At 44.1% G+C, this 104231-nt stretch overlaps 1 protein-coding gene and 1 long non-coding RNA gene across 9 annotated transcripts; both read right to left on the bottom strand.

Moving 5' to 3' along the window:
• Positions 1-19379: 19379 nt before the first annotated feature.
• On the bottom strand, positions 19380-33140 carry LOC102402231. Its single transcript, XR_328762.4, has 4 exons — positions 29956-33140; positions 28624-28683; positions 27971-28097; positions 19380-19654 (listed from the first exon to the last, which is right to left on the bottom strand). It is a non-coding gene; the product is annotated as an uncharacterized LOC102402231 (long non-coding RNA).
• A 1507-nt stretch (positions 33141-34647) lies between these two features.
• SEC16B (SEC16 homolog B, endoplasmic reticulum export factor) lies at positions 34648-100201 on the bottom strand. 8 transcript variants are annotated; one of them, XM_044942794.2, is made up of 26 exons: positions 100069-100201; positions 78550-78899; positions 76963-77075; positions 75576-75696; positions 74703-74811; positions 73125-73269; positions 69833-69984; positions 69380-69441; positions 67170-67305; positions 66183-66413; positions 60772-60869; positions 58366-58447; positions 54313-54430; positions 52991-53102; positions 51050-51155; positions 49307-49447; positions 47804-47923; positions 46880-46952; positions 45293-45577; positions 44407-44474; positions 39188-39340; positions 38900-38998; positions 38388-38496; positions 38174-38253; positions 36416-36514; positions 34648-35791 (listed from the first exon to the last, which is right to left on the bottom strand). In XM_044942794.2, the coding sequence occupies exons 2-26, from the start codon at positions 78843-78845 to the stop codon at positions 35723-35725; spliced, it is 3177 nt and encodes a 1058-aa protein (XP_044798729.2). In that variant the 5' UTR covers positions 78846-78899; positions 100069-100201; the 3' UTR covers positions 34648-35722. The 8 variants fall into 8 exon arrangements, 7 of the variants coding, with proteins under 7 accessions (XP_044798729.2, XP_006072334.4, XP_044798730.2 ...); XM_006072272.4 differs by lacking the exon at positions 100069-100201 and adding an exon at positions 81791-82082; XM_044942795.2 differs by lacking the exon at positions 100069-100201 and adding an exon at positions 81891-82082 and having other exon boundaries at positions 78550-78903.
• Positions 100202-104231: the final 4030 nt, after the last annotated feature.

The raw sequence follows: 104231 nt of genomic DNA, 5'->3' as shown, positions 1-104231 counted from the left end.
GAAGTGATGGGACCAGATGCCATGATCTTTGTTTTCTGAATTTTGAGCTTTAAGCCAACTTTTTCACTCTCCTCTTTCACGTTCATCAAGAGGCTTTTTAGTTCCTCTTCACTTGCTGCCATAAGGGTGGTGTCATCTATCTGAGGTTATTGATATTTCTCCCGGCAATCTTGATTCCAGCTTGTACTTCTTCCAGTCCAGCATTTCTCTTGATGTACTCTGCATAGAAGTTAAATAAGCAGGGTGACAATATACAGCCTGGACGTACTCCTTTTCCTATTTGGAACCAGTCTGTTGTTCCATGTCCAGTTCTAACTGTTGCTTCCTGACCTGCATATAGGTTTCTCAAGAGGCAGGTCAGGTGGTCTGGTATTCCCATTTCTTTCAGAATTTTCCAGTTTATTGTGATCCACAAAGTCAAAGGCTTTGGCATAGTCAATAAAGCAGAAATGGATGTTTTTCTGGAACTCTCTTGCCTTTTCGACGATCCAGCGGATGTTGGCAATTTCATCTCTGGTTCCTCTGCCTTTTCTAAAACCAGCTTGAACATCAGGAAGTTCATGGTTCACGTATTGCTGAAGCCTGGCCTGGAGAATTTTGAGCATTACTTTACTAGCATGTGAGATGAGTGCAATTGTGCGCTAGTTTGAACATTCTTTGGCATTGCCTTTCTTTGGGATTGGAAGTACAGAGTATTTACTGCTTGCCAGAAGCTCTCCTGAGCATTTTACACATAATAGTCAACTGATACAGCAAGCCAATGAGACAGGGTTTATCATTTCCATTTCACAGAGGAGAAAACTAAGGCTCAGACAGGCTAAGTAATTTACCTGCACTCTTGACTACCCCTCCATTGTTGATGGAAGCCCTTGTGATCTTCATTCATGTGTGCATGCTAAGTTGCTTCCGTTGTGTCTGACTATCTGTGACCCTGTGGACTATAGCCCTCCAGGCTCCTCTGTCCACAGGGTTCTCCAGGCAAGAACACTGGAATAGGTTGCCATACCCTTCTACAAGGGTTCTTCCTGACCAAGGGATCAAACCCTCATCTCTTACATCTCCTGCATTGTCAGGCAGGTTCTTTACCACTAGCGCCACCTGGGAAGCCCTGTGATCTTCATACTTTCCATATCTCCTCAATTTAAAAAGAAACTATTTTAATTGTATTATACAATCAGGAAGATACTTTGTCATTAGCTTTCTAGGCTAGACCTCAAAAATTGGTGTTAGCTATACACAGCTGATTCATATGAACACAAGTCTGAGCAGGGGTCCAAGAGAAAGACTATAAAGAAAATGGAAAATGAAGAACCAGGGGTAGAGGAAGAATTCAGAGCTGGGGGAGAAAACAGGCAAGCTAATGGAAATGGAAGAGAAGAGGTCTTCATGGATAAGGATGATGGCATGTGAAGATGAAGGGGAAGAACATTCCAGGCCAAGGGGACAGTTTGAGCACAAACATAGAGGAGAGAGCCTAAGGGTGGAGAACATGGATAGGAGTGGTGGCAGGAGGCTGGAGCTGAACGGTGAGATGCTTTCAGTGCCGGATTAACAACTTTGGACTCAGTTCCATCCCTGGAACCAGTGCCAGTTTTTACCTCATGCAGATTTTGTAACATAAAAGTGTAATGAATATTGAAACTGCTATCTGTCAACTGAAGAGAGAAAGAAGCAATTGTTGGCACCTACAAGATCAAAATTTTTTAAAAACGATGAAATTACTTAAGTGTCACATTTATAATAAGAATCACTTCTCCTTTGAAGTAATAAAAAAGATGATTTTCACATTTTCAAAATACTAATGATAATTCAACACATTAAATTATTACCAACACTTGAATGTATGTGATCACGGGCCAGTTCTTCTGGTGTGTTGTTTTGTTTTGTTTTCACACCATCCCCAGCACTCCATCACTGTCTCAGATACTCAATAAACACTGGGGACTAGAGTTTGTGGGCAAACCTCCAGCCTCAGCAGGTACCTGGAAGTATTAAGCAGGGAAACTGAGGCAGGTGCACAATGATGAACTAACTCAGTGGCATGTAGAGACTGCTGCTTGGAGCCTCCTCAGGGTTTGGGGCTTAGCTCAGCAGAATAAAGAATCAAATACCAGGTACCTCTCCTGACACAGCAGAAATACACACTCATTGAGTGGACCGGGTGCCAGATACTTGAGAACTCAGCCTCAAAGCAATTCCTCCAGAGTCACAAGAAACCCGGGGACCAGTGGAGTGGAGCTTGGAGGTGGAGGGCATCCGTAAGTCCTGAGTCCAGAGGCTGGTGGGGCAGGAGGGGAGGTGGCAAGTGCAGGGGTCTGGGCAGAGACCCTCCTAGACAAGATGCCCAGGGTCTTCACCAGTCTTCTGAAATTGTGTAACTTCACAGTCTCCCCTGCACACGTCTTTGGGAGACAAGACAGAATGTTTGTTTTAGCTTTGATTTGTTTTGGCCATTGTGCCCAGAGCACATGTGGTCATGTTCCAGCCCAGGATGGGCCGGTCCTAACTCTTGGGCTTCATCTCCATCCTTGCTGCCACCATCTGGGATGCTTTTCTGTTCTTCAAAAAGCACCACACTCTCTCCATTTTGGATATTTGGGAGTCTTTTCCTTATGACAGGCACATTCTTCTCCACTTGTTCCTCTCTCCTTCACCTGTTTACTCAGTTCTTCACTTATATGTTGGCTTTGTTACAGAGTCCACGCTCAAACCACTCACTCCACAACACGTCAATAAATCAAAAGACAAGCTGTTGTGGCAAGGAATAGTGACTTTATTTGGAAAGTCAGCAAACAGAAAGATAGTGGACTAGCGTCCCAAAGAACCATCTTCCCCAAGTTAGAATGCAGGCTTCTTTCATACTAAAAGGGGAGGGGATGTGGTTGGTTGGTGTAAACTTCTTAGTGTCAGAATCCTTTGTTCTTGCAGCTGTCCATGTAGGTCATTTCATGATGTCCCTGTTAACTTCCTACAAGATAAATGTCATTCTCCATTCTGCAACTTTTTACCTCTGTAAGAATGGAAGTGTTATCCGTTTAAAGATCAGAGCCTTGAGAATGGGCTACCCTGTATATTTTAAGCTATAGGCAACATTCTTAACTTATAGCAATAGAAGGTGTATGTGTGTGCTAAGTCACTTCAGTCATGTCTGATTCTTTGCAACCCTATGGACTGAAACCCACCAGGCTCTTCTGTCCATGGAATTCTCCAGGCAAGAATACTGGAGTGGGTTGCCATGCCCTCCTCCAGGTGATCTTCCCAACCCAGGAATTGAACCCTCATCTCTTATGTCTCTTGCATTGGCAGGTGTGTTCTTTAACAAAAGTGCCACCCGGAAAGCCCAGCAATAGAACACAAAGGTTAAAGTAAAAGAAACATCCAACATGGAGTCAGATTTGTTCTTTCCTGTTACAACTTAAACAACATTTCCCAAGGGAAGCCTTCTCTCCTAGATCAGATGAATACCTTATGTATACTCCCATAGCACGTATTACCCCCTTTTTATAATTCTTATCACACTTGTAATTATGTGTTTGTTGTTTCCCACCCCTCTACACCATGAACTTTATAAAGCAGGACTTATATCTGTCTTGTATCCTCTGTATCCTTGTATCTCACGGTATCCTCAGCATCAAGAACAGGACCAGGCACAGAACAGGAGACCAGCAAAGATTTGTTAAATGAGTGAGCAAGAGTCACGTGTCTATGGAAGATCTGAAAATCTGCATTAGTCCATTGTGAGTTCCTAGAAGTTGGAACTGAGCCTGACTCGTCTTGCACCTGTGCTGCCTTGCATTGCTGACGTCACATTGCAGGGACTGGACTTTAAAGGGGGGACAGTGGATGGGACAGCATGAGATGGCATTTCCTCACACCAGGCCCTTCTCTTGAGTCCAACCCCAGAAGACCAATGGGGTTGGCCTTTCACCTCGCTCAGCCCACCTCAGTGTCCTCTCCTCAACCCCTGCAGGCCTTCACGGCTGTGCCATTTCTTTGGCACTTGTTGTCCCTGCTTTTTCAGGTCTCTCTAATGAGCTCCTTCAAAAGAGAAGCTGTCTTCTCTTTCCTTTAATTTCTTGGTTCCTAAATAATCTCTTGCTCAGAGCCAGTGCCCTATATATGTTCATTGAGGGCTGAAGAGAACCTGAATGTTTCCAAAAAGATTTTTTAAACCTCATTTCCTGGTGGACTTCAAAAACTTAGGGTGGATTTTCAGGTGTGTAAGAAAGTTGAATGACAGCTTTTCTGGAAGCCGAAAAGTAAACTACCTGAGTCTCTCTCCAAACCTTCAGTTCTATGAAATTAAGCATCATGTTGACACTGTAAAAAATGAGAAAGTGCTCTTTTTGTCTTTATTCATTTTAGACAAAGCCTGCCTGTGTTAGGTTTGCTCTGATTTGGAGGGTCCTAGAAGAATGGGAAGCATTCTTCACTCTGACTTCAAGTAAACACAGCAAGCCCTTGTCCTACTAAAGACAGAATGAACAGCTTGCTCAGAAAAGCTGAGGATGAATTCCCAGAATTAGCCCAGAAAAGACCAGCAGCACCACAGAATTGACCCCGTCGCTTCATAAACGAGGCCTTGCTTCCAAAAGGTCCCATCCCCACACTGACTGGCATGTTGCCCTGGCCTGCAGATAACACGAGAAATCTTACTCTGCCTTTGCACCAGGATCCTCCTTGCAGGAGTTCTGCTAATCCTCTCTACACTTTCCCTCACAGGCAGAGGCAGGAAAGGCCCCCTCAGAGGAACCCCTGAATGTGTCACTAATCCATTCCCCTGCTTCTGTGTCACATTTAATTACTCACTCAATACAGAGTTATCTGTACTGCAACTCCAGACTAATGAGATACTGCGAAGCCTTCAAATTGGGGATTACCAAGTACAGCATGTTATACTAAGGTCGGTTTGGATGGTTCTAAAGCTCTGATTACTACACGACACCTTCTTTTTAACCCAAAACCCTTTCATTTCTCATTTTTCAAAAAGGAAAAACTATAGGAAGAGGCAAAACATGTTGCTTGGTTGTTTGTTTGACTGCATGAAAGCCTCAGTGATCAATATCTAAATCCTCAGAGCTGCATTGAAGCTACCACCTTCGTAATCTTCCCAACAGCGTATGCTGACCTTTGCTTAAGGGAATAAGAAATTACAACCTCCTGATGACATTTTTGCAGGGAAATAATGCAAGAGGCTGGATAGGTATTGTTTTGAATGTGTTTGCATTCTTACCTAGTTTAATGATCGGAGAGACTCCATGCAATCCTTTTATCCCAATTCCTTATCAAGTCCGTCTCACAAAGGTATGCTATGCCCAGGAAACTGAGGTCATTCAGAGCTTCCTGGACTCTGACTACACACCTCCTATGCCTGTCCGGTAGCTGCTAGTCACACGTGGCAATCGAGCAGTTGGAACATGGCTGTCCTGAATTGAGATGTAAGTGTAAAATACACACCAGACTTTAAAACTTAGAATTTTTAAGAATGTAAAATATCAAATTAATGAGTTTTCTACATTTGATTACATGTTGAAATGAAATGTTCTAGATGTATTGAGTTAAATCTGGATTTTTCATCCTCAGTAGCGTAGACATTTGGGGCTACATGGCTTTTTGCTATGGGAGGCTGTCCCTGTGTATTGTAGGATGTTCAGCTGCATCTCTGGCTTCTTCCCATTAAATGCCACCAGCACACTCCAAGTTGTGACAACTAAAACTTGCCTAATGACGTTGCTAAACGCTGCCAAATGCCCCCAGGGTGCAAAATCTCCCCTGGTTGAGAACCAGTGGGATAAATAAAATAGACTATTAAAATTAATATCACTATTTCATTTCACTTTTTTAATGTGGTCTCTAGAGAACTTAAAACTACACTTGTGGCTTTTATTTTATTTATGCTGGACGGTGCTGCCCTAGACTGAGCATCCTGACATCAAGGCTCGTTCTTTTCTTTGTTGCATCCCCAGTGCTGAGGGCAAGGACCCTTGGGCCTGGCACAGAACAGACGAGCAGGAGCAGAACCGCAGCCTGTAACGTTTGCAGGTAGGGTTGCTAGGCAGCAGCCCCCTGAAGGCATCCGGGTAAGTAATAGGAAGGAAATGGGACAAACCCCGAAAGGTCACAGATCAGGCCCACCAGTGCTAGAAGAACCCAGTTGCAACAATCCTAGAGTTTGAGGGAAAGAGAGTTCTAGTAATTATCGTGAAATCACAGGCTGGACCTGATGGCATACTAAGCATTGGATAAAGTCCACCTCAGGAACCCATGTTGTTTTTTAACTGAAAATAGCTTTGCATGTGCGCATGCTAAGTCACTTTATTTGTGTCCGACTCTTTGCAACCCTATGGACTGTAGCCTGCTAGACTCCTCTGTCCATGGGATTCTCCTGGCATGAATACTGGAGTGGGTTGCCATGCCCTTCTCCAGGGGATCTTTCAGACCCAGGGATCAAAGCTGCAACTCTTACATCTCCGGCATTGGCAGGCGGGTTCTTTACCACTAGTGCAACCTGGGAAGCCCAAGAATAGCTTTACCAGTGTCAAAATAGTAAAAAATAAAGTATCATAGGAACATAATATCTCAATCAGCATATAAGCTCCCAAGTCCCTCTGACATTTGCTTATTTTCTACCTTCCAATTCTGATCCTCTTAGTCTGCCTTTCCTGAGCTGTTCTTTCCAACCCTGGGTTCACCTTCCCACCTACCAGCCCACAAAATCCTCATAAGTTTGCTATCCTTAAGGCATCGAGCTTACCTTCCCTCCACCTCGTGCGCCCAGCCTGTTCTCATATGCTCACATCTCCCAGGTTGGTTGGGAACTCTTTACTCATACCCTGACTTGCTCAGAACCACCAGCTCTTCCTAAACTGGTTCTTCTGGAACCTCCTTCTAATAGTTAGACCTTAATGAAGGCACATGGTTCATGGTTGAGTGCATTCTCTAATGCCAGGCATCTCACATTGCCTGCAGTAAGGCTCAGGGATCCTGTCCCATAACCTACCCCACTGTCCTCATGACAGAAAAGAAATTTTAACATTATTGTTGTTTTATCAATTGTCTTTGACTGAAAGTAACAGAGAACTCCAACTAAAAATGACTTAACAAATAAGGTAGGCAACTCCATATTTAATTGGGTAACCTAAAGACATCAGTAAGGACCCAGGTGCTTTGCATCAAGGGTCCCTGATGGCACTGGTCCGTGGCCTGTTAGGAACGGGGCCACACAGTAGGAGGTGGAGGGCCAGGCAAAACCAAAACTATCCCTACCTGCCACTCCAGTCTGTGGAAAAACTGTCTTCTACAAAACCAGCCCCTGGTTCCAAAAAAGGTTGGTCATTCTAAGAGCGTTCACTTTGTCCTTTTTAAGTGTTGCTCCCTTAATAGTCCCAGAATATCTGCAGCAGTCCCAGGTGCTCCATTCAAAGACTTTTTTCAGAGGTGGAAAAGGAGCCATCTCTTCTCTGTGTCTCATTTGAAAAGTGAGAACCCCTTTCCCATAAGCCCCCTTCAAACTTATCACATCTCATTGGGAAGAGTTGTCCCATGTATCTATACCTAACCACTAAACATCAAGGAGGAGAAGGGACGAGAGAGGATGAGATGGTTGAATGGCATCACTGACTCAATGGACATGAGTTTGAGCAAACTCCGAGAGATGGTGAGGAACAGGGAAGCCTGGCATACTGAAGTCCATGGGGTTGCAAAGAGTCAGATGTGACTTAGTGACCGAGCAACAACAACTGGTAAGGAGGAGGGGATCACCAGGATTGGCTCAGACATTGGCTGTCAAAGCCTGGTCTTCAGACCAATAGTATCGGCATCACTTGATGCAAATTCTCTGACACCATCCAGACCTACTAAATCAGGGCTGGTGCTCAGCAACTGGTATTTTAACAAGCCCTCTGCATGATTCTGATGCCCATCAAGATTTAGGAACCATTGACTTAGACCAATCTTGCTTCTGGGCTAAAGCCAACCTCCCTTGAAACATGCAATCATGATAAGGGCAGACATATAACAAAAATCAGGGTTCTTTTACAAAGAAGAAAGGACTGACGCAAGAATAGAGGTTGAATAGAGGTTGCTTAAATAGTCAACATTACATGCTATAATCACCAAGTCAAATTTTTTTCCCTTTCTGACTGGAAAAGAAGCCTTCCTATGTTATACACTTTTATTGCACATGCCTGGCAACCACTTTACAATAGTTCAAAGAGTGTTTTGGGAGCATTCTTAGAAAAGGTTTAACTCTATTTCTATACGATATTCAACAAAAACAACAACCCTTTAGCAACACAGTCTTCAAAACTATTACCCATAAAAGGGTTTCATATTATCCTCAGGATAATTTTATAAAGTAGAAAGAGCAGTTGTTATTTTTATTTTCATTTTACAGATGGGAAAACTGAAGCTCAGAAAGGGCAGAATCACATAGCTAGCAAATTTTAGAGTGAACATTCACTTTGAAGATATTCTGACCTCAACTTTTTATTCCTTCCATGATGATACCAAGCTTTTTTCCAGATAAACATCTCCAGGCAGAGGCCACTATGATTCAACACACCCAATGCCAGAACTCTGTGGGGCAATGACCTCCTACAGTAAAGCACATTAGGAAGAAAGCCATGGCCTGTTCTGATGCGAGACAATGGAATTCCACCTACAAGAAAATCTGACAGCTAGAAGAAATGGCAGAAATTTCTCTACCACTGTTAATTGTGCAGCAGAAAGATTTTGCATGCTGCTACCCAAGAAAATGAGCATTTTCATTAACACTGTAGATTTCATTATTGACCTAAAGTTCACCAAAAGAGATGCTACCGTAATCACATTGAAATTACCTAAGAAGATATTTTTCCCTAGAAAATCCAAATGATTTTTTGTTTTATTTTTGTGAGCTAGAAATATGAAAGATTTTGAATTGATGCTTTTAAATTGTGGTACTGGAGAAGACTCTTGACAGTCCCTTGGATGCAAGGAAATCAAACCAGTCAATCCTAAAGGAAATCAACCTTGAGTATTCACTGGAAGGATTGATGCTGAAACTGAAGCTCCAATACTTTGGCCACTTAATACGAAGAGCCAACTCATTGGAAAAGACCCTGATGCTGGGAAAGATTGAAGGCAAAAGGAGAAGGGGGTGGTAGAGGATGCGATGGTTAGATAGCATCACAGACTCAGTGGACATGAATTTGGGCAAACTCTGAGAGATAGTGAAGGACAGGGAAGCCTGGGGTGCTGTAGTCCATGAGATCACATGAGAGTCAGATATGACTTATCAACTGAACAACAGTAACAAATGTTTAAATGCAGCACACACAGTATACATTAAAAAAAATTTCAACAGTAATTTTCAACTAGGGGACCCAGGTGATAGTGTTCTTGAACAGCCATCAAACCAGGAGCTCAAACCCTAAAGATCACATGGGGTTCCTGGGGCAACAGAACCCAAGAAGCAGAGCTGTGATGTTTCTCAACCCCATCTCCCTTTAATCTAACCATTCTCCAGCTCTGCCAGGACTTCCCTTCAGATCTTGGGAGCACTCGTTACTAGAACAGCGCTGCCTGAGATGGGCAACCTAGGAGCTCTACCACAGTCTGAGTCAACCCTGAGATCCTAATAGGCATCCAGAGACCCAGGGAGCAGAAAATAGTATATACCTGAAGACTCCCTGGAGAAAACAACTTTTGTGGAGAAAACTACATCAGCAGACTTTATTAGGAAACCCTGAAGGTAGGACAAGGGTAACGTTATCCGGATGGCCCTTGCTCAAGGGTTCTCCAAAGGAATGATCCTCTCCAGATTCTCTACTGTTGGCCCTGCTGCTAATTTTTCTCCTGCCTTTTGTGGCCTCCATGTGTTCAGAGAGATGACACTGAGCCTGGAAGTTCTAATAATCTGTGCTGGACCAGCTCTGGATTCTACCATCACTCCAACCTGACTTAGCTTAAATCTAATGCACCCACTCTCCAAGATGCTGTCACCAAAGAGAACTTTCCTTTCGATCAAAAGAAAGCCCCGATGCAGTGCCACTGGGTCCCCATGCAGCTGCCAAGTCCTGTCCCTAACCACCTCGAAGCATCTTCCTGCCAAAACCCAGGTGCAAGGGAGCTCTTTCCCCACCTCAGCCCTGCAGGAACACAGCAGCTCAAAGCCCCAGGAAGCGCTCCGCCTGAGCTGGGTTCATGAATGCTTTATTATTGTTCTGCTGAGCAGTTACCCCCATGCCAAGCAACCCTGAACAAGCTTTCTAAGCCGCAGTGATGGATGTTTGCAGGAAACCCATGGGAGTTATTAATATTCATGTTCCCGTCACACTTTTGCAAGTAATGGAAGCTTGTTTTCTGTAACACATCATTAGGCGAGAAAGATAAGTGACCTCCTAGAATTTTGATGCGCAAAGGGTGGTCACCCAAGGCTCAGAAGGGACTGAGCGGAGAGCAAACAAGGTGAGAGGGGTGACGGTGTTGCACTCTCCTTTCGCAGACTCCCAAAAGACCCTTTTGGCAAAGGTGGGCCTTTGTGGAGCCCCCTCCCCCAACAGAGCGAGCAGAATCTGGGAAATGGTCTCAGTGTCTCCCCTCCCCGAGAGGACACAGGACCTGATGTCGGGTGTCTGAGGGCAGATTTGAGAGTACAGAGCGAGGAATTGGGAGGTCTGGGCTGAGCCATCCTGCCTGCTGTAGAGCACTGGAGAGGCCTACAGACTGAGAAGCAAAAGAACAGGGGGTCATGAGGGTCAGAAGGAGAGCATTTGCTGAGAGCTCAGGGGAGACTAGGTCCAGAGCAGCGAGGCTTGAAGTGAGGGAAGGAGACATGTCCAGCAACTCTAGGAATCAGACAATGGGGGCAATAGAGCGATTCTTACCCATAAGCCTCTCAGAGCTGCCCACCTACCCCTCTCCACTCTAAGGAAGTGCCCAGTTACAATGCAAGCTGTTTTCACACATGCCATCCACATTTCAGAATGTGTGGACTCTGTGTCTGTTTCCTCATCTGCAAATTGGGCATAAGAGTCATACAGAGAACAGCATCTGGCCTGTAGCACACTCCATTAAATGCAAGCCATCATCATTATCACCATTAATATTATTTATGGGTCCATTTCCCTCAATAGATTGAGTTCTCTGGAAGCAGAAACCATGTCTCATTACATTTGTTACCCCAAAGCCCAGCACTGTGCCAGGCACAACTTAATTGCATAGTAAATACCCACTGAAGGAATGAATCAATGAATGAATGGTACATTTCCTGATCCTGTCGTTGTAGGAAGGGCCTCACTCTACACTTAGGCTACATGAAGTCATTTCTTCCTAATATTAATAGCAGCAGGTCACTGATTCATTCAACAAATATTTGTTGATCACTTGCTCTGGGCCAGGTGCTATTCTGGGTGCTGAGACTGTAGCAGGGAAACAGAAATGGAGAGACTGTCAGGCCTCGTGGAACTTGCCTTTCATAAGGGGAAAGAGAAGACAAATGAAAAAAGAAGTAAAATGTGTTCTGTTTGATGACTATCTGTGCTATGGAGAAAAGTTGAACAGCAAGAAGTGGGAAACTGCTCTACAACACAGGGAGCCCAGTATGGTGTCTGTGATGACCTAGAGAGGTGGTACCAGGGTTTGGAGGAAGGCTCAAGACAGAGGGGGCATATATACAATTATGACTGATTTGTGCTGTTGTATGGCAGAAACCAACACAACATGGTAAAGCAATTATCCTCCAATTAAACTTTTTAAAAAGAAAAGATGCCAGGGAGCAGGGAATTTCCCTGGTGGTCCAGTGGTTAAGAATCTGCCTTCCGATGAAGTTTTCTATCCATGGTCAGGAAACTAAGATCTCACATGCCACAGGGCAACTGAGTCCACGCCCACAATTAGAAGTGCCTCTGCACTGCAACTAGAGAAAGTATGCGCACCACAACGAAGACTCAGCATGGCCAAAAAATAATAATAAAATTACATTTTAAAAAAGGAATGCCAGGGAGCAGGGGCATTCTGTGTAACAACAGTGCTAAGGGAGATCTGCTGGAGAAGGGGGCCAAGGAGGTGGGGGAGCCAACCATGTGCATGTAGGGGAAGAGATTTCTAGTTAGAGGAAAACAAAGGTGCGAAGATATGTTTATATCTTCTGGCCACACCTTAGTGACAGATTTCATAGCCTTCTTATAATGGAGAGGGTTTCTTTAGATACCTGAGCCATCAAAGTCAGCTTAGGGTACCGAGTTTTCCACAAAGTCAAACCACAATCAGTGACAGCTCTTTGTTAACTGTGTGATTGTGAAGTGAAACTGGATCTCTCAGTGTGATCAGGAAGGAACACTTGTGACAATTCCAGATCTGTTCCCATCTATAGTTCATAAATCTCATTTCCTTCTGGATAGATCTGTTAAATGAGATATTAGATATAAAATGCCTAAAAGACACTTACTTACTCCTTGGAAGAAAAGCTATGATGAACCTAGACAGCATATTAAAAAGTAGAGACATAACTTTGCCCACAAAGGTCCCTATGTTCAAAGCTATGGTTTTTCCAGTAGTCATGTACAGATGTGAGAGTTGGACCATAAAGAAGGCTGCGTGCCAACGAATTGATGCTTTCAAACCATGGTGCTGGATAAGACTCTTGAGAGTCCTTTGGACAGCAAGGAGATCAAACCAGTCAATCCTAAAGGAAATCAATCCTAAATATTCATTGGAAGCACTGGTGCTGAAGCTAAAGCTCCAATACTTTTGCCATCTGACGTGAAGAGCCAACTCATTGGAAAAGACCCTGATGCTGGGAAAGACTGAAGGCAGGAGGAGAAGGGGATGACAGAGGATAAGATGGTTGGATGGCATCACTGACTCAATTGACATGAGTTTGAGCAAGCTCCGGGAGTGGTGAAAGACAGGGAAGCCTGGCGTGCTGCAGTCCGTGGGGTCACAAAGAGTTGGATATGACTGAGCAACTGAGCAACAACAAAGTACTATACTGGGCACACTGCAATTGCTTTAAATGGTTATTCCTGTTATTCCAGTCTTATTCCCCCACCCTCCCCAAGTCCCAACCTCCCAAAATGCCACAAAGAAGGAAAAATACTGGAGGAGGTTGTTGCTCTGTTGCTACTTGGGAAGCATGGGTGGGGAGGGTGAAGAACAGGATAACTGACCACTGATGGACATTTTCTGCACCAGACGGTGAGTGAGCGGCTTGAGAGAGGCAATCTCCAGCTCTGTAACTCTGCACGATGCCCAGCAGATGACCTGCCACATAGTAGGTACTCAATGAATGCTTGATGAAAGAATAAATGGAAATAAAGTGCAGCCCTATGTGGTGGGCCTCGGGACTGTAACACACCCATTCCCATGAGTCCTACTGGCGTCTTAGCCAGCCTGAGCTGGTGACGCCTACAGAGCGAGGCTGCGCTGAGACCTAACACCCCAGGAGCTTAACTCTCTTGCTGTCCACACGAATACTTCCTCAAATGCCACCTGGTGTTCGGGGTGGTGCATGAGTAGCAACCCACAAAGGGAGTCTGGGTGATTTTACTGCATTTAGCTTTGTTGGCATTTAGATAAATCATTACTTTCTGTAGTTTTAAACTTTAGCTCGGTGTCTCAGAGAAGATATAAATTATTAAACAAAGGAAAGCAACTCTGGCTTCAGATCAGCTGGCAATTAGCATCACCTAGCACCGAGAAAAAAGCCCCTTCATGTGGTCCACATGTCAGCTTAAGGAGCTCATGTTTTGGCAATGATGCTCAAGTTCTAGCTGATATTAATCTCAGATGTGCATGGAACCCAGAGAGAATAGTTGAAGTGATTTGGGCATTCACCCCTACTACAAGAGAAAAAGGAAATTAAAAAGAGAAGGAAAAGGAAATGTAAATCTTGCTATAAGAATAGAGGTAATTTACATGAACTGCCCACTTTCTAGTTACCATGTATGGTACATATATTAACTCATTTCAACTTTTACATCATGAAGTAGGTGCTACTCTCTCTGTTTGGCAGACAATCAAACTGAGGTTCAGAGCAGTTGAGTAACTCGCCCAAAGGCACACAGAAGCTGGAGAAGCAGAGAGCAGAGCCAGGGTCTGCCTCACACTGAACTGCCTCCTCTCAGAAGCGAGCAGAGGACCCCACAAGCAGCCGTGAAATCCATCCCAAAGGGGTCTTGGGCCATGAGCAACAATGCCCTGGGGAGAGTTTAAGTGTGGAACACTCCCTTTGAATGTACATATCCTCAAGGGAAGGATGAATCTTCACACATCTCCGTGACATCAGAATTATTCCCTCCCTGTAACAAAGAGGTCCTATACCACTATTTCTCAACTTTTTCTTCACACAGTCCCCCACTTTGGCATTTGTCATGTCCCGTCATTAGAAAATAATCTATGTCATATGTATAGAGAGATCGGAGAAGGCAATGGCACCCCACTCCAGTACTCTTGCCTGGAGAATCCCATGGACGGAGGAGCTTGGTGGGCTGCAGTCCATGGGGTCGCTAGGAGTCGGACACGACTGAGCGACTTCACTTTCACTTTTCACTTTCCTGCATTGGAGAAGGAAATGGCAACCCACTCCAGTGTTCTTGCCTGGAGAATCCCAGGGACGGGGGAGCCTGGTGGGCTGCCATCTATGGGGTCGCACAGGGTTGGACACGACTGAAGCGACTTAGCAGCATAGAGAGATAGAAATGTATCACATTTATATTCCCCTTCAATGCTAGAACTGGGTCTTGCCCCAACAGACTCTTAGTTAATATTTGTTGAATGAATATTCGTGTGTAAAATCTATCACAGGAAATAAAAGATTATAAGTGATCCAACTAAATAAATAGGGTTCCAAAAAAAGACTTAAAGCATTGATTTTTTTTTCTTATTTCAAAAGTAAATCCTTCTCTTGGAATTCAGAAAGTGACCAGCGTTATTGACACAGGAATATGAGGAAAGGGGAGGTTTAATTAACCAGACAGCAAAACAAAAGTTTTGTTTACCTAAGAGCTCCCTCTGCCATTGCCAGGTACCTCTTACCATGAAGAGTTTTCACTGCTCAAGGATGATCCTCATAGGAAGGGGGTGAAATGCAGTTTTAAAAGGTAAAGTAACAGCATTAAAATGACACCATCAGAAAGGCCTCTTAGGATTCTCAGGTCACAGTTCTACACAGTTCTAACTATTGTATTCGGACAATATTAATAGGACAGAGAAAAAGATCAGAAGGCTGTATTGAAAAGATCCTCAGACTACCAAGACAGAAGTGAAATTCTGAACAATAAAAGCCAGGAAAGCTCAGAAGAAAATATGGCTTAAAAGATTCCTAGTGAGACCCTTTTTGGACTTTTCCATGTAGGAGATGCAAGAGACACAGGTCCAAGCCCTGAGTCAGGAAGATCCCCTGGAATAGGAAATGGCAACCCCTTCCAATGTTCTTGCCTGGGAAACTCCATGGATAGAGGACCCTGACTGGCTACAATCTGTAAGGTCGCAAACAGTCAGACGCAACTGAGCATGCATGCAGCAAGACCCTTCTTACCTATCTGGAGAGAACACACACACACACACACACACACACTGATGAGAATATTCACACACACACGCACGCGCGCACTGCTGAGAATATTCCCAGCCAGTCCTTGGTAACCTTCCAACAACCATTGTTGCCAATTACTGTCCCTTTGGTCTCAGAACACCTGCTTGGGGTAACACAAGCCAGAGATTCCAGCTGAGCATCCCAGGACCATTGAAGTTCACATTAGCCAGGTGACTTCTGAGCCTGAGGGAAGAGCCAGTTCAAACATTTCACTTGGGATCATGCCAAAAAGCAGCTGCCTAAATAACAGTCCCATAACCAGCTCTGATAAGATGGTCCCTCTGGACAAGAAAAGTCATTTTTGCCGCCAGGATATGAACTGACTATTCAGGTAGACTGACAATGTGATAAAAATCTAAATCTTCCTCAGAAATTTTAAACCTTCTTAAAACACAGACCTAGACATATCCTCTAACCTACAACTCTGACATTTTATAATTAACTGACACATAAAATAGCTAAAACATACCCAACATTCACTATGCGCCCAGCTCTAAGTATTAACTTGTTTAACCAATGCAAAAAAAAAAAAAAAATCTATGAGGTGAGAAATATCATTACTCCCACCTTATGGATGAGGAAATTGAGGCCCTGGAAGATTAACTTGTCCACGATCTCACAGTTCCAGAGCCCTCACTCTCACCCACTACACTATATTGTGTCTTACACTAGGATTCCAGGAAAATCTTAGATGTTTATGTCACTTGCTATCACTGACACAAAGTAACCCTTAAGGCTTTCCATTAGGGATGCCTGTGCATTCCTGAGGATTTATCCAATTCAGCAAGTTCAGTGAAACCTTATTCAACACCTTCTTGGTGAAAATCAGGGCCAGATGTGGGGACGGGCTCCATCTGGAGGTGGGCCTCAGGCTTTCCTCCCCTTGCAGCTCACTGCCAAGGAGGAGGTGCACTAGAGTGGGAGCGACAACCAGTGAAGCCCACGCACCCTAGAGCCCATGTTGCACAACAAGAGAATCCGCCACAGTGAGCACTGCCGGGCCGTGACGCAGGGTGGGACAGTCCGTGCAATCAACAAGTCAGGGCTTCCCTGGCGGCTCAGCGGTAAAGAATCCACCTACCAACTCAGGAGACACAGGCTTGATTCCTGATCCGAGAAGATCCCACACAGTGAGGAACAACTAGGCCTGTGTACCACAACTACAGAACCTGTGCTCTAGAGCCCAGGAGCCACAACTAGTGAAGCCCAAGCACCCGAGAGCCCATGTTGCACAAGAGAAGCCACCACAATGAGAAGCCCATGCATCACACCTAGAGAAAAGCCAACATAGCAACAAAGACCCAGCATAGCCATAGATAAAATATTAATTGTTTTTAAAAAGTCAAAGGCTGTTAACATCCCTGCCCTGCTCTCTGCTCTCCTATCTAGCCCCTCATTTAATTTCCAGATTGTGTTCCTGTATTTGGTTAGTTAGAAAAGCTAAGCCTTTGGCTTCCTACGCCCCGTGCCATCTCCCAGTGCCTCAAGGGTTAACTTAGGCCAGCTCTGCTCTAGGCTGTATCCCCTGGACCATCTCCCTGTTAGACTCAGTTGTCCATGCCCTCCTGCTTTCACACAGGGGTCGAGGCTTGGGTATAAGAAAGGGACCAATGAAGCCAGTTTTTAGTCTCGTCCTTGCGCTCTTCAGGAGACCAAGAAGAAAGTGTGACTCACACGGGGTGAAGCCAGCTCCCTGGTCTATGGGTTCCATGTGGGGGTTTCAACCAACACCGTGTGGTCATCAACAGTCTACTCGTGTCTGGCCATGTCCTCCGGGCATGTCTACCCCAAAACCAGCAATGGTAAACTGACAGACTGAGGGTTCCGATTTTCAGAATCTCACCCCTGCCTGTTTCCATCTTGGAGACATGTTAGAGATATAAGGACCAATGAACCATGGTCCTTCCCTACCCTCAAGGAACTCACAATCTAGTGGAGATACAGACAAACAAAAGTAGTCAGATATCAGGGAGAATGCACCATCTGTCTACTTGGGAGCACAGAGGAGGGCATGATGGATTTCAACTAAAGCGAGCAGAAGAGACTCACAGGACTTGAAGGATGAACAGGATTCTGATAGCAAGGGAGGGGTGCTTTTTCCAGGTCAAAGGAACAACATGAGCCAGAGACTATGAAGCTGGAAAGGGCAAGGAGTTTTGAAAAATATCAATCACTGAAGCATTGGGTATAGGAGCTCAGTGAGAGATGAGGCTGAAATCAACCCATAAAAAACCTTAAATGTCATATTAAAGGGCTTGGCCTTTGTCCTTTAACAAGTAAGCAGACATTGTAGGTTTTGATATTTATTTCCTGAAGACTTCTCCTGCCTCTCCCCTGAACTCTAGACTAGCAAATCCAGCTGCATGGCTTGGCACATCTCCACCTGTAATTCTCAGATCCTAACATGTCCAAACCACGCTCTCCATCTTCTCCCGACATCTCTCTCTTCCTGCAGTTTTCCCCATTTTTCCGCTGCTAAAACCAAAAACCTATGAGTCAACTTTTACTTCTGTATTTCACTCAAGTCCCACAGCCAATCCCCCAGAAAATTCTAACAGCTCAACCTTGAGAATATATCCAAAATTTCAGCACTTCCCACCACCTGATCCAACCACCATGACCTATTGCCTAGATTATTCCAAGAGCCTCCTGTCTCTCCCAGAAGCCAGAGTGATCCCTGAAAAATGTAAAGATCATGTCAGTCACTGCTCTGCTCAAAACCCAACCGCAGTCTCCCTCTCACTTAAAGACCAAAGTCCTTACCTTGACCCTACATCCTATGAGATCTGCCTCTCCGTTTCAGGGAGCTCTTCTCCTTCCACTCCCTCCCCTTCCATCACCCACAGCATGCTGGCCTCATGGCTGTTATTACACATCAAGCATGCTGTACCTCGAGACCTTGACACTCGCTGTTCCCTTGGCCTGGATCTTGAGATGGAGAGATTATCCTGGATTATCCAAGTGGGTCCAGTGTAATCAAAAGGCCCATCATAAGAGGGAGGAAGAGGGAGATTACCGCTAGAGAAGAGGAGAAGGCCATGTGATGATGGAAGTGGACATTGTTGTGATGTGGCCACAAGTCAAGAAATGTGGGCAGCCACCAGAGCTGAGAGAGGCAAGGAAGAGTCTCCCCCGGATCCTCCAGAAGGAACCAACCCTGCTAACGCCTTAAGTTTAGTCCCTAAGACTCTTTTCAGGCTTGAGAGCTCCAGAACTGCAAGATAATAAATTCATGTTGGTTTAAGCCATTAAGTGTGTGGCAACTTGTTACAACAGCGGCTGGAGACATACCACTGGGGATTCACCAGTGCAAGTGGAAAGGGCACTGGACAAGGATATTGGATCTCCAAGAATCCTTTCTCTCTTGAAATTCTAGAATTAAAAAATAACTGGAGGGGCTTTAAAAACTCATTGCAACCTCTCCTGCTTCTGAGTCTTTCCATAGCAAGATGTTTAAGACTGAGTCCAGCTCTGTCTACTCAGTTGGGCCTCTTTTGTAGCAAGGGTTTTAGGAAACACTATTTCCAGACCTGACAAATCATCTTATATTTTAAGAGCATTAGCTTTCCAAGTTTTTTCTTTCTTTCTTTTTCCCTTGATGGGAGGAGGAAAAAGAGAAGTCTTCATGCCCTGAAGTAGAAATAATTATCTTAAGGACTTCAAGACCGCATACTCACTGTTTACACCATTCTGATCAAAGTCAATCATGACTTAAGAACAAACTGTAGCCTTCTATTCAGTATTTCTTTAAATAATCTTTCTGCTTCTCTTTGAGGAAAGAAAAAACTTACAACCTGGAGACTAGTATTAACCATAATGATAATGTTCCACGTTTACATGCTCAAAGAGCTTTAGCATCATTAGACAGTTAATGCATATGACACTTCACTGCACGAGGTAGGTCAGTACTGTTCTTCCCTCTTAGCGACAGGGATCCAGGTGCTGCGAGTTTCAGTTCTCACTGGTACACTTGTCATCCATCAGTCACAGGGCCAGGGCTGGAAACCAGGTTGACAGAATCTCTGATCTCTCCAACGTATGTAGAACTGTGAGCAGCCAACACTTCCAAAAAGAAGACTGTTGACAAAAAAAAGTTTATCAATGAATAACAGGATTCAAATAGAGTGTTTCCATTCTTTAGGAGAGATAAGATTGTGAATAATAAACAGCACAGAAGACAATGTAAAAACGAAGGGCTGTTGTGCTGTGTGGCATAGACAGTATGAGCTCCAGGGATTCAGATAAAGGAGATGTGATTGAGCAGATGTGTCTGTGCAGAGTCTTTTTTTTTTCATACCAACCAGAATTCTTGTAGCTCAAAATTTACATGTATTTACATGATTGAAACACATATATGTTCCACATAAAGAGACAGCAACTACGTCTGGAGCAGAAGGAAATGTATTAGAAATCAGTGTGTTGGCTTCTGTGCTCCTGTTACAGGGACTGACCTGGATGTAAAAAGTCTCCTGTCGCCTAGTGATGGCATCCCTGCATGACTCATGTGGCCCAGCCTGGACCCCTGCTCTGAAGAGTCAAGACAGAGAGGAGCCTGCAGGGCTTCAGGCAGCTTATCATTTGCTGAAATGAGCTAATTCTTTTAAGCAGGCCAGTGTCTCACTTAAAACCAATAGGGTGGTTTCACTACCATATGACCCAGCAATCCCACTCCTAGATATATACCCTGAGGAAACCAAAATTGAAAATGACACATGTATCCCAATGTTTATTGTAGCACTATTTACAATAGCTAGAACATGGAAGCAGCCTCAGATCAGATCAGTCGCTCAGTCGTGTCTGACTCTTTGCGACCCCATGAATCGCAGCACGCCAGGCCTCCCTGTCCATCACCAACTCCCAGAGTTCACTCAGACTCATGTCCATCCAGTCAGTGATGCCATCCAGCCATCTCATCCTCTGTCATCCCCTTCTCCTCCTGCCCCCAATCCCTCCCAGCATCAGAGTCTTTTCCAATGAGTCAACTCTTGGCATGAGGTGGCCAAAGTACTGGAGTTTCAGCTTTAGCATCATTCTTTCAAAAGAAATCCCAGGGCTGATCTCCTTCAGAATGGACTGGTTGGATCTCCTTGCAGTCCAAGGGACTCTCAGGAGTCTTCTCCAGCACCACAGTTCAAAAGCGTCAATTCTTCGGCACTCAGCCTTCTTCACAGTCCAACTCTCACATCCATACATGACTACAGGAAAAACCATAGCCTTGACTAGATGAACCTTTGTTGGCAAAGTAATGTCTCTGCTTTTGAATATGCTATCTAGGTTGGTCATAACTTTCCTTCCAAGGAGTAAGCGTCTTTTAATTTCATGGCTGCAGTCACCATCTCCAGTGATTTTGGAGCCCAGAAAAATAAAGTCTGACACTGTTTCCACTGTTTCCCCATCTATTTCCCATGAAGTGGTGGGACCAGATGCCATGATGTTCATTTTCTGAATGTTGAGCTTTAAGCCAACTTTTTCACTCTCCACTTTCACTTTCATCAAGAGGCTTTTGAGTTCCTCTTCACTTTCTGCCATAAGGGTGGTGCCATCTGCATATCTGAGGTTATTGATATTTCTCCCAGCAATCTTGATTCCAGTTTGTGTTTCTTCCAGTCCAGCGTTTCTCATGATGTACTCTGCATATAAGTTAAATAAACAGGGTGACAATATACAGCCTTGACGAACTCCTTTTCCTATTTGGAACCAGTCTGTTGTTCCATGTCCAGTTCTAACTGTTGCTTCCTGACCTGCATACAGGTTTCTCAAGAGGCAGATCAGGTGGTCTGGTATTCCCATCTCTTTCAGAATTTTCCAGTTTATTGTGATCCACACAGTCAAAGGCTTTGGCATAGTCAATAAAGCAGAAATAGATGTTTTTCTGGAACTCTCTTGCTTTTTCTATGATCCAGCAGATGTTGGCAATTTGATCTCTGGTTCCTCTGCCTTTTCTAAAACCAGCTTGAACATGTCCACTACTAGATGAATAGAAATATAAGTTGTGGTACATATACACAATGGAATATTGCTGCTGCTAAATCACTTCAGTTGTGTCCGACTCTGTGCCAACCCATAGGAGGCAGCCCACCAGGCTCCCCTGTCCCTCGGATTCTCCAGGCAAGAACACTGGAGTGGGTTGCCATTTCCTTCTCCAATGCAGGAAAGTGAAAAGTGAAAGTGAAGTCGCTCAGTCGTGTCCGACTCTTCACAACCCCATGGATTGCAGCTTACCAGGCTCCTCCACCCATGGGATTTTCCAGGCAAGAGTACTGGAGTGGGGTGCCATTGCCCTCTCCAAATGGAATATTACTCAGCCATAAAAAGAAACACAACTGAGTCAGTTCTAATGAGGTGGATGAAACTAGAGCCTATTATACAGAGTGAAGTAAGTCAGAAAGAGTAAGATAAAGACCATATACTAACCTGTGGTGGATTCATTTTGATATTTGGCAAAACTAATACAATTATGTAAAATTTAAAAATAAAATTTAAAAAATAAAAAATAAAAAAAAACATTAATACATATGTAATCTACAAAGATGGTACTGATGAATTTATTTGCAAGGCAGCAATTGAGAAATAGACATAGAGAACAGACCTATGGGCCTGGGAAGAGGGGAGGAGAAGGTGAGATGTATGGAGAGAGTAACATGGAAACTTATATTACCGTATGTAAAATAGATAGCCAATGGAAATTTTCTGTATGTCTCAGGGAACTCAAACAGGGGCTCTGTATCTACCTAGAGGGGTAGGATGGGGAGGGAGATGGGAGGGAGGTTTAAAAGAGAGGGGACATATGTACATCTATGGCTGATTCATGTTGATGTTTGACAGAAAACAACAAAATTCTGTAAAGCAATTATCTTCAATTTAAAAAATAATAAATAAAAAACAATAGGGTGGTTTCAGTGAATTTTTTTTTCAAGACAGAGATAAGTTAAACCATGGCTCGAGATTTTGGGATCTCACAGACTAATTAAACTTCCCCTCTTCATCCTCCCAAAATGCGGGGGCTTAGCATCTTTTTGTTTTGCCAAGTAAAGGCCAACAAAACTGGTGAAAAGTTTGCAGTGTTCTGGCTCCAGCTGTGTTTGGAAATCTCCAGGTTAAATGCTCTGTAAATTCTCTGATGGCTCTTAGTTCGGAGATCTCATTTGCCACTTTACTATTTGTAGGCAAATTCAAGGAAAACCACGCCTCACACCTGTTTTGCTCCTTGAAACCATGACAGGTAGGCTGCCTGCAGAGGTTAGTCTCTGAGAAAACAAAGACTTTCATCCATCCACCAACCCGCTCATTCATTTGTTCATTATTTACGGAGTACCTACTAAACAGGGCCGCCCTGGTGGCTAGGTGATAAAGAATCTGCCGGCAACACAGGAGGCTGCCTGCAATGCCAGAAACGTGGGTTTGATCCCTGGGTGGGGAAGATCCCCTGGAGAAGGAAATGGCTACCCACTCCAGTATTCTTGCCTGGGAAATCCCATGGACAGAGAAACCGGTGGGCTACAGTTCATGGGGCCACAAAAGTCAGACATGCCTTAGAGACTAAACCACCACCACCACCACTGACTAAACATTAGGGATTATTTTAGAAAATGGAGAAGCAAAGAAGAATTTTCAAGCCATCACGAAACAATATTCATCACACCATTATTTACAATAGCCAATATTTGAAAGCAACCTAAGTATCAATAGACTGGATAAAGCACACAGGATATAGATAGTTATGCAATGGAATATCACTCATCATAAAAAAGAATGAAGTCTCGCCATTTGCAAGAGCCTGGATGGACCTAGATGGCCTTTTGCTAAGTAAATTAAATCACATGGAAAAAGATAAATATTGATACCATCTGATTTCACTTGTATGTGGAATCTAAAAAAGAAAACAGAATATAACAGGAGCAGACTTACAGAGCACAAACCGGTGATTGCCATGGTTGAGGGGGCGTGAAGATGAGTAAAACAGGTGAAGGAGATTAAGAGGTATGGCCTTCAAGTTATAAAATAAATAAGTTACAGGGATGTAAATGTACTGCATGGGGAATACACTCAATAATATTAAAATAACTTTGTATGGTGACAGGTGGTAACTAGACTGATCATGGTGATCATTTTATAATTATGAAAATATTGAATCTCTGCTTTCTACCGGAAACTAATGTAATATGATCATCATACTTCAATTAAATTTAAAAAATGAAACAAAAAGATAGAGCTGCAAAGTGCAGCAAGACCCGAAAACAGCAGTGCCAGGGCCAATGTAGGTACAATCAGAGAAGAGGGGGTTGGAGGCACAGGGAAGCAGAGGTTACATGCACCCGCTTCATCCTCCGAAACTTCCATCTTCCGTGGTACACACCCTGGCAGTGATGCTGACAGCAGGCATATCTTCAGATAAGGCGGACAAAGATACATCCCACTGTTCTAATTCTGGAACTGCTATGCCACCTCATTAATATGTGAAAATGTGTTAAAAAGCTGCTGATAAACAGCTGCACAGAGGCAGAAATAGTGGCTCCCATCACATTTGCAAGCTTTACTGGTGCTCAAACATGGCACGAGAAACGAAGCTTCGCCTGCATGTATAAACTGGGTAATTTGCTGTAATCCTCCACTTTATTGGTAGACATTTTGCCATATCATGTCTCCCCAACCACAGTTTAAGGGCACTTCTGATTTACACAGCTCTGTAAACTGCCTCTTCCTTAGAAAGAACTGTCAGCATTGTCTCAACATTCTGATTTATCAATAAAACGGAAGATTGCCTTGCTTGCATGCAACTGCACAGTTTCTAATAACTGCATTTCTATTCAGTCAGAGAGCATTTGATTAAGGAATTAGATACAAGTTATATATAAATCAGTGCAAGCCCTGAGTTGACTGAAATGTTGGAAAGTGCACTTCTCAGGCGAGGGGAGTAAAATTCTCCCCCAACCCGGGAGCACATCGGGAGTAAGGAAAGAGGCTAGTCTGAAATGTGATGGCAGAGATTTTCATCTCTCCCAGGCACCGCTCCCCAAGGCCAAGGGTAAAAGCCCCGCGTTTACCTTACCTTGGGGATGGCCCTGCTCCATATTTCTCTAGCGACACTTCCTGCTGGAGGAAAAGTCCCCAGCGATCCTCATTTCCAATTACCTCCTTTCTCCCCCCTCCAATTCCTTTCCAGTGACAGATTGGTGGCCTCCCCAGGTGCTGCCTGAATGCACCCTGTACAGGGGACAGCAACACTGAGCTTAATGAACTGATTCCCAGCGTGTCCCTACTTAGACCCAGACCTTGGAGGTGATTCCCATCCCTGACTTCCCCTCATCTGCCCCCACCCCACAGAGGAATTATGGCCTGTTGGGGGACCCTCTCTTCTGTATAAATATTAAGCTGTTTTCTGTTTGGACCAGGTGGCAGCTGCTCCTTCCCTTCTGGGTTGGGGATTATGTATTTGTGTAATTTTTATATTGTGTTTGTTTTCTTGGCAGATGGCTTCCTTCTCATTATTGGTGTGGCGTGGAGGGGAGAGGAAGGGTGTAACTCTAGGGGTGTGTTCTGCTTGATGAAAGGCAGATAATAAAAAGGTGGCTTTTTGTAAAACCCACAGAGAGCAAGACTATATAATTTAACTAAACATGAACAGCCTCAGATCCTGCAATTATCCAAACAATCTCCATCCAGGCAGCACTTGGAGCAGGGCAACTTAGAAATGGGCTTTCCCTTCTAGAAGCATTTAGTTGATTCTCCTGACACACACATCTCCTTTCGCCTGGCTCCCGTCCCACCTACCCACCCTCCGCGCCCCCTCCCAACCCCATGCTGCATTTGCATGCAAGAATGCAAAAACAAGCTCAGGGTCAGGATGTTGCCACATCTAGAAAATGTGAGTGTTTCCTGGCAGTGCCAAGAGTAGGGGTGGGGTCTTAGAATTGCAAATGTAGCATTAAGGTAAAGCCCTTGGTATAAAATTTGACCTAATTAAGACACTACCAGGGCAAAGCATTCCAATAGCAATTACACAGGTTGTAAAGGGGGTGAAGTGCCTTCTAAAACCAAATAATGCTTCTGCCAGAAATAAGCACCCCTGAGGGTCAAATGAGGAGCTGTCAGTGCAGAATACCACGCGCCTTGACCTCAACCAGGTACCTCCCTTCCATCAGCTGCCATGAAGGCTGTCTGCTGGGAGTCTCTGCAAGGAGCCTGGGCTCCCCCTCCCAGCGATCTCTATCACCTCTTCCACGGACAGTTTCCCAAAAGTTGTGATAATTCTGATTTGCACCCCTTGCCTCCCTTACTAAGCTATCATTTATTTATGGATTTTTTTTTTTTGAGTGTTTCCTATGTACTGAGACCCGTCTCGACTCCAAAAGATGCAGTGAGTGTTAGTCGCTCAGTTGTGTCCAACTCTTTGGACCCCACGGACTGTAGCCTGCCAGGCTCCTCTGTTCGTAGGATTCTCCAGGAAAGAACACTGGTGTGGGTAGCCTTTCTCTTCTCCAGGGGATCTTCCCGGAGATGGGTCAAATTCTAACAATAGGATGATCCTTCATGGCAACCTCTAGGCCAGAAATAATTTGTAAATATTTTCTTACAGTTTTCAAGTACTCATAACGAGGAAATATTCATTCAGGTCTACTTTGAATACTGAGCCCTTATTAGACATAGGCACTATGAAAGGTTCTGGAAATATAAAGGTAAGTTGTATTAGCCCTGGCCCTGTAAAGTCACAAGTGTAATGAAAAAAACAGACATATGCCTAAACACTTAAGATCATGAGTAGTGTTCCTCAGTTACAGATGGAAAACAGAGGAACAGAGATTCACCCTTGATGAGACAGAAGTGTCAGACTGGGGATAACGTTCAGTGGTCCTGCTCAAGTTTGCAGGACAGATTCAACCACTTTAAACTAAGTGAACAGAAGGTAAGGGTCTAGGCTCTGGGGCCAGACTGCATAGGTTCAAATCCCCGCCCCCCACCCCAAAATACTGTGTGATCTTGGGAAAGTTACCTAAATTCTCTGTGCCCGCATTTTCTCAAGTGTGAAGTGAGGCTAAATAAAGCCACCTGCTTTGAGTTATCTTAATGATTAAATAAGACAACATACATGAAGCACCCAGCACCTAGCTTTCTGAGCTCCATCGTTAGCTGTGCAGTGCTGTCCAAGTTATTTGAACTCCATGTTTAATTTCTTCCAAATACCTGCTTCCTTTATGTTAAGAGAATTTAATGAATGTAAACATATGAACTCAAGTAACAACACCTAGCACAAAATCTTAGTTATTATTATTGATGTTTTTATTACTACAGACACACTCTCGATGTACTAATAAAACAGCTTTGTATTTTAAATTACGTTCTCATAGTCAAAGGAAAAGACCATCAGCCTGGAAATCAAAACTTTAATTAAAGGCTTCCCAGGCGGCACTAGTGGTAAAGCATCCGCCTGCCAATGCAGGTGATGCACAAGTTGCAAGTTCAATCACTGGAGGAGAAAGTGGCCACCCACTCCAGTATTCTTGCCTGGAAAATCCCATGGACAGAGGGGCCTGATGGGCTGCAGTCCATGGGGTCGCAAAGAGTCGAGCATGACCGAGTGACTGAACACTACACACAGGAAAACTGACTAACCTCTCCAGTCCATGGTCTTTGCATCGATAGTTACCCCCTCGAGAACCTTCCAGTCACCTCCTTCCCTGGCAGGCAGTATCAGGGCCCTCGGCAGCACACTGCTACCTCCTGGAGCAATCGCTACCTTGAAATATACTTGTTCACTTGGTTTCCCATCCCATCCATGAGCTCTTTGAGCTAGTCCTTTTTTTCACCTATCCATTCCATAAGTGTAAGTAAGTAAGTGTCAGCCGCCCAGTCGTGCCCGACTCTTTGAGACCCAATGGACTGCAGCCCACCAGGCTCTTCTGTCCATGAGATTTTCCAACAATATTGGAGTGGATTGCCATTTCCTTCTCCAGGGAATCTTCCTGACCCAGGGATCAAACCTGGGTCTCCTGCACTGCAGGCAGATTATTTACTGACTGAGCCACAAGGGAAGCCCATCCATTCCATGAGAGGTCCTAATTTATTTGTTGAATGAGCAAATCCAAGTTTTTAGCTGAGAAGTTTGGGGACACTGAGAGATTCAATTAATTTACTTAAAATCACCAGTTTAGCTAGTGGGAGATGTGAGCCTAGAACTGGAAGTCTTCTCTTACTGTGGTATCTTCCCCCAAGACCACAAAGTCAGCCTCTATAAACTGAGTGATTCATTTGAAGTGAACATTTTCTTTGCAAACCATTTTTTTTATTTTAGGGTTTTAACATCAATTACCTTCAAATAGCAAGCCACTCCAGTACATTTAAAAACTAATTTGATTTAGCAAACATCAATGTATCTACAGCTTGTTGTTCAAGTACCTGTTGCACAAAGCAAGTAAGTGTAGCTGGATCCTGACTTGAGATATTAACTGAGGTGCATTATCAGGATGACTAACACCATCTGTGAGGTTGGGGCTGGTATGTTGTTGTCTTCAAGGAAAAGCAGCTGAAAAATTACATAAAGAAGTCACACGTGTAAGGCTCTGATTTGTTCTCAATTCATGAGTATTCATCCAAATATTCAGAGAAGTATTAGAAATAAATTCTTATAGCCCTCAACTCAGATTATGTCTACTCCAGGACAATGAGATCTCCTTGTGATCTCAAATCATGATTGTAGAACACAAGGACAGTGAAAAATAAACAGTGATCATCATCCTCTATGTTCCAAAATGGACTTTTAGAACTCAGAGACAAGTTTTTTAAAAGTCCAGATTTCTAAGAAGCCACACTGGGGGAACATAACATCCTAGCTACAGTTTTATAGCCCTAAGTCTGGATTTATTGACCTAGGATCTGTCATATCCTATTCTGGTAAATAGGAGTCCATGAATATCTACATACTATCAGCCACTTGGAAGATGCTTAAAGGAGGGGCTGTCTTCCAGATAGGCAGCAACTGTGACAAGGAAATAAAAGTCTAGAAAAAAAGGTAAAAAGAGACACACACACACATCACATGCACTCCTCACCTTGGACCCTTCCCTAAGAGAGTTCCACTGCAATAGTCGGTCTGTTTCAGCTTCAGGATCCTGGAAAAGGCAGGAGGAAGCAAGCAGGTGTTCTGTGATGGCAGTCTGGCACATCTAAATCAGACCATCCTCCTTTCCGATGCCACTGTTCCCTGTCCTTGTCATCATAGTGCACCACGACCCTTGTTCCTTCAGGCTTCATGCTCGCCCCCTGCAGCTTAATGCCACTTTACACTTGAGCCCAAAAGTTTGAATTTACTATTCTACCTACTAGCAGTAAACTTCACCCTGATCTTAACCGACAATAGATGGTACCATTTGAACATGTTACATATTATATTAGCTCTTAAATTATATAAATAGATGAAACTCCTTATTATTAAAGATATCAAGGTAATTAAGTTTTTTGAATATATTTTTAAGTACAACTGTTCTGACATTAAGCAGCAATTTCTGTGTTCATGTGTCTGTCTCCCTCACTAGACTATGAGTATTTTTAGAGAGAAGACCCTCTTGATGGGAAAGCAATACAATGTCTGACACATCATTCAATTAATATTTGATGAATAAGTGAACAAATAAATGTATATATGTCCAGGGACAATGTAGCTCAAAGCCCAGATTCTGAGGCCAGACTACCTGGAGTCTAATCCCAGCTCCATCCTTACGAGCCAAGTGACCTTGGACAAATTGCTTAAACTCTCTCTTGAGTTTTCAGGTTCCCCATTAATAAAGCGTTGCAATACTACTATACAGGACATGACTAAGCACATACATACACACACACAGAGTGTATGGCATAGTGTCTGACACAAAGTGTTATCAAATGCAAGTAACTGTGCCTGACCCACAGTGAGGCCAAACAATATCAAAATGTCAGGGTTTGAGGTCCAGGCCTTAGCTACAAGGAGGGGTCCCTGCATGGGCCACTTATCCACCCAGGAGAATTCGTCCAGCACCAGTCTTGGTCCTCCCGCCAGTGCCCAGGCCTGGCTGAAGATGGGTGGTGAACTGGCAGGACCCTCAGGGCCAGGTCCCCAGACCCTGCCCAGCCACCATCACTGTGGGAGCCAGATGCCCAGGGCCCAGCTGGCACCTCAGGCTTTTCATCTGAACTGGAGAGAATCCTTTGTATAGAACCAATAGGAATACACGTTGTAGCAAATACCAGCTCACAATGGCCCCTCTTTGAGAACAGCCCCAACCAGAGAGATACTCTGAAGTACAATGTCCTTACAACTTAACCCTGACCTCTGGCCACTTCCCAGGTGACAATTGATCTAAGCTGGACCAACTTTTGAAACTTGGAGAGAAACCGGTTAAAGCTGTTACCTTAAAGGCTGTGTCCGTACACTCCACTTGCTGAGGCCTCCATGGACTGTGGGTTTGCGTTCGCTGCTGCTTCCAGGCCTGTGCCCAGCCACGGTGAGGACTCTGGAGCTCTTCAAGACCCCGCCCTCAGCCTGTCCCCAGGCTGCCCAGCTCATCCACCGGCCCAGAGGCTGGAGGGCCTAGAGGGCCCCGGGAAGAAGGCCTTAATCTGCACTCTCTGCCACAAGGACCACTGGGAGGCTGACTGTTGGCCACGCTCAAGGTCTCCTGATAAGAATTACAGACCAACGGCTGCATGCTCACTCCACTCCTATTACATAAGTACTCAATAAATACATGTCTATTGTTATTGCAATGCAGAATGTCTGGTCATCATAGCTACCAAAAGATTCCAAACATTTAGCGGATTTAATCCCCAACTCTGGTCAAAAAAAACCCTTTTTGTGAGCCTTCATTTCACAAGCTGAGACATGATTTAATGGGCTTCCAAAGCGTGGAAGAGTTCCAAGCACAGGTGGTGGTGAGCAGCTGTTTTCCATCTCCGCTGAGGACCAGCTGAGAGTCTTAAAGAGCCACATGAGCAATTTGGGTATAAAGTACTAGGAATACCTTCTTAATGTTTGAGAGTGTGAAACTCTACACTGAAACCTCAAGAGAAGCCATGGAATCCTCCTCTCTAGAGATTCTTTAAAAATGGGACACTGAATCGGCTCTAAGTTGGATAAAGACCAGAAAAGCATCTCACATTAAAATAACAAGCAGTTTGCATGGGTCAGTCAAGTTTGAGTTACGCTGCTATTGACCTAGTTCCTGTGAAGTACCATTACCTAGAGATATACATGAAAAGAAAGAGTATGGGAAGCAGACTCCTCTACTAAGTGGGACTGCAATGAAAATTGTTGAACATGCTCTAAATCCTCATTCAAAATAACTTTAAATCTCATTAAGAAATCACTTCTGAAGGATCTGAATGAATGGTACCTGGATTAAGTACCTCATGAGAGAAGGCACTGTTGGGGGTCGTGTTTGAGGCAAACTCAGCAAAGTACCTAACATCCTGTTATATTCAGACCACACCATATGCAATTTCCAGCTTAAGATGGCAAAAACAAGAGGGGAAAAGGCCACTTCCATTTCACTCTCTTGGTGGAGAAAGTGACAAAAAAACCCCTGTGAGTGGAGAGACCCAAACTACACACCTATTATTCTTTCCAAGCTCAGGAGTGTTTTACATATTTTCTCTTGGGAAGAAAATATTCTGATTTTAGTAAAGAGGTGGAGGCAGTCTTCTGCTATTCTTGGTAGCTCAGAGGAAGAAACCAAAGAGAAAGGTGATTTCTAGGGTGAAAAAAAAAAGCTAGCAGAGGCTTTGATCCTGAACAACCTGAAGCTTAAGTTAGGGCGAAAGAGGAGGCTGTATAGGTGACTGAGGAAGCAAGGCTTGTTTGCAGTTTTATAGCCACATAAGTGGATTAGACAGAAGGCAGGAATGGTGATATGTGATAAAGACACTTAAATGGAATTTAACGGTTTATTCTCTTCCAAATTACTGAACATTAGGTTTAAATGTTTCCATATAAATATTAAATTATATGTATATAGCAGGATTGCAAATTTGCACATTACCACTCTGTTTTTTAAGGAAAATGTAGCGCCTTTATTTCCTACAACTATTCTTCCTCCAAGTTCACACCCCATTGAGGAGTGTGGGGCAAAAACAAACTTGCCAATTAATAATATCTCAGTCTCTTCCCTTTTAAAGAGTGTCTTTGGGTAAGTCTTTTTTTAAAAGAGAGAAAGATCTGTTTATTTCTTCTCTCCAAAATGAAAAAGAAGGTCTGCGGCTGACACAGCCAGCCCTTCTCCCTGCAGGTGGCTGGTCTGATCCAGTCCTGACTTGGCATCTGCTGGGGCACAACGGGTCCCTTGTGACCTTTGCTGCACAATCATTGCCTCCAAGAGTCCCATGGGCACCAGGTTGCAGGGACCCGGAGGCTCTGCCTCAGACCATGGTCATCCCCAAGGCCAGGATGCTACAGCTCCCAAGCGAAAGCCAGCTTCTCCTTGGCCTGCAGAGGCCTGCAGCCTCCCAGGAGCTATAGGTGAGGAAACAGGCCACAAGCCCCAGTGTTCTCAGGCTCCCTGTTCCTGGCAGCATATTTCTAGCACAGCCTGTTCTATATCCCCAAGCTTTTATCTATATAGGAGGGAAAAAATATCTTGTTCTTACAGTTGCCTTTGCTTTGTTTCACAACTGGTTTTAACTGCTAGAGCTCTAAAACAATCATGACCTTTAGCAACCTCACCACCATCACCACCACTAATAACAGCTGATAAACTACTAAGACCTCTGAGTGACCCCAGTTCATCAGACCCTTACTGCACTCAACTGAGGGTTCCTTCCTTACCAATGAACAGCAGGACTTGTTTTAACCAACCACACACCAATGAATGGATGCATTCTGACTTTGCTGGAGTACAAGCTTCCAAACATGAATTAGCATAAGTGCCACGGCCTCCTCCCTTTCCACTGCATAAAACCCTCTGATCTTCCCCTCAGAAAATGTGTCCGCTGCTGCACGCACTACTTCCTTTGCCTGGAAAGTAACTAAGCTCAAGGCCTACTTTGTTGACACTGTAGTCACTGGTTTTCCATGAATAAATCCCAACAGGAGGCAGAAGTGAAAAAACACAGGCATCTTTGCCTTCCTCTTAGGTCCTCACTCTCTTCCTCTACAGTGTTTCTTTTTATGAGATAGGACTTCCCCTGTGTCATTGTTCCTGGGGGCACTAAGCCACATGGCCTAACATTGGTTGCAGCCGGGGTGCATGGAGAGAAACCAGCTTCGTCATAAGAACACCTATTGAAAACTAATTTTAATTTATTCTTCCCATTACATATCTGCATCAAGAAGGAAAAATCTCATACAGATGGCCTACAGGCACATGAAAAGATTCTCAACATCACTAATTATTAAAGAAATGCAAATCAAAACTACAATGAGGTATCACCTTCATACAGGTCAGCACGGCCACCATTAAAAATCCTACAAACAACCAAAACTAGAAAGGGTGTGGAGAAAAGGGAATCCTCCTACACTGTCGATGGGAATGTAAGTTGATGCAGCCACTACGGAAAACAGTATAGAGGTTCCTCAAAAAACTAGAAATAGAGTTGCCATATGATCCTGCAATCCTGGGCATATATCCAAAGAAAACTATAATTCAAAAAGATTCATGCACCCCAGTGTTCACTATTGACAATAGCAAGACATAGAAACAACCTAAATGAATGAATAAGGAAGACGTGGTACATATATACAATGGAATATGATTCAGCCATAAAAAAGAACAAAATAATGCCACTTGGAACAACATGGATGGACCTAGAGATTATCATACTAAGTGAAGTAAATCAGAAAAAGAAATACCATATGATATCACTGATGTGTGGAATTTAAATATAACACAAATGAACTTATCTATGAAAGAGAAACAGACTCACAAACCTAGAGAACAGACTTGTGATTGCCAAGGGGAGGGGGGAGGGGAGAAATGGATTAGAAATTTGGGATTAGCAGATGCAAGCTATCATACAGAGAAGGGATAGACAACAAGGCCCTACTGTACAGCACAGGGAATTCAATATCCTGTGATAAACTATACAGAAAAGAAGATGAAAAAGCAGGTGTGTGTATAAACACACACACATATATATACCTGAATCACTCTGCTGTACACTAGAAATTAACACAACACTGTAAATCAACTATACTTCAGTAAAATTTTTAAGTGAATAAAAATCCAGTTTAATCTGGTAGGCAACAAGATTAAGGCGATTTTACTTATTAGATTGTACACTGATAATTTTTTAGAAACACACACATATAATGTGTAGCATGTACTAGGTACTTTTTTAAGAGATTGACTCAATTCTTCTGCCGTATGTGATGCCTCATGTGCTTAGTCATGTCCAGCTCTTTTTGACCCCATGGACTGCAGGCTGCCAGGCTCCTCTCCTGGAGCCTGGAGTCCATGGAGATTCTCCAAGGAAGAATACTGGAGTGGGTTGCCATGCCCTCCTCCAGGGTCCTATGTGGTAGTACTATTATAATTACTATTGTAATTATAATAATTGCAATAGTAATTAGTATCCTCATTTTATAGAAGAGGGAATTGAAGACAAGAACAATTAGATAACCCTGTCCAAGATTACAAGGTGAACTGTGGATGAGCCAGGAATCAAGTCTCAACAATTTGGTGCCTCTGAAACTCACAAATGACTGACACTGTTCTGCCACTGGGTGTCAGCACACCAAACTGAAGGGGCTGCGGTCTTCAGGAAGACAAGGAACAGCACTCACTGACGGCCTTCTAGATGCAAAACACTTAACAGACATTTCCTAATTTAATCTGAGAGATGAACAAACTTCTTAGAGGACAGAATGTGCAACATTTAGGTAACGGAGTAACTAATTTTCATGAGAGGCGGGTTTGTTCTTTTTTTTTTTTAATTGTAAAAATAATGGTAGACAAGTTAAGAGGATCAGTCCCTAGATTCTTCATTAATTAAGGGCTTCTTCCAGCTGTCTGCACCTTATCACCCAATGAAACCATTATTAGAAAGACCTCAGGGAAGAGACCACGCAGTGTGTACTCTCCCTCTGCAAAAATCAGCCAGAGACAAGCAACTGCTATAAAATTATCTGGTTTAATCGCTATCAACATCAGAACTGTAGTACATTAAAGTACAAAACCTGTATGTACAATTACACATGCAAAGAAATGTTCTTTGTGAGGAGCGATTTTCAACAAATCTGACAAACAGCAAGAGTCATTCCTATTGGGGGTATGAAAGGAGAAATGGAAATTTCCGAGAGGGCCCCCTCCTCCCTCGGGCTCCTCTGACCCTCTGAACATCAATTTGCAAAGGCCTGAGGGAGGAAGGGAAGTATTAACAATCTCAGACACTCGATCCTCCTCTTATGCAAGGGGTGAATTTTTAGGGAACATTTTCCGTCCTTTATTACACTGATGTTCCATCCATTTGCATCATTAGGTTCGGTAGTTACCATGACAATATGATGCCTACAGCAATCTAACTTGATAGCCAGATGCCAGAATGTGAAAAAATAGGACCAGCTAAGAAAGTGAGAGAAATATAATTAATCTGAACCACATTAAAAAAAAAAATGTGCACAAACCAAAACCAAGAAGGAAACTGCCGAAATGTCACCCAAGAGAGAATGATGACAGGAAACAATGATCGAGTTTTCAAGATTCAAAAATCCTTTGCTAACTCGAGCCATGAATTGGTCTGTAACTAAGGCTGTGGAAGGAGCCAAAGTTAATCTAGAATATTGCTCTGAGTGCCTCTCCCCCAGTAATTGCTGCTGCAGAGTCCAGTGCTGTTATCTTCGATTCCCGCAGAGGAATTCTTAAGCCCTGATTTTTCCAAGGATCTACAGCCGCGTCCTTAATGCTGCCACCATGGCATTCCACTCCCCTCCAGACTGATGATATACCCAGCTTTTCCACCTGATAAAGTCATTTCCACCATCACTGTGAAGCTAATCTTAAGAGATTGAACTGAGCTGCGTCCTGGGAGACCCTGTCTCTTTGCTTCCTCCATACCCAGTGGAAGCAACTGGCTAGCACAACCCTCTTTGGGGCCCAAATATGGCAGAGGGGCTGGGAAATTAAGAAACAAGAACAACATAACAGTTGTGCTTCAGGGAGACCAGCCTGGGATGGGTGGTCCTTCTCATCATGACTGGGTTGGATAGCGGCGCTGAGCTAGGCGATTTGGCCGGGTCAGGCTGGTAACCGTGGAGAGCTGGAAAAAGACAAGCACAGCACGAGGTTATAACCTCAAGCATGACTCTGCTGAGGGCTGACTGGCTGGATTGAGCTTAGGCATCCTGAAAGTCTAGAACCCTTCAGGAGCATTTGGCTTCCCATGTGGTATTCTCATTATTCACTTTCACACAACACCTTTACCTCTTAAATAAGGAGAAAGAAATTTGATTTTATGAAGAAGAGAAGCCAATAACACATCCGAGCAAGCAGTCTGCCTCAGATCATGCAGAAGCAGGGAGTTTAGTTTCAACCAAAGTTTGCAATGATCCCCTCACCCTCAGGACACTGCTCTGGTGCAACCACACAATTAACACCGACACAAATTGTCTCTCTTGAGTCTTAAGACTTATGAAAGGTCAAGAGCAATATTAATAATAGTGACACTGACTGAGCATTTTCAGACTGCCTGATTTAATCCTCATAACTATCCAGTGAGGTAGTTACTACTAACCCTATTTTACAGATACAGAAACGGAGACTTACAGAGGTTAGTCATTGCTGAAGAACTCAGGCATAGTAAGTTGTTATCAGTAAGTTATAAACCAGGGTCTCCTTCACTCAGAACCATGCTCCGAACCCCTCTCCCTCAGGACCTCCTTACCTGGGGAACCTGAGATGGGTTGTAGAGAGGAACACTCCCTTTCACAGAGGGTGGGGGAAGCAGAACACCAGCATTGACGTAGAGCTCAGTGGAAACACCCTGTGATGGAAAATAATAGGAAATCCTCTTAGTCACCACTTCCTGGATTCTAGACTGTCAGGGGCTCCCCTGAAAATCAACTTTGGTCAAGAGATGCAGTCCCTGGTGATGCAGTGGATGGGAACCCACCTGCCAATGCAGGGGACACAGGTTCCATCCCTGCTCCAGGAAGATTTCACAGCAACTAAGCCTATGCACCACATTGACTGACCCTACACGCCTAGAGCCTGTGCTCTTCAAGAAGGGAAGCCACTGCGATGAGAAGCCCATGCACTGCAGCCAGAGAGGAGCCCCTACTCACTGCAACTAGAGAAAAGCTCACATAGCAGCAAAGACCCAGCGTAGTCAAAATAAACAAATAATAAATAAATTTTTAAAAAAAATTTAAAAGAAAGATGCAAATGTGATACAGCTCAGGGAATCCTGAGCAAAAAAACAGTTCCAGTGGGCACAGCCACCCCGGAGCCTGAGGGAGCTTTGCAGAGGCTCAGGTGCTACTGTGTGAGAAGAAAAGGCCACAAAAAATGTACTAATAGCATCATAAAAAGTAACCTCATATTCCTTGAAAAGCCTAAAATACAAGAGTGCCATAACCAGGCCCCAAGAAATAAAATTGTTTTCCTAGCAACTGGCATGAAATCCATACTGGATAATTCATCAAGGCTTTATCACAATCCTTGCAAGGGATACTGGTGAACTCTAGCTCCTACTGGGGTCAGGGAAAGAGGACATTCCCTTTTTTCATTTCATTTTTTTTTCTTTTTGGCTGTGCCTTGTGACATGTGGGATCTTGGTTCCTCAACCAGGGATTGAACCTGTGCCCCCTGCACTGGAACCACAGAGTCTTAACCACTGGACTCCCAGGGAAGTCCCAAGGCCACTCTCTAGACATCACATAAGGAAGCAGTGGTGGGCTAACTCATGTTCCTGCCCCAGACTTCTTGTCTTGAAGTCCTAACCCAGAGACCTCAGAATGCATTCAGAGACAGGGTCTTTAAAGAGGTGATTAACTACTGCACAGCTCAGGGAACTGTATTTGGTGCTCCATGGTGACCTAAACAGGAAGGAAATCCAAAAAAAGAACAGATATAGGTATACTTATGGCTGATTCACATTGCTGTACAGCAGAAACCAATACAACATTGTAAAGCTATCCAGGCAAGAATAATGGAATGGTTGGCCATTCCCTTCTCCAGGGGATCTTCCTGACCCAGGGACCAAACCCTTCTCTCCTGCGTTGCAGGCAGATTCTTTACAATCTGAGCCACCAGGGAAGCCCCATACTCAATAGAAATTAAATTTTTTTAAAAAAGGTGATTAGAGTGGGCCCTAACCCATTATGACCGGTGTTCTTGTAAGAAGGGGAAATTTGGACATAGACACACACCAGGGAAAGACCACATAACAGGGAGAACATGGCCATCTACAAGCCAAGGAGAAACCTACTCTGTGGACACCTCCATCTCAGCTCTCCAGCCTCCAGAATTGTGAGGAGATACTCGTCTGGTGTTTAAATGGCACAGTCTATGACACCTTGTTCTGGCAGCCCTAGCAAACTACTACAGAAGCTTTATCCATACTCTCCACAAGTCAGGCCCTCATGGGGCAGCACCTCCAGCCCCCATGAAAGTTCAGTCCACACACAGGTGGGCTGCTCACCTCAGGTCCCGACAAGCCTCCACTCCCCAGGCCCTCAGCTGTCCCTGCACCAGATGCTGACCCTCGGACTTCATCTCCACCTAGGAAGCAATGAGTTGGGGGGTGTTCCAACTACTCAGGACAGAGGAGTCCCCACTCCCAGAAGGCTCCCCACCAAACCCTGGAAACCGCTGAGAGGACCACAGCGGGCCCAGAGGATAGGAGGTTCGCATACCTGTGTCCCTGGAGAAGGCACTGGCACCCAGCAGAGACTGGGGATCTGGGGAAGGTGTCAGTGAGAGGCTTGGGCTGGGCTGAGGTGGAGACGCTGCCCTGGGCATCTCCTGCTTAGTGGAGAAAGGAGGGTGGCGCTGATGGTCCACACGTCCATGCTACCTGCTTGCATTCCTGCAGCACCCACATGGCGGCCTCCACCCTCAACCAGGGCTGGCCTCCTCTCCACCACACTCCTCTTTATACCACTCCTCTGCTCAATAAGCCAAGTCACTGCCGGCTCTCGAAAGTTAAAATTCTACATCCTAACTTTTAAGGCCTTTTGTCATCTGCCTCTCCCCTCACTGGACCAATCTGTTTCCCACAACCTCCCATCACAAAACCAGTTTCATCCAGACCAGGGTGGAGAGGCCAGCTCCAGGCCCTCCTGGAGTTGAGGAAACTTCCTCAGAAGGGGCCACAGAAGAGGGAGCTTCCCTGCCCAGCCCCCCACAACCTTCCATCCGAGGGCACCTCAGAGTCCGGGCTGTCGGATGAGTCTTCATCTCCAGAGGGGGATGCGTTGTGGGTGGGCTTTGAGCGGAACCAGCTGAACCAGCCAAACCCTGAGCTCTGGAAAAGAGGGGGAGTTCTGTGGTCTGTAGGGTGGAGATTAACCCCCCCTCACCGTGACGGTGGTGAGACAGGAGAGGAGGGGACTCCACAAGACCCCGGCTCCCCAGCACTGCATCACCATCTGGAAGAAAAGACCCCCCAGCTCCCCAGCTCTGCACCACCATCTGGAAGAAAAGGCCCCTCCACCTTTGTGTTCTCCTTCACGTTTCTGAGCTTTTCTCTCTGGACGGTATTTTGAGAAGATTTTTTATCTGCCTTCTCGGAGGACTCCTCCTCATCCTCCTTGACTGATATGGTGGAACTCTCGGAAATACTTCGAGCTCTGGGAATCAGTGGCACCTGGAATTAGAGAAAAGAGAAGTAACATCTTTATAGCACTTGACAGGTTACAAAGGCACATTTACATGTACTCCCTCACCTGACCTGCTCGATAAATCAGCAGGGATAGCCTTACATGGACGGAGGAGCCTGGTGGGCTGCAGTCCATGGGGTCACTAAGAGTCGGACACGACTGAGCGACTTCACTTTCACTCTTCACTTTCATGCATTGGAAAAGGCAATGGAAACCCACTCCAGTGTTCTTGCCTGGAGAATCCCAGGGATGGGGGAGCCTGGTAGGCTGCCATCTATGGGGTCGCACAGAGTCGGACACGACTGATGCGACTTAGCAGCAGCAGCAGCAGCAGCAGCCTTACAGGATCTAATATGACTGAAGGGGAACCACAATTTTGCCACGAGGAGTAACTTGCTGAACGTCTCAGGACAAGAGCAGAGCCCAGTCTCCATCTTCAGATTATCCTTAATCCTACAGGGTTTTGGCCACTGTGCTACGAGTCCCCAAGAGCATCGGGTTTCCAGAACTATGCCAAGGCCTGGAGCAGGGGCATGGAATGCTTCCACTGGAGATGAAGAGAGCCAGGAAACACCCTTCAGGGAACCCCTAACAGCAAAAATCAGGGAAGGTGACAACCACCAAATCTAATTTATCCTATACCTCACTCCCTAGCTGACTTGCTCAAGATGAACTGTGAGCAACTGTACCGGGGGGAGTAAAATACACCCACATCCCTTTGTATTAATTTTGTGTGTGTGGTAGAATATATCGGGTTGCCCAAAAGGTTTGCTCAGGTTTGTCTGTAACATCTTATGGAAAAATCCAAATGAATGTTTTGGCCAACCCAATACATTTCATAAAATTTACACATTTAACCACTTAAAGTGTACAGTTCAGTGTATTAGAATATTCATGATGTTGCATAACCATCACCGCTTTCCATTTTCAGAAATTTTCATTAACCTCAACAGAAACTCTGTTCCCATTAACACTAACTCCCCATTTTTCCTTCTTCCCTCTGGCCCCTGAGAACCGCTACGCTTTCTGTCTCTATGAGTTTGCCTATTCTAGGCGCCTTGTATAAGTGGAATCATATGGTATTTGTCTTTTTGTGTTGTATTTACAATTTGCACTCTCAGAAAAAGATAATTGGTATAACCTTTAGAAAAAACACTTTGGCAAATACAGAAAAAGTTTCATTTTTTATTCTAATGAGTATAGAACTTACTGTGTACCAAGTAGTATTCTGAGCATTTTATATACAGCGAGTCATTTAATCCTTACAACTATCTTGTTAGTAGGTACTGTTATTATCATCCCATTTAACAAATGAGAAAACTAACACACAGCAAAGTTAAGCAACCTGTATAAGGTCACACAGCTAGTTAAGGGCAGAGCAAGGATTCAAACCCAAGCTGTCTGACTTTCCTTCTAGGAATTTCTCTCCTAACTGAGTAATTCAAGAAATACACAAGGGCTTATACATTAGAATGTCTGTGTTTTACATATTGAAGGGAAGGAAAGGGAGGAGTAAGGAGAAAGAGTAGAAAAGAAAAGGAAGAGAGAGACACTTGAAGCGTTTAAAAAAATAGTAAAGACGAATTAAAATCCAAGCTCCTTCCAGGGTCTACCAGGCCCTCTATGATCCTGCCTTTCTCTGTCTCTCTGGTCTGGCTTCTTAGCCCTCTCCTCAATTTTTTTTTTTTTTTAACTTTTTTGACCACACTGAACAGCTTGCAGGATCTTAGTTCCCCAACCAGGGACTGACCCCAAGCCCTCAGTAATGAAAGTGCAAAGTCCTAACCACTGGACCACCACGGAGTTCCCTCGTCCCTCTCTCTAGATACAGCCTATACTCTCCCTCAGTTGTACCAGGTCATCTTATTACAGGGTCTTTGCTCTTGCTATGCCCTCTGCCTTGAACACTTGTTCCCTGAATACTCACCTAGCTCATGTCCACCGTCCATGCTGAGCTCAGAGACGCACTCCCTCCCACACCATCTAAAGGAACATCCCTCAAGCGTACAGTGGTGTATTTGCAGTTGCCTCTACTGAACAGAAGCCCCATGAAGGTAGGCTTTGTCTAGTTCCCTATACATCCCTAGCCTCAATAAAAGGACCAGGGACACTGCAGGATCTCCGTATTTGTGAATGAATAAACGCATGAGCAATGATGTGAATTTATCACAATTCTAAAAATCATATTTAAGAATGACATGGAAAATCTCATTTTATAGTATTAAAAATAGAAAATAAAGCTTCATCTACATACGTTCTCAACCATTTAAAAACACATGTATGTGTATATATATACACATTTATGCATGTGGGCTAAGTCGCTTCAGTCATGTCTGAATTTTTGCGACCCTATGGACTGTAGCCTTCCAGGCTCCTCTGTCCATTGAATTTTCCAGGCAAGAATACTGGAGTGGGTTGCCATGCTCTCCTCCAGGCATCTTCCCAACCTGGGGATCTTCCCAACCCAGTGATCAAACACGCATTTCTTATGTCTCCTGCATTGGCAGGCATGTTCTTTAGCACTAGCACCACTGGGAAGCCCATCAGATCACATCAGATCAGATCAGTTGCTCAGTCATGTCCGACTCTTTGCGACCCCGTGAATCGCAGCACGCCAGGCCTCCCTGTCCATCACCAACTCCGGGAGTTCACTCAGACTCACGTCCATCAAGTCAGTGATGCCATCCAGCCATCTCATCCTCTGGCACCCCCTTCTCCTCTTGCCCCCAATCCCTCCCAGCATCAGAGTCTTTTCCAATGAGTCAACTCTTCGCATGAGGTGGCCAAAGTACTGGAGTCTCAGCTTTAGCATCATTCCTTCCAAAGAAATCCCAGGGCTGATCTCCTTCAGAATGGACTGGTTGGATCTCCTTGCAGTCCAAGGGACTCTCAAGAGTCTTCTCCAACACCACAGTTCAAAAGCACCAATTCTTCGGCACTCAGCTTTCTTCACAGTCCAACTCTTACAACCATACATGACCACAGGGAAAACCATAGCCTTGACTAGATGAACCTTTGTTGGCAAAGTAATGTCTCTGCTTATGAATATGCTATCTAGGTTGCTCATAACTTTCCTTCCAAGGAGTCAGCATCTTTTAATTTCATGGCTGCAATCACCATCTGCAGTGATTTTGGAGCCCAAAGAAATAAAGTCTGATACGGTTTCCACTGTTTCCCCATCTATTTCCCATGAAGTGATGGGACCAGATGCCATGATCTTCGTTTTCTGAATGTTGAGCTTTAAGCCAACTTTTTCACTCTCCACTTTCACTTTCATCAAGAGGCTTTTGAGTTCCTCTTCACTTTCTGCCATAAGGGTCATGTCATCTGCATATCTGAGGTTATTGATATTTCTCCCGGCAATCTTGATTCCAGTCTGTGTTTCTTCCAGTCCAGCATTTCTCATGATGTACTCTACATATAAGTTAAATAAACAGGGTGACAATATACAGCCTTGACGTACTCCTTTTCCTATTTGGAACCAGTCTGTTGTTCCATGTCCAGTTCTAACTGTTGCTTCCTGAACTCCATACAAATTTCTCAAGAGGCAGATCAGGTGGTCAGGTATTCCCATCTCTTTCAGAATTTTCTACAGTTTATTGTGATCCACACAGTCAAAGGCTTTGGCATAGTCAATAAAGCAGAAATAGATGTTTTTCTGGAACTCTCTTGATTTTTCCATGATCTAGCAGATGTTGGCAATTTGATCTCTGGTTCCTCTGCCTTTTCTAAAACCAGCTTGAATACCAGGAAGTTCACAGTTCGCGTATTGCTGAAGCCTGGCTTGGAGAATTTTGAGCATTTCTTTACTAGCGTGTGAGATGAGTGCAATTGTGCGGTAGTTTGAGCATTCTTTGCCATTGCCTTTCTTTGGGATTGGAACGAAAACTGACATATACACATCTATATATACACCCATATAGATGGTCTCCTTCACTTTTTGAACGTTTGTATCATACAACTTTGCTTTTACCAAAGACTGACATTAGTACCTATTTTCACTAACAAACAACCAAAAAAATCCAAAGAGGACTTTCAGTTTTACCAAAAAAGTCAGAAAGTGAAAAAAGCATTCAGCGTTTGTTTTATAGGAGCCATTTTAGAGGCAGCTTGTATCCCAAGCAGCAAGACTGGCTCCACTAAGCTCCTTTACTGGAATCTACACTCAGCATCTCACGTGGCTTTGAACCGTGTCTCTGAGCATCTGTGCTTCATCTTGATTCATTTTGTGCATTGTTAGCAAGATGTGTACTGAGGTAATTACTTCTTCCCTTCACATCACTGAGACTTACAAAAGGTTTCATAGGAAGGCTCTGCTTTTAGATAGCATGAGAAATGTGTACATAGAAAAAATATAGGAAGAAAATAAACTATTTCTCTATGAGATTCTGAGTGATGGCTGTTTGACACTTTTATGACATTTTCTCTTTGTTTTTCAGATTTTGTATAACAATAAAGCACTAATTTAGGGCGAAAAACATGTTTTAAGGTCTGTAGCTTAGTTACTACTCAAGATAGTTCTATGACATCACTTTTAACCAGGCAAAGCTAGAGAGAATCTTAAATCTGGACCAGCAATGCCTGTTACTAGTGGAGGGATTCATTCATTCAACAGCTGAATAGATGATTAACTAGACATGGTTACCTCCAAGACCTGAAGAGAAGAGATACAGCTACCATAGGTCCTTTTCAGAAATAAAGCAAGGTAAAAATGTTGAAGATAGAAATATCAAGAGTCTTCCCTGATGGCACAGAGCACAGCAAGTGTTCAGTGCATCAGTAAGAAGAGGGCATTGGAGGGGGCTGATGTGTGAGACCAGAGGTAAACCCAGTCCTGCCCCCACAGACACAGGTTGGCAGGAGTGAAATGAACAAGAACGAGCCTCCTCTCCACCTCTCAGGACCTGGTGTAGAAAGAAACAAGGGGCGATGTGGAAGGAAGGGCTGGTGCAGGGCACAGGGAGGTGCCTGCATGTGGCTGAGCAACTGGGGCAACTGGAGGGAATCCACAGCTCAGAGTGGGTGCTGTCATCTGGGGACTCTGTCCTCTCACCTGGGGTCTGGAAACAGCCTTCTGCCCATCAGGATGCTGGAGGGTTTCTGGAGACACTGAGTTCTCTCCTATGGCACAAAACACAAGAGAAATCAGGATGTGAACTTGGGTCTTTCCCTTCTATCCACAGTCAGCTTTCCTAATTGCCAAGTGGCTGGAGCTCTGGGCACATAGCCCCCAGTGGATCAGAATAAATATGAGGTCCATTTGCACAAGCCTCTCAATTCCAGCCACCCCAGAACATGCCACTCACCCAACCTCCTCCCCAAACCAAGATCATTCCATGGGAACCCTGGAAATGAGAGCCACGTCAGGCTGGATCACAGGGATCCTCCCAGGCTTCCCCTACGTGTGAGCCTCCCATCTTGGATGGGACCTTGTCTTAGAAGGTCTAAGATCTGACCCTTCTGTTTGGCTTCCAGCACTTCCTTGGTATCACTCAGCAGTGCTCACCCACACTCGGCCCCTGTTGTCCAAGACCTGATGGACAGAAGCACGAGCCTCTGCCCGCAGCCCCTGGCACAGCTGACTTCAGAAAGAGGACCTGGCCTAAACTGCAGCTGGAGGCACAGGGGCACTGTCTTGCCTTCTACCGCCTCTCTCCTGGAAACTATGGAATCCAAAGAGAGGGCCACAGTGGCTGCTGGAGGCTGTGCTGTGTTTGTCCCAGCAGAGAGCGGGGCTGGAATGGGAGAGAGCCGTCTCCCTCAGATGAACGCGAAGCTACCAGCCCAGGTCTGACACCCGGAAGCCCTCAATCACATGCACACCCACCACCCAGGGCTTCACAAGCTCCCACCCCACACCTCACACTGGCTCCCGCACTGCCCTCCTCTGCCTGCTCCCCTCCACACCTGCCCACCCAAGGCTCGCTGGCAGCTCTTACCAGGGGGCAGGTGTATCTGCTGGGCTTCCTCCCAGGCTGTTCCTCCAGGAGCCCCTGTCACTGCCACGCTGCCACTGGTCCCCAGAAGATGGGTCTCAGGAACCGAGTAGAGAGGCACTGGGACACCCATCTGCCCGGAATTGCCACCTGTTGGGTAGGAGCCGGGCTGCTGTGGGCCGAGCTGGGCCGGGCCTGACTGCTCCAGAGTTGGCCACAGAGCTGAGCGGTCACCATAGGCTTCTGAGTTGCCTTGAGGTTCAGAAAGATCTTGATAGATAGTGTTTTCTAGGGACACAGGACAAAGAAGAAGAGGTGAGACCTATAATGTGGCCTTTGTGTGGACTAAACACCAGGAACAAGCCTGCTCTTTGGAAAGCAGTGACGAGGACAGGCCAGTTGACGCGGCACCATCAATGTGACAAGTATAACGCAGCAGCGATTGTAACACACCCCACTGCTTATGACTTAGAGTGTTCAAAACTATCTCCCTTATAGCTTGTATGATCTCTGAGCTCTTTAAACCAGGGGGTTGGAATGGCAGAAATTACCATTTAGTCTAACTCCACACTTTTTAGCTTTTGGATAAACTTTTTTATGGATTTACTAATGGACTGGGGTACTTGGAATTTAGAAAGTTTCAATGTAAAACCCAAATCAGACTACAGAAATGATGGCTTTGTTTTGAAAGATAAGAGCTTTGGCCCAGGAAGGGGACTTGGTGACATTCTTTCTGGCTCCGCTGTGTTGCTGACGAGACAGACCAAGGTGTGGACTGTGGACGTGGACAATGGTTGGCCCAAATTATGGGACTAGTAAGGTCAGCTGACCTACCCGCTTGATAGGGTGACAGGAGACACGGCTATTTCCCAGGGGAAGTGACCACTCAGGAGCACCCAGCCTGCTCGCCTGCATCCCTCTCCCCTCACCAATTCTGGGGCACAGCAGCAAAGCTGGGAAACAGAGACCAAGGCCTGCCCATACTTGCTATCCCCTTAATCATTCCTAAAGGAGGTACAAAAGCCTGGGAACCAGCTGGAAGCAAAGCCGTGAGACCTCGTCCTCACCCCACCAGTGAGTGCTATTTGGGGAAACAGCATGGAGTTAACTGGGATAATAATGTCTGCCCAGCCCAACAATTGAAGCATCCTAAGGGAAAAGGAGGGATCTGTTGAAAACGCTTTGAAGCCTATTTCACGTGTGCGGCAGCTGATGCTCAAACACCATAGGCACTTCCGATGTACCCACCGCTAACATGAAATACAGATGATCCGCCACCTCAGGCATCAAGAAACGCATCCACCTGGGGAGATGGTACTGACACAAGTGAAGCAACTATATAACAACACAGCAACAACAAGATTAAAGCCTGAATGTGAAACAAAACCTCTAACAATGCGGAAACAGTAGTGTCGGGGAAGGCTGTGGCGGGCGGGGCTGTGCAGAGAGAAGCCTGGACCACAGGTCAGACTGACACGGGCGAGGAAGGCACTCCAGGCAAGGAAGGGGGAAAGTTTTTTGTTAGGTTATCTCCTATAATCAGATCCCAAGAGTCGATTATTTACACACTCAGTTCATTAGTTTAGTTACCTGGAGTTTTTCTGGCTTCCGAAATAACTGCTTGAGCAGACGGAGGACCCTCAACGTCTCCTGCTTCCTTTCGCTATTAAGATCAAGTAAAATCCTCTTAGGTGACACAAAGGAAAATGAAAACAAGGAAACATGATTTGAATGAAGTCAAGACACTTCGGCACTGATGTGATAAGGGAGCCTCAGGTGAGTGTGGGGGCTGTGAGGGGTTGGGAGCCCACGGGTCTTCCTACCTCCCAACTCTGCTCGGAGACAGCAGGCAGAGGCCAGGGCATCCTCCTCTCCCACAGGAAGGGGCAAGAAGAGGGAACTAAACCACGGGCCCCAGGGCCCACAGCACACGGGGGAAGCAAGGGCCGCATGTGTCTTAAAAAAAAAATTAATCCACCTGCCCCTTTCTCAGAGACAGAGGAAGAAAGGAAATGGAGGAGGCCCTGTTCCAATTACTGTGACAATTACTACCAGCTGCTTTTGCAATTGACAGAACAAAAAAAAAAAGGAAAGGTCCGGAAGTCTTTTCAGCATTTGCCCTACATTACATGAAAGTGACACCGGGCCATGGTGAGCCACTGTTCCTCACAGAGAGAGACGGGAGCTTTGATGGTCATAACATGTATTTTCCAGGACCTCGGAGAAGGGTGGCCAGGTGACTCGGGAGAGGGTCCCACCGTCACACAGGAGAACACAGGAAAATGTCTCCACCCGGGAGGAAAGCGCGTTAGCGGAGGGGGCTGGGTGGGGGTGGGGGGTGGGTGGAAGCTGAGTGCTACCCCTTCCCCCATCAGGCTGTGCTTCCTTGGGGACAGAGGACACCGCAGCCCTCCATGGTGTTGGGGACTTGCCGAGGTCAGTGCCTGCCTACCCTGTGTCTAGAGGAGCCAAGACGGGAGCAGAGGCCCACCCCGCTGACCGTCCCCCCCTCACCTGCAACTCCCTATGATGCCCCCGAAGGTGCACCAGCCAGTCCGGCTCCAGGTCCCTGTCTCCTCGATGGCGGCGGCGTTCTAAAACCAGAGGATCTGACAGCTTCAGTCTCTCTGCCAGCTGTGCCCGGTTTCCAGATGGTAAGAGAGGGAGAAGGAGGGAGAAAAGTAGGAGAAATGGACCATGAGGAGAAGCAGTAAGAAAAAAGAAGATAGGAAGCCTTTGCTCACTTGTAAATCAGATTACAAAGAACTGCTGAATAGCAAATTCAGCAAATACCTTCCTCAAATCGCAACATAAACAGTTAAACCATCCTGGTGTTGGATACTAAATAAAATATGAGGAGAAACTGCTACTCTGCTCTATGTCTCTGCAAAGCTGTTCTCAGGAGCAGTGCTTCTCAAACTTCAGAGCTGGTAGGAACCACCTGGGATTTTGTTAAAATGCTAATTCCGATCCCAGAAGTCTGTGGGGCCTGAGATCCAGCATTGCTAACAAGCCCCCCACAAGGTGAAGCCCATGCTGCCGGTCGAAGGACTGCTTATGTTGCAAGACTATGCAATCATTGCTTTTCTGGTGGCTCGGCGGTAAAGAATCTGCCTGCCAATGCAGGAGACGCAGGTTTGATCCCGGGGTCAGGAAGATCCCCTGGAGGGGAGAATGGCAACCCACTCCAGTATCCTTGCCTGGGAAATTGCATGGACAGAGGAGCCTGATGGGCTACAGTCCATGGGGTCGCAAAGAGTAGGACACAACTCAATGACCAAACAACAACATCCCATCATAAAGTCCCCACACTTTCCGACTCCTCCCTTCTGGCTCCTGAGCTGCCTACAACCATCATCCTGTTGGCAGAAATGTGCCATTAAGGGCACTCAGTAGCACAGATTTTACTGGCTACAGAATCCAACACTTGGGCCGCATTTAAAGCAAAGCAAAAAGTGACGGTAGGCTGCCTTTTTACTCTCAGCTAATGGATTTTTCTTCAATTAATTGGAACAACTATTTGCCTGATTGTTTTCTTTCCCAGGAACTAAAAGTTGATGTTTTTGTTTTCTCTTTTTTGAATGTATCTCACATGTGATAAAATATTCCATGCATTTAAAAGCATTTTAATAAGGATCATTTCCCATTTTAATCACTAAAATATATTTTCTAAGCCCAGCTTTTATAATTAGAATGGTTTGCCATAACATGCATTTTTACTGTACCAAAAAGGCAGATGCAAGAATGACTTCCTTGCACAGCACACGCCTGGTTTCCAGTCCCCCTATTTCAAACCCACTCCCGCCCTCCGCCCCTCCCACCCATAGCATCCTTCTTTATGCAGTGTCAGGCCTGTGCTTATCACATCTGGGCATGCATATGTGGTCAAAGACAGCCAGGGGCTCCAATTTTATAGCATGTTCAAAGAAGATGAAATGGGGCTCTGAGCCGCTTTACAATAGCTTTCTCTGAACACTGAAGATAACACACCTGCAGAGAGCCCTTTGAGAAGCTCACCTTGATGAGTTCCACTAATAGCACAGGGTGACTGCTCTCTCCGTGGCTCAGGAGGGCTGTGCCAACCGCTTCGCAGTAATGCAAGGCCTGGGACGTGAGGCCATAATCTGCCAGACGGGACGCATAAAGGAGCTTATACACCTGCGAAGAGGAGCAGGGCCAGAAAGAGAGAAGTGCAGATAAGACTTCTTGGAAGTCAGTGGACTGCCAACTTCCGCTAACTCTGGGCCCAAATATTAAAGAGGGCCTTGCAACATTTAGGGCATTCTATCTGTGTATAGGCACAGTTCCAAACCCAGCCTGCAGTTCCGTCATTGCAGAGAACAGGGTGGAAGGCACATCAGCTTAGTCTCCCTAGGCGCTGGTCACCATGGAAATCCACCAGCCTCTCCACTTCTTATCAGGCAGCCTGTATCTCTGGGAAGGCTGGTGTGTGGGGGGCAGAGGACCAGGCACCAGGGGCACAGGTAAAAGAAGAAAAAAAAATGCCTCCGGTGCCAGGGGCTTCAAGCCTAAGAGGGAGAGTACAGACAGATACAGGTAAGGGCTCAGAGAAGCATGAGGGACAGAGCCAGATGGAGTACAGAGGGGCTGGGAATAGGCAGACCCAAGTTCAAACCCCAGCTCTATGCTGGTATGGAGCATGAAGCTAGTTCCCCCACCTCCTCTCTGCACCTCAGTTTCCTCACTCTAATACGAGGATGATACTACGATCTCCCCCTTGGTGGTTTCAAAGATTCAATGAGATAATCCATGTAAAGTCCCTAGAGCAAATGGTACCCAAGAGATGTGAGCCAATAGCGTGTAACTCCTTGGAACCTCACAGAATTAGAGATGACTCAGTCAGAGGATCATAGCACCACACCAGGTGTGCAAAACTCATTCCCTAAAAACAGCTGGTCTCACTGCTATCAGTCCAAAGACAGCTGAGAGGTGGGATGACTACAGAAGAGAAAGAGACTGCATGGACACAAAGGAGCCCATTGGGCAGGGCTGCGCTGGAAAAGATGGGTCTTCAGTAAAACCTTACAGAAGATACTAACTGGGTCACTGCCCTATAGACAGTAATCCATTCATCTCCAAGGCTTCGTTTTGTGTTTGGTGGTGGTGGTGGTGGTGGTCTGTGTGTGTGTGTGTGTTGTTGCCACCAGATATTCTCTCACTACAATCACTGAAGAAGTCTCTGGGGATCAAAGGGGACACCAGGGCATCGAGTAGAGAGGTTGACAGGTTAGAACCTGGACATGGATGCTGCCTGCACACCTGCAGCCCTGAGAGGAAGAAGGAAGGACAGAGCAGGGAGGAATTCCAGAGTTAAAGATGGAGGCATCCAAGAGAGATGGGAGCGGCAGGTCAGAGGAGAGTAGGAACAGTGAGCAGCCAGGGGCCGCTCCTGGCAGGATGGCCATGGAGCCAAGAAGAAGATGGAGCCATTTGGAGACAGAAGAGCGGAAGGAGCTGCAGACAAGAGCGGGGCCCAGGGGCGCCTGCCCGATTCTCCTTTGTCAGGAGGGAGGCAGGAGCCTGCAGCACAGAGGCTGCGGCCAGGTTTTGCTTTCCTGTCTTAAAAACGCAGACCTTGAGGGGACCTAGAAAGAAATCCTAACCCTTCCCACACTCCAGCTCATGAGGAGAAGCCCAGTGGATGACTTAGCCCAGCCACTACCTGCCAGAGAGCAAGGCTGAGAATCCAGCCGCCCACAGCCGTCAGATGCAGACAGGGCCTCGTGAGCATTCAGTTACCTGGAAAGAAGGGATGAAGGATCGGGGATGGCCCAGCATCTGACAGTACTCGAAGATTTCCGTCCTCTGGATAGCCTCAGTTGTTGCAAATTTCAAAAACTCTTGACTAAAACCAGGGAATAACAATAAAAGAGTTGAGGTCGGGGCAGGTGGGGGACGGATTTCACTCATACATAGCCAAACACCAGCTGCATCCATTCACGGCAGAGTTTCTGTCCTGGGCTGATCCCTGGGGCAGCTCCAAGAGAAGTAGGAGAATCTGTGCCCCCAAAGGCTCTGGGGGAAGGTGGGGCCAAGCAGGGGGACTTCAGGGAGTGGGGGCGGTTCCTGCCATCTCTCCTGAAGGGTCACTTAAGGCAAGATGCTCTCATGCCCAGCTCAGAGGGGCACTGCATCCCCCCCGTAAGCATGCTGAGCACCAGCTTTAGTGCCCTGAGAGCCCAGAGTGGGTGTCTGGGAGAGGTCACCCCAGCCTGAGCAGAAGAGCAGGAAAGAGGGAGCCATGTGATGCTCCAGGAGCACTGAAGAAAGAAGGCCCTGCAGAGAGAGGCTAGCACCGCAGAGCCAAAAATCAAATGACGGTCCCTACACTGGACACTCATTCCAGTGAGAAAGCAGACTGAGTGAATGAGATCTGGGGGGCCCTCAGAGTCTGCACGGGCCCCAAAACAGCTGTCGTGGGGGCTGAAACCATAATCACTGGGGCTTCCCCAGGGGTCTGGAGATCCCCTGGATCTCCAGAAACATCCTCATACAGTACACAGGAGGGGGACCTTAACCCAGGGGTCTCCAACCTCCGGGATCTAACGCCTGGAGATCTGAGGTGGAGCTGATGCAATACAACAGAAATAGAATGCACAATAAATATAACGCACTTAAATCATACCGAAACCATACGAGGTTTTCTTTTTTCCCCCACCAATCCAAATCTGTGGAAAAAATTGTCTTCCACGAAACCAGTCCCTGGTGCCAAAAGGGTTGGGGACGCTGCATAACCCATTTCGCTTATTTGTCACATCTGGCCCAGACAGGCTTCTTTGACAAATTAACTATGTGCTATCAGAGACCGTGACCTTGACAGACAGGTCGTGAGACGATGCATTTCTACAAAGAAAAGCCTGACAGTCTGGATTCCAAGTCCAACCTGACTGCACTTTAGCTGTACAATCTTAGACCTGTTACTCCACCCCTCTGTGCCTCAGTTTCCCTCCTCTATAAAGTGAAGCTTAAAAATACACTTTCTTCACAGGGTACATGTGTAATGATTAAAGGAAATGGTGCAAATAAAACAGCTAGTACAATGTAAGAGCTTAGGAAATCTTAACTATCACTCAGAGAAAGAGAAAGATCCAGAATGTGGAGGGTGGCTAGGGAGCAACCTGGTCTTTTCATCCATTTATTCACTGTCTAGGGGCTTATCAAGGTCCTTCTTTGTGAGAAGTCTAATGTTATGGCCAGCAGGGAATATGTGACAGGCCTGACTTTTGAGTAGCTTGTATGTCAAGTCAGTGTAAGCTGTGGGGGCGAAACACAAACTTCTTCCACTTGCAGATTTTGCCCAAGGCCGGTTCTGAGAATAGGTCCACGGCTGCCTAACGCAGAGCCTCAAGCCACAGCGCTCGTATTAGCATTTTCCAAGAGTCAGTCTCTGGTCATGGAGCCAGGGCGCCACCGAGTGGCCAGAGAGGCACAATACAACCCACGGGCCCCAGCTCGCAGCTTCCGGGAGCAAGGTCTGGGCCTGAGGACCCCTGGCAGTGTGATGCTGCACTCTTCCTGGCATCTCTCAGCCCAGAGCCTACCTGTGCTGAAAAACCATCAGCAGCAGCTGAAAATTCACAAGAGACCATGGAAAAAGGAAGCCATGAAACCCAGCTAGGGCTAACCCAATCCCCCGGGAGACGTCCTCCCCACTCTCTGTCCCCCAGAAGACTGGCATACCTGTGGCTACTGCCCAGCAAGGCCAGGTAGTCTGTCTTCACGGTGTAGTAGCCGAAGGGCACGTGGGCCATGAGGTAGCAGAAGTGAGCAGCCTCCACCAGCCCCTTCCCAGCTGTAGGCGGAGAACAAGCCTGGGTCAGGGAACACGCCCACCAAGGGAGGGACCCACCATCCGGGTGGGAGGGGAGAGGGCTTGAGAGCGGCTCTGAGGTCGGAGCAGACAGCTTCAAGGGAATAAAAGAACAAGCTCTCCATGACACGAGCCACAGACCCCAAACCTCACTCCCTCTTCCACCCCATTTTTGCCCTCCGACATTACATTTCACTTCTCTTCAGCCAGAAGAAGGCACTATTTCACATTCCCCCTAATGGACTTTTGATGAGAACGTTTCTAGGCATTTTAGTCCTTCTGGAAGGGGAGAAATAGGTAAGAAATGCCTACACCTGAGCAGAGAAGCAGACCGTTGGAAGCAGCGGTTTTTAAACTAGGCTTCTTGGGGCATTAATGCCTCCCCCCGCAAAAATCAAAGAATAGAAGACTTTTCCCAGTGCTCATAAAAATCACATTCATTACCAAATTGTTCCCAGTTTTTAAGTGTTCTCCCATACCTTTTTCATTAGTTCAACACTGAGTTAATTCAAGTAGGCAAAGTAATTAGCTTGGCACCCAAGAAGGTTCAACAAAAGTTAGTTCTTTCTACTCAGGTGCTGAATAACTTGTCATTTGACTGGGCACAACTTTACCTGTAGCTATTTTAAGTTTAGCAGAGCAGTACTTCACGAAGTGCCACAAAGCAATGATTTTCTAAATATTCTGTCCCTTGACCCAATCTGAGAACCACTGATCTGCAACATCCAACAGCCCCTAAGTGTTTAAAAGGCCACATTCACAAAGAGATGATAGAAATAAAGGCTACAGTTACCCAGGGGAGCTCAGGCAAAAATAGAATTTCCTATCTGGTTGAGCTGGGTCACTGGGGGACTGACAACAGTAAGGGAGATGCTCCAGGTGTTAACTCCATCCGCTGGGGACTCTGACCCGGGCACAGGAAGCAACCACTCAGGGCAGCCTCCTGCAGCGGCAGGACCCCGGAGTCTCAGGGGCCTGGCCTGCACTTGCTCGCAGCAGAAATCTGGGAAACAGAAAGGCAAGGACACTCCTCTCCCTGGATTTTCTGTCCCCAAAACACTGAGGCTCCTGGGTCAAAGGAATGCCTGAGGCATAGACTCGGGCCCAACACGGAACCTAAGTCTAAGCACGAGGTGTTTAAAGCTGGCCTGGAGACAGAGGTGAGGAGGGGACGGAGCTGGTCTCTGCTTACCCAGGGTGTCCCCCATGGCGACAATCGTGCGCTGGCACAGCTCCGGGTCCCCACCCTGATTCGACAGAATCACTGCCAAGTGTGGCCTCCAGTCTCCCCACTGCTTGTCCCCACAGCACTGAAAAGCAGCAGAAAAATGCAACATTGGCTGAGTAATACAGTCCTGGCCAGAGCATAGGTTAAGGAAGGCTGTTGTCTATTTTCTGATTTGCCAGGAATGCCTATTTGGCTGCCTGCAGTGCGGCCACTCATTGATTCTGAGTTTTCTTTTTTTTAAAAAGCAAAATTCTTAGAAGGATGGGTAGGCAGACACACTACATACACCCATACACAGGAATATTGGGAGGTGGTCCTTGGTGGTTTAGTCGCTAAGTCATGTCTGACTCTTGCAACCCCATGGACTGTAGCTTGCCAGGCTCCTCTGTCCATGGGATTCTCCTGGCAAGAATACTGGAGTGGGTTCCCATTTCCTTCTCCAATATTGGGAGGTAGATAAAAATAAAATCACACTACTAGTCACTAATTTTCAAATTTCATCCTGATGCCCCTAATCTCAATAGCTGGGGACAAGATTTTTTTTAAAAAATATTGATATTTCCATGGAAGAAGGAGGATCACAAACCTTGGTTCATGAAAGGACTCCATATTAACCTGTAAGAAAACAGGGGAACGCTGGGCTCCTTAATATTTGACCAAATGGCTAATGTCTGTTTTTACCGAGTCCTCTTCTACACATGACCTTCTTTAATCTTCGCACAACTCTGTGAAATCTAATTCCTATCGCCTCTTGAGGAGTGAGAAACAGGCCAAGGCGCCCAGCCAGCACCGTCGCTAGTGACGATGCAGGGGCAGCAGAGCTCCACGAGGGGGCGGTAGAGGGCAGTCAGAGAAGTGGACGCGGGTGGAAGCCCCAGGGGAACGGATGGGCCGTCCTTCTCCTGAATGACGGGGAATTTCAGGGCAGAGGAAATAGCAAAACAATGTCACAGGCTCTGGATTCAACAGGGGCCCTGCCTCTGGAGCAAGTTTCCCAATGCCTTTGAAGCTTTGTTTCTTCATTTCTTAAATCGAGATCATAATGTCTACCTGACGGGATTACTGTTGACGATAAAATAAGATTGCACTCGGTATGCACTTTATAAATTACATGTAGGTGTAAATACACGCACACACGGAAGCACAGCAGAGGAAACGAGGTGATTTGCAGACCAGTCTGTCCTCCAATTTGTTACACAGAATGGACAGAACAGGAGATTGACAGTAATAGCTAAGATCTGAGGTCAAAACAATTCACAATTATTTGCTATTGTATTTGTAATTATCCCACAGAACAAAAGATGCTTTCTCCAGCTCCATTTTATAGATACTCTTTGTTTATCTGGGCAAAGCAGTGTGAATGAGAGGAATGATGATAATAAATCACAAAAATAATAGCAGTTCTCACTTATTGCACTCTGACCCTGGGCCGCAGCCTGTACTAAGCATTTCTCCTATGAACAATCACATGCATTAAGTACTATTATTATCCCCATTTTAACGTGTGAGCCAGGCTCTTTCTGGCTGGAACTAAGGGAACCAGCAACAGAAAAGCTCTTGCTAAAAGAACAAAAACTTAGAAGCAATTCTTCTGTCTCCTCCCCAGGTGATTTGGGGTGTGGAGGGGGAGCAGAAATCACTGTAAAGCAGGTCTATGAAGGTGGGGAGAGAGAAAGAACACTTATTAACTAATTTCAATGGACCAAGTATGGTCATTAATACATTCAGATATTCTCTCTCCTTTAATTTTTACAATAGCTCTGTTAGGCATCAAAATGCCCACAAAGATGAAAAGCTGAGACTCTGAGACTAAGTAACAAGACCCAGTTCACACAGCTAGACTCTGAGGAGCAGAGCCTAGGTTAAGTCTGTGACAGAAGCCCACATCTCTGTTTTCCAGACTCCATGCTTCGTCCACTACACCTCTTATTCTAAGGACCAAAGTCTAGCCTTCTACTGGCTGCTATGATGCTAGGAAACTCTCCAACACGGGTGTCAAATACCACACTGTCATATCACTTCTGGCTCCTTGGTTTTCTCACCCCAAAGCAGGGATCATTTAGCAAACTCTACCAGTGCACTGAGACCCAGTGGACCATATGCTGATTACATCACTCCCTGCATTTAGCGTTTTGTGACATGGTAGGATTTCACTGCAGAGCACAGGCATTCGGCAGAACTGTGAGGTGCATCCCATGTTCTAATATAGCCAGTTCGTTTGACAAAGGGGCATGAAAGTCAGTATTTCTCTTTTCTTTTCTTGAAATTGTCCACAAGCAATAAGAAGGACAAAAAAGCAAAAATGTGAGTGTGTTTTCATTAAAACTAAATGTCAGCAAAAACCCAAGCCTCTAAATACAAGAAAAGGCTTCCAAAAGAGATTGAGCAGAGGTGGGTTCGGGAGGCAGAGAGAGGGGATCCCACAGCCATCTCCACTGGCTGGGGAGAAGCAAAGATGCTCACAGAAAATACTAGGTTGTGTGGAAATGCCAGCTGGCCTGGAACATGGCCCTGGCATCTCCCCAGCTCAAACCTCATGTAAATAACTGGTACAAGGAAGGCTTGAAGCCTGTGAAGGAACAAATACAGAATTTGTACAAATATACCATCAAGATAAAAGGAGGGAAGAAGGTAGAGAGAATATTCACCAAAAAAAAATGATACCACAAAACAAAGAATGGTCACCAAATATTTCATCATGAATGTAAGTAAAATAATGAAACAATTTCTTTTATGAAGCAAAGGCCTAAAGCTAAGTTATAGGAGCAGAGGAAAGAGATGGTGGAGAACAGGAGGAGGCAAATGTGACCTGCAAAGCTCAGGAGAGAAGGGACAGGAAAATCAAAGAAATAAAGACAAAAATGGAGGGGACTTCCCTGGTGGTCCAGTGGTTAAGAATCTGCCTTCCAATGCAGGGAATGTGGGTTCTATACCTGGTCAGGGAATCAAGATCCCACATGCCATGGGGCAAATAAGCCTAGACACCACAATTGCTGAGCCTACGTGCTCTGGAGCCCGCACACCATAACCAGAGAGAAGCCCACATTCCCACAACAAAGAACGCAAGCACCACAACTAAGACCAGAAATAGTCGAATAAACAAATATATATATTTTTTTTAATGACAAAATTTCAAAAAGCATAGCAAGCAAGAGTCACTGATGAAAACATAGTAAGAGACACACACGAGGGACACAGCAAAAAAGAAGAAAAGAAAGAATCATATATATATATATATATATATATATATATATATATATATACTATTATATTTTACATATAGAGGGAGTTCCTGAAAAGAAAACCAATATAAGAGAACAAAACAAATACTGAAGGATATAATTCAAGAAATTTTTCCTGAACTGTAAGAGATGGATGCACATATTAAAAGAGCGTGCTCTATTCCCCCAAAAACCGACACAGATGGTCAACAAGATATATCTTACTAAAATTATTGGACTTCGAGAATAAGGAAGGAATACCTTGGGACAAAAAGATCAAGTCTCTTACAATGGGAAAACTATCAAGTGGCCTCAGGGTTCTCTTGAACCACATCTCACGCTGACGACCTGTAGAATCTAAAGTGTCCCTCTTTGAAGGGTCCCGTGCAGTGGTGGGGAAGAAAGGAAGCCTGGTGGTGGTAAGCAGGGAGAGCAGCCTCAGCTTCACTCACTATTCTTCACTCAGCAGGTAGCTGTGGATTTGTGGAAAGAGCAACATCTTCGGAATCAGACAGACCTGTACCGATCTTGACTCCTCTGCCCCTAGCTCTGTGATCTTGGGTCATTTTACACTTTTGCATCTCAGTTTTCATGACTGCAAAACAGGGATAATAATTCCTACCTCCACACATTAAATGAAATAATATCCATCACAGTACTTAGCACAGGGCCAGGCACATGGGAGGTGATTAAGGGACAGTTATTTTATTTGTCATCTCTAAAGCCATCACTTCGTCCCTGAGCAGTCCCCACACACTAAACCCTTAGGATGCCGGGCTCCTGTTACGAAGGGTACCGTGGCTGCCTGTGGGATCCTCCCCGACATGAGCTGGAAGAGAGTCTGCAGTGGATCGTTGAGCGCCAGTGTGCTGGTGAAGCTGCAGAGAGAGGGGACCGACCATCAGTGGGGACCCAATCAAGAGCACCTTTAACCCATTGCCTTGCAGTGGCTTCTGTTGAGTTTCTCTCCGCTTTTCGGTTATGGCTCAGCTCCATCCCACTTTAGGACACCCCTCCCACCACACACCCCAAACAGACCTTACCACCCGGGGAGACCTTCTGCACTTCAGCACTGACACCCTAACTCTTGAGCAAACCATTTTTATAGACCTTCATCCATCACGGAGATGAGCCACGCATAAGTCAATGAACCCTGAGAGCCCAACGGTAAACCTGAACCTCTTCTTTCCAGACCCCTCCTCCCCAGCCACCCTCGAGACCCACTGTCCCGAGGCAGTCCTCCTCCAGGCCTGGCCTACAGTTCTCAGTGCTGGTTTTGGGGGGCTTCTTGCTAACCCGAGTCTCTCGTGCCTTTGCTCACAAGTACTAAATAGTCATTTTCAGTAACTGAAGAGGCGTAGAGCAGGGACCAGAAATGATCCTGCTGATGACAAGCCGTGGGATCTGCTTAACAAGGATATAATAAGCTCTATGGCTGATTTGAGATTTAAGCATACTCAGTGAGAGAGAGATTTCACGATTCACTGGGCCCCATCAAACATCAACGGCCCAAGGCGGAAATCCATAGCAGAGATGTACACTACAGCTCAGGGTTGTGGGATGCTCGCTTCCAAAACCTAAAGGAAATTTATCCCTCAGAATGCTGTCTTTAAAAGCATCCTTCCTCCAGAGCTGGGAGTGCTTCTCCTCATAGAAGTTCAGTGCTCCTCACTATTCTGGCCCCTGAACATAATGAAGAACATGGTGGTCACCATTTACTGGGAAGACTGAGTGTCAGAGTAATAAAGAGACTCAGCAGGGACCATGGTGAAGAACAGACTCCCAGGCAGTGGGATAGATGTGAGCCCCACAGACCCAACTTAAAGTGGGGGTGTCCATCTTCTTATCCAACTCTGCCCAGCAGGATTTACAGCCAATTTAAATATAAGATGGCTTCCCTGGTGGCTCAGATGGTAAAGAGCCTACCTGCAGTGCAGGAGACCCAGGTTCAATCCCTGGGTTGGGAAGATCCCCTGGAGAAGGAAATGGCAACCCACTCCAGTACTCTTGCCTGAAAAATCCCATGGATGGAGGAGCCTGGTAGGTTACGGTCCATGGGGTCACAAAGAGTCAGACATGACTGAGCAACTTCACTTTGCTTAAATAAAAGATAAGGTTTCCCTGGTGGCTCAGCAGCAAAGAATCTGCCTGCCAAATGCAAGAGACTCAGGTTCAATCCCTGTGTCAGAAGACCCCCTGGAGAAAGAAATGGCAACCCACTCCAGTATTCTTGCCTGAGAAATGCCATGGACAGAGGAGTCAGACATGACTGAGCGACTAAAGAACAATGAGCTGAGAAGGTAGCTTCAAGGCTTTAATCAACACGAGAAGATAAATTTTGAGTTAACATCCTTCTCACTGACTGACCCCAGCCTGCTCCTTATGGGAGGCCCCCCACCCCACCCCACCCCAATCCTGCCACACATCTGTCCCCAACCACCCGCGGATGCTAACTGCAGCCTGAAGGGATGACCCCAGCACCCGCTACACCCACCACCTCCATTTGATCCTGAGTCTCCTTAACTGTTTCATCGCCGCTGTTCTAAACTCCTGGCTAGGTATTCACGCCTCCATTCCTATCCCATTCTGGTTTGAGCCTTCTTCCCAGTGCCCCCTGGCACCCAGGTCCTGGTATGCCAGTGCAAACTATGACCGAGGGCATCCCTTCAGTCTTGACATCTCCCATTAGATGAAGTCTTCCGTATCTAATCTCCAGCCCGATAAACTCCTTTCTACCACAGCTCACAGTCCTGCTTCTCTGTATCCCTCCCTACTTCCCAGCACCCACACCCCGCTGCAGGACTAAGCAGTGAGTTACTACCTCTCAGTCCTAAGGCTCTGTCAGTCATCCTTAAGTGATCCACCCCCTCACTGATGGAACTCTCTGGAGTTCTAGGAACTTCTCTCTTCCAATGAGAGAAGGCTACTGCAATGCAGAATCCTGTTTAATCTCTGAATGCTCTGACCCTGAGAAAATGTCAGTAAAATGTTTTGTTCAACTCAGCAGCTAAAAAGAATGTATCCATGCCTAGGTTATAAGGATCTGGAGAAGAGAAATACTACACCCGACTTAGAATTGGAAAGACGATTGGAGGGTGAGGCTCTTCAGTGCGTCTTGTATTTCTCCCTACCCTCATCCCCACATTTGGAGGGGAGGTCTCTCCGCTCCATTGGGCTCTCCCTGAGCAAGTCCCCGACTCACCCACTCATGACCCAGCTGTGGGTCCTTGGGTCCATCTTGCTGGAGAGGAACAAAGCATGGCCCCACAAATGGTTCTTCATGGCCCACTCCAAGGCTTCCTGAGAACACAGACATCACCTTCAGTACCTCTGCTCACCTTCCTCTAACACAACCAGCAACTCTGCTTGGGCGCCGCTGCCCCCTGAGCAGGTAGAGGCCAGGCTTCCAGGAAGACTCGCAGAGCCTCCCATGTGAATCTGAGAAAGAAAGAGTAGGGAACCAGCTTCAGCTGGCAGGTATTTCTCTCTCCATTGTCCATTTCTCTAACCTTCATGTTATCAGAACCCTATTACATGATTTCATTAGCTCCCCACAAACATGGTTACCTTTATCTCTTGAGAAAATGTCACATGATACTTTCATGAGCCTAAGCACCAAGAATGAGAGGCATTTCACACCAAGGACTGCGTCTCTAAAGATGAGTTGTAAGATGGTGTTCACAGGGCATAGTAGAGGAACTGTTTATTAACAACTGTGGCAGAGACACCTAGTTCCTCACCCAAATCCATGCTCTCCTTCCTGGGCCAAGAGCTGGACTGTATTTCCCACCTCCCTGGCACTGAGGTGTGGCTGAGTTCTAGGTTATCAGATGGGAATGGAAGCAATGCATGCAGCCTCTGGGTCTGGCCCATAGAACTCCCCATGCTCAGTCCTCCATGGCCTTTTCCCCATCTGGCTGGAATGCAGTGATACCCAGGAGCCTTAGAAACTCTATGTTGAAGATGGTAGAGCCTCATACAGCTGAGCCCTTGGGTTACTTACGGAGGAGGGCTGCCCCATCTTCTGTTCACCTGCCCAGTACTATCACATGAAGAGAAAAAGGCTGCTATTATGTTTAAGCCAGTATACATAGCCATTATTCTACCCCTCCTAACACCATAACTAACTACTTACTAAATATCAAGTGCTTGTTAGTTGACTAGTCAACTTCATATGTCAAAGTAATCATGCCATTAATTTGGTGACATGGGTCAAAAGCTGCAAATTTAAAAACATACACATACATATATTTATCTCTTCATTTAATTTTCAAAACTATTTAGTAAGAGTTTAATTTATATGTGAGGTTGAATAGTAAAGAAGCCACCTACCAATGCAGGAGACACAGGAGACGCTGGTTTGATCCCTGAGTCAGGAAGATCCCCTGGAGGACGAAATGGCAACCCACTCTAGTATTCTTGCCTGGAAAAATCCCATGGACAGGGGAGCCTGGTGGGCTACTATAGTCCATGGAGTCACAAAAGAATCAGACACAACTTTGTAACTGACCACACAATTTCCTTACTGTCCCCAAAATAATTTGATTTTTGGACAGGAGATTACTAATGACATATTTCCACCTCCAAATGAAAATGTATTTGATTATCCCAACATCTTCCACATTATCATATTTGAAGAGAGCATAAGTTTAAACAATCACAGTTAGGAAATTCAGCCTCATAGTAGAAGTAAAAATGACATTAAGATTGCTCTTTTTGAAACAAGTCCCTACTGTATAGCACCAGGAACTATATTCAAAATCTTGTAATAAAACATAATAGAAAACAATATTTTAAAAATATTGTTTTAATATTTAAATTTTTAAATATTTAAAAATATTTAAAATTAAAATATTTAAATTTTTAATTAAAATATTTAAATTTTTAATATTTAAAAAATAAAAAAAGTGTATCTATATGTATAACTGCATCACTCTGCTGTACAACAAAAATTAACACAACATTATATATCAACTATACTTCAATTTAAAAAAAAGAAACCCAGGTGAAATCTTAAAAAAAAAGAAAATGTTCTTTTTGGGGAAAAGAAGATAGATATTTTTGTACATTAAACTATTTCATAGTAGTATTTTTTAGGAGGATTTACTAAAGACTGGTAAGCTTTCTTATCTCTTGCTATTCTTTGGAAGTCTGTATTCAGTTGGGTGTATCTTTCCCTTTCTCCTTTGCCTTTTGCTTCTCTTCTTTTCTAAGCTCTTTGTAAGGCCTCCTCAGACAACCATTTTGATTGGTGGGGAATACTACTTTAGTCAAAAATCTGCATCCCCCAAAATATAATTTAAGAATAAGTGATGAATTGAAAACTTATATGGAGGCTATCAATCTTGCACAATGCCAGAATTAAGACCCTAGTCAAATGTTAATATAAGATTTTAAAAATATTGTGGAGTCCAGCTCCTCACAGATCTCCCTGAACTCCCACAGGACTCTATCTACCCTTGCTACCTTTGGGTCATAGTATGACAGATGATGTTGTGGGTGGTTACAAGCCCAAGCTCAGGTACCAGGCTTCCTAAATCTAAACCTTGCTTTATTACTAACTTTCCTCATTTGTAAATACGTAGAATAAGAATAGAACCTAAACTAGAGGGTTTCTATGAAGATAAATGAGATAATGCATATAAGCTGATGGGTGAGTATCTGGCACATAGAAAGTATTTTTCAAATATTTTCTTTTATTATTGTTGTTGTTATAGTCATTACTTATTCTTAAGAAAGAGATCATCACTGATTTATCTCTGTATCCCCCTACTGGTTTTGATGCCTTAGAAGTGGCTGCTACATAAATGTTTATTGAGTAAGTGAATCACTGGTGAAATAGCTGCTGCTGCTGCTGCTGCTATGTCGATTCAGTCGTGTCCGACTCTATGCAACCCCGTAGATGGCAGCCCACCAGGCTCCCCCATCCCTGGGATTCTCCAGGCAAGAAATAGCAGTGCCTACTATATAGTGAATATATATATATTAAATATATAATGACTATACACACACATATATATGCTACAAGTTGATCCCATTTTCACTGAGTATCATGTCTATCTCTCATTTAAAAGATAACATCACATACAAAGACACACACAATTAAAGATTTAAAGGTAAAGGTGAAGTCACAAAAGTATTTCAACTTTATTTTCATAAATTAATTTTGAAGCAGGAAAAGCCTTTCTATATATCACTCCAAAAAAGTGATTTCAGACAGAAAATCCTAAAAAAGTAAAGAGCTCCTACAAATCAATATATGGGTATCAAAGCTCCACAGAAAAATGTGGAAAATCTGTGACAAAAATATCCACAGATTAAAGGATATTCAGCTTCATTTATAATAAGAAAAATGCAAATAACTACTATATATTTTTTTCACCTCTCACACTGGCACATATCAAAAAGAAACACACTGGGTTGGTGAGAGTGGGGGGAAGCAGGCACTCTCTATATTGGTAGAGTAATCAGTACAACCTCTAAAAAGTCAGTTTGTAAATATCTATCAAAATTACAAACCACATACCCTTTGATCCAAAGCTTCCACTTCTACAAACTTTCCTTACATATATCCTCTCCCCAGGGCAAAATGACAATGTTATTCATTGCAGCATTATTTGTAATTGCAAAAGACTAGAAATGATCTAAGTGTCAATCTACAGAAGTTCAATTGAATTGATTATAATTCACCTATATAAACCCATGTAGCTGTAAGTAATAATGAGGAAGGTATTTGTATTTAATAAGAAACAAGAGTCACCAAAATGTGGCCCGAAGACCCAATTCAGCCCACTGCTGTTTTGGTACATCCTACAAGCTACGAAAAGTTTTTACACTTTTAAATGATTGAAAAAAGATCAAAAAAAAGAATAATGCTTCATTACACATGAAAGTGATATATTCAAATTTCTACATCCATAAATAAAATTTTATTGAAACACAGCCACACCCATTTATTTTCAGATTATCCATGGCTGTTTTCACACAATAACAGCAGAACTAAGTAGCTGCTGCTGCTGCTGCTAAGTCACTTCAGTCGTGTCCGACTCTGTTTGACCCCATAGACGGCAGCCCACTAGGCTCCTCTGTCCCTGAGCAAAGCCTAAAATATTTACTATCTGTTCCTTTACGGAAAAAAAATTTACCAATGCCAATATTGAGTGTTTCCTATAAGATTTTATTAAATGACAAAAGGAAGGTGAAGACATGATATGTAATATGCTATGAGGGCAAAGAGGGAGGAAATAATTATATATGGAGGAAATACCTCCATATATTTCAGAGAGGAAAAATCTTGTGGCTGGGAGGGAGCAGGGAACAGCATTATTTCTCCCATTATATCCCTTTTATCTTTTGATTTTTAATTGATTCGAATTGATTTCAACCATTTATGCAAATATTTAAGTTTACTGAAATGCAACTCAATCCAGTATTCTTGCCTGGGAAATCCCATGGATAGAGGAGGCTGGTGAGCTACAGTCCATGGAGGGTAGCAAAGAGTCGGACACAACTGAGTGACTTTCACTTCACTTCACTTCAGACTTTTGTAAAATGTGAGCTCAACTTCAAAATTAGGGTACAAAATAATAAGGACATGTGTGAGGTGATGTATATGTTAATAACTCAGTGAGGGGAATCCTTTCACACCATGTATCAAATCACATTGTACACTTCATCTTGCCATTTCATTTGTCAAATATACTTCTATTTAAAATTTAATAAATAACATAAAAATGTCAAAGTCTAACTTACATATCAAAAAATACAGAAGATATCACTTCATCAGTGGAATTAAAGTATTCAGTATTGACATGTATATTTTAGATATAGTTGATGGAGGTATCATTTGTAAACAAACTTCCTGGAAACTAATTTAGTGTATATGTGAAGAGCCTTTTAAAAGTACATATTCTTTAACCCAGTAGTTCCACTTCTAGGAATCTATCTTAAAAAATAATAAAAAGATCATCCAAAGATTTATATAACAAGATTTTTGAATTGTATAATTACGGTGGTGGTGGTTCAGCGGATAAGTCGTGTCTGGCTCTTGCAGCCCCATGGACTGTAGCCCACCAGGCTCCTCTGTCCATGGGATTTTCCAGGCAAGAATACTAGAGTGGGTTGCCATTTCCTTCTTCGGAGGATCTTCCCCACCCAGGGGTGTAACCCTGGTCTCCTGCATTGCAGGTAGATTCTTTATCCACTGAGTTAACAGAGAATAGCAAAAGTGTACATGGCCTATACAGTCAACAGCAGTGAATTGTGCATAAAATACGATACATTCATATAATGGAATATATTCTAGTTTTTAGTGGCACAGTTTAATGCCATGAGAGGGTTTCACCATATAGTCTTAAGGGAAAAAAAAGAGAAAACTTGTATATGTAATTTAACTTTTAATATTGATACATATGCATAGAAAATACTAGAAGTACATATACCAAAATGTTAACAGGTATTATCTTTTAATGGTAGGACTTTGGATTTTTTTTTTCCTTTGTACCTTTCTGAACTTACTGTTATAAAATAAGTATATGTCACTCATATCATTGGGGAGGGGTGAGCTATAGGGCTGCCCGGACTATTTTAAGCAGGAGTGGGCGCGGCACTTGCCTTCTTCCTTCCATAGTAGAGCAATTTAGTGAATTTCTCCACGATCTGCGCAGGCGTCTCCACGCTGGGAGGAATCTCCCCGGTGAGCAGGTCCCGGGTCCCCGAGCTCAGGACTGGCCAGTCCTCATCCGTCAGGTTGATGAGATTGGCCACAGGCGGCTGCCGCTTGTACTTCTCCAGCTTCTTGCAGTCCTGCATTAGCAGCTCAGCGATGTCAGACCCCACCATGGACTGCAAGGCAAAGAGAATCCCATTCCCATTCGTCGCCATGCTGGTACCCCAGACTGCAGAAGGCGGGGCACCAGAGCACCCGCCCGCTTCAGGAGGAGACCCACATGTAAACACAAGACAGTCCCTTTTGTATTGTGGTAGTTGAAACTCCACCTTCATTCTCATGGCTATTTTCTGCCTGTCAGGAGCCACAAAGATGACCAGAAATATGCACACTCCCATAGGTGTATTATATGCTTGGTGCGGTAACCCAAGAACTGAGCAATAACCAGAGGCTAGTGGAGAAGGCAATAGCACCCCACTCCAGTACTCTTGCCTGGAAAATCCCATGGGGAGAGGAGCCTGGTAGGCTGCAGTCCATGGGGTTGCTAAGAGTCGGACACGGCTGAGCGACTTCACTTTCACTTCTCACTTTCCTGCATTGGAGAAGGAAATGGCAACCCACTCCAGTGTTCTTGCCTGGAGAATCCCAGGGAAGGGGGAGCCTGGTGGGCTGCCGTGTATGGGGTCGCACATAGTCGGACACGACTGAAACGACTTAGCAGCAGCAGCAGCTGCAGTGGAGAAGGGCAGGGGAAAGTTACAGCGTTTGCACTCTGGCATTGACCTCAGCAGTTTCTTTTCTTGAGGCCATTTGTTGGTTCTTTAATGTTAACTTTTATAATTATGCCCCAAGACGAATCTTCTCTCTCCCTGGAAAATTTAAATTTCAGTCAAGCCTGCACCTGCCCATCCTCCGGCCGCGCTGATACTGACCCCATTCTGCCGACAAAGGAGAACCAACAGCTGCCAGAGTAGAGCCAAGTCTCTGCTCCCCGGTGTCTCAGATTTGTGGCTCTGTGCTGCTTTCTGCTGGCAGAACGTCATGATATCCACCTTGTGCACATCTTCCCTGGGGAAAGATTTCAAGGAGCAAAGAGTGAGGGACAGACTCCTCCCCCAGGCAGGACCACAAGCCCCTCCTACAGCGTAAGGGCGGTGCCTGGGCTGGGACTGAGATAGTAGTAGAAACAGGACAACCCAGGATGGGGACAGTGAGTCTGTAGTTACAGGACAGTTGTTTCCATATAGAACAGGAAGGGACCTCAGAGATTCTCTCATCCACGGTCTCTATTTTGCAGAGGAAGAAACTGAGGCCCAGAGACCTGAAATGACTATTTGTGTGGCAGGTTCGAGCACAGACTTTGAGATCAGACAACCCTGGATTTAAATCCAGCCTTCGTGTCCAACTCTTTGCAACCCGGTGGACTGTAGCCCACCAGGCTCCTCCGTCCATGGGATTCTCCAGGCAAGAATACTGGAGTGGGTTGCCATTTCCTTCTCCAGGGGATCTTCCCGACCCAGGGATTGAACCTAGGTCTCCCACGTTGCAGGCAGATGCTTTAACCTCTGAGCCACCAGGGAAGCTCCCTTCTAAACTTCTCAGCCTACACAAGTTGCTTATCTCCTCTGAGCCTCTGCTCTTTCTGATAAAACAGGGGTGATTAAAATGTCTACCTCCAGGGCTTCCCTGGTGGTACAGTGGATAAGAATCTACCTGCCGATACAAGGGACACAGGTTCAATCCCTAGTCTGGTAAGATTCCACATGCTGTGGAGCAACTAACTCATGTGCCATAACTACTGACCTTGGCTCTGCAGCTACTGAGCCTGTGTGCCGCAACTACTGAAGCCTGCATGCCTAGAGCCTGTGCCCACAACTACTGAAGCCTGCATGCCTAGAGCCTGTGCCCACAACTACTGAAGCCTGCATGCCTAGAGCCTGTGCCCACAACTACTGAAGCCTGCATGCCTAGAGCCTGTGCCCACAACTACTGAAGCCTGCATGCCTAGAGCCTGTGCTCACAACGAGAGAAGCCACCACAGTGAGAAGCCAATGCACTGCAACAGAGTAGGCCCCGCTCGCCACAACTAGAGAAAGCCCGTGTGGAGCAATGAAGACCCAGTGCAGCTAAAATAAACAAACAAAATAAAATTTCTTTAAAAGTCTACCTCTAACTCAATGTCTTATAATAACCTATAATGGAAAAGAATCTGAAAAGGAACAGATTTATACATAACTGAATCATTTTGCTGTACACGTGAATCTAACACAGCATTGTAAATCAACTATACTTCTATTAAAACACTGTTTTAAAGTCTACCTCATACAAACAGGAATTAGCCAATTGTGTAGCATATATAAAGTGCTCCATAAACAGGAATTATTATTTGCTTGAGATTATTTAATGAAGTCAGTCAAATAGGGATCAGTACCCTAGGTGTCCGAACACCCAACTCGGTACTCTAGGCCACATTGCTACCCCTGTGTGTAAAAATGGAGACAATTCATTTTTACTTGAAGGAACTGTCAAAATACCCCGGGGATTTTCTTGGTGGGTGAAGCTTCAGGATAAGGACACATCTGTATAGTTGTGATGATATTTAAAGGGCTTTAGAATGCATTATCTCACCTCTGACACCAGCCTGAACTCTTCTCTCCACAACAAAGAACATCCTCAGTATTTATCAGAAACATGACTAGGAATGTAAAAGCAGTTCTAGCTCAATCCTGCAGAGGGCAGACTTGTACACTGTCTAGGAACTCACGCTGACTGGGTTATACATCTCTCCAGAAAAATGTTTTCCATATGAGCAACTTGCCTATAATTTCCCAGGCTGTGCTCCACTTTTCTACCAGTTTAAGTATTAAGTACCCAGAACATTAAAACCTCCTACCACATAGCCTTTGTAAAATAGAACTGACTTCAGATTTTTAAACCTTTTTCTGTCTTTCAATACTCAAATTGCTTGTCAAAATGGCTCAAGCCATATCTGGCTCCAACTTGTAGCACAAAGATTCCATTCCAATGGAGACAGATAATTTCTTTCAAGAAAGCCAAGCCCAAATCCCCAAAATGCTGATTTGGGCAGGAAGATTTTATAGATTTCAAAAGCCCTTATTTGGCAACTTTTATGGTGATTTACCTGATCAGTGGTCCTGAGAAAGTCCTCATCTCTTCTTGTTCCTCAGAATCATTCAGAATAACCTGGAACAAAAAACTCAAGTTTGGTCTTCAAGACTATGTGCCCCCAGTGCCCCATGCCTCAGTTGAGTCCAGTATCAGAACCCAGAGCTGGTCCTAGGATGCGGCTCAATGCCTCATGGAGAAAGCAGAAAGACAAAAATGAGCTCTCTAGTTGCTGGACATGAGCCAACAGCATCACAGGTAAAACATCAGTCTAGTATTACTTCTTTCAGAGAAGAGCCCCACACATTCCTTCACACACACACACACACACACACACACACACACCCCAATCCACAGGGTACATGGCTCAGGCCCCTCCAGAGCACTCTATTCCTGGAGATGCCAGGGCTCAGGCAAGGGAAGCAGGGAGTAACATGCTGACATTCAGGGGACACAGAATCTTATTTACCTCCATGCTGTGCAGTTCAACAAGGGCTGTCTGTCCATCACTGGGAGAGCTGGGACTCACACACACCAGCTGACCTCCTGGCCCAAAACTCACAGGCATGTGAGGGACATAGAACTTCATGGGTTCCTTGGGACCAGCTGCTGAGATGTCCTCTGACCAACCAATACAGGTGGACACTGTTAGCATTACTACCACTGCTTTGCTTTATGTAAGAAATATTCCACAGACATATTTCTTTGCAAATTTCACCTGGGACCAAGATAAGGTTCTGGGTGGGTTACATAATTAGAAGAAATACATGCTCTAAGTCAGATTTAGGCCTTTAAGAATATGTCAGACTATAATGCCAAATCCAACAACATATTACAAGGATTATACACCATGATCAAGTGGGATTTATCCCAGGGATGCAAGGATTCTTCAGTATATGCAAATCAATCAATGTGATGTACCATATTAACAAATTAAAGAATAAAAACCATACAACCATCTCAATAGATACAGAAAAAACTTTTGACAAAATTCAACACCCATTTATGATAAAAAAAAAATTCTCAAGAAAGTGGGCATAGAGGGAACCTACTTCAACATAATAAAGGCCATACCTGACAAACCCACAGTAAATATCATTCTCAATGATGAAAAACTGAAAGCATTTCCTCTAAGATCAGGAACAAGACTAGGATGCCTGCACTCATCACTATCATTCAACATAGTTTTAGAAATCCTAGCCATGGCAAAAAGAGAAGGAAAAGAAATAAAAGGAATCCAAATTGGAAAAGAAGTAAAAATATCCTGTTTGCAAATGACATGATACTAAACATAGACAATCCTAAAGAGGCCACCAGAAAACTACTGGTGCTAATCAATGAATTTGCTAAAGTTGCAGTATACAAAATTAATGCACAGAAATCTTTAGCATTCCTGTATGATAACACTGGAAGATCAGAAAGAGAAATTAAGGAAACAATTCTATTTACCATTGCAACAAAAATAATAAATATCTAGGGATAAACCTTCCTAAAGAGGCAAAAGACCTGTACTCAGAAAACTATAAGATACTGACGAAAGATTTCAAAGACAACACAAAGAGATAGACAGATATACCATATTCTTGGGCTGGAAGAATCAATACTGTGAAAAGACTGTACTACCCAAAGCAATCCACAGATTCAATGCAATCCCTATCAAATAACCAATGCCATTTTTCACAGAATTAGAACAGAAGATTTTATAATTTGTGTGGAAGCACAAAAGACCCTGAATAGCCAAAACAGTCTTGAGAAAGAAAAGCAGAGCTGGAAGAACCAGACTTCCTAACTTTAGACTATACTACAAAGCTACAGTAATAAGACAGCATGGTACTGGCACAAACACAGAAATATAGATCAATGGAATGGGGTAAAAAACCCAGCAATAAACCCACACATCTATGGTTACCCAATATTTGGTAATGGAGAAAAGATAACATCTTCAATAGTGATGCTGGGAAAACTGAACAACCCATGTAAAAGAATGAAATTAGAACACTCCCTAACACTATATACACAAAAATAAACAGAAAATGGGTTAAAGACCTAAATGTACGGCTGACACTATAAAACTTTTAGATGAAAACAGGCAGAACACTCTGATGTAAATCACAGCAAGATCTTTTGACCCATCTCCTAGAATAATGAAAATAAAAACAAAAGTAAACAAGTGGGACCTAATTAAACTTAAAAGTTTTTGCACAGCAAAGGAAACCATAAACAAGACCAAAAAAAATAACAGAATGGGAGAAAATATTTGCAAATGAAGCAACACACAAGGGACTAATCTCCAAAATATATAAACAGCTCATGTAGCTCAATATCAAAATAACAAATAATCCAATCAAAAAAATGAACAAAAGACCTAAATAGACATTTCTCCAAAGAAAACATACAGATGGCCAAGAGGCACATGAAAAATGCTCAACATCACTAATTACTAGAAAAATGCAAATCAAAACTACAATGAGATATCACCTCACACTGGTCTGAATGGCCATTATCAAAAAACCTACAAACAAAAAATGCTGGAGAGAGTGTGAAGAAATGGGAACCCTCTTATAATGTTTGTAGGAAAGTGGATTGGTTCAGTCACTATGGAGAACAGTGTAGAGGTTCCTTAAAAAACTAAAAATAGAACTACCATATGACCCAGCAACCCCACTCATGGGCATATACCTGGAGAAAACCATAATTCCAAAAGATACGTGCCCCTCAGTGTTCATTGCAGCACTATTTACAATAGCCCAGACATGGAAGCAACCTAAATGTTCATTGACAGAGGAATGGATAAAGAAGATATGGCACATATACACAATGGAATATTACTCAGCCATAAAAAGGAACAAAATTGTGCCATTTGCAGAGATGCAGATGGACCTAGAGACTTTCTTGCAGAGTGAAATAAGTCAGAAAGAGAAAAAGAAACATCATATATGAAGGCATATATGTAGAATCTAGAAAAATGGTACAGATGAACCTATTTGCAAAGCAGAAAGAGAGACACAGACATAGTATGGACACCAAGTGGGGAAAGGAGCATGGGATAAATGGATAGATTGGGATTTCCATCTATACACTATCAGGTATAAAATAGAAAACTAAGAGAAACAACTGCATAGCACAGGAAACTCAACTCAGTGCTGTACGGCGACCTAAATGGGAAGGAAATCCAAAAAAGAGGGGATATATGTATATATATAAGGCTGATTCACTTTGCTGTACAGCGGAAAATAACAACATTGTAAATCAACTATACTCCAATAAAAAATTAATTTTAAAAAGAAAAAAGAAGAATATAATGCAAGGAATTGATGGTTTAGTCCAAATGATAATGTACCAGGGCTAGACTCTCCTAAGGGTGACAGGTTGGGGACTGGCTCTCATAGCCCCAGTACTCAGGGCAAATCTCCTACATCCAGACCTTTGTGGCCTGCCTTGACTTTCCCGAACTGACTCTGGTCTTTACTTTCTTCCCTTGTTACTTACAGTACCTCTGAGGGCCTCCTCTCCCAACCTGATGATGGCCATGGGCCATGTTCCTTTCCAAGAATCAGCTATGATGCATTCTTCAGTACCAAAGAAAAGATGGGGAATGGAGCCAAAGCTAGCCACTCTGCCAGGGGACCTACATATGCAAATGAGGCAGACAAGGGATCTACTCTTGGAAATACCAGGTAAAGTTGACCTTCCAAGAAATGTGCCACCCAGCCCTCTTCTCATCAGACTCAGCCAACTCCTTTAATCACGTCAGTACCCACCAGCCTGAACTGGGCTCCAGACAGCTGAAGTCATGGGGTCACAGAGCTCGGAAGCATCTGCCATGTACTGACTGAGCTCGTAGCTGCTGGAGGTGAGACCAGACTCATGCTGCCAGAGAAGGTTGGACTCCTCCATCAGTGATGGCTGGAAGTTAAAAACAACAAGAACACATGGGAAGAATCAGAGGCACTTTCAGAGAGACAGTCCTCCAAAGTGTTTCTTCAAAGCAACAAAATTCAAACTTTCAAATAAATCAAATGAATGTGGACATATTGAAAGGAAAAGAAGGGATCATTCAACTGAGAATTCTCGCTAAAGGATTCATTTTGGCTGTGGGTAGAGTGCAGGTCCTGGGGTCAGGGGGTTTTAATTCAAATTCCAGCTTTGTTAATACCAGGCTCTGTGACCTTGAACAAGTGATGTAGACTCTCTAAGCTCAGTACCTTCATTTATAATGTAGATAATCATACCTACCCTATATAGTTCAAGTACTTACCTCTTGCATTCATTCACCAACTGTTTAATGAGCACTTATTATGCTCCAGGTGCAATGCTTTCCCTAAGGATACAGGTACAAAAGGACTTCTCTGGTGGTTCAGGGGCTAAGACTCTGTGCTCCCAATACAGGGGGCCCAGGTTCAATCCCTGGTCAGGGAACTAGATCCAACATTATGCAGCTGAAAATTTGCACACCACAACTAAAAGATTCCACATGCTGCAACTAAAAAAAATCCTGCGTGTTGCAATGAAGATGCATGCCACAACTAAGACCCAGAACAGCCAAATAAATAAATATTTTTTTAAAAAGAAATTCACAGAACTTATATTCTGGGAGGATTGTAAAACAGATACAAACAACGGATACAAAAGCTCTTTGTCCACACTGTAAAGTACTGTACTCATATATGACTGCTGTTATTGTGTTGTTGTTACTGTTAGTCCTAATAGGTGCCCGGCCCTGTCAAGTATTAGGTATACAGAAGAAACTGTTCCCCCAAATCATACAAATCTAATCAGGGATAGAAGATTAATACAAGACTGTCAAAAATTAAGACCTTGTCTCTTGTAACTTTTCCATAAATCTAAAGTTATTCCAAAATTGAAAGTTTAAAAAATTCAAGAGCTCCATTTCATAGCCCAACTGGTACACCCAGTAAGATTTCAGAAGAGAGAAATGGAAGAGTCAAGAAAGGTTTCAAATTCTGCTTTTCATACCCAAATTAAAAGATGCTAGCAACTTCCCACTTCCTGAGTAAACCAAATTGCTAGTCCACTGGGGTACCAGTAACACTTCTTTTCTTTCCCACCTTGGAGTGACTTGGGTGATATTTCCTGACAGCTAACTTGGCAAAAAAAATGCAAAAGGGCTCAATAAGGGCCCCAGACCCAGAAGACTGAAACAGGAATCAGGGAAAGGAGGACATGGGCATGGAGGCTCTGCCAAGAGGGGAGGAATGGTACCCCTTAGACTGCTGGCACTAGGGACCCCCACCCCCAGGGCCCTGCCCTGCCACTGCTGATGATGTCAGCTGTGATGCACTCTCACAGGCCACCCGCCCTGTGTCACTTCAGCTTACCTTGTTTTTCTGTGCCCCAGTTAGCGGACTCTCCATGAACAGGTCCCCGGGCCTCTCCTGTCCAGAGTTAGAAGCAGGACTGTCTTTATAAGGATTTCGACTCTTAGATCTGCAGCAAGATGACAGGAGCATGTGAGAGGGGATCCAGGGCAGGCCAGCAAGGCTGAGCTGCTCTGTACTGGAGGCTGCTCTGCCGCAAAGTGTGGGCAGGTGTCGGGTTGGCCCGTGTGCCGCAGGGAAAAGCCTTGTCCTCCCTTGTGCTGCCACAGTCTATTAAACCAGAAAAACAGGAACGCCTGGGGTTCATAGCACAGTTCCTAGAAGTGGCCCCTAACTCTGCAGAGAAGGCTGGATCTCTGTGGCCTGACATCCCAGAATGACTTAAATCAGAGCAGGCAGGTTGGTGAGTTTCAGGCAGGGGAAAGGCCTAAGGGTACCAGACAGGTACATGTACAAAATGCTCTTCCCTGCTCTTCTCATCCCAGGGGAGAGACCATTCTTAGGGCACAGGAATGAGCAGAGGAGAAGCACCCCATCCCCAGGCAGCATGCAATCATGAGAACTTCTGCAAGGCCACATCTATTCCAAGGCCAACATAGAATTAAGGCCTTCCTTCAAGATGGACCTCAAGTAACCTCACAGGTTTGGGGACTTAGGCAGGTTTGGGGAACTGCCGCTCAGAATGAAGAACCCCTCCTTCCAGGGTCCATGCAAACAGATGGCTCGGGCCAGCCTGAGGTCCATCCTTGTGGCCAGAACAAAAGCAGACAGGCTTCTAAAGATGAGGGACCAGTACCAGATGACATCAAGTTTGCCAAACGTAGTCTGAGTTTGGCTGAATCATGTTGAACCAGCCTCTCCTTTCACACTTACTGGAACTGGGTCTCCTTATTTGTTCCAAACGGGCTATTCTGGTTTTCATGTTGATGATCATTGAGGTACTTTTGATCTCGATGATCTTCCTGCCAGATATAAGGACTCCCTTGCCTTGGCACTGCACCCTCAGAGAAAACAAAACGAAGACAGGTCACTTCCTACTCCTCAAAGTTCGGAGATTCTAGCAAGTTGTGCAGCTGGGTTAGTGGAGCATGGCAGGTATAAAGACATACAGTCATCCTTCTGTATGCTTTAGGGGATTGGTTTCAGGACCTGAGAAAGTTAAAGTCCCTTATATATTAATAAAATGGTGCAATATTTGCATATAATTATGCACATCCTCCATAAACTTCAAATCATCTCTAGATGACTTCTAAAACTAATAATACCATACAAATGCTATGCAAATAGTTGTAAATACAACATAGGTGCTATGTAAATAGTTGCCAACAAGCAACAAATTCAAGTTTTAAGTTTTGGAATTTTCTTTTTTTCAAATATTTTCAATGATCAGTTGGAGGCAGACCTGCAAATTTGGAGGGCTGACTGTATTTGTCAAATTGGATAAAGTTGGTAAGTGAAAGCCAACAAGTTTGTAAGATGAATCTCAGTCTTCTCTGAACCAAGGAGCATGACTGTATAGGATAGTACAACAGTGGGGATCCTGTGTGTGTGTGTGTGTGTGTGTGTGTGTGTGTGTGTTTGTATGTGTGTGTGTTTGTGTTTTCAGTACTGAAACAGATTTTTCTCTTTACTAGCAGGTCAGAAGCTGCCATTAACACATACCTAAATCCTTACTGTTGGTATAGGGTATAAATTCCTTTTTGTGCAAATCTGCCACCCTGTGATGCTCAGGCTCATTACAGGCAAGCCACACACTTGATGACCCCACTGTTAAGAGCTGACTTCACTGTTACTTGACCAGGGAGAGACTATAACCTTGGTTATAATGAGGAGTAGAAAAAAAAATGGATGAAGTACAAACTATCCATAACACTAATAATATAATAATAGTTTCAGTACCATCAACTACACCTACATGTACAAAGAGAAATGACTCTTTTATATCTCTTCTCAAGACGTCTAGCAGCAGTGTGTTTGCTGTGGCCTCATCTGACCAAGCGGAGAAGGCAATGGCAACCCACTTCAGTACTCTTGCCTGGAGAATCCCAGGGACGGGGCAGCCTGGTGGGCTGCCGTCTATGGGGTCGCACAGAGTCGGACACGACTGAAGCGACTTAGCAGCAGCAGCAGCAGCATCTGACCAAGAAATAAGCAGGTGGGGGTGGAGGCCTAGGATGAGGCTCTGAGCATGGCCCTTTTGGCCTCTGCCCTGTCAGACCAGTGGTACCATCCCAAAGGCTTCTTAGAGATTATTCCATACCTCTTTCTTCCTGAAGCTGCTGTGGATGTCCATGGTAGTAATAACTTCCATAAGCATATTCTTCCCTTAGGGCTGGAGAGTAATAGCTCTGATAGAGATCCTCAATGCTCCACCTAAAGAATCACAAAAAAGGCCACTCATTCAAGGATAAGCATAGCAAAAAGAAAAACCAATGGAGAGCAACTTTCCTGGTGGTCTGGTGGCTAAGACTTCACAACCCTAGTGCAGGGAACCTGGGTTTGATCCGGGTCAGTGAATGAGTCCCACATGCTCCAACTAGAGATTCCACACACTGCAATGAAGATCAGATATCCTAAGTGCCACAACTAAGACCCGGCACAGTCAAATAAATAAATGATTTAAAAAGAAAGAAAAAGAAAAAAATGAAGGACTTGACAGACAAAACACCTCCAGAGGACAAAACTGTGACACCTGTCTAGAATCTGCTCTAAAGCTATGGTTCATCCTACAACCGAAAATCTAGAATCGGAGCAGGAATAGAATCATTGTGTCAGAACAAGGCTGCAATTTTTACAGTAAAACCATAGCCGAGTGTCTCTTCTCCTTCCTCATGATCCCTCTTACTCCTCAAATACACACATCCAACAACATGAAATATTATCTAAGAAAACCCTGCCCTGATATCACCTTAGGAACCCCCTTCCCAAGATAACTGTGTAAAGTACCCAATACACCACTGGAATTCCCATGCATATTATAGATGGAAATGAGATGGAAAAGTCAAATTGGACCATCTTAAATCTGCTTGCTGTTATTGCCTCTACCCTTAACAGACCTTCCTTCAAGAATTCAACACTATTTTTATCAATTAATAATTCTTTACTATTTCATAGGGACAGAATTCTTTATAATAACTGTCATAATTTCAACCTTAAACCTAGAAGTAGGAAAATATCATCTCACCTAAAAAAGCTAAAGTGAAAAATAGATGGCTTGCAACATTCCATAAAATATGAAGGCCAGAAGTAGAAACTCCAGATTCTCCCAGAATTATCTCACAGAGACCTTTTCATTCTGACCTTGGAGACGCCAAGCTGCTATCTGCTCTCTGATTTTTTTAAGTTCCCGATCATTCACTCAAGGTATATATTTTTTGTGTAGGCATCACACTGTAGGTGCTGTTCTAGGCACTAGGACTCTTATGTTGCTGGTGGGTTTGGTGCTAACCCTGGGTCAGAGTCATCAAAGAGGATAAGGAGCTTTTTATAGACATCCATAGGAAAAGCTTTTCCATAGTCTACAAATCCTGCCTTTTGTGATGCCAGAGTAAGAGGGTCTCATCTGCCGTCTTGAATTTCACCATTCTTTCTACTCTCTCCTCTGCCCCCAACACCCAATTGTGTTATGATGGCTTCTTAAGAAGCACCCCTAGGGACTAACAAAGGGAAATAAACTATATTTTCAGTCACCACAATCTAGCCTGGGAGAGGAAAGGGTTTAGCTAAGTCAATGTAGGAAGAGGAGGAAAAGGAAGAAGAGAAATAAAAGGACAAGGAAGACGGAAAAGAACGATCTGTTCACAAGCATTTGGGAGAGCTGGATCAAGTCCAAGCTCTAAACTCGTACCTTGAATACAATTGACTGGGATAACCGCCTTCGTAATAGTCAACCCCGGACACAGGTGGATGCCATTCCCCAGATCTGGCTGAATAGTGAGGCTCCTGGTGGTCTGCCCTGGGGTCCTGCTGTGGCTGGGGGCTCCTGCCCATGTCTTGCCTTTGATGGACCCTCTCTCCATTGTGCCAAGAGTGAGGAATAGGCTGATAGTATCTATCTCTCCGAAGCCCTCGGTCTGGATCCTTTGATGGTGCTGGGGGCCTCCCCGATGGCTGAGGCAGCCACTGGGGAATCCAAGGTTCCATCCTAGATCTTCTGAATTTCTCTAGTGTTTTGAGTCGGCTGTGTAGTTATTTTATCTTTCTGTCAGACAAAACAAAAAGAAAACAAATTATCATTTTAGGCCTGTATCCAAGCATGATGCTTAATTAGGTTTTGTGAAAGAAGCACCCATGGTCCTCAAAAATCTTCTGTCTAAAACAAACCACACAGGCACTGAGACAGAGACATCTGAAAAAATCGCAAGCGGATACTTGGAATAAATAACAGGCTAGACAATTATATTGAGGTTGTTATAAAAATTTTAAAGTATATTTGGAGCAACAATAGATGTCGGAGGCCTGGGAGAAAGACCAACAATATATGAAGCTCCAAAACACAATCAAAGTATTCCAATTAAAGACATGTGTGCTCACCTATTCCACCAACAAACAGTCATTCAGGAGGCCCTGTGCTGTCTTAGAAATAAAGTGGGCTTTAGACAGAGCTAGACCCAGTTCAGATCCTAACTCGGAGCTTCCCTGGTGGTAAAGTGGATAAGAATCTGCCTGCCAGTGCTGGAAACAAAAGAGACTCGGGTTCAATCCCTGGGTCGGGAAGACCCCCTGGAGAAGGGCATGGTAATCCATGCCAGTATTCTTGCCTAGGAAATGCTATGGACAGAGAAACCTGGTGGGCTATACAGCCCATTGGATCACAAAGAGTTGGACACAACTGAAGTTACTTAGCACACCAGGAGGATCTCACATACCGAGGAGTAGCTAAAGCCTGTGAGTTACAACTACTGAGTCCACACACCACAATTACTGGAGCCCTTGTACTCTAGGGCCCAAGAGCCACAACTAACGAGCCCCTATGCCACAACTACTGAAGCCCACATGCCTTAGAGCCCACATGTTGGAACTACTGAAGCCTGTACACCTACAGCCTGTGCTCCACAACAGGGGAAGCCACCGCAATGAGAAGCCCATGGATGATAAATGCTCCAAAACTAGAGAAAGCCGGCATGCAGCAACAAAGACCCAGCAAAACCAAAAAAAAAAAAAACAAATAAATACATTATTTTCCAATTAAAAAAAAATCTTGACTTTGCCACTTATTAGCGAGTTAAATTTTTCCAGCCTTAATTTCCTTACCCATAAAATAAGGAATAATTAGCTGACAGGGTCACTGTCAGCGTTAGGGATACTTATGCAAAGTGCTGAACACTATGCCTGGGATACAGTAGTGGTTCAATAGACAGTGTCATCAGAGATAGAGATTAGTGTAGGGTGAGTAGCTGAAAAGATTTCCTAAATAAAAAGAAGCTTAGGAACTTCCCTGGTGGTGCAGTGGTGAAGAATCCTCCTGCTGATGCAGGGGACACAGGCTTGATCCCTGGTCCAGAAAGAACCCACATGCCTCAGGGAAACTAAGCCTACATGCCAGAACTACTGAAGCCTGCTTGTTCTGGAGCCCGCGCCTGCAACAAAGATCCCACGTGCCACAGCCAAGACCCAACGTGGCCAAATAAATAGATGTTTAAAAAGAAGAAGCAGCAGCTTAGAGTGGCTTCAAGAGACATCTTTTCTAAATCCTTAAAGTCTTAGAGAACTATGCTCTATAACTTGCCCATGCCTGCCCCTCCTCCAGTGGAGGTGAGGAGACACAGGGTTTGGGATTGCTTCTGTGACAAACTAGAGAGCCGTGTCTCGGTAATCTTCCTGCCCGGAGATTTTAAAACCTGGAAGTCTCCCCAGGATCAAACTGGTTTTCCCCACTTATTCTTCAAACTGGGATATAGCTCCCGACGACGAGTTACCTTCCAAGCTTCTCTGCTTGTATCACAGAGCAGCACCGGCACCCAGCTGCCTTCAAAGGAAAGCACCCATCACCCCTTACAGCTGCTCAGGAGTCTCCTGTGTCAGGAGGATACACGGCTCCATCAGACCCCATGCTCCTTCTCCCTTGGGAACTATGTTAGGTTGAAAAGTTCGGGTCGGATCCACAACTTGCTCCCACTCCTGAAACTCCCAGCTCAATATAATAATAAATATCAGAAGCAAAGGTCAAAGGGTGTGTGTGTTGAAATCAAGATGTCACTCTGCTCCAATGCCGTGGAGCCAGGGTCCACAGCTATGAGCAGAGAGCTGTAAGCAGAATGCTCCAGAAGAACAAGGTGCAGAAGTGCCTTCTACGTCCAGAACAATCACAGCTAAACTTGCACCTTCCTTCCCATGTCAGCTTACATCCTTGAAAAAGTCAGGTGTAATGAGAGCCTTTTCCAGCAAATCTCAGCAAAGGCCAAATGCCCCAGACAGTGAAAGGCTACCTGAGTCCTTCCTGAAGGGGGCCTATGGGATTTGAAAGCATTTGGACACAAGGAAGCTCAACAAGAAGAAAGCCTCAGGATTTCCCTGGTAGTCCAGTGGTTAAGACTTCACCTTCCAATGCAGGGGGTGTGGGTTCAATCCCTGGTCAGGAAGCTAAGATCCCACATGCCTTATGGCCAGAAAAACAAAACATAAAACAGGAACAGCACTGAAACAAATTTATAAATAAAAACTTTAAAAATGATCCACAGCAAAAAAAAAAAAACAAAACAGAAAGAAAGAAAGAAAGAAATCTATTAAAAAAAAAGAAGACGAAAGCCTCTTCCACCTCATCCCCAGATATTTTCACTAGACAGCCCTTCTCTGACAGCAAAGACACATTACCCACTCCCTTCGCCAAAGTCAACTCCAGTTGATTTCTGTGGCCAAGATACCAATTCCAGCTTCTTAAGGCTCAGGTTACAATTAAGGACCCCAAATGAAAAGCACTTAAGATACTCCAAATGAAAGCATTACATGCACAGGGACAAGTCATACTCACACATCCACATAAATGACCCTCCCTGGCCCCACTAAGGTCAATATTGCCTTTCCTAATTTGACAGCACAGCAAGCACAGCCAAGACAAAGCCTACAAGGGCGCTCGAGTCCCCACACACCTGCTCTGACAGCCGCCACCTTCCCTTCGCACGCTCCAGGGGTGTCTTCTCCCCTCCTAGACACTGTCAAAGTCCAGGTGCCACATCTCCCAAGACTTACCCGGCTCTCAGATCTACAGCCTGTCAGCTACCTTTGCAACTGCCCAGCCTCCATGGGCTGATTCACGAGGGCAAAGTACAGCCCAGCTCCCTCCTTCGTCCAGACTTGGCTTGGTGTGTTTGCCCAGAACCCAGTCAGAGGCTGCTGCTTCTGTTTGCCTGGTAGTGGGCTGAGCCAGGTTCCTGCACATGTGAAAGATCCAAACCTGCACAGCAAACAAAGGACAGAGACCCGAAGGAGAGGAAGTGCAGAGAGCCCGGAGGCAGCCTGGCCTGGGGAGAAGAGTGCCACCTATGGGTTGTTAACTCCTGTCTGGGCCACGGGACGCTCTATTGCTCAACCTCTGTTTCTTCTCTGAAAGAGGAATAACAAGGTGGGTTTTCCCAGGTGGCTCAGTGGTAAGGAATCCGCCTGCCAATGCAGGAGACTCAGGAGACATGGGTTTGAACCCTGGGTCAGGAAGATCCCCTGAAAGAGGAATAAGAATACTTAACTTAGGAGGGTCATCATGAGGACCACAGGCTGACTTCAGAGATATTGCGAGTTCAATTCCAGACCACTGAAATAGTGAGTCATATGAATCTGTTGGTTTCCCAGTGCATATAAAAGTTATGTTGTACATGATACTGTCATCTATTGTGTGCAATAGCTGTATGTCTAAAAAAATATAAAAAATGTAGGACTCCAATGGTGGTCCAGTGGTTGGGAACCCACCTGCCAATGCAGGGGACACAGGTTTGATCCCTGGTCTGGAAGATCCTACAGGCCATGGGACAACTAAGCCCATGAGCCACAACCACTGACCCTGCACCCTAGAGCCCATGCTCTGCAACAAGAGAAGCCACTGCATTGAGAAGCCTGCTCGCTGCAACTAGAGCAAGCCCACGTGCAGCAAAAAAGACCCAGTGCAGCCAAACGTAAATAAATAACAATTTTTTTTAATGTATATACCTTAATTTTAAAATCCCTGGGGACTTCTCTGGTGACCCAGTAGTTAAGAATTTGCCTTCCAATGCAGGGGACACAGATGTGATCCCTGGTTGATCCCACAGATCATGTGGCTAAGATCCCACATGCCACAGGGCAATTAAACCCACAACTACTGAGCCCACAACTAGGTGGTGACACAGCCAAAGACAAACAAATAAATAAATGTAAAATACTCTATTGCTAAAAGTTGCCAAAACAATTACAATAGTAATACCAAACATCACTGATCACAGATCACCATAACAAATATGATCACAATGGAAAAACCTAAAATACTGCCAGCGTACAAAATGAAAAAGAAAACAAGAGAAATATTGCCAGAATTACCAAAATGTGACGTGGAGACACAAAGTGAGCAAGTGCTATTGGGAAGGTGGTGCCATGAGACTTGCTCAATGCAGCTTTGGCCCAAGATTTCCGGTTGTAAAACAACACAATAAAGTGAATCGATATAAAATGAGGTATGGCTCCAAAATCACTGCAGATGGGGACTGCAGCCATGAAATTAAAAGACGCTTACTCCTTGGAAGGAAAGTTATGACCAACCTAGACAGCATATTCAAAAGCAGAGACATTACTTTGCTAACAAAGCTTCGTCTAGTCAAGGCTATGGTTTTTCCAGTGGTCATGTATGGATGTGAGAGTTGGACTATAACGAAAGCTGAGCACCGAAGAATTGATGCATTTGAACTGTGGTGTTGGAGAAGACTCTTGAGAGTCTCTTGGACTGCAAGGAGATCCAACCAGTCCATTCTAAAGGAGATCCGTCCTGGGTGTTCTTTGGAAGGAATGATGCTAAAGCTGAAAGTCCAGTACTTTGGCCACCTCATGCGAAGAGTTGACTCATTGGAAAAGACTCTGATGCTGGGAGGGATTGGGGGCAGGAGGAGAAGGGGACGACAGAGGATGAGATGCCTGGATAGCATCACTGACTCCATGGACGTGAGTCTGAGTGGACTCCAGGAGTTGGTGATGGACAGGGAGGCCTGGCGTGCTGCGATTCATGGGGTTGCAAAGAGTCGGACACGACCGAGTGACTGAACTGAACTGAATGATATATAATTATGTATGCTTTATAAATAAGTGTTATCTTTTCATTTCAAAGGAGATGAGCTAAGTCTACTGGCTGAGGTAGGCAGAGTACACACTGTGTGTGTTAGCTGGTCACTCATGTCCAACTCTTTGTGACTCCATGGACTGTAGCCCACCCAGCACCTCTGTTCATGGGATTCTCCAGGCAAGAATACTGGAGTGGGTTGCCATTTCCTTCTTCATGGGATCTTCCCAACCCAGGGATCGAACCCAGGTCTCCTGCATTGAAGGCCAATTCTTTACCTTCTGAGCCACCGGAGAAGCCCAGAGTATTCACTGGTGGGTAGTAAATGCCTGGTTTAGGTTTTTCTCATTTGAATTTCTCACCATTGGATTCTGACTGCGCATCAATTGTGTTATCCAGATGGAAGGCAAATTTAAATGCTCAATACTGAATTGAAGGCACTGAAAAGTTTCTATTACAACAAGAAAATAATTTCTCTTGTTTGAAAAATAAATTTCTTCAGGTGAACACAAAGAAGCTCATGTCTACTTGTGAATTAATATTTTAAAATTTAGCAAATCATCATGCTGTCTACCTTAAATGTGTACAGTGTTATACATCAATTACATCTCAATAGAGCTGGGAGAAAATACAAATCAAACTCGGAATTTGCTCTAAAAAGGCTCAGATGTTTATCCTTTCTTTCAACAAACACTTACTGAGTCCTTATTATGTGTCAGGATTTGACACACATAAATATGAAGGACACAGTCCTTGTCTTCAAAAATCTTTGAGCAAATTAACCTGTCATGCTGTTTATTAGTCCAGGGAAGGCCTGGACTAATGGTCCATGGTTGATCTCATGATCAGATAAGCTAAGGTACCTAAGCTGTAAGATTATGACACAGAGAACTTCCATGGTGGTCCAATGGTTAAGAAGCCATCTTGCAAGGCAGGGAACAAGGGCTCAATTCCTGGTTAGGGAACTAAGATCCCACAGGTCACGGAGCAACTGAGGCCACACAATCTGGACCTGAGTGCCACAACTAGGGAGTCTGCGCCACATGGAAGATCCTACATGCTGAAACTAAGACCTGACAGAGCCCACTTAATTAATTAATTTTTTAAGAAAAAGCTTTTGCCACAGCCCTTCAACTGACTCCGAGGCCATGACAGCTGAATGTAGAATTCTCTGACTCCTATCGTGGTTTCTTACCCCCCTGGTGGGCTTTGAGGCTTGGCTCACTAATAACCTCACTGTTATTTTTAATCCTCCAGGGAAGAGGTACTGGAAAAGGACACACACAATAACCACAGGAATCAGAACATGGTTGATTACAACACAGACTCACATGTCAAATTATGTGTCCCAATATCTCACAATAATTCATGAAGATCTGATATAACTTTTGGCTTATAACATGATGTTAGCCCTGCCCCCGAGGGCTCCCCTGGTAGCTCAGCTGGTAAAGCATCTGCCTGCAATGCAGGAGACCCCAGTTCAATTCCTGGGTCAAGAAGATCCTCTGGAGAAGGGCTAGGCTACCCACTCCAGTATTCTTGGGCTTCCCTAGTGGCTCAGACAGTACAGAATCTTCCTGCAATGCGGGAGACCTGGGTTAGATCCCTGGGTTGGGAAGATTCCCTGGAGGAGGGCATGGCAACCCACTCCAGTATTCTTGTCTGGAGAATCCCCAAGGACAGAGGTGGCCTGGAGGGCTACAATCCATGGGGTCGCAAAGAGTTGGACATGACTGAGCGACTAAGCACAGCACAGCACAGCCCTGCCCTATAACACTGCTCCGTCACAGCTCTGTCACTGAAATGTTAACTTTGGAAGACCTTACAGGTTATTTTAGCAACTTCATTTGGTTGGTGATAAAACCAGATCCAGAGAGATAAAGTGATTTAGTCAACATCACAAAGCTAGCTAGAAGCTCAGTTAAGATGATCTAGATGTACTGGACTTGTCTTGCACTGGGCTTACCAAAGTGTGATTATTAATTATCCAAGAATTATGTGAGCCAACAGTAAAACTGTTGATAATTTGAAGTCCACCACAGTGGGGGTATTTACAGCACAGAAATGGGCAAGTGCTGCAAAACCAGGTTGTTGTTGTTTTCAGATAATCACTTTCCCGGCTCAGTGGTTACAACTCCTAACTCCTATTCCAGTGTTCTTTCAACCACAGAATTGTCATTCTGTTTCTAGCCTTCATCTCACGCGTCTGGGTTAAACATCTAGCCCCATTATTGCAAATGCTCCTTTTGTGACGTCCCAAAGCATCTCCAGTCATCTCAAGAGTTATTATGAAACTCTTCATATACTCACCAACCAAAATTAATTTTAATTAGCTTTAATTATTTTATATAGACATATGGCATACCACAGTTATATGGGTCATGAAATGAAACAGATTGTATGGGGTTTCAGCACTCCAAAAGGTTTGGGATATATCAGTCCCTGCCTTCCCTAGCCCCATAAATCAACAGTTACTAAGTCTTTCAACCTGGCAGCTCAAGTCTTCCTGGTTTCTAACAAAATTCACTCAGTTTGACAGTACCTTAGCAGCTCATCCCCGAAAGGAGTTGGGCTAAAATTGGTCTTGTCACCTCAAGTCCTGATTGCAGTTCCCTCACATGATCTCATAGGCTCTCATATGCTGAAACAGTTTAGTCTTAACATTTTTCCCTTCCCCAAGTGTCCTGTCCTCTTGCCCAATTTCTATTCTGTATGCCAACTGTCCACTGGAACTGGAAAGAAAAGTGAAAGTGAATTCGCTCAGTCGTGTCCAACTCTTTGCAACCCAATGAACTGTAGCCTACCAGGCTCCTCCGTCCATGGGATTTTGCAGGCAAGAGTACTGGAACGGGTTGCCATTTCCTTCTCCAAAGGATATTCCTGACCCAGGGATCAAACCCAGGTCTCCTGCATTGCAGGCAGACGATTTACCATCTGAGCCACCAGGGAAGTTCAGCCCTGTAACTGGAGCCTGGTCAATTACTAATTGTTGTGCATTTCCTTTCTCTGCCTTCCTCTCCAGATACCAGACCACTAGAGGATCTTGCTTCAACCAGGTGCAAATATCCTAGTTTGACATCTATCTAACAAAAGCATCATCACTGCTAATAATGCAGCTAATCTCTTCCCACCATAACAGTGCTGCTAGATGTGAACACCCACCTAGATCCAGGTCAGGTTTGCCATGAATCCCTGAGCACTAGGATTTAATGACTGGTGAGCCTTGCAAAGGCCAGCTCAGTAGCTGAGATACTCTCCAGGCTTGACCCCATTTCTTTACTGAAAGTAAAAATTTAGGAAACGAACTGAGAGGCCTTATGCAAACAGATGACCGGTAATTATTTGTCTGGGTAATGGGTCTATGGATGATTTTATTTTTTTCTTCTGGCTGTTCATGTTTTCTAACTTTTCCTACAATAAACTTATTTTTAAAGACAAAATCAACTAACATGGTTTTTAATCAATACTATATCCAAACGTGGTACCGTCATAGCAGTAATTAATTATTTACCCAAGTTGCTAAAATGGAGCAATGAGTCCCCAAACCTTCCAAGATTGCTTGGCTGTGCTCAGTCTGCTCTTCTGGAAAGATGATTCTGGAGGTCATACGTTCACAAAACAAATCTTTACTGAACACCCACTCCATGCCCAGCATTGTCACTTGCACTGGGGACACTGAGATTAATAACATAATCCTTTCCCTAAAGAAGTTTTCAGTTCATTGAAGCAGTAGATATTGAAAAGCTGCACACAGAAAGAGGAGCCTTTGAAAGACAATAATGAAGGTGGGCCAAAAGCCAGGAGAGAATGGTGTCCCAGAAGCCAGGGAAGGTGATGGCTTCAGAAATGGGAGAGTCCTCGACAATGCCAAATGTAGGAGAGACATTGAAAGAGGCAACAGTGAAAGTATTCTCCCTACACTGGTTTTACCAATAAGGAGGTTTGATGATCACGACACAAACAATTTCCTTGGAACTATAGTCAATGATGTGAGGAATTAGACACAGAAATCACTTGTGCTGCAAATGGAAATTAAGTAAAAGGAGACAGTAAGAATTATTCTTTTGAGAAGCCTGGGTATGAAGAAGAGGGGACAATAGCCAGGACTACTATGAAGCACTCAGAATTGAAGAACTGGCTTAGCATGGACAAGATGAAAAAGGTTATATGCTGATTCATATGGAGACTGGAGATACAGAAATGAAATACAATTACTGAAGGACTAAATCTCAAAAGAGGCTGATCATATGGAAGTATAGAAGTAAAAGTTAAGCCTAGCTTAAAGAAAGGGCATTTCTCCCTCCAAGAAAGAGATAAAGGTGGTGAAGATAGGCTTGGATGGAGACAAGTCTGTTCAAAAAGGGACTGAGTACTTACTGAGACTTCTCTGCAGAGTAGACTGCTAGAGATCAAAGTGAGCTTATATTGATAAACTTGAGAAATGTGGTGATGGTTTGGATTGGCCAATATGGAAAACAGGAGTGGGCTTTAAACAGGAACATGTCCTCAGAGGAACCAGTAGGCAGGAAATGCAGCTATTACTGGACCCTTAGATGGATTTGAAGCTCCATGAGGATATTGAGCATCTGTGGTTTTGTCCATGCTATGACCACTGGGCCTAGCACAGCATCTGGTGTGTGACAAGAGCACAATAAAGACTTTACCTATAAATGAATGGACCTCTGAAATGTATAGCAGCAACAGTCTTGGCTGCAGATTGTATCCAGTAGTTTTCCCTGCCTGAGTATAGAACTAAACTCTGACAGAGAGTTCTTAGGGAAAGTAAAAGGGAATGTTAAGGCAGTGAGTTAAGGGGACTGACTGAAGAGTGGTTGAAGGGGTGCCATATAGGGCATAAATGAGACAGAAACACAAATTCTCTGCATACCTTGTTTAAGTGAGGTGCCTAGAAATACATAAGAGGCCTCTCCAATACGACAGCAAAAGAAAAACATTCAATCATGATTCAAAATGTAAAACTTCAGTTAAAGGGGAATGACTGGATAATGCCGACCCCAGACTTTCCAAAAACATCTGATACAATGAAGCGCTTTTTAGTCAGCTAGCATCTCATAGCTCTGGCTCCAGCAAGGAGTCGGGGGTGGGGCAGGGAGGGGAAGGTTCAGCGCAGAGCAGCTGTAGACTCCAGCAAAGCCAGCCCCTGGAGCCTGCCTTGGAGATACAGAGTTCATGGCCTCAGCCAGGGATTGGCAACCAAGGGTTTAACCTCCTTCTTCAGGAGGGTTGGGTGGCAGGTGAGAGGCATAGCAGCACATGCCTGTCAGCAGTTCCATTATCAGCAAGGACACGTGCCAGGAAAACCCGGTGTAAGGGCCAGAGACAATTACCCTGGCACAGGCAGCATGAGCTACCCGTGCCAATCCTGGAACTGTTGCTCTTACCCTAGAAGTGAAGGAGACGGGGCCTCACTCTCTCCTCTCCTCACCCTTCCCTTTTTATCGATGCCCCCTGAACCTGGATGAGTGGGGTGGCAGATGGATACTGCTCTGACTTTTAACCCCAAGTCAAGCTTCCATCAGGCAAAGATGACTCACACACCTGCTAAATGAAATAAAAGGCTATATATGCTGGGAGAGTCCTCCAAGCCCCCAAAGCCAGCTGGAAATAGGCAGGATAAAGCAGAGTGTGAATTTCAGCTCCACTATCTACTAGCTGTGTGAACTTGGGCAAGTTATTCTATATCTCCTTTTCTTGCTCTATAAGATGGGAACAATAATAACAGAACCTTTCTCAGAGAGCTATCATTTAAGGGTACACTTTTAGATTAAAAAACTACAAACGTGACGTATACTAAATGCTCAATAAATGTTAACTGTTACCATTTCCCTGAAAATGCTATGAAGTACTCAGGAAGCATTTGGTACAAGTCATCAGTCAGTCATCAGTCAGGAATTAAGTGGTTATCCATTACTGCTCTGAAATCCACAGCTCCTCCTCCACATTTGACCCAGTGTCCCCACTGAACCATGAGATCAGGGAAAAATTGAGAGACTATATTACACAACTATGTATGACATAAAACAATGGGGTAAGGTAAGAACATCAGAATGAGAAACTTCATGACAATGCAGTCCTATGCTTCTCACACTGGACAACTTGTAGCCACTGTCAGGGTGCCACAGAATCAGCACTAATTTTATTTTATAAGCAAATTAAAATATTACCTTAATTTTTAACAAACAAAAATATTATAATATGGAATATAATGGAATAAAACTCAAATCTGTATTACTTTTTACAACAAAACAGGAAAAACTTCAAAAAAAATTTCATACTTGCACCGCGACAGGTACACACACATCCCACACAGACACATGTTCACATACACATACCTTGCATCCCCGGGAGTCACTCCCTGCCATTTGATGGAAATGTTTGAACAAGAGCAGACATTTGGACACATAACTGATGAGCTGGGAAGAATCTCTGGAAGGAATCCATCCATGCAGGTGATGCAGTGTCTAAGCCAGAGACTCAGGCCAAGGCATACAGCTCTTTGACTTCCAGACCTGAAGCAATCCTAGCTTTCCACTGATGGATAAAAATTATCTCTTACATAAGACTCTATAGGGTACCTAGGCGGCCAGTGACTCTCTTGCTTTACCTGGGGCAGGAAGTGTTTGTTCTCCAGTTGGTAAGTCCTCAGACTCCTTACAGAAACACACCTCAATATTTTAGAGTTAAGATATTCTCCCTTTGGGCTTCCCTGGTGATCCAGTGGTTAAAAATCTGCCTTCCAATGCAGGGGACGTGGGTTCAATCTCTTGTTGGGGAACTAAGATCCCACATGCCACAGGGCAACTAAGGCCACAATCTGCAACTACTAATCCTCTGCAACTAAGAGTTGATGCAGCCAAATAAATAAATATTTTCAAAAATAAAGATACTCCTCCTTGATGGTAACACACATATGTGACTCAAACTCACTTAAACTCTTCAAATAGGGGGAAATGTCATGCCACTTACCCTTCTTCTTCTCTCCAGGTTTCACAGCCCCAATCCCATTTATGTTTCTTGTGCAATTTCCTTCCCTCAATCACTTTGGGAAGTAACAAAGGCACAGGAGAAAGGAAATAGGAATTAAAATCTGGATTTAGTTTTAACATCGTCACTTCTCAGCCACGTGCCTTTGGAAAACCATCATTCCAACTTTATCGGTCCCAGTCTCCTCATTTTTAAAATAAAGTCTAAAAAGTACCAAAGAAAGGCAATGTCAAAGAATGCTCAAACTACCACACAATTGCACTCAGATCAGATCAGATCAGATCAGTTTCTCAGTCGTGTCCGACTCTTTGCGACCCAATGAATCGCAGCACGCCAGGCCTCCCTGTCCATCACCAACTCCTGGAGTTCACTGAGACTCATGTCCATCGAGTCAGTGATGCCATCCAGCCACCTCATCGTCTGTCGTCCCCTTCTCCTCCTGCCCGCAATCCCTCCCAGCATCAGAGTCTTTTCCAATTAGTCAACTCTTCGCATGAAGTGGCCAAAGTACTGGAGTTTCAGCTTTAGCATCATTCCTTCCAAAGAAATCCCAGGGCTGATCTCCTTCACAATGGACTGGTTGGATCTCCTTGCAGTCCAAGGGACTCTCAAGAGTCTTCTCCAACACCAGAGTTCAAAAGCATCAATTCTTCGGCGCTCAGCCTTCTTCACAGTCCAACTCTCACATCCATACATGACCACTGGAAAAACCATAGCCTTGACTAGAAGGACCTTTGTTGGCAAAGTAATGTCTCTGCTTTTGAATATGCTATGTAGGTTGGTCATAACTTTCCTTCCAAGGAGTAAGCATCTTTTAATTTCATGGCTGCAGTCACTATCTGCAGTGATTTTCGAGCCCAGAAAAATAAAGTCTGACACTGTTTCCACTGTTTCCCCATCTATTTCCCATGAAGTGATGGGACCGGATGCCATGATCTTCGTTTTCTGAATGTTGAGCTTTAAGCCAACTTTTTCACTCTCCACTTTCACTTTCATCAAGAGGCTTTGTAGTTCCTCTTCACTTTCTGCCATAAGGGTAGTGTCATCTGCATATCTGAGGTTATTGATATTTCTCCCGGCAATCTTGATTCCAGCTTGTGTTTCTTCCAGTCCAGCGTTTCTCATGATGTACTCTGCATATAAGTTAAATAAACAGGGTGACAATATACAGCCTTGACGAACTCCTTTTCCTATTTGGAACCAGTCTGTTGTTCCATGTCCAGTTCTAACTGTTGCTTCCTGACCTGCATATAGGTTTCTCAAGAGGCACTCATCTCACACGCTAGTAAAGTAATGCTCAAAATTCTCCAAGCCAGGCTTCAGCAGTATGTGAACCATGAACTTCCAGATGTTCAAGCTGGTTTTAGAAAAGGCAGAGGAACCAGAGATCAAATTGCCAAAACCGCTGGATCATCAAAAAAGCAAGAGAGTTCTAGAAAAACATCTATTTCTGCTTTATTGACTATGCCAAAGCCTTTGACTGTGTGAATCACAATAAACTGTGGAAAATTCTTCAAGAGATGGGAATACCAGACCACCTGGCCTGCCTCTTGAGAATCTGTATTCAGGTCAGGAAGCAACAGTTAGAACTGGACATGGAACAACAGACTGGTTCCAAATAGGGAAAGGAGTACATCAAAGCTGTATATTGTCACCCTGCTTATTTAACTTATATGCAGAGTACATCATTAGAAACACTGGGCTGGATGAAGCACAAGCTGGAATCAATCAAGCTGAAATTGCCGGGAGAAATATCAATCACCTCAGATATGCAGATGATACCACCCTTATGGCAGAAAGCAAAGAACTAAAGAGCTTCATGATGAAAGTGAAAGAGGAGAGTGAAAAAGCTAGCCTAACACTCAACATTCAGAAAACTAAGATCATAGCATCTGGTCCCATCACTTCATGGCAAATGGATGGGGAAACAGTAAAAACAGTGACAGACTTTATTTTGGGGGGCTCCAAAATCACTGCAGATGGTGACTGCAGCCATGCAGTTAAAAGACAGTTGCTCCTTGGAATAAAAGCTATGACCAACCTAGACAGCATAATAAAAAGCAGAGACATTACTTTGCCAAACAATGTCCGTCTAGTCAAGGCTATGGTTTTTCCAGTAGTCATGTCTGGATGTGAGAGTTGGACTATAAAGAAAGCTGAGCACTGAAGAATTGATGGTTTTGAACTGTGGTGTTGGAGAAGACCCTTGAGAGTCCCTTGGACTCCAAGGAGATCCAACCAGTCCATCCTAAAGGAAATCAGTTCAGTTCAGTTCAGTTGCTCAGTTGTGTCCAACTCTTTGTGACCCCATGATCGGCAGCACACCAGGCCTCCCCGTCCATCAGTCCTGAATATTCATTGGAAGGTCTGATGTTGAAGCTGAAACTCCAATACTTTGGCCATCTGATGCAAAGAACTGACTCATTTGGAAAGACTCTGATACAAGATTGAAGGTGAGAGGAGAAGGGGACGACAGGGGATGAGATGGTTGGATGGCATCACCGACTCAATGGACATGAGTTTGAGTAAACTCCGGGAGTTGGTGATGGACACGGAAGCCTGGAGTGCAGCAGGAAATGGGGTCGCAAAGAGTCAGACACGACTGAGCGACTGAACTGAACTGCACTGAAAAAGTACCTTACAGGGCTGTGATGCAGATAGACTGAAATCAAATATGGCAAAACACCACAGTGCCTGTTAAATAGAGGTTTGCCATTAATCTCTGCCTCTCTGTATTCCAGGTTCCTTACCTGCTGTTAAAGGTGTTTCCATCTAAATGGTGGCAAAGCTCATGAATATGATACAATATGATGGTTAAGGGCTCAGGCTTTGCAGTGTGAATTGGATTCGAGTACCAGAGCCTCCCCTGACTAACTGTAAGACTTCAAATAGGTTACTTAACCTGAGTGTTCTTATTTGTTAAGTGATTGTATTATAATAGATATCTTCAAAAGGTTGTTGTAGGATGAGTAAAACAATGTACAGTTCACGGCATGTAGGAGGTGCTCAATGAATATTTGATGCCAGATGAATGCACGAGCTAGGAAAAGCACTTGGCACGGTGCCTGCACATAGGAAGTGTTCACCAGTGCTGGTTGCCAGTGTTGTGTAAAAGATCATAACAGGAGAGATCCCTTCTGGGCTGTTCAGGGTGTAAGTTCTTAGGTTCTCTTATCATAGTAGTTCATAGCTTTTATCTTAGCTGGTCTTTATTATTGGCTTCAAATCTAATCTTAGGTTATTGCTTTTAATTTTTCTCCTGATCTGTCTCTCATTGTCATAATCCACTGCATTCATAGCTTGTCTTCCCCCGAGACAGGCATCCTTGGTTCTTTATTTATATCACCCAGTTGTATTGGCAGAGTTTGTCCATTTAGGGGCAATGAAAGTGAGTCCAGAAAAGGTAAGAGATTTCACCAAACTCATGCAGTGTCAGTCATCAAGTGGCAAAAAATCAATTACAGGACTTCTAGTCAAGGCTTGTTCAGAAAAGCATACTGGTTAGTAAAAACCATGTGATATATTTAATACAGGGCTTCCCAGGTGGTGTTAGTGGTAACGAATCCACCTGCCAATGCAGGAGATATGAGACACAGGTGTGATCCCTGAGTTGGGAAGATCTCTGGAGGAGGACATGGCAATCCACTCTAGTATTCTTGCCTGGAGAATCCCATGGATAGAGGAGTCTGGTGGGCTACAGTCTGTGGGGTGGCAAAGAGTCAGACACAACTGAAGCAATTTAGCATGCATGCAAGCATATTTAATACAAAATTGCAGTTATTTAAATACCCATTCCATAAACTTCAAAGTTATCAGTCACTGTAAATAGGCTCATTGAACTTGACATATATATGGGAATATATATTCATAAAAATAGAAACTCAAAGATTAACTTCTGTATTTCCTCCTTGTCTCATTTGTCAGTCAGTAAAGGTGCATACCACTTTGCTGGTTCTACTCCTCTGCCCACTGTTCCACATATAGAAATAGCCCATGTGTGCACAGCATGAGCGCACACACGTATTTTAGCGGCACTCACATTCTTGTTCTCTCGGCCTGGAATAAGTGACTGCAGATAAAGCCAAGATCCCCAGGAGTGCTGTTCTAATGCTGAATTTAGCACACCAGGACAATTTCCATAGGAGCTGCTTATAATGCCAAAAAACAAAGCTCAGACTTCAGTTTCTGGAGGACACTGAAGGACACGACAAGCTGATTGAGAAGTTTCTTTTCTAAGAATAAATGTCTGTAGTCATAGAAAGGGAGATGGCCAAAGTTCATTATTTTCTGGGAGCTGTCCATATATGGATGTTATAGATTCTCTGCATGCTGAGAAAATACTTACTGCCTTGCTCAACATTGCTTCTGCAACATAGCTTCTGTACAAACCTCCTAAGAATACTTCCTTTTTCACTAAGGATGAATACTCTCTATGATCCATGACATCATGACACTGTGACACCATGTCCTAGCGCTGGTCCAAATGACATTCATTAGAGGGATGATGTCACTGAATGAACCTGACTGGGGTATATAGCCTCACCCTGGGAGCATTTTTAAAAATTATTTCCTTCATTCAGTAAATAATATTTTAGACACATATGATTCATTATTCACTGTAATAAGAATATTTTCTCCTGTACGAGCTGGCTCTCCACAGTTTCTCTAATAAAGCTGCTAAGCCCAGGACTATGTAGAAGAAACCCAAAAAAATCCCAATTCCTATTTAACAACCAAGAAATGGGTGTGGAGCTGAGTACTTCATTTATCATGTATTTACCGAGTGCCTACTGTGTGCCACGCACTGTCTTAGGTGTTAAGTGCAGGCCACAGGAAGTGACCAGGGTGAGTTTGTTCCTTATCCTCTTGGAGTTTATAACAGACAAGTAGTAATAACGCCAGCGATCAGTGCTAGGAGAGGATGGCAGTAAGAAACAGATGAAGCACACACCAGAGGTGCCAAACCTGGTCAGAGAAGTCTTCCCAGCAAAGAAAGATGTCTCAGTGAAGGCCACGTGAAGGAAGACTCACATCCAGGAAGGAAGGATGTGAGTCTGTTAGCCTGGAAGCAGGGAAGGGAGAGCAAGAGAGCAGGTGTTCCCAGCAAGAGGATGGATATGATAAGGGCTCAGAGGTGAAGGAGGACCTGTGCGTTTAGCACATTATCAGTAGGTTTTACGTTCAGTGTGGTTGGAGCCTAGAATACAAAACTAGTTGCTAAGACTGAATTTTTGTATCCCTCCGAAATTCGTATGTTGAAATCTAGTCCCCAGACTGATGTATTTGTGGAGACTTTGGAGGAGGGGTGATTAGGTCAGGAGAGCAGAGTCCTCATAAATGGAATTAGTGTCCTTATTAAAAAAGACTCCAGAGAGATCCTATGCCCCTTGTGAAGACACAGGTGAGAAGATGTGAGAAGTGAGAAGATGGCTATCTATGAACCAGGAAGCAGGCCCTCCCCATACACTGAACCTGCCAGCACCTTGGCCTTCAGCTTGACAGCCTCCAAAACCATGAGAAATAAATTGCTGTAGTTTATAAGCTAGCCAGTCTATGGTACCACATCACAGCAGCTTGAGTGGATAAAGACAGCAGTGATGAGGGCTGAGACTGGAGACTGTCCTAGCTGCCTCCGCCAGCATGCAGAGCAGAGGGCAGCCCCAGCTGTCCCTAGCATCCAGATTGCACACAGTGTGGTGGACATGTGCTACTACTGCCTGCCTGCCTCCTTTCCTCCAGCTTCTGGTAATAAACCATTAGTTTTTCTATGATGAGCTTCCCTGCCCGCTCTCAGTTTATATAGCATGGGTAGGACTCATTCCATCCCTGTTCTAAGAATGGACATAAAATTCATACATGACAAGTCCTGCAGCTCCCTGCCTGAAGTGATTCATTTGGCAGTTAGCACATGTCCAGGGACAAGTTCACAAAGCATGCTCCCAGAGCTTATGCTTGTTAAGTCTTCCCACTGGATTGACTAAGATGATAAAATAGCAACCTGGAGCCACGGGCAGCCATTGGCCCACCATTCATTCAATTGGCAATAGTTTCTTGGATAACTAGTATGTGCCTCATGCTGTTGTAGACGTTAGGGACACAGGAATAGGGATATAATTCTGCTGTTTAGGTTTTCACGATCGACTGGAAAGCCAAACAAAATAATCACCTTAGATAAAAGTGATAAATGTTACATAGCTTCTTATATGATCACAGAAGGGCAACCAACTCAACCAAATCTTCCTAGGAGGAAGGAAAAAACTCATTAAACCTTATTGGATAATTAAGACTTAATCGGGTGAATTGAGGCGTGGGGGTGGTTCCAGAAGAGGAATCAGTAAGTTCAAAGGCATGGAGGGGAGGCCCAGCTGGACAGGCTCTGGTGAATATGGCTCTCACCATATTCACTTAGACAGGAAGATAATGCCCTTTCAGGGGAGTGTATATACCAACATACTTGTTTTGGACAGTGAATATGAGTCACAAGCTCCTGAGAAAAGTCTGCAGGGATTCAAATGTGTGGTGGGTGGTATTTATTTGTTTATATGTTGCTTCTTTCCTGAAGATTTGTATATGTTTTGATTTATGTGTTATCAGCACACAAGTCATAATGAAAACCATGGACATGAAATGACATAGTCAAGGAACAGCACAGACTTTAAAATAAAAAATAAGATGAAGAATTAAAGGTAAAAGGCAAAGAAAGAGAAGTTCATGAAGACTAAGAAGGAGGAGTTGGAACAGCATCAAGGAAACCAGGGCATAAGACATAGGAAGAGGTAAAGAGAATAAAAACAGTAAGAGATCAAGTTACATAGGAACTTGAAAGTATCCACAGGATTCCATAGGGTTCGTGGAATGGTGAGAAAAGGGGTAGAACATTAAAGAGGGTTGTTTATTGGCTGGCTGCTTGGTTGGTATAAAATGGGAGACACTTGAACATGCCTTTCCCTATGGTGGAGTGGAAAGCCAGTGTAAAAGAGAAGCTAAAGAGATGGGGGAACAAGGGAAATGAGTGATGGATGTGGTTCCTTAGGAGGCCATAGAGGGATGGAGCTCATAGCCCAGGAGAAGATTACTTGGGTCAGGAAGTACACTTCTGCCATTTAGAAGGGCTGGAGGCAGCAAGGGATGTATAAATGCCCGGGTAGGTGCTAGGCAAGGCTAAATATGCATACTAATTATGTTAAATAAATTGATCTTATCCTTCAGATTCTATTAAAACATGTTAATGAGACGCCCACAATTTCCAAAGCTAAAAATGACTGAGCTGATGGTGCTGGGTTTCGGGAAGCTGAGGACGTAACACACAGTCACTTGTAGTTTTTTTTTTTTCTCCTATTCTATTGGAAGCACAGCCTGACTTATTCTTGATTCAATTTAATTTCTGTCAAGCTGTAGCCTGTAGGTCACACCTATTTTAAGAAATTTCATTTTCCTTAGTGCCAGGCTCTTGCGTCTTTGCTCCTGAAAATCAGCAGCAGTTAGAAAAGTTCCAATCAATAACCACTTGGAAATAGATATTTAAGATGAGTCTGTATGGAATCGCTACCTTTAAGACATCTTTTTCAGAAACAATCTATCCTCCTACCAATATCATACCATATGTGCACCCATCCAAAAAGGATCCTTCAGGTTTAGGTCACAGAAAATCACAATTTGGGCTTCCTAGTGGCTCAGTGGTAAAGAATTCGCCTGCCAATGCAGGAAACACGGGTTTGATTCCTGATCCAGGAAGACGTCACATGCCACAGAACAACTAAGCCTGTGTGCCCCAGCTGTTGAGTCTCTGCTCTAGAGCCCAGGAGCCACACCTACTGAGCCGGCACACCCTAGAGCCCCTGCTCGGCAAGAGAAGCCACCACCATGAGAAGCGGATACATCACAGCTAGAGAGTAGCCCCACTTGCTGCAGCTAGAGAAAGCCCACGCAGCAAAGAAGACCCAATACAGCCAATAAATAAATCAATAAAATTATTTTAAAAAATAAAATCACAATTTGATAAAGCCTAGATGATGACATGCGAAATCTATTTCATAAATAAAGTACTCATTCCCAAATAAGACATGGAGCAAATTCAATGCTGGGTAAAAAGCTGTTCAGAAAGGGGAAAACTCACAGTAGATAAGGAATCATTTACTGACAGAGTTATCCCTCCCACCCATTCATTTTATAGCACAGAAACTGCAGCCCAGAGTGCCATATGGTTTGCCCAGAATTCAGGTCTCCTGACTCCCCACCCACTGTTCATCCCTCTTCTCATAACATCTGCTTTTCTTGCTGGGCAGCAAACATTATTGGACCAGAGACCTCTTTCATCTTGTTCACTTAGGTGCCCCCAGCATAGAGGTAACCATCAGAAATACCTGTTAGTAAGTTAACCACACTTAGGGTGGGCCACTGCTGATCCTTTGTGAGGTTTTATAAAGAGCTGAACATCAGAGTAAAAGATCTCAACAGGAAAAAAAAAAAAATCACCAACACATAAACATATGGTTTAGAAACTCTGAAAATACCAGGCACTCCAGACATGATTTCCAGGGTGGCAGTCTCAGGAACAGCAGCTCAAGGAAAGGATCCATGCCAGGGTTTCATTTGTCATTGGATTGGCAGGCCCCATGCACCTGGTCATCTATATAGCTTGAGAATAGAAGTTTCCACCACTGCCTCTAAGTTAGCTTTCACCAGCTTGAATCCACCTTAAATATTTAACAGGCTCTCTCCCTCCCTCAAACACTGTAAGTGCTAAGCCTCCTTTGATCTTCCCATAACCAAACCTGCCTAAAATTTTTATCTTTGCTGAAATCACATGTCCTTTTTGCACATTAGCAATGCACTCTATCCCACAGGGGACAGCCCCTGCCAGAGTATGCAGGTCCTTGGAGGAGTTAAGACTTGAAAGGGACGTTAGCCACAATTAAAGCTTGTTTTTTTCAAACAAGACCCTGTGAGTTCCCCTTCTGCTGAAAACCATGTGCCGGCTTGAAAACTTTCTACTCTGGTTAAGACCAAATGTTTCTCAAATGAATCTTCTAAAGGGGTCTCTAGTGGGAACTGTATTCCCTCTTAGCCTTCTTCAGTTTGAGTTTGCTTTGTGTTAATTGGTTAATGGTCAAAGTAAGTACTTACATCTTTTGCCCCTAAATCAGGAGTTGCTGCTGCTGCTTCTGCTATATCCCAACATGACAGCCTGCTGTTCCTCACAACTGGCAGACACTGTAAGCTGTGTTGCCACGTCAGCTGCCCAGAACCTTTCTGCTTCAGCAACAGTTTCCAGACGGAATTATTTGTATGTAGATCCTGAGGCTGGAAACATGATCTAACCACCATATTGAGAAGGTCTGGGTAAAAGAGGTCACTACCTCTTTTACAACAGAATTACAGAAAGAAATCGCAGACCCTTTCATGTATCTAAATGAGAATTCCAAAAGAAACCTAAATATTATGATGACTTTCTAAACATCATGACAGCAAGTTAATAACTGACCAAAAAATTCAAGTGAAAAAAGTAAAATTTAGACTTGTAGACAGCATCACAGATTTTAGAAAGTTAAAAAATTATGAGCCTGAGCTGAAAAAAATCACGAGCTTGGAATGGCAGAAAACTGAAAAAGTAAATGCTCATAAATAGAGAGATTTTTTAATGGATTATGAGACATTTAAGTTGTAGAATATTCAGGTATCTAATGACAAATAATGAATTAGAGATATAATTTGAAGGGATTTGAAGGGGTTGATTTGAAGGGGTTTCTATGAAACATTAATGAGCCAAAATAAAAAAGGTATAATGTTATTCTGTTTGGGGTTTCTATGACATATAATTGAGTGAAAAGTATAATATTATCCCATATGCTATTATATATGCATATATATTATACTATGTGATTATATATAACTATGTATCTATATAGATAAAAGTATACAAAAGGTATATACCCAGCAGTTAATAATACTTGCTTTGTTTGAGGGGGAGGCGATACAAAGACAACGACCAGGAATGGATGTGATTTTTTTTAAAGGCTTCACAATAAACAGCATTTATTACATCCCATGTATATAAAAGTATCTGTATGTGAATGGCATGTATACTTAAGAAGTGTGTGGAAGTTAACAAAAGTGTTAATTAGATATCTTAGGGTGGTGGGCTTCCAGATGATTTTTATTTTATTCTCTATAATTTTACATGTATTTCAATCTTTCTCAAAGAAAAAATTTCTTTATATAATCAGAACAAGCAATAAAACTGCTTCTGTTATGTAAAAATTATTGACAAGTGGTAACTTGCCTGAGCACTTCTGTTTCTGAGGCCCTCTGCTAAATTTTAAATAGATTTGGGTTTTTTCCTTCATGTTCCAAATACACTCAAGAATTCTGAAGATGTTCTTGCGCTTATCTGGAGCAGACAAGCCATGCCAAAGAGAAATGTAAAACACTATTGTAGCCCAGACCTCACATGGCCCTCCTCTCCTTTGAGACGGAGAGCAGAGGGGAGTCACACCTTCACACCTTCCTGTGCTGTGCAGTGCAGTGAGGGGGGCTCTATGGCATGTGCACACACAGAGCTGTGACAGAGCTGTAACCCATACTGCCTCAGATTATTCCTCTCGGGGTGACTCAGGAATCATTTGGGAAAATGCCGCCTGAGGAAAGGGGAGTTGGAATTGACCAGTCAATCCCTGCTTTCAGCAACAAAGCCAGAAATTGAGAAATAAGCTCTTATTGACCAGTGACCAAACAACCAACATATTTTACATAATTAAACTACAGGCAAGGTCACTATGTGCTCACTGGCCACAGTTTCTGAATTAGAATGAAATGAGGTATATGGATGTACTTGGATGTAAAATTACTTATATGGAAACACCACAGAGTTGTTTTTTTTTAATTGGTACGATCATAGAAAATTCAAGATGTCCCATCACCATAAAGACTATGTATTAAGTAGATGTGTGTATGAATCAGAAAGTATATATTGTGTATATATATTCATTACTCTGGAATGGGTGAAGCTCTCAATTTTAAACTTAAATGAGAAAAAGACCTGATTTAGATAAAATAGTTTAATTATAGAAATATTTTGAAAATAACGTTTTAAAAATAAATGTTGTTCCTTACTTTCAATTACAAAATAGAGGCCAAAAAACTTTAACCTAAAACGATCTTGGATTCATCTCATCATTTTAGATAGAAATAATTAGAGATGAGAGAGGTTAAATAACTTGCCCAAGGTCACACAGTAGAACTTAGGGCTCTGGCTCTCAGAGATCATCTCACAACACTGTGCTGCAAATATTAAGAATAGATCATACATAACCTGATTTGTCATAACTAGTGAAGACACCCATAATTACCATACTCTTGCTTTATATGCAAAGAACACCTCTTAGATTTATGCAAAGAATACTTAAATATGACCTGCATTTGCCATCTTGTCTTATGATTAGTTTAGGCTCTGTTATCTTGTTAATAATCACTCACCTAGACAAATGAAGGATACAAACAGAAATCTGTAAAAAGCAGATGTAAATAAATGCCATATGTGTGATGTCAGCTACAAGAGATGAGGAGAGGAAAATAAATCTAAGGTAATTTCAAGGATGAGAAGAAAAGGAATCAATGCAAAAAGAGATAGGAAAGAATATTCAAAATACGAGGTTTCTTGTTTGAGAACACATCTACTGCTCAGGCTATTGTGACCCTGATCCAAAGACCATCTAGCAGTCTCATTTTCCACACACTTCCCTCACTGAAAAAGAGACACATTAGGAAAATATGCAAAACGTATACCCATATTTTCACAAACTAGCATTTTCCTTGGCTCAGACATCTCCAGTAAATTGAAACGGTATAGACGTGTGTATATGTAACCAAACAACTGAATAAAAAGGAGAAAATGCAATGACTGCTATGTTCCCAAATACATGGTTTCTCACAGGCACCAACTTCACAGTTTCACTAGCAGATTCAAGGAATCAACTCAGATGTTGGTGAACCACAACAGAAAGCAGACCACAATATGCACAAATGTTTCCTCTTGAAAGAAGTTTACGCTCCATCCCTTAAATTAAATTACTTCTAACGACAGTCCAGTCTCAGCGTTTACCCACCATAAGGCTAAGTCGCTGTTGTTCAGTTGCTAAGTCATGTCTGAGTCTTTGGAACCCCATGAACTACAGACTGCCAGGCTTCCCTGTCCTTCACTATCTCCTGGAGTTTGCTCAAACTCATGTCCAAGGCCAAGTTATGAGAAGGGAAAACATCTTAAAATTCCCAGGAGAGATTAAGCAAAGCGTTTTTGAGGAGAAGCAGTATATTACAAGGGTTATGTGTGTGGGCTCTAAAGCCATACTACCAAGCTGAGGTCCTGGCTCTGCCACTTTCTAGCCCCATTGATATCAGGTAAGTCATTGAATAGCTCTGGGCCTCAGTTTTCTCATCTGTAAAATGGGGTTAATAGTAACTCCCTCAGGGGTTGTTGTGAATAGATATTAAATTATTACAGCTAAAAGCATTTAGATTAATTTTACACAATCCATGCAGCTGCCTTAAGGAGTAGTTCCTATTATTGCTCTTCTTTCTTTCTTTTTTTTTTTTTTTGCCCATTTTAAGCTTTATTTTTTTTCTTTTTATTATTGATTCATAGGAGTTCTAATTCTGGATCTGAGTCCTTTGTTAGAGATATTTATTAGGAATATTTTCTCCCAGTCTATGGCTTGCCTTTTCATTTAACTGTCTTTTTTTAAGGTCTTTTTTATCGAAGTATAGTTGACTTACTACTTTATGATAGTTGAGATTTCCTAGGTTGTATATGTACTATGTATTTATTATGTTGTGGTTTACTATGTTGATTTCTTATGTTGTGTTAGTTTCTGGTGTACAGCTAAGTGATTCAGATATATACAAATATATATAATTCCAAGCTCCTAATTTATCCCTCCTCCCTCTTAACTGTCTTTTAATAAGCAGAAACTTTTAATTTTGATGAAGTCCAATGTATCAATTTTTCTTTCTTTTAAAGTTAGTGCTTTGGGGATCTCATGAAAGAAATATTTGCCTGCCCCCAAAGTTATGAATATATTCTCCAATGTTTTCTTCTAGAAGCTTCACAGTTTCAGCTTTCACAGTTAGGTCCATGATCCACCTTGATTTTTGCGGGGAAGGGGGTGAACTTGGTAATAGCCAGATAGGAGAGACGCACAGAACGAGGTGTGTAGGAAGGCACAGGGAGTTCCCGTGCCTTCTCCCAGCGTGCCACTCTCCCCAGATACCCATGTCTCCATGTGTCACTGACG

This window comes from Bubalus bubalis, chromosome 5 (assembly GCF_019923935.1).
Source record: "Bubalus bubalis isolate 160015118507 breed Murrah chromosome 5, NDDB_SH_1, whole genome shotgun sequence".
NCBI classification, from domain to species: Eukaryota; Metazoa; Chordata; class Mammalia; order Artiodactyla; family Bovidae; genus Bubalus; species Bubalus bubalis.
The sequence above is the reverse complement of the archived record's forward strand: the minus strand, read 5'-3'. Positions and strand labels throughout refer to the sequence as shown.

Bases quoted from the DNA above. Each gene is read 5' to 3' on its own strand.
- SEC16B (XM_044942794.2), bottom strand. From the start codon at position 78,845: ATGGAACCTTGGATTCCCCAGTGGCTGCCTCAGCCATCGGGGAGGCCC. The intron at 60,870-66,182 runs GCAAGTGCCGCG...CTGTGTTCTCAG, and splicing joins TCTACTATGGAAGGAAGAAG to GAAGCCTTGGAGTGGGCCAT. The intron at 38,254-38,387 runs GTATGCGAACCT...ATTGCTTCCTAG, and splicing joins TGCCTTCTCCAGGGACACAG to GTGGAGATGAAGTCCGAGGG.